Below are 140987 nucleotides of genomic sequence, written 5' to 3'. Positions count from 1 at the left end.
TATCAATCTGTTCAGTAGAGGACAAGAACGTTTTAAATACCTTAAATCTCAGGACAAAACATAACTTAGATTTTGGCCCAGGACATTCCAGAGCCAATCTTGAGTTTTTCATAACAAGTTTCCAAAGACTCTTCATTAGCCTCCATGTCAAGCAGGAGTTTCCTATAATGATCACCTGCATATGTTTAATGTTAGAGACAGAGCAACTTAACAGGATACAAACAGAACCCTTGGCTATACCCACTGTGCTCAAGGCAGAAATAACATGTAGATTTCAGCAACAGGAAAAGAATTGATGACATTTGAATTGGATTCCATCACCATCTTTAAAACCAACTAGCTGGGGTTCCCCCCCCTCCCCCCCCAAAGCCAGTGAGAAACATTTTCAGAGATGAGAAGTCTAGGGATACAGTGACAAAAACCTATCAAGTCTTCCAAAGTCAAAGAACAAGACAACATTTTGCTTAGTAAAGATGTGCGAGCAACTCATACAAGGTTCAAGAAACCTCATCAGCTTATTCATTCACCTACATCTTCTCCACTTACGCAGCAATTAAGAACTGAGTGATGCCTCTTCTCATGGCCATACAGATATACTCATGCAGTCCTTAGTGCCACTCATAAGCCAGTTTTGCCCTAAGAAAGAAGCAAACTGCAGGTCTTTGGCACTTTTCCCAAAGCTCACCATCTTGTTGCTGTAAACATGTGCACCTAACAGGACATCCCAGTGAGCACAGTTAAGAAAAAAAACCACTGCCGTTCAACTACTGATGATCAACTCCAAAAGCAGAAAGAAACCAGAGGGACATCAGCCCATAAACTGACTGTGACGATTCTCTTAGGAGTCATATATTTAAGCCTTCACCAAAACAATTTTTGTTCCATCTACAGAGAAATACATCACAATCTGTACCTTAGAAGAAATATTCCATGTATTACACATCAATATTTATATATCAATTTTAAGTGTGTTACCTAAATTGTATTTTGTGTGCGTGCATGTGCACGCGTGCAGGTGTGTTTTTAAAAAGGTAAGTTGTCCCTACAAAGCTTCCTACCATGAGTGCAATCCAGGAAAGCTCAGGCTTACAGCTAATATTTATAAATTATGACAAACATTCATTAGCCCAAAGCTTGCATCACTAGTTCACCTTAATAGTAATAATATAACTCAGTTCAAAGTTGAACTAGGTTCACATTAAGCAAAAAACCTTTGCTGCATCTCACCTTACCATTCTAACACTTTTAATAAACAATTTTGTTCTTAAAGGCCTGCCATGCTAAACCTGAAAGCATTTCTCCAAGAGCCTCTTCCCAACATTTTCTTCCAAGGTCACATACCTCTAACAGGCTTCACAACCACACTTCCAAGACAAAGTACGATATGCAGCATGCCTACATAATATTCAATGAATAATTATATTTGTCCTTGTGTAAGTCCATGGGCTGAGGGATAATGGAAAAAAGATCAGGAACCCTTTTTGAGAGACTACGTTCTAACAGATTTTTAAACTTGATTATCAGCTGTGGAACAGTAATTTTTTTCCAGCATTAAGTTGAAAAATCTCTTTGCTACAGGAATAGACTACTTACAAATGAACTCAGTTTGTTACAAATCTAGAAGCTCACAGTTGTTTTCCAGTTAATTATAGATTCATTAGTTGAGTCTCCCTGATGTGACTTCATGTTGTCATTTCCAGTTCAGTCTGCATGATGAGTCACTCCTACTCTAGAAAGGATAAACACTAAGCCATATATGTTCCTCAGAGTCTGAGGGGGGAAAAAAAAAGGAAGAAAGTCAGGTTAGAAATCAGGTAAGAGCTCAACTACAATTGGTCCTTTATGTCACAGTGTCTGAAGTTTCCATGACCCTAACTAAGTTTTCAGCAAGTATAACTTATTTACACACATTTAGAGAAGAGCATAAATGCCACACAAGACCCATTAGAAATATAGAATTTATTTCTCTTTACATTCAGACAGCAATATGTTGCAGATTTGAACATGCCACATCTTGTATCATAGATGACTTATGGATCCTATGTGTACAGTTGTGATAGCTATTGCTAGCCCAGATCAACACAAAATGTGTTTCTGGAGTGGCTCTTGAGATCTTTAAGCCATTAGCAGAAATTTTTGCAGAAGGGTAGTCTTGAAAACCCACTTCATAGAAATTCATCTGTCATAGCCTATGTTATCCAGTTGCTTACTATATCTTACCTTTACAGCTCCAGATCTCAGGAAAGCAATTTTGACAGTAGCACTGGACAGGGAGATTGAGGATTTGCTCCTTATCTTCCCTCAGGTAGCAGTTCTCAATAAAGGTAATACCAGGTTATAAGGCCACCAAATTCCTCATGGTCTGTGAGCTGCGCTTTTGGCAAGGCAGCTCCCTTCCCATCCTTTCAGAGCTGCAGACCCTTCCCCCCTTGCACATCCAGGTGCAAGCTAAGCAAGAGAGTCAATCTTACAGTTCTGACAACATCCTAAAACAAGTTATTTAAGTCAACTACAACTAAAAGTCTGTGAGCAACAGGAAAAAAAGACAAGATTATTATGTTTAAAGCTTCAAAGTACCATGAACAAGAGGTATCTTCACAACCAGTGTCCTGACAGCATCTGTTCAGTGTACTTCACTTCATCCTTACAAACTCAGAAAAACTGTGGTGCTCTTTTCCTTTTGTCTCTTAACTCTCCACACATTCAGCTCGAGAATACCAGGAGCTGCAGTGCATTATCACATGAAGATGGGGAGGGACAGGGGAGTGAGAAGAGTGAAAAGGGAGGGAGAGAGGTAGAGACACTGCTTTTAGCAGGCTCTGCACCAGCCATACAGAGAATACGCATACACATGATGAGGGATTTTGTTGCTCCAGTTTGTGGTGTAGGGTTTTTTTTGGTTTGTTTCTTTTTTAAAAATTAAAAAAACATTATTCCTGCTAAGGCTGGTTGTGCAAAATTAGTTTTCAAGAACCACCATTCAGTCTGACTCTGTTCCTGTAGGCTGACTTCCTATTGATCCATTTCTCACTAGCATCTTGCTGTAGTTTTTCTGCTGTTCTTCTTTGAAAGTATCTTTGACTTTTGCACGTTTCAGACCTCCATCCCTGGAACAGAGCAAGAGAGAAAAGTAATCCGTCATGATTGTTACCACTATAGTTAATATAATACATAGTTTGATAACAATCTTAGTCAACTCTAGAGTCTTAACCTAAAAGATTAAGATGGCTTTTCTTCAGAACTTCTAGAACATTCAAGTTTAAGCATGTTTATTAACGCATTTACTTCAGCCATAATGCTTATGCAGTCCAAACTGAGTCTAGCCCATTAAAACAACCTACTCATGTCAGTAATGGGTTGCACCTACCATAGATATCTGCCAATCTGGGATACTATTTGCCCAGACTGTGGAGGCAAGTCAAGCTTGTGTAACACCATAGTTGTCTCTTGCCTTACATCATTCAAAGGGCCAGCTGGGCCTCATAGTTGAATCCATTTGCCCATTCTCTTCTTCAGAATCTTGCCCTCAAATTTGTTTCATACAGTCCTATGAAATCTAGGCATTAGGCTGCTACTTAGTGAGGCAGGACATGAGAAAGTAGGAGCAGAAAGCCTCAAGCCCCGTGTTTTACTTTTTTTAGTTTGTCAGTTTTGCCAAGTAGCTTCACTTCTACTCCTTAATCTCAGCATGAGTCTCAACATGAGAAACAACTGTGAAGGGGCCCCCTTCAAAAGCATCAAGCCTTCAGGTGAAACTCATTGCATGAGAGTTACATGCTCTAAAGACTTTATGCATCTTTTTTATTTTTACTTTCACATACATGCATGTGAAGTTACTCCCTTGTTTTCTCCTGAGTGGAATAAAGTTATGTTGAATGTTATCTGTCACAAAGCTAAGGGAAGAGGCAGTTCTCAATCAAACTAACATGCAGTCTAACAAGGATGGCATCACTCACCAGGGAAGTTCAGTCAGTCCTCCTTGGCGAGCAATGGCTGACTTCACTCTGTTTGCAAACTGAACAGCATCTTCGCCTTCCTTCAAGAGTCATAAATTCAACATAATCAAAGCAGAGAGAAGTGAATTGAAACAGATTTCTATAAGCACTTCTTATCTGCCGCCTCAAATTACCTCACTGCCAAACAATCCATCCCTTATCATGCCAACACAATCTGATGTTCCAATGGGATAATAATTTAGCTTATTTTTCCCCTGAAGTGTTGAAATTGGGGGTATTTTGCTCCAACAGGATGGAACATTAACAGTATTGCTACTGTGAATAGCACTATATTTACTGCTATCTTTTGCATATTTGATGCTCTGCTGATGGTATCAAGCTGCATCAGGAAAAGCTAAGTCCAATCATACATCAAAGTCAACACTAACAGAAATCTAGTATAAAACTCTGATTTGGAGACACGGGGTTTTGGGGAAAGAGTAAAAAGATGCACTTGCAGACAGTCAGGTTCTTAAATAGTGATCAGTCAACCAGGTGCTAGATTACCTTTCTAACCATCGGTGGCATATACCACACATTGCAAACAATGGCCCAGCTGGTCATTATTCGCAGCAGATAGCTCACGATGTTATATTTGCTGCTGTTCCAGAACGCATCTCCAAACTGAGGATCATACTGTAAGGGATCACAAAAAAAAAAAAAAATAAAACCCTTTCCCCACAGACCATCACAGCCTGTCTCAGATCTGAGGCAGATGCTTTCAGCCACATGCCAGAATAAGAGAAAATTCACAACTGATATGTTTGCTTAGAGTGAAGCTTTAGAAAAATTAGCCTGTGCTTATTAGGGCTGCTTGTGATTACCAGACAGAACCAGAAGCAGACATCACCGATTTGCCCGAACAGTCAAAAGAGCTAAGTCTGCTGAGAGCTGCATGCTTCTCTTCCCTTCAGCACTGGGAAGGACTAGCTGGATCTCCTTTCCTTCCAGCTTTCTGGAGGAAGAAGCTGACCCCACCAGGTCCTACCAGCCAGGCTCCATAGGCTGAAAGACTTCACTTTCATTTCAGTCACTTGTACTCTAGGAATCATCCACAGCCAGAGCTACTGTGCTTTCATTAGCAGCTGTAGCAAGACAGCTTCCTACCACCCTGACAAAAACAGATCCCAAACTTTGAAATGCAGCAGCCAGCTATTTCGACTTACTTTGATTGCAACAGGATAGATTGTCCCTCCTATTTCAAAGCTCCCCTTCTTGAACATCATCACAGATGTATTGTTTATGCAGGTGCCTGTCCAGAAGAGAAACTAAAGTCATTATTTCACACAGACTACCACATTTCAGTAGCAACACTACATCAACATACAGGTCTAACACTCACTGAGGAGCAAATGCAGGCCCCGTATGGGTAAGTTAAACATCTCTCCCATGCTTGCTTTCATCCTTTGTCTTGTGACTGACTCCCTGAATGAAGCCAGAACATGTGCGAGACAAAATGCATAAGGCTGAGGTTAGATCTGTAGGACAGTGAATTGATATTCACAGGGCAAAAGAAACAATCTTCCCATTCTTCTGCCTACAGCTTCTGCCAGGAGAACCAACAGCCAGGGACAGTGTTCTGTTTTCTTTGTGAAATCTCACATTAAACATGAAAAACAGGAATGCCCTAATAAAATCTAAGTCAGAGGTGAAGATACATTTGAGCACCAGAAGCCATGAAAAGAGAACAGGGGTGACATCCACACTGAATAGTGACAAGGAGCTTCTTACCTTCTGGAAAAATTAAGATCGGGAGCTTGCTTTTATCTGCCACATGTTCCCTGAGTCTGTGGAAGCAGAAGGAAAGATTAAAAACAGCTCCTTTCTGCTCTTTCCCCAGTCAGGTGCATTAAAAATATCTTTACGTATAACACATTTATTTGAAACCAAAGCCTTTTACTGCACACTAATTTCTACTTGCTTTTCTGTTTCTGACAAACCTGAAGCTTTGTGCAATCCATCCCCTAGGCCTCTGGTGCATTACACTGAGGCAACATCCTGTTTTCTTTCCTCCATATTATTTTATTAATGACTATTAGGGAAGCCAACAAGTGTATGCCATTAAGTCAGTCCAATTAACTCATTCAACTCAACCTGCAAGAAATTGCCTACATAAGAAAAAAGTTTGTACAATGGTTCATCCAGACTCTGCTTATTTAACAGCAGATTTCTTAAAAAGATGGCTCCTAAATGCCTACAGCTCATACTACTTGAATAACACTTGGATGACCTGGCAAAGCTGTCCTGCTGTGCAGAGACCAATGAGGTGGTGAAGTAGTTAATCTGTCAAAATTAACCTAAAAGTTCTTTAGAAATTAGGAAGAATTTCTATCACTGTACTACAGCATTTACAGGTATGCTTTTGGTGACATTCTGCCTTTTAAGCAGCTCATTTTTATAACTAGACACATTTTTGCCCCTTACCCAAACAAGCAAAGCTTGTTATTTTTAGTGGCTCAATTTCAAGTGAAGTTGAGAAAGTTTGTGTCACAGAAAGCTCATTTTTTCCAATCGATATCTCTCTTCAACAAAAAGTCCCAGAATTTGAAGTATCTTCACATCCTTTCAAAATATGTATCTGAATTCATCAGATATTAATTATGCTGATGGCTACCCAAATGAGATGTTTTGTGACAGTCTGCTGCAATGCAGACCTTACCAGAATCTTTGGTTTGAACCGTTTTTCACCCTATATAAGTTTTCCAAGCCTTCCTCAGTGACCTGGGAACCTGACATTTTGACTGGTCTACTGTACCAAAGCCCACACAAGCAAGCATATTCAGGTCATTCTGAATGATCTGGTTTGCTGCATACCACCCTTACAACTCACTCCAAGGACTGCTGTTGAGCCACTGATTGCTTCCACTCCTACCTACCTCTACCAATTTGCAATACTCTGCGTCATTCTAGCCTATAGTAATGTGGAATTACAGATACCTCGTATCTCTGTGATTAGCATTTATTCCAAATGATGACTGCTGGTTGTAAGACAGCTAGATATGGCTCCTGCTAAAAGAAGATGCTTTTGCAAGTCAGCCTTTTGCCCTCTCGAGATCCCAAGGTTCCAAGTTCCCTGTTTCCCTTTGCAACCTCAGTTTCTTGGGCTTCTGTCTTTCCAGAGCATTAATTCCTCATCTGGGTCTTTGACTGGTCAAAGACTCCTTGGGGATTACATACCTCTCTCAGGCACCAGTAAGTACAGGTGCACGGCAATCCCCTGCTCCAACCCACATCTCACCTTTTTGTCACTAGATGGCGGTCTTTCATTTCTGAGCGTTCAAACCAGACGTGAGGGCAGGCCTTGACTGTGGCTCTCTGAATAACTCCCATTAGCCCACCATGAACCTGGCCAACCTGCAAGCCCAAAGCACATCAGCATATCAGATGCCTGAAAAGCAGAACTTCCTCTTCTGCATCCTCCTTAAAAAAAAAAACCCAAACACACTGGAGACTGCAAACCAGGATTGGGCAGTGCCCACAAAAACTATTAAAATGCATTCACTTGAAAGGATCTAAACGCACACATGGAAGCATATCTCAAGTATTTCATCAGATGAAGAGCCTAGCATCGACACTATCAGAACAACTTCACCAGCATGTAACTTGTAGGCCAAATTCAACACAATTTATACTTCTCCCCGCTGATTAGTGCTCAAGTTAACATCTCTACTGTGAAAGTTAAGTTTGAACTCTAAAACCAATATCCCACAATCCTTCCCTTTCCTGGTCTCTCTCCCTCTGCTGTGGTCATCATTGATCTCATACCATTGCATAGCATCCATCATTTGTCAAAATGATCGCATCTATTGGTGATGTATGGTTGGCAACACAAATTCCTCCTTTCTGAGGCTTGTTTTCCCTGCAATTACAGAATTTTTTTGTTAGACTAGTGCACTAAGCACATCACACTCACAACCATTCCATAAAGTTGTCAGGTGAGTCAATATCTAGTGTGACATTAACCTGCAGGTCAGGAAAAGAGCTGTCCCATTTCAAATGGGATACTCACACATGTAGAAATATACACACACTTTTGCTATCATAACATCAGCTCACTCACTTGTTATGGTAATGGATAGTACCGGACAGAGCTCTGACAAGGATGCGGGAGCACGTGAGGTGGACCACTTCACTCAGATAGTTTTTCACACTGAAAGAAATCACAGGCATCTGGAGCATCCTGGAAAGCAGCTAGACGTACACAATATTCTCCAGCCTTCTCAACACAACTCAGGGCTGAAATTTTCCTGGTACTCTGGAGCACAGAGGGATACTCCCAGCTCTATCACTCACTTGCTACAGCAGCTGAGGCAACACGTCATACCTTTGGTCTCACTTACGTAGACAAGACTGTCATCTCCTCACTGAGTACTTTTTATCCCAACACCATTATCTCCCCTACAACACTCCCTTTGAGTCTCTCATGACAGCAAGAGAAGCCCAGAAATCAACCTCAGTGCCAAGCCTGGCAAGAAGCCAACCTCAGCCCAAGTTCCAAATGCTACTAAAAGCAAGGCCAGAAGTTTGTGGGTGGACTATCAGTAGTTTATCACTTGTAAAATCTGTCCAGTTCTAATCTTGGGCTGTTTGCACAATGCAACTTGGCAAGTTTGTCCCTCTCACCACACACAGTACCTACCTGCTGTTTGGCAGCTGTCCTACTATTGTTGTCCCCACAATCATTGAGGTGATCCCAATGGCAGCAAGGGTAAAGCTACAGACAAAATAGACATTAAATCAAAACAATTAGTAAAACTCATTTTAATATAATTTTCCCCTTTAAAGTGGAAAGAGGTTGCAGAAATTCAGTTATTCCTCAGATACTTGACATACCCAGTTCTTTAAATCAACAATTCCCTGACGCATTGCTCAAGGTCATGGCGCAGCAAAGGCAGCAGATTCAGACACCCCAATGCATATAGTGTCAGGGAGTTAAGAGCTTGCCCAGCTTACACGTATGTTGCTGACATAAATGACTTAGGGGAAGCATTCACAGAAAAGATGACCACTAGCCCTAACCTATTATCCACAGTAAATGGCAAGAAAAAAAAAAATGTTCTGAATGGCTTCTTAACCATTCAAAAGAGTTTAAGCTGTTCATCTTCTGTATCTACTAATGCTGCTTTGGGGTTAAAAAAGCTGAGACGAAGTTTCCCAAGAAAACACACATTTACATGTTCCCGGACTCAGGACCCATGAGCTTACCGTAGGGGCAGCAGCAAACAGTAACGCACTATAACCCCAATGACCCACACAACAGTCAGCCTCAGGCTGATGTAGTGGAAGTTAACATTAGTCCTTGTGAGGAGATTCCAGGAGACCAGCTCTTCAGAGGAAAACCTTTGGGTGACTTCATCTTCCACAATGGCCTCAAACCCTTTTCTGCAGAAGTAGAATATGTCAGAGAATTCAAAGTCCACTCGATGCAGACGTGCGATTTCTTTCTCCATAGGCGTTTCATCTCTTTCAATGATACCTTTGGAAGGAAATGGTAACCATATGAGGAAATAATTCTATACACTAACAGTAATCCTCCAAATCACTCACTGCTCTGCATTACTCGAGGAGACAAATTTACTGTCAGAGCCCCTTCTATGATAGCAAGATCAGATGGGTAGTTGAACACAGTGTACTCTTCAGTAGGCCACTTAGAATCACAGAATGGTTTGGGTTGGAAGGGACCTTCAAGATCATCTAGTTCCAACCACCCTGCCATGGACAGGGACACCCTCCACTAGACCACGTTGCCCACAGCCCCATCCAACCTGGCCCTGAACGCTTCCAGGGAGGGGGGCATCCACAACTTCTCTGGGCAACCTGTTCCAGTGCCTCACCACCCTCACAGTAAACAATTTCTTCCTCATATCTAACATAAATCTACCCTCCTTCAGTTTAAACCCACTCCCCCTTGTCCTATCACTACATGCCTTTGTAAACAGTCCCTCTCCAGCTTTCTTGTAGGCCCCTTCAGGCACTGGAAGGCTGCTAGAAGGTCTCCCTGAAGCCTTCTCATCTCCAGGCTGAACAATCCCAACTCTCTCAGCCTGTCCTCATAGGAGAGGTGCTCCAGCCCTCTGATCATCTTTGTGGCTCTCCTCTGTACTCCCAACAGCTCCATGTCCTTCTTATGTTGGGGGCCCCAGAGCTGGCTGCAGTACTCCAGGTGAGGTGTCGAGAATGGAGTAGAGGGACAGAATCACCTGCTCTGACCTGCTGGTCACACTTCTTTTGATGCAGCCCAGGACACGGTTGGCTTTTCTGGGCTACAAGCACGCATTGCCAGCTCATGTTGAGCTTTTCATCCACCAACACCCCTTCTCCTCAGGGCTGCTCTCAATCCATTCTCTGCCCAGCCTGTAGTTGTGCTTGGGATCACCCCGACCCCTGTGCAGGATCTTGCACTTGGCCTTGCTGAACTACATGCGGTTCACATAGACCCACCTCTCAAGCCTGTCAAGGTCCCTCTGGATGGTATCCCTTCCCTCTAGAGTAGCAACCACACCACACAGCTTGGTGTCATCAGCAAACTTGCTGAGGGTGCACTTCTAGCTCTCCTTCCTCACACAAATATCTTGAGCAGCAAATGTATCAAGTTCTTTTGCCTATTGAAGATGAAGCAAGAAAGCAAACCCTTCCCCATCATCTGAGAAGTCTTCATCTCAGTAACTTTATGCAAGACCATTTTATGCTTCCAGAAGAAACCAAGTGAGACGTTGGCCTTTCCATTCCCTTCTCCTGGTGCTCTTTGTATTTAAGGGCTTCCCTGTTCCTATCTCTTGTCAGACATTCTGGCATCCCACAGCCACATTCAGCTGAGACACGTTCTACTGCTACCTGCCACAGCTACCGCAACAGCTACCTGACACCTGACCAGCTTTGAACCAAACGCACCTCCCTCCCTTCACAGCACAGCTCTTCTACAAGCAGACAGAACCACACTATTTTTATTTTAGTTTAACTCAAACAAAGAAAAACCTTCTAAAACACAGAAAGTTGTGCCTAGAGGTGCCTTGATATAATTCAGTTCGGCACTAACAGTCATGCTTCAGTTTATCTCTGCCTACATAATGCCTGGCAATAGAAGAGAAACCTGGAGAGTTCAGAATTGCAGTACAAATAGCAAGTACTTGCTCTCCTCCCCCCTTTTTGTTTTTTATACTTATGGTCTGATAAGTACCAATTTCTCACTAGAGGTTTCAAAGGCAAGAACAAATGGTGTAAGCTAAATATAAAAATCAAGTAGCTGCTTTCTGCTAAGCAAGTCTGGCTCCAGAAATTGATGACTGAAGAAATCTAGAATAACATTTAACCAGAACAACCATCCCCTGAGACACTCAACTAGGATTAGAGGTCCAAGTTCAGGTTGCCACTGTCAGACACCCTCTGACAAATTGCTTAATCTCTCTGCTTCCATGTCAAGATAAAAAATGGGAAAGGAGGAAGCACCCAACTGCTTCAAGCTACTACGCACTTTCCCATAAATACACATTCCACAATGGGGAAATCTGCATCCCAAGGAAGTCTTGCCAGCAGCAAAACTCTGAATACTTGCTGTGCAAATTACACACAACATTTAAATTACAAGTGACACGGAAAATCTTTGTATTGCACTGTAGCATACATATGGGTTAACAAAAGAAGCTCCAAGACACAAGTCCCACAAAACACTGAGGTAAACACTAAAGAACAACATGCAAGGGAGATGTCACACTGCAACAAAATCTATTAGCACCTTCAACTATGAACTTGGCAGCCACAACTCGCAATTCCACCAGCAGACCATCTCAGTGCATTGTCCTATCACTAGCTTATAAATATAAATCATTAATATGGCACACCCAAACACTCACATGCCCTTTGGGATCTAAATTATGCAAACATGCATCCCATCAACCATTTAGCAGATGGACTACACTTGTGTCCTATTTTAAATCCAAACTAGAGCTCTAGTTTGTGGTTCAATTTTTCTCTCAGTCCCTTAAACCTCTAAGCTGTGAAACATCCAGGACTGTAGGCGAGCCAGCCCAACCTGTCTGCTCCATGCTGCTGCTGGGGTGGGAGGCAGGTCACAGCTGAGAAACGGGCCAGGGGAACTCTGCAGCACCTATCACACAAATACCACTCTTCTCTCCAGTTCCCAGGAGAATTGGGAACTCTTCCTCCTTATCCAGCCCCCAGTTCATCATCAGCCAAGCAGTTGGTTTCCCTGGCTCCTACTTCTTGGCTGAAACCAGCCCAGGGTTCAAGGTTAACACACTGCTGGCACAGCCAAGATAGCACAGCTGTAACATCTTGCCTCACCAGCCTGCGCTGTTATTGTTACACGACACCCCCATGCACAAGCTGGTTTGCAGCCTTGGGACAAGCTACTCTGAGCCAAGATCTCAGCAGCACCATAAGGTATTACGAACAGAATTAAACACATGCTGCTCAGGTGATGTACTTAGTCTTCTTGTAATCAGAAGGAACATTTAATGGCCTTTAATCCCTTGGCCATGGGCAGAGCTGAGTTTGCCAAAGACAGCTAAAAGGCAGCATTATGCAGGAGTACAGCAAACATCACTCTCAACCAAAAAAGCTGTAGCTTCACTGCTTCACTCAGTGCCATAGCACAAGCCCCATACTCTAGTCAGCTAATTATACCAGGCTCAAATTTGACACTGTCTAGTTATAGTCACATTATTTGCATAAGCTTTTCTTTTAGTGGATGTCACTTTTAAAACTCTGACTTAACAGCATTTTTGTGTTTTTTAAACCAACCAACTTGAAAAGGACTGCCTTTTGACACACCCACACTGACAGCTGAGAGCTGGTTATTCAGCTGCAATGAGATAGACATCTAGCCTCCAAGTATCTGCTCAGCCAAGAGCTACCATTGGGTCCAGCACATAAACATGCTGCCTTCTAACACAGTGGGACCTTGAGGTAACAGCACCAGGTAATTCCCCACACAGCAACTATACCAGCCAACATTTTTCCTGGGACCATTCCTTATCACACCAACACAGGGTCACTGTCTGCCATTTCTGCCCACAGATGTGAAATACATTGGATTTCATACTACAGAGAAAGGTTGTGTCTCCTCAGTCATCATCTCTCTTGTTTTTCATATTGAGGGACACTGGATTTTAAGATCTTTGGGGAGGATCATTTTTGCTCTGCCTAGGAACAGGAAAACTTGCCCTTGTACATGCATCTGCAATGCTCCCTCCTATCCTGACCCACCTCCTAGTAAGGACTGGATGGTCAGGAAAGATAGAAGAGGTGCTACACATCCCCCTTCAGCACTTAACGTGCATATGCATACACATACACACTTACCTTTACCCTGTTTTAATCAACTACTCCATAATTCATTATCACCGGGAATTTCTCCTCCCTCAGTAAATATTGTGTAATGCAATTGGGCTTCTCTACCTGCTCATGTTCTGTCACCTCAGGGGATGCCAGCTTATATACTGCACTGTTAGGCCTATACCTGCCCTGGCTCTCAAGTACTTCCATCCACATGCAGGACCACAGACTCCTAATCACAATGCAGTTAATCCTATGCTTAAAAAGTTCCCAAGAGCAATATACAGAGCACAGCTTGGCACTGCACACTCCACATCTCCTCTGCTCCCGCCTCAAATAAGGAATAGTTAGGCTCCATCTTACTGCAGTAAGAGCTACCTACAGGGTAGCAAGGTTTTAATTTTAATTTCAAATATAAGAAGGACAATAAAAAGTGTGCTTCAGACCACCATTGCAATTGTGTATCCCCATAAGACCACTTGAACATAGCCTGCATGCAATCATCCATATTCATTACCTCAGGCCATTTTTACTACCACTAATGCTCCAGACAGTGAAGTGCACTCATGAGCCCAGGTTCCGAACTACAGCAAATGTTAGCACTATACATCCCTCAGTCACAAATACAGGGGGAATAGGTACCTGTAGTTTTAAGGAAACATAGCTCATAGAGCATAATCCACTAGCTGGGTCCTCTCTCCCTTTACCTTTCTTTTCTAGAGAAGAAAAAACAATGTACCAGAACGATCAGATGTCTTGGAAGACAAGAGCTCCTACTGTGCAGCTAAAGCAGCACAGTTGGATCTCTTGCCCTCTCACTGACCCGTGACATGATGGGACACTATCACCCTTACAGGAAGAAAAAGGATATCCTGCTGCATCACTGACAACCTGTGAAACAGATAGCAGAGCACTGACATTATTTGGAAGGATCGCTCACCTTGCCTTCCCCCAACCCCCAACACCTCCCAACTTTCAGGACACTGGTGAGTGATATGGGACATACTTTTTCTCAGCCACTTTAAAGTCAGCAATTAAATAAGACAAATTTTAACCTGTTTTAAGAGCTGCTGCACAGTACCTCCAGTTTATTACTACAGGTGCTAATGGACAGCTGGATCTGCTACCATCAGAGCCTGTTTCATGCCTGGCCTGCAGACAGTACAATACCAGTGTTTACAGTATTGATAAGGATACTCCTTTGGAGATGAAACGCAGACTGTATCATGTTCACATGAGCTAATTCATAGAATCAGGTAACGATTTGTCTACTAACTAGCAAGCTGGTCGTGTTTCCAGCTGTGCTGCCTAATGAGGGAGTGCACAGAAAATGCTGACATTGCTGTCAAAAATGAGCAAATCAATAGCAATACGAAGGCAGTCAGGAACCAGGAAAAAACCAAGCGCTGGCTGCAATCATTGTTCAGTCTTCTATTTCCTGGGCAAAGTCAGACTGCTCTCCCTGCACTTACAGCCAACTCTGACCTAGTACAGCCTACCACAACACACACACAGTATGGGTTAAGACACAGTAAAATCACTCATTTCAAAATTAGGCTAAAGGAAGAAGTATGAAGCAACTCTTCAGCTGTCTTTCTACAGATAACGAGTGTAAGACATTTGTCTGGCAAACACTGAGGTAACTCCAGGGGCCATAAGGTGAATAATAGTAGACTGAAAAAAGGGAACAAGTGTACCACCACACACTTCCATCCAGCAGTCCTACAACAGAAAAAGCACTGAGCTTGGGAAAGAAAAGTGCTGTTCACTAAACATTCAGATCTCCTCAGAGATTGTGTACTCTGATGCCATTAAGATTGAGACAGCCAACCAACAGCCCTGTAAGTAGTGACCTAAAGACAGATTTCAAGACAAAAAATCAAGTTCATATTGTAACTCAAAAATTTCCTTCAATTGAGGACAGTCTCCATCTTAAAACTCTAGCTTGTTTTGTTAAACTCAGTGGTATTTCATACCCTTCATTTCCTCATCCCCTGATTTTTCAATCATTCAGTACAAAGCAGTAAAAGAAGCATTTCATTCTGCAGGAACAGTTCTTGTGCCAGTAGCATTGCAAAACAATTAGATGTAACAGTTAGCTTGTAATGACCCCACCTCTTCTCCACTTCTCTCACACACATCTAACTTCTCCATTTGAAAAGGACTCAGTTCTACTTTAGAACATTAGTCTTGTCAATCTGACTTTGCACCGAGCTCTCACCATTAGCAGCAGGAGTCTTTAGCATCTGTGGCTGTGGCTTTTTGACACCTTTTTCTATCCGTATAGTGGCCCACTGTTGAAGAGAAAGAAAACATTAATGTCGCAAACGTAGTATTCACTTAAGAAAAGTTGCCTAAAAAAAATAACAGTTAATCAAAGACAGGTTCTGATTTTTAAAGGATATCTTAACCGAGTAATCATCACCCATCTTCCTCAGACATGTCCACAAATCTATACACAGCTCCTTTGAAGAAACACTGTATTTAATAATCAAAGAAACTCCCAAACATTCAGTGCTAGTCAGTACTTCCAACTCTGCTTGTCAGTCTTCAAAAAGCCAACTTGGTGCTTCACAGATGTTTCAGTTCCAGTTCAGATACACAGCCACCAAGAGCCTGATAGGCCTCTGTCAGCCTTGCTACTTGCACACCAGCCACCAAGTCATGGCTGCATGGGAAGTTCTGGGAGCTGAGCTAGACAATAGCCCCTGAGCACGCAGCTCATGTTCAGAGCTGACAGACACATCACAACTCAGCTTGTCTTCTTTCGGAGTAGTTCACCATACTGAAGCAAAAAAAAAAAAGTCCTAACTGGGTTAAATCAAACTGAGGCCTGAACACAGCTAACTCAGCTAAAAACTAAAACAGCATTTGCAGTCGTGAGAAGTCTCATTTAAGCTCAGTCTCAGTCCAAAGAGGACTGCTCCTTTCCAAGCTGAACAAAACTGTAATTTCCCTTGACTGTACAACTGCTCATTTATTGGCATTTTAGAGTTCTGAGTAGCAGAGAAACAGGCCAAATCACCAGCTCTATGTGTAGCTGCACAGAGTCCCTCCCCCTGCCCTTGGGAAGGGCTGCTAGTTCACAGGTGTTAACCCGCTCTTTTCTAGTGGGTGGCCTGGGAAAATGAGATTGAAATAGGTGATAAAGTAAGCTCTGCTCTCCAATGACTGTCAAAACTTCCCACCAGCTCTGCTCCCTGCAGACCCCTGAGCCACACGTCAGAAGACCTCCTCTCATTTCCAGCCCTGATGGGGCTAGAGCCAGTTTTATCTCAAATAAAAGGCTTTCTTGACCTTCAGCTGACTCAGTTCCACACAGTGCTTTTAAATAGCCCTTCTACCTCCTATATCAGGCTTCATTTTGTACTGGGTTAATGATTATGACTCCTTTGCCGCCCCAAAGCCTGCCTGGCATACTTTGCTTTAACAGCATACAGATGATCCTCACTGGTCTGCACAGAAAGGACCCAGACAAATGCTAAACCACATAGTTTCCACCTCTCCTCTCCAAGAGAGCTGTGGAGCATTTGGGGATGCAGATCTCTTTTGAAGGGTCAGCATACTGACTCACGGCATTATCTCCACTACATAACTTCCCAGGAACAGCCAGGACTGCTTACTATATCCAGTCTTGCTGAATCACAACCTACCTGCCAATATATTCACTGCTTTTCTCAGTTCTGCTGCTGCTAAGGCAATAGCTGTTCCAGGAACTAATTTTACCTGTAGGAGTAACTCTACTTTCTGGCTACACATCATCCTCGGCAGCGTTATGGCCACAAAAGTTCTGGGAAATAGCAAAATGAAACATTGTTCAATGAAGAAACTATTCACAATACCTCCATTTCTACATTTCTTCTTCTAAATGGATTTGGGGGTACAGGCAGACCAGCAAATACATTGACACAACCATTCTCTGACCAGACTTGAACCACTGTATTCCACAAATTAAAGTCTCTGTAAGCAGATATGTCACTTATTACATAGAAGAACAACATACTTGGCTAATGGTCTCAGCCATATACACTAACTGAGAAAATAAGTTTTCATCTCCCTCTTAAAGAGGTCATCAAAAATCTAGCAGTACCACCTTTTGCTTTGCAAAACCTGGAAGAACAGTTTCTGTTTGATGTTCAGAAAGGGCATGCAACACTTCCTTCACAATGCTCTTGCTACAGAAATCCTGCAGTTACAAGTTCACGCTAGACAGCATCAAAAAGTTTGAGCCTCAGCAGAAGCCATGAGGACACAAGCTACTGAGACATGCCTTTGTAACGCTCAAAAACCTGCAACACCCTACTGTACTGTAAGTATCTTTTGACACTTTGCTATGCAAAGGAGGCAGTGGACTATTCCCAAAGCAGATAGAAACTGCAGGGTCATGTAACTCAACAAAGTTTCTACTGCTTAGATGCATTCATCTCCCTATTCAGAAACACACATTCCTGTTTCCAAAATAGTCTGACTTCTGGTCCACAGGTTCATCTAACTTCAGAAAGCTGCAGTACCCCACCTGGGAGATGGAGGTACAGGGGCAAAGAGAAAGATTGGAGAGTTCCCTTTACCCTCTACCCATGCCTTCCCAGGAGATGGGAGCACCGTCACAAGCTTGACACCAGCGTGGCATCTTGTACAAAGGTTGCACAGAGCATTCCAGGGGATAGCTGTCTTGTCATTCAAGCTGAGGCAGTTTTACTTTTGGTGCCAGATCTCCCAGGAGATTTAAGCATGCTTCATAAAGCCAGCAAGGATGAGATCAGCTTCCCCTCTCATTCCCCTCTTGGCCAGGAGCCTTTGGGCATTCATAAGGGCCCACGTCTACCAGATGCTACAGCAAACCAGTTTTAATTCCTCTATGTCAGCTTTCTTCTTACAGAATCATAGAATTGCTTTGGTTGGAAAGGACCTTTAAGATCATCAAGTCCAAGTTAAGCTAATGCTGCCAAGACCAACCACTAAACCATGTCCTCAAGCACCACATCTACACGTCTTTTAAACACCTCCAGGGATGGTGACTCAACCACTTCCCTAGGCAGCCTGTTCCAATGATTGATAACCCTTTCAGTGAAGAAATTTTTCCTCATATCTAACATAAACCTCCCCTGGTGCAACTTGAGGCCATTTCTTCTTCTCCTGTTTCTTGGGAAAAAGACACCAACACCCATCTTGCTACAACCTCCTTTCAGGAAGTTGTAGAGAGGAATAGGGTCCCCCTAAGCCTCCTTTTCTCCAGGCTAAACTACTCCAGTTACCTCAGCCGCTCCTCACAGGACTTGCTCTCTAGACCCTTCACTAGCTTCGTTGCCCTCCTTTGGACACACTCCAGCACCTCAATGTCTGTCTTGTAGTGAGGGGCCCAAAACTGAACACAGTACTCGAGGGGCAGCCTCACCAGTGCCAAGTACAGGGGGACAATCACTTCCCTAGTCCTGCTGGCCACACTATTTCTGAGACAAGCCAGGATGCTGGTGGCCTTCTGGGCCACCTGGGCACACTGATGGCTCTCAACCAATAGCTCCAGGTCCTTTTCCACCAGGCAGCTTTCCACCCACTCTTCCCCAAGCCTGTAGCATTGCATAGGGTTGTTGTGACCCAAGTGCAGGACCCAACACTGAGCCTTGTTGAAACTCATACAGTTGGCCTTAGCCCATGGATCTAGCCTGTCTAGATCCCTCTGTAGAGCCTTCCTACCCTCAAACAGATCAACACTCCTGCCCAACTTGGTGTTGTCTGCAAACTGACTGAGGGTGCCCTCGATCCCCTCGTCCAGGTCACTGATAAAGATATTAATCAGAACTGGCCCCAGTACTGAGCCCTGGGGAGCACACCTTGTGACCAGCCGCCAACTGGATTTAACTCCATTCACCACAACTCTTTGGGCCCGGCCATCCAGCCAGTTTTTGACCCAGTGAAGAGTATGCCCCTCCAAGCCATGAGCAGCCAGTTTCTCCAGGAGAATGCTGTGGGAAACAATGTCAAAGGCTTTACTAAATGTCCAGGTAGACAACATCCACAGTCTTTCCCTTGCCCACTAAGCGGGTCACCTTGTCATAGAAGGAGATCAGGTTAGTCAAGCAGGATCTGCCTTTCATGAACCCATGCTGACTGGGCCTGTTCACCTGGTTGTCCTGTACGTGCCACATGATGGCACTCAAGATGATCTGCTCCATAACCTTCCCTGGCACCGAGGTCAGTCTGACAGGCCAGGAGTTCCCTGGATCCTCCTTCTGGCCCTTCTTGTGGGTGGGCATCACATTGGCTAACCTCCAGTCAACTGGGACCTCCCTGGTTAGCCAGGGCTGCTGATAAATGATGGGAAGTGGCTTGGTGAGCACTTCTGCCAGCTCCCTCAGCACCCTTGGGTGGATCCCACCCAGCTTCATACACTTGTGTGTGTCTAAGCGGTGTAGCAGGTCTCTAACCATTTCCCCTTGGATTATGGGGCCTTCACTCTGCACCACGGCGCTGTATTTCAGCTCAGGGGGCTGGGTACCTAGAGAAAAACTGGTCTTACTCCTAAAGACTGAGGCAAAGACGACAATTACATACCTCAGCCTTTTCCTCATCCTTTCTCACTATGTTTCCCCTCACAGCCAATAAGAGATGGAGATTCTCCTTAGTCCTCCTTTTGTTGTTAATGTATTTATAGAAACACTTATTATTGTCCTTTACAGCAGTAGCCAGATTAAGTTCTTGTTGGGCTTTGGATCTCCTAATTTCTTTCCTGTGTAACCTCACAACACTTTTATAGTCTTCCTGAGTTGCCTGTCCCTTCTTCCAAAGGCCATAAACTCTCCTTTATTCCCTGAATTCCAGCCAAAACTCTCTAATCAGCCAGGCCAGTCGTCTTCCTCACCAGCCCACCTTTTGGCACATGGGGACAGCCTGCTCCTGTGCCTTTAAGATTGCCTTTTTGAAGAATGTCCAGCCTTTCTGCACTCCTTTGCCCTCAAACCACCATATTTCCAAAACCAACGCATTTTCTAGCAACCAAGCAGCAAGACTTTACTTCATTTAAGCTAATCTTTCCACTTATTCTCAGGCACCTGAAATAAAGGCACTATCGTCAAAGCCAAAATTTGAACTTAGATCAAGTGAAAAGTCTGTTTATATCCAGTTTGTTAAACAAGAGAGATTACTCACATTGCTGCATGTGAGTAACTTCCCTTCTTTCCTGCTAGCTAGGGATTTGCACCATCCGTCACCATTTCAGCTGGTTCCTATGCTAAAGCACAGCTTTAAGCTACAAAGAGCTATCACTATGTAACCTGATCCATCCCACAGAGGGGAAAATAACGTGTTTGTACATTAGAGATCAAAAAGCATGAAAAAACTATAAGCCATAGCCTCTGTTCTAAACAGGAGATGAGCAAAAGACTGGTGGGTCTTTTGGATTTATGACTTATCAGTAACACTGACACAAATATAAGTGGCTTCTCCCAGTTTGTGGGCTGGTGCTGAGCAGGCAGTCTCAAGTACCTTGGTGCAGACTTAAGTCTTTAGCAGGGATTCCTGAAGCAGGTTTGGGGAATGAGTATAAAACACCCAGCTCCTGAACAGATTAAAAATAGTTCTGCAGTTGGGATTACCCATTGAACTAACACAAAGTTAGAAAGCAGCATGATCACAGAAACTACACAAACACCACCACAGGTCTAAATTTGAAATTTTGGTATTCCAACTGCTCAGGACAAAATAGCTCGGATGCTTTATTTGCACACTGCATGGTCTGAAGATACCATACTTGATTAAGCAAGGAAAACATATCAACCTTTCCCCGAGAAGGTTTCTCTCCTTGTTCTCACAGGAAAGGCTTCTAATTTATCAGCACCTTAAAAAACCAAACACACAGCAAGTGAACAGCCTATACAAAATGGCCAAAAGGTCAATTTCACTTATGCATCACTAAGCAATTCCCACATATATAGGGCCTATACAGTACTTGACAAAAATCCAGTTAGACCTCCGAGGCAAAAATCACATATTATTTACAAAAGACATCACAAAAACATCTTATCTCCAGATAAGGTAGTTGCCAGATGGGCAACTGTCTCCAAAGCCAAGCTTGACATGTTTCATGAAAGCACACCTACAGATACTTTGTTAATATCAATCACAAGCCAAGTTACTAGGAACACTTCAGGGACTTTGCCTGTTTCCCTAACAGATGGAGCTTTGCCTTTCACCCCATTTATCACCTTTACATCACCCCTGGCTTAATAGCAATGCTTGACAATTATTCAGAAGAGGAAAGAACTACTAACAATGACTGAAATGTGCAGTCATACGGAGTTAAATCACTGGTGTTCCCCTGCTGAAAGGCACTGCTAGGTCACGTTCAGAGCAAAAGTTTATATACTAGTTTAGGTGAGTGCTCCTCCTTGGAGGCTCTCCAAACCTCAATAACAACAGAAAGATTTCACAGTACCTCCCACACAATGCTACTTGTTTAACACAGCAAAATCTCCATGCCAATTATTGGGTTGGTTTGTGTGAGGAGGAGAGGAAAACACCACCACCAAGAGGAACAACCATTTCCAAGAGAGGGCAAAAGGTCCTCTGTGGTCTCCCATGCCATCTTTTCCTCATTCTGATGGGACATCCTTGTCACTGCCTCCAAGAAGCTTTCCAAATTCTTCTGCACACGAGTCATATAGCAAGTCCTTCCTGGTGGAAGGTATCCAAAGAACAAAGAGTCCAGCTCTACAGAAAAACACCAAGGGCATCAGCAACAGAAATGCCAAGCAGCTTCTTTTCACCAGCTTCACAAACTGTTATTTAAGGCAAGCACTGAATACAGCTGCTGTTATTTTTGAACACCATTTGCTTATCAACAGTATCAGAAATACCAGTGTTCGCATACTGTGAAATTGAGAGCAGTTTTGGGTCAGGGTTGTTGACCAGAAAGATGCTGCGTTAATTAGTGATGCAACCCTAGCAGAGGGTAACCTCCAGCTCTGCCAACCTTACTTATGTGCAAGGAGCCTTTATTATTAAATCTGTGGAAAACATACATAATGGCCTTCATAGGACTGGGGTCTAGGTTAATACAGCCCAGGAATTTACTTTGGGATTATGACGCAGATTTGCTAAAATACTATCCAAAAGCCAGTCCAAGCCCTGTAAACAAGGGTGCATCATTCATATCAGGCACATATCCAAGACATGTTTCTTGTTAACATCTGAGCTGGCAGCCTTCAGAATTACTCTCTCACTTCAGAGCTCTCCATTTCTCCTCTGTCTGGCAGTCCTTGAAGGATACCAATTACACAGATAGAGGCCTTCATTGACACTGCGCAATGACATTAGTCAGCAAAGCTTACTTCAGAGGCCAGTGAGTTAGAGGAAACATTCAAAACCCCACAATGATTCACCTATTCATTAGCTTACACATTCTTCTTTTCCCTTCCCCACCCTTATACCCAGCACCACATGCAATTCTGATGGTGGCTCATGGGAAGAAGCTGCAGCCTGGCATATTCGAGACAGGACATAATAGTCCATCCCACTGACCCTACACAGCCAGAACCTACAGTTTGACTGCAGGCACCAAAAGGTCTTCCCTGCCCCTCCCCCGCCCCGGTATATTATTCTCAAGTTTAGGTTCATTCATATTGCCAGGGTTATATCCAACACAAGTACCTTACCTTTGACTTTACCTCCTAGCTACCAAATAACGTTACACTCTTGTCTAGTAAAAGCACATTCCCTGCAAGGCAGCATAATAAGCTATTAGAAATTGCTTCTGTTACAAGGGGCTGCTATTAAACCCAGATGGATCAGTTACAGGACGTGAAAAACACCAATGACTTCAAGCATCTGTTGTGCATTACAGCACAACCAGCAAAACCAACCACCCAAAGAGCCTCGAGAGATCTAGGGCAAGGGGCATTCAAAGCACTTGCAGCCATCAACAAACTATTAGCTCTAAAAATATACAATAAGGTGAAGTTAGTTTATAGCCGGGCTATTTCTTAAGAAAAGTGTGACCCAATAACTTCACTTCCTTCAGGCTAGCTTGTTTCTTAATATTTCACAAGTAACATGCACCATACAGTTTAAAAATACAAGAAATGTTTTCCCATCAGAAAGAGCAAGCAGGGCAGTCTGTACAAGTGCTGCTGACAAGTTAGCCCTACTGTCTCAGGAAGCTAGGCACACTCCCAAAAAAACAGCAGACTGGAAAAAAGTGTATTGGAATTAGTTCTCAATGAGGTGAGCTGCAATCTATCAAGTAGAGATCATCACTCAGGAGGCTCATCACTACTGCCAAATATACAGGCACGCAGTCTAAACTAGTCCTCCCGATTTTCTACAAACTGAGAAACAGATTGGTCTGTGGCAGTGGCTGCTCTATGGGTCTTAATGAAAGACAAATGACTTTCTGAAAGGCTAGATTTCTCCACTGCTTGGCAAGAGAGCTCAAATGGCATGCTTGCAGAGGCCTTATCAGCCCCAACTCATAGTAGAGCTTATAAAAGAGGCAACAGACTAAGAGGAAAAATGAGACCGAGAGGTAGAGGCACTGTCTGATGAGGCTTAAAATCAAAGAAATGCAGCATGCTGCAATGATTGCAACAGGCAGTCCCCAGCATTGCAGCAATAATAAAGATTTCTGTGGCAAGTGATTTCACAAGCATCAGCATGGCAGGTGACTAGCCCAGACTAGCTCCTCATAGGATCAAACAGCTGCTGGAGATGGTTTTGTAGCAGTAACTCAACATTTTAAAAAACATGCTAACATGGTGCCAGAGATCAATTTATTAACACTGAAAGGGAAGCCAGAGGCAGAAGTGAGCAGTTTCCTAAAAGTTTGCTTAGTTTGGTAAGGCAATTCAGAAGCAAGTTAATGTACTTTAAGGAATAACTATGTGATAGGGGAAGCAGGTTTTCTAATAGCAAGTAGCCTGTCTGCCACACTGCATTCCTCTCGTATTAGCATAGCTGGTCATACTTTTCTGCTCTTTTCCCCCTTATCACATAGGAAAAAATATACTTACATACTCCATATAAAGCTGGTTATCCCTAGTGCAGTACTTAAGGGTCAAATGCAACCCAACAGAAGCACATCCTCAACACTGCTGTCTGTACATGCTGCATTTTGCTTAGAAACTTGTTCCTTGCTGAGGCAGCCCAACATAGAGAAAAAGCTATTGTGCACCAACAGATCTCCCTTGTCAGTAATGTCCAATAGTCAAAGTACAAGAACACTTTGTTCTTAAAAGGATCTTTTCCCTCCCTTTTCCTGGACCATGCTTGCAGCACTGAGAAAAAGCTTCTGCCTTCCTGAAACAAGCGGGAACAGATTTATTTTTATTGGCAGGAAAAAATTCAAGCATAAGTCCAGTATCATTCTCAACTTGCTCCATACCACAGCCTAGACAACAAATGAATGCCACAGACTCATTTTTATATGCCTTGTTCGATCTGACATGACAATGGACCAGCAGACATACCACAGCAAACTGTAGACTCTCCCTGGACTATGGTGCCCAAGTTGACAGACTTGGACGCTCACAACAGATTAGCTTTAATAAAGTACATGTTGTTACCCGACAATATATGCTTTGTAGGAAACAAACTGCACAGTCACTGTGTCCTCCCACTATGCCACTATGTGGGATATAAACAGGCAAAGCTGGAGAGCAACTTGGTATTCACCTGGGGTGCACAAACAGCCACCACTTTGCAGACAGTTCCTGTGATCTAGCTCATCAAAGAGGCAATGAAGGCAGCAGCACCATCCTAAGTGCTCTGCAAGCCCAAGAGCCCACCCTCCTGCAAAGAGACAGGGAAGACGGCCTGGGAGATCCAGGGCTGGAAACCAAAGAGGAAGCTTAAGAAGCTATAAAGTTAACCACTGTGCTGAAAAAGGTCTCAGCCATCAGAGACTGCAGCATCCTCTGACTCGACATAGTCACAAAACATACTGCTTCTCAGAAGAAAGCCTGCATACTCAGTTCAACAGACCAGAAGTTTCAGACACCTGGGCAACTGCAGAAGGCTAGCAGCTATGTATTTAGCACTTTCTATTGTTACCATAATTTTTGGCAGGGAAAAGTCAGGTGTGGCAACATGTATCTTCAGGGGCTCCTGCAGGCACTGCTTGGAACCGGCTGGCAGACTATCAGCCTACCTCTGTCAGGCTGCTAACCAAGACAGACTTGTGAGCCAAGGAACAGGAGACACTTCACAACAAAACACTTTCTTTCAGGGATTCTCCCCATGGAGGTATTCTGAGGGCATAAATAATTCACAGGCAAAGCAAAGCCAAGTTGAGATAAGTGGATTACCTAGGTGGATTGAGCTTCTTCAATCTCCTGCAGCAAGTCCAACTTACCAGACTCTTCTCCTCAGAACACTTCCCAATTTGTCATTGGCTTTTCTTTTATATATATACATACAATATTTTTATATATAATATTTATGTACAATATAATTATGTATTAATATTATATATTTTAACATCATGAATGGCATGTAATTCCAGAAAGTATTTAATGCCAAAGGAATGGCAAGTCTCAAGTCATTATTTCCACCCTTAGGCATCAGAAGAGCTCTTACAAGTCACCATCATCAATATATACAATCAGCTGCTTCTTCATACTTCTACCCAAGATATTTTGGGTCACCTCTTGTCGCAACATTTGATGACACTAAAAAAATAATGATTAATGATCTAAGAAAAAAGAACGTAAATTGTGGTTAATCACAGGTGAAGGCAACTCATCTAAACACGACTATCTTACTAGGCCATCTGGATTGCTCCCTCAGGCCAGTGTGACCTTTGCCTCCTCAGCTTCTGCTATCCAAAAAATTTTTTCAGTTAACAACTGTGTCTTCTACCCCTAACAGTTATTCCCACACCATTCAGGGCCCCAGAAAGTACTACAAGTAGGTTCATTCTCACCAAAAGTATTAAAACATTTTAACTTAAGATGCATTTAACAGATGCAATTTTTATTAGGTGGCTGGTGTGGTTTTTTTTCCTAGATGAGCACCAAGTATCTTGAAGGCAATGAAGTACATGAGCAAGGTTTGACTGAAAGCCTCAAAGAAAGATGAAATTAGACAAAAATCTACTTTCCATAGTCACATACTGATGTATATCGTATTGCCACAGACTGTGCCTTGCATCATTCTACTCTTCCTCCTTACAAGTGTTTTGTTGGTTTGGGTTCCCCTCCTCCTTGGGAAAAGCACAATAAAGATTTAAGCCAGATCATTTCCACCAGCCATTTTAAAACACTCTTCCTCACCACTATGAGCTTCAGAGGGAGCCTTTTCACACACATATGAACTATGCCCCGTCCAGAACACAGTTCCTTTGCAAGAAACTCACTGTCCCAGAGAATCTGTGGGAAGATGGCAACAGAGGTGCTGGACACACTCGACTCGGATGGGAGTCCGTGTCTCTGAGCATCAGCACGCTTGGCACTTGCTGCTGCAGGCGCTGGGCATGCTGCCATACCCTCCAAGAGCATGACCCAGCACTGTTTCTCTCAGGTGGTGAACAGCTGACACCACACAGAGACAACCGCGCCCAGGACATGGTACAGCCTTAGATGACAAGGTTTATTTCACACTCCTGCGGGTTCAAGGACCACACACCAGAGTCTGCACAACCACTAAATGCATACGGATTTAGGTTCCTGCCTAAGGGCTCGAACTCCAAACGGACACAGGTGATGCCAGACAGGGCGTAACCTACCCCCTCTCCTCCTCAGCCCTCACTCCCCGACATGGATCGGGGGGGACAGACGCTTCTCTGGACTCCCCAGACCTGGGCAGGGCCTCACAGGCGGGAAAGGCCGTCCCCATCCCCTCACACCTGCCCGCGGGGCCTTCCTGCCTGCGCCGGGGGACCGCCACCGCCCAGGGCGCGGCTAGAGGCAGCGGCAGCGGAGCAGTTACGCGTCCTACGGCCGGAGGAAGCCGTGCCCGGCCGACGGGGCCCGCCGGGTCTCCTCAGGACGAGGCACAAATGCGCCGGCGCCACTAGGCGGAGAGGCGCCGCTGGAGAGAAGCAGTCCGGGCCGGGGGGAAGGGGAGACAGGCCCAGCCCCCCCTTCCCCAGGTTGCAGTTCGCCCCACGCCGACCCCGAGCGACACCTCACCGCGGGTGCCATGTTGGAGTCCCCGGGGGCGGCGGGACAAGCCCCGCAGGCCTCCCCCACTCCCCCCACGGCGCGACCCGGTGCGCGAGGGAGGTCGCCGGACTGAGGGGACTGCGGCCGCCGCCTACCTCCAGCGTCTTCACCAGGACCCGCATGTAGGCCTCAGAGATGCCCAGCGAAACGCCCAGCGCCGAGGGTAGCACGATGAAGGCGAACACCAGCGCCAGCCACACCGCGCCCACCCGCGCCGCCGCCAACCCCAGGTCCTCCATCGCGGGCAGCGCCCGACGACGCGACCGACGCCGCCGCCACTGAGAAGGCGGGCGCTGCCACCCGCCGCCCTAAAGCCCCGCGGCCGCCCCCGGGCCGCCCCCGACCCGCCCCGCTCCGCCCGCCCGGGGCCGGGCAAGGGCAGCGAGGGGGGTGGCAGCGCCGCCCAGCCCCGGCATGAGCTGAAGGGGACTACAGGCATTTTCTTTAAGTAGATGTTAAGCGAGTATCTTCCTGTAAAGGGGAACAGAGGGTGCTCCTTACCGAACACATCCTTCTGGAAGTGCAGGGCTAGGGAGTTGGGGCTTCGCCTTGGGAGGTGATGTGGGGGGGACGGAAAGCAGCAAAAAACAGGCCACGTCCACACTGAAAACTCGTGTTGGAAAAACGGCTCCTGCGCAGCCGGACGGGAGGGTGGCAGCACTGCTACGGCCCACCTTGTGCTTTGTGGCGGTGTGTGGGCAGGAAAACCATAGGAAGCCCAAAAATAGCAGCTCGGGAAGTAACAGAGAAAAGGGAAAGTTCCTGGGTCTATGCACAGTAAAGTAGATAAGGGCAGCTAAAAAATTAAGAGACAAGGTCTGTGCTTCAGCCAGCAGCATGCTTGGTCCATCTGTGTTGTGTGTCCTGCCTTGAGCTGGGAAGAGGAATTCACTGAGGGACCGGCCCCAAGAGCACCCAGCCAGGCACTAGGCACGCGCCAAAAGAAACAAAACTTTGTGGAAAACAGCTAGAAAAAGGTTTATCTGCCCGGGCGTGTGCACGGCAGTCGCATAGCACTTGGGATGACACAATCTATACCAAGAAAGTCGTGTTAGCAGAAAGAGGCTGAAGTAGAAGAGGGATGGCAGCCTTGCCGAAGCATCCTGGGGAAGGGAAGAACATTTTGCTCCAGGAAAAAGGCCTTCAATCTAATGTCCACATGCGTCTTTCATAGGTGTTTCCTAGAAAAGGGACATTTCATTTCCCTCTCCATATTCGAGAGGTGAGAAATGTATGTAAGAGCCGAGTGCTTGGGATCCCAGGAAAAACCTGAATTAGACTCCAAGGCCTTAAGAGCTATTTCCAGGAGAGTCATGTGGACAAGGGCGTTGGATTCTGGCTCCTATTTTTGGTTCCATCACTGCGTCATCTTGGACAAGCCTTCTCTGCTCTCGGCATCTCACCTCTCCTCCGACTCTTTGCCTCATCTAGTGAGATAATTTCTCTGAGGCAGAGACAGGATGATCCCTGATGAAGCCTCTGGGCACAACAACCACAGAAACAATCGTCCAGCTAGATCTGAGATTGCCAACCAGCACTTCAGTGTTTTCATCCCTCTAAGTGTTTATTTGTGATCATGCCTGACAGGCCCAGTTAGGACTGAAGGCAGTAGATTGTCAGTGCTGTACACACATTAATGCAAGAGTCTCTGCTCCAAAGAGCTGTACTGCAAGTGATTTTCAAACATTACAGGGGTGTGTGGATCCAAGTCAATTAAGAGTGCCCAAAGTCTGGAACAGAAATAAATCAAAAGAACATTACTTTCCAAACTAGGTGATATTCACAACACATACACCCATGGGTAGCTTATTTTAAATTTGTATTTTGTTCATTGCTTCACAAGCAGAAAGTGATACGGGGCATTTAGTACTTGCTCATGAATTTTCATCTGGGGTGCAAATGGCAGAGGCCAAAGGCTTGGTTGGTTTGTTTGTTTTCACCTGGCATTGAGGAGCAGAAGTCTCCATCCAAAGGACAGATGTAGCCCAGGTAGCAACAGTGGATGCTGTCTAGCTCCTGAGGAAAACAATACAGTGTTCAGAGTAATGTGTTGTACGGATTTCATCTCCATTACATTTCAATATCTTCATTTAGATAGTAACATCTAAAATTGCCATCTGAAGCAAGAATTGCCATACAGATAATCTTGTGCAAGGCAAAGCTTTTTGTGTTTTTTTGACAAAACCTTGAAAACAGAAAATAAAGAATTTGTTTGACTTAGTTCATGTGGTTGTTAACCTTTGTTTTAGTAAAATGCAAAAAAGTCTTGACTCAGCGTAGTGTATGTCAAACTTGGTGGCATATGACAAATTCCTGAGTCTCAGAGGGCTGAAATCCATCAGCGTCCCTGAAGCATCAAAAGAAAATTCTGGAGCCCTCTACTCGTACCATTCATCACATGGAATGAAGGCATTGCTTTTCTGCCGCAATAGCCTGGCCAATTGGACCTACTGCTGCTGTCTGCAGGCTCCATAAACAAATAGTAGGAAATGAGCAGTCTCTAACAACTTTTGTGTTCTAGAGCAGGGAAAGGTGACTGGTTTGATCCCTGCTGTCATTACACACCAGTGGGGAAAATATGCTGACAAAAAGGTATTTTGATGGGAGTCAGTTTTAGGCACAGGCAGCCATTCTGTATCAGCTGAAGAAAAGCAGGACAGAGGCAGGACTCACACGTAAACAGAAACTCTTATTGCATGCAGGTTTCCCCTCCACGCTTGCATGAATAATTCACAAAGCCATTAATGTTAACTGGGAAAAAAAAAATCAATTCTGTTCTTGAGTTTCTTAAAGAACCACCTTCTGTGCCCGGGACAGCAGGGAGGAAACATGCCTGCTAACCTGACAGCCTCCTCCTGGTGACAGAGCTGCTGGCAAAGTCCTATCATGAACATGCTGAAGTTCATCCTTTGCACATATCTTGCACTCCTGTCAAAGAATAGCTGGCTATTAACTGCAAAAACTGTTGACTTATTTTAAAAAAAAAAAAAAGCTTGGTCTCTTTGCCAAGTGGCCTTTGTCTTTTAAAAAGGTATAACTGTTAACCACTGATCACCTATCTACTGATAAAGTAGTTTCAAATTAATAACATCATTACATTTTATTTGTTTGCTCTATAGCCTGTGAGAACATAGAACTTCTCTGCCTCACTTTTACCAGTGAGCCTGTTTTTCTAAGAGAGGAGGACTTTTTTCTTTCAAGCACTGGGACCATACTTTCAGCATGGGTAAGACAGCATGATTCTACTGTCGAACTGAAAGAGTGCTAGTTTTAACGATTTTCCATGCTTTCATTTTTTTGAAGGCCTATTTTATGTACAAAGGCTACATGTAGTCATGCTTTCTAGTGGAGTATTTTCCAGTAAAAAGTGCAAACCATGAGAAAGAAACATTCCACGAGAATATATCAGAGTTGATAAACTTGGAATAAAACATTTTCATATATCCTTATTTTTCAGTTTATTTCACAAAGTACAGTGCATACCAAAAAAGCTTCAGTTGAAGTAATATGCTTCAAGTTTATCTAAACCAGGTGCTCCAAATGGATCTAAAATGTTTTGGTTTGATTCATAACTTTGTGAGAAGTTATCAAGATTCATAATTTCTGTTCTATAAACACTACTAATGTATTTTTCTGTCTGTAGTAAGAATACATTTACATTTATTGCATTAATATGCACAGCTATGTAATGTAATGCATGATTTTAACAGGGGGTTGGATTGAATCAAAGATTGAGAAAAAGCATGTGTAAAATTCTCATCAGTCTTACCACACTGCTTTTCTGAACAATTTATTTTTATGTTCCTTTGGCTACACTTGTTTTATTCTGCTTCATTATCAGAGCCTATCGAGTTTTGGCAGTGTGGAGCATGGTTGCACACTTGGTTTCCAGGATGAGGGAAATTTTGTTGAACCAGCTTGGGAGGAGAGCCTGGACAGTGTCACCTCATGTGGCCCTCACACTCTCCCTTTGCTAAATTATTGCATGCATTATTGGCTTCTGGTGGGTCAGATCTAATAAAAAGTAGCTTTCCATTTGTCTCCTGTCACTGGAGCCAGGCAGCTTCAGAATATCAAACAGTTTTATCTCATGTAAATATCTGTATTTTTATTGGAAATAAATAGGGTCAGGGTAGTTATCCTAGTACTCCCTTTTATCTTCTGCTGTTGAAGAATGGCAGGTAGCCAGCAAACCACTCGGGGGAATTCTGCACGCACTCTGTCTTCTGCCTGCAGGCAGGTCATGCTTTGCCTCCACCACTGATTTGCTATAACTCACTGTAAAAAGTGATACCCTTTGTACAAGGAGTCAGATGTTTTCAGCTTCACTTTGTGTCTAGGGACCTAAGTGGAATTTTACCTTCTGCCGTCAGGGACCTCCAATTCTTATTACGCTGAAAATAAAAGTAGCCTGGCTTCTATGTACCGTTTAAGCCTAGCAGTGTGTATTGATGGAGCTGCAGCCTTGTGTGTTGTCTCCAGCAAGGATGAGGGCTCATAAGCGTTATGCGCTTCATAAACACAGCTCCCAGGCATGCCCCACCTCAAAAAATGTAACTTCCATAATTTAGAAATTTAGGTTTCTAGGAGTTCAGCAACCCAGCTACAATTAAAACTCTGTTAAAAGCTCCGAGCTTACTTTCTCCTTACAACGAGTGGGAACATGTGAACACCTGAGAAGGACATTAACAGAAGGGAGCAGAAATGGAGGGGATTCTGGCTAGAACAGCTAACAGGAAACACACTGTGGTGGAGACAACTGCAGGCTGCAGAAACTGCACACATGTCCCACACAACCTTGAGTGTGCCTATGCTCACAACCAGAGGTGCCTATGCTGAGGAGACTCGGTGAGAAACTGAGTCTTGAATGCTGGAAGGGGAAGAGGGAGGAGAGGGATCTTCTCTACTGCAATGGTCATATTAATAAATCCCAGGAGCAAATGTTCAGCATCCAGTGCTTTTCATTTGGATACCTTAAGCACAGGCTTTGTGGTCATTTGGCCTCCCATCTACAGCAGGATTTTATCACTTGGAGCATAACAGCTGAGACTCCTTGTTAGTCTTGGAAACAGGACCTTGAGACCTTTCTAGCAAGCAATACACTTGCACATTTTTCAGTGAGACGCCTCAGTGCTTTTTCCTGCAAGTTGCTAAATATGCAAGCCTTTATACAACAAAATATTTAAGTGCATACTTAAAGCTTGGTTCTGTAGCAGTAGAGGAGCATCAGAAGGCAATTCAGCAACGGTCTTCCCTTCATGACCTTAAAAGCATCTGTGCTCAACTGATCAAACCACCTAGAAACCTTCACCACGGTGTTAATGTGGAAGGGGTTTTGTGAGTATCTGAGCAGTTCTATGCATCAAGCACAGGAGGAGATGTAGACACCATCTTCAGAGCAAAAGTGCTACAGACAACCAAGCAGACATGCGAGAATCTGCGGCATCAACACAAGGAGCATGCCACAAGGATGGCACCTTCTTTTACTGTCCACCATGACCTGAGGCCTGGCAGCCTGCCTTTCTACTGCATTTGGAGAGAACAAACAGTGAAAGAAAAATATATATGTGTATTACTCCGGAACTTCATGATCTCTTTAATGAATTAAGCCTCCAATATAACAAAATTACCACTTAAAATGATACTGTACTTTTCTGTTCATGCCAGTATTTTAAGGAAAGACAAAACATGCCAATGTCCAGTAAATTAACTTACCTTTTCATTTTATTTTTTCTTAAGTGATATCAAGGCTTGTACTTTCCAAAAGAGCATTAATAACGTTCTAGTCCTCATGGCAGTGTCAGACACACATACGGCGCTGCCACCTCCTGGTTCCTCAGCAAGAGCCACCCGTCTCCGTTTGACACACTACGCAGACTGTGCAGTGTAACGTATGCACTTGGTGCACCCACCAGATTCCAGTGTCGCACCTACAATGCAAAGGGTGAGGGTGCAACATGCAAAGAATAACTTAAAAGCCCAAGTATGTATGACAGCATCTGGATAAGAAATCAACCTCAGCTCAAATCTAACATAAATGTATTTTTAATATAGATATATGTCCATATAATCCCTTGTAGGTGTATTTTGTCAAATTATATTAATAAAACGCAAGACAAATGAAGCAGTTATTTGAAGTATAACATACAGTTTATTTTATTGAATGTGTGTACACACTTACATGTTATGTAAAGTTGTAAACTATGTGAGTAAAGGAGGCGTCCTGTAGCCATGTAAGATGAGCGGTTTTTTAAAAAATCTATTATATAATTGATAAACACAGTATTTAATGTATGAACAAATGAATGCTTATGACGTAGTTATAAAATAAGCTGTTTAATAGATATCTTCATAAACTTAAAAGGTAGTATTTAATAGCTATCCCATATAAAAAGAAATATGCCTTTCTAAATTATCTAATAACCTATTTCTGAAAAGTCTAATATGCCAGGACATAGTATTTTCCCCAACCGCGTAGATATTAAATGTGTTTCACCACATACATCTTTTGTATAGTCAAATACAAATACCAAAGGGATATCAACTGATGTCAAAAATCCGTCAACAGATGTCAATAATCCACAATTGCACACAAATCATGACTACTGATTAGTAAAGCAATTATATTAAAAGAGTTCAACAGGGCTCAACATACTGTAAAATTAGAAATCAGTCAGAAAAATCAGTCGTCTTCAGAAAAAGAAGAAATATACCTTTCTAAATTATCTAATAACCTGTTTCTAAAAAGTCTGATATGCCAGGATATAGTATTTTCCCCGACTGTGTGCATATTGAAAGTTTCACCACATACATCTTTTGTATAGTCAGATACAAATACCAAGGGATATCAACTGATGTCAATAATCCGCAGTTGCACACAAATCATGACTACTGATTAGTAAAGCAATTATCATATTAAAAGAGTTCAACAGGGCTCAACATACTGTAAAATTAGAAATCAGTCAATACCACAGCCATTATATAGAACATAATTGATTGGATGTACTAAACGCTAGCCTTGATGACAATTGATCACGATGAACCCTGCTCACAAAGGAGTGTGGTACACTAATTGAGGAGCCATCGTTAAATAGAATAATAAATAGAGAAAGAGAAAGAGGGGAGAGGAGAAATGGCTACAAAGATAAGGTCCTTCCTGTCCGTACAACAACAGTAAAAAAGCAAAGAGCCAGGGAGGCCTCTGTCTTTACTGTATGTTCGCTAACTTCTAAGCCTATTTTTCCAAAATCAAATGAACCTGTGAACCCCTCACAGGTCATCTCCACAATCTGCACCACAGCTGGGAAACATGCTCAAAAGAGCCTGAGCAATGGGTATTTCACCTCAGCACAAACGTTTCCAAAAGCAAATCCCGCAGAGAGGCTAGAAAACCCAGAGGTCCCATCCATAATGCATATGTGACCTATCTCCATTAGCCCACTTGAAATCAGGCCTCCAACTGCACAGATATAGCCAAAATATGTTCCTTAGAGTGTCTTGAGGCTAAAAACAAACACCAGGTGAAGAGCTGCCCAGGCTGCTTTCCATGCTTTCATTCAGGGCAGGCTCCACAAGGAGGAGTTTCAGTAAAATGCTGGGTCGTCAAATTCAGCACTAACTGCTCACTGTTCTCACTACAGCACAAGGAGACACGTGCTGGTAGAAAACAAATTAGGAACATCTCTCGTATTATTCTGAAAATGTCCCCAGTCCCAGATCAGGAGCAAACAATATCAAGGTACTGAAGAAACTCATCACAGCAAATGCAAGTGTCGTACTGCCTTCAATAACCTCCCAGGCTTGTCGCCTTTACTGAATTTTAAAATACAAATAAAAGCTCAGAGGTTAAGACCCATATCTGGGGTTTATCACAAGGAAGAGACAGCCTAGGGAAACTCCACACGACACACGCTGCTGAAAATTGGAACACCATGACCGATAATCAAAGATCTGTTGTTTGGGGTATGCAGAGTTATTTCTACGTTTTCATGGTTTACTCGAAATGTAGGAGAAATAACAGGCTCATTCGTCGGAATTTAGGGCAACTCTGCATTAAGGGAAACGTTGAGGCTATGCAAAGGAGTTTGCAACCACTAACTAGACGCCACTAGATGGCAACCGTTGCACATTTCTTGTAATATATGGCTGTACAAAGACTGAAACACTTCTTAAAACAACGGGAAAAAAAGGCGTCTCCCAATAATGGCGAGCAGAATAGTGGTCATCAGAAGTCAGAGAGAGAAGAGCGTTTCAGATGTTCCCAAAGATAAGACACAGCTGTAGAAAAAGACATTTGGAGTCAAGAAAGTGAAGGACTTAAGCTACAGCAGTCAGTCCTAACATACAGGTGCATTACAGTGAAAGATTATTAGATGTTTTAGCAAACTCCGATTCAGTTCTCACTTACTTGACAACTTATCACTACATCTTCTTATCACTATTTCCTCTAATAATCCATAACATTTCTATTGCTATAACTCGCATTTCTCACATCCGCGCAATGCTCCTAATAGTAGGTGCTCAGGCATCCCTTTATATACCTAGAAAGTGGTTTTGCTAAGGGTAAATCATGCCTGATAGACTTGGTGGCCTTCTAAGATGGGGTTACAGCATTGGTGGATAAGGGAAGCGCAGCTGACATCATCTACCTGGACTTGTGCAAAGGCTGTCCTGCACAACATCCTTGTCTCTAAATTGGAGAGACATGGATTTGACAGATGGACCACTCAGTGGATAAGGAATTGGCTGGATGGTAGCACTCAAGGAGTTGCGGTCAACAGCTCAATGTTCCAAGTGGAGACCGGTGATGAATGGTGTTCCTCTGGGGTTGGTATTGTGACCAGGACCGTTTAACATCTTTGGCAGTGACACAGACAGTGGGATCAAGTGCACCCTCAGCAAGTTTGCTGATGACACCAAGCTGTGTGGTGTGGTCAAACATGCTGGAGGGAAGGGATGCCATCCAGAGGGACCTTATAGCAGCCTTTCAGTACATAAATGGGGCCTACAAGAAAGCTGGAGAGGGACTGTTCACAAGGGCATGGAGTGACAGGACAAGGGGTAATGACTTTAAACTGAGAGTGGATTTAGATCAGATGTTAGAAAGCAATTCTTTACTGTGATGGTGGTAAGGCACTGGAACAGGTTGCCCAGAGAAGTTGTGGATGCCCCCTCCCTGGAAGCGTTCAAGGCAAGGTTGGATGAGGCTTTGGGCAACCTGGTCTAGTGGAGGGCGTCCCTGTCCATGGCAGGGGGGTTGGAACTAGATGGTCTTTTAAGGTCCCTTCCAACCCAAACCATTCTATGGTTCTATGATATATATGCACACACACAGAAAATAATATGCATATTTAGAGAGAGAGAGAGCTCCAACCTTGTGGTCCCATCTTGTATTTGAGTCACATAAGTTCTTGAGGCCTAGGACATTTAGAGAACCTGTCTAAAAACCTGGCTCAAATACATTACAGCAATGATTGTCATTTACACAGAAACTCCCCTTACACTTTTTTAATGCTGCATAGTTACAATCTGTTTCACATTACCCTTTTAGGAGAGCAGCACAATATATTTTAAACATGAATAGTTGTAATGTCCAAATAACCTCCTCTTAGTCCAGAGATTAATGTTATTCACTCATTCCAACAAACATTTATTTTCAACTCATGGCCCACTGTCTTAGGCACCTCAGAAGTTCAGGTTGAATGCACCTAGGACTGCTTTGGTTTTTCAGTTTCATTAACAACATCAACAACTGTGGCCACAGCAAGAGTTAGCATCACTTGGATGCTTCATACATCGGTATTAGCCAGCAGCACCAAATTACAGGCAAGGCTATGTTTTACAAAGTAAGTCTTCCCTACACTGATTAGCTATATCAGAAGGCCCTCATTTTTTTTTTTTTTTTTTTTGAGAAGAAGCCACCCAGTCAATTAAAAGTGCAAGGCTCATTAGGTAAGGAGTTGAAGGGCAAATACCTTAAACTGTAAACAATAGAGGATGTTTGTGCTCTTGAGGAAGAGCCACAGGCTTCTGCAAGATGATGATATATCTTGTCTATGGAGCTTGCACAACTACAGAAAAAGAAAAAACCTTTTTTACACCAACAGATTTTTTTTTAAGGTTTGGAAGTATTTTTTTGTTTGGTGGGTTTTGTGGGGTTTTTTTGGTTTGTATGTTTTGGGGTTTTTTTTTTGTTTGTGGGTTGTGGTTTTGAGGGGTAGTTTGGTTTTTTTGGGTTGGGGGGGGGGGTTTAGGGTTTTTTTTGAGTGCCTGAGTCACTGAAATACACGTTCTCTTCTATCTAAGCTTATTGGTTGGCACAAATAAGCATAAGACCATGCTACATTTGATCCTGCAAAAGTACAGAGTTAAAAAGGAGCTCAAACAGTTTAGAAGCCTGGTTCCTGCAAGGCCAGTGGAAGATAAGCAAAGAGGAACAGTAACACAAATGTCAGTTCTTTTAAGTTGCAGCTTACCAGCTTCCCACTCACGTGTTATCATGAGAATGTGTTTTTTACTGTTACCATACCCTCCCGCTGGAGGAGGAAAACACACTTATCTGTGGTGTCCTTTGTGAAAACAATTGATTCCTCCACAACTTCAGCACTCTAAGGGCAGCGTACAATTGCAATTAAAACCCATTGCCAAGGCCACTGCTGATAAATGCAAATGAAATACAGAATATCAAAAGAAAGGAAAGGGGGAGATGGAAAGTAGGTAAAGAAAGCACCACCAAAAATCAGAAACATTTCCTCAAAGCAGGGCAAGACAAAGTAGTCTCTACTTCAAGTCTGGTTGGCATTTTTACTGGCAGCTAACAAAGCACACATCACTTGTCATTGACAAGTTCTTGGGTTCATCGTTTGCTTTAAAGTTCCATATTCTATATGTAAGTACCTACTTTAGAGTTTTTAGCTTCTTTTGTCAAGACAGCCAAAAAAAAGCAGAGAAAATACAGACAACCCCACCCCTCCTGCCACGGTTCAACAGATGACATGTAATTCTCAAAGACTAGGAGTGCTAACCATAGTGAGGATCACTCATCCAAGGGCTCTTCTCCTCTTGGTGAGCTAAGGAAGTGTTGCAGGACAGGAAAAAAAGGCACATCATCTAATCTCTTACAGAAGCAGAGCCCAAAGGAGAAAATTGCTATTCCAACAGTTCTTCTTTATCTCCCCATCTTTTCCTGTCTCTGACCTCTCTTTTTGCCTGTTCTGTCCCCCGTTTTACCTCTGAGCAGGAAGGCGGCACACGGTAGCATGGGAAGGATGCTCCCAACACTTGTCTTAACCCATCACATACAACTGCAGTGTCTGTTAGTGACTCTCAGACATCAGTCACATAGAAGGAAAAAGTCCCAGTTTTAAACACTGCCACACTGAAGAGCCTTAACAGGTATCAGGATAGTCTGTTGCATTTCTTCAGATTTTTATACTGAGAAACTGAATCAACAGCTTCAACAGACCTGGAAGCACGGTTTACTACAGTGGAGAGCAAGCAGACATCTTTCACAATAGGACAGCCTGAAGCAGCTTTCCTCTGTATACATACTGCTAGCACTCTCCATACCTGGGTGGTCAATGGCTTTTTAAAAGGGCAGTTTCTCTGACTGCTTATTTATGACACCAAAATTTGGACTGACTGATCCACCAAGAGGACTCACATACCTGTAGCAACTAAACCCAGGGATGATATGCCAGGCCACTGGAGAGCTCAGTTCTGTGCTACTTCTGTGCCATGCAGCCTCAGGGCAGTTATCACACACACACACACACTCCCGGTTAGCCTCTCTGCTGAATATTCATTTTCTAGGCTCTCCAGGGCTGGGCAGTGCTGTGCCTGTGCACGTGTCTTTCTGCAGGGTGTATCTGTGCTCACCACAATGGGTCCTCCATCTCTGCCAGATTCTTCCATGTGGGAGCTACTTAACAGGAGAGCAAATATTTTATACAAAGAAATACTGTAGGTGATGGAAATATTTCCATCTCAGATTCCTTAAGTGCACTTGCTCTATTTATTTCTGGAGGGTGGGCTTGTCAGAGAGCAAATCAGTAGCAGTAAGACAAGCAGGTGGCTATCCAGAAATAGTTACAACAGAGGACAACAGAGGTCACATCATAGTATTTCTTTAATTTGTGTAAAGCATACAAACAGACATGGAAAGGGATATAGCAAAATCAGAAGACACAATATAATTTAAAAATACGATATATTCTTCTGTGACATTGTACTTGGCTATGATTAATTTATCCCAGCATCACACACCCAGGCATCAGGGATGCGCTGCCCTGGATGCTGTTCTGCTGTTCATCCGTGGGACCCTGGAAAACTTTCTACATTGCCATCCCTGGTCTTGTGATATGGAGGGGAAAGTCAGCAACTGCCTCTCTCTCCAGCATCCAACACTTCCTCTCCAACTTGCAATTCAGAAAATATATTTTGGTGAACTGCTTAATGTCTTCTGACATCAGGAGATCCATCTCCACAACAACACAGTGACTGTGCCTCATATGAAAACTGCTAGTCCAAGTCATTTATAGAGGCTAGGAGAACAGAGGTATTTTATTATGAGTTAAGAAGTTGCCATTTAAGTTTTCAGGGTAAGTCAAAGATTTTTATTTTTTTTAAAGAGTGTTTTAATGAACCTAAGTAATTTTATTGCCAATTCTTATCACTCAACATCAAAGCGAATTTTATTAGTATATTGTAAATCTTCCTATTTATAGAATTATATCCTTATTTAATACAAAATACTATCTCTTTATGGTTTCCCTGCTGCGTCATATGCAAAATATCTTACAAGAACAGAAGTAAAGTATGTCAAGTGTAGTATAAAAAATAGCCCATTTTCTGGTGGAGAGAAGTCATGGGAAAATGAGATAAAATAAATATCATTTAACAAATATTTCTGTTTCCCACAGATCCACTTTGTATTACTATCTGGCAATATTTTTTCTGTTGCTCTTCCTTGAAAGACTCTTTCACCTTTTTCCTTTTCAGTCCCCCATCCCTGAAAGATACAGAAAAAAACAGCCTTGAGCTCACTTCAGGGTTAAGGCAGAAAAACATTACAATATTTAGACCACATAGTCAAAGCAGTTTTGACCCTAAATGTTGGCTTTTGCAATACAACACTAAATGATCTGTACTGTCAAGACATACCACACAACACTAACAATGCCTTTCCTTTAATCCAGCAGTTAACAGGCAAATAATTTATTTTCACCAAATACTACCTGCTGGCTAGATCCACCTGTCAGCTCCATTTCTCTTTTTATACTATAGCAGCTTATTCATTCTAGTGAAACTGTTGTAGGAATAAAGTAACATTTTCTGACTCAGTCAGCAAGGGTGATGGACTACAGTCCAAGCAAAGCAAATCTGGAAGAAGTTTTAAAAGATTCCAGGCTAACATTTCAGAATACAGAATACCTAAATATGCTTTAAACCCAACCTCAGAGGTGTTGCTTCTTACCAAGGCAGCACAGACATTCCTCCTTGAGCAGCAATGACAGCCTTGACTCTGTTGGCAAAGTGAACAGCATCTTCTTCCTCCTGGAAAAAATAAAAATAAAATTAATTATTTACTTTGCAACTTAAACATTTTCTTCCATGTCTTAAAGAGATACTTTTTGTCAGGCAGCAGGCACTTCGGTTTATGCCAGGCCCACAAGCCAGATGTGACCTGCATGGCAGTTCCAGTTGGTCCTGGGGAAACGCCTCCTGGTTTGCCACCATTCCATGCTGAAAAGAACAAAGTGGGAGGCTCTGTGGTTTCTGGGGTAATCTCAAACAACGCAGTGTGAGGTCACAGGTTTGGCCAGAGTAGCGGATGCACCTGCTCCCAGTACTTCAGTATCAGTCTGAAGGTGGGAACACACTGATGGGATCACCTTGGAGGAGACAGGGCGCCTTGAACAGGGTTGGGGCCTGGTGCATCCAGGATCAGTGAATTAATGTGAGTTCACAGGAGTCTGTTTGCCCGAACTGCAGAGGACTAAGATACACGCACCACAGCAGCTTCCCTGCCAAGCCTAGGGCTGAGCAGAGACCGGTGTAGGCAGTACCAAACTGGGGCATGGCTAGAGCAAAGGCCTTGGCCGCTTCATCACATCAGGTCGGTATCCAGGGGCAGCGGGCTGAGTGGCTGTGCCAAGTTGTGGGGTAAAGCCAATGGGCAAAGGATTAGCTGGGTGTTCTGCAGGGCTGAGAAACAAGGAAGTGGGAAGAAGCTGTGCAGGTGAAGGCAGGGGGGGACACGACACAAAAGGCAGAAGCACCCCACTATGGAGTGAAGAGAAGGCTTGAATCTATATATCACTTCTGGACTAAAAAAGGGAGGTCTGTGCCAAGGAGCAGCATAAAACCACATTTTAACATCTTTTCTAGTCTCTGGGAGCAGAGGAAAGCAAGGCAGCAGCACCCAAGTAAAGAAGCCGTTTGTGAGCAATAGGGAGCATGATGCAGAAATGTCTGAATCTCTGCAAGAGTAATTTTTGCTTGGAGATAACCCACATAAAGCTATGTTCACTTTTAAGACAACAGTGTTGCTTTCTGGCCTTTGTCCATTAAATTGTCAATAAAGATTCGCAAACATAATGCCAACACGCCGTGTGTAATAGTGCAGACTTTCTCCCAGACAAAACTTTACGAGCGTTTTCAAAACATACGAAAGCATAAGTACCTCTTTGACCATTGGTGGCAGGTACCACACATTACAGACAATAGCCCAGCTGGTCATCATATTAAAAACATAGGTCATCATGGAATACTTTGTGCTGTTCCAGAACGCATCTCCAAAGCGGGGGTCATACTGGAAGACAAGAAGAGTAAGTGAAAGGGCATGACCTTCTACCTTAGTTTAAATCACATAAGCTGCTATTTTTGGCCATGAAGTCATAGTTCAACTTGTTAAATCAGCGGCAAATCTAATCACACCACCTAAAAGGCAGCAGTAAATTCAGAGTAAAGCTCCCCATTTCAACATTTAAGTTTATAACAGTTAAACTTTAGAAGCAATGCAGGACCCCAAACTGTGACAGATCCATTTGAAATACATCTCAACTGTAACCAGATAGATCTACTCAAAATGTAGAGACCTTGTCATCTACAGATACATTGACTACAAATGTTTCCTTGAAAAGGGTCACACCAGTTTTAACAATTTCCATAAGATTTGGCAACATTATAGTTCCAGAAAAAAGTAACTAAAATATCGAGAGCTAGGGTGACTTGGCTAAAACTACTCAGAGAGCCTTGAAAGTGTCAAGAAAATGCCTTTATCCCCAGAGCACATAAGAACCAGGAACCGTAGAATGGAAAGAGCAGGCAGAACTAAACATGCAGCATAGCAATTGCAACTGTGCTTTGCAGGTTGCTCCTAACCAGCTGTAAAGACACTCAGTGGAAGATTTCCCATGCTGCACTGAACTGCAAGACATTGCATACCGTGAAAAGATTCCATTTTCTCAGGGCTTATTCAACACTGCATTCACCCAGAACAAACCCCCTTTAAAGGTTTACACATTAACAGCTTCTCTGATATGAGAAGCTTCTGCAAATAATCCTTCCATGTTTGGAAAAATGCAGATACATTACCTTGATTGCTACCGGATGGATGGTCCCTCCTACCTCAAAGCTTCCCTTCTTAAACATCATTACTGATGTGTTGTTTATGCAGGTACCTGGCCAGAATTAAAACAGATGAAGAGTTTAATCCACTCTAAGAAAAGTATCAGCAAATGAATCCTAAACTGTCTTAAGGAGACTTAAGTTGCTAAAGGAGAAAGTAAGATTTAGTTCTGAAGCATAATCCCAGAGCCTGTTATCTCTTCCATTATGCTATACACTAAAGCAAACAGACTGTCTTAAAACTGTTATAAAATATTAGAATCTGACTTTTAGTATCTCTCAAAAGCTAATTAATTCTACAGACTAAACAAACACCTCACGTGTAAAGACTGGGTATAATAAACTGCACTTAGTGGGAAGAAATGAGAAGAGCAATAAAATCAATATAGTTGTTTCCTACCTTCCGGGAAAATTAAAATGGGTAATTTGGTCTTATCTGCAATGTGTTCTCTAATTCTGTGGAACGAAAATAAAATTTCAGTGTATACTTCATTTTCACAGAAGACTCACATTTGTATTTGGCCTAGAATCTAAACATCCATTGCCTCTCACATAGGACAAGAAAAGCCCTTGCCCAATTGCCCGTTGCCAGTCAGTACCCTCCGCCGGTATGTGTGCTAGTTTCAGGCCTTTATCTCAGAGGTTCTCTCTTGCTAATTGCAAAAGGAGGTTTTCTACAAAACTGTATACAATTTTATTTCATCATTTTAACCCAATTAACATGAAGTCAGAGAATGGTGATACTTGAAGCATGTAAAAATAACTTCCCATTTATTATTGACAGGTTCCAACTATGAACAGACTTCTCTTCTGACTTAAGTATATTCCATATTTCAAGTTTTCATGCCTTCTAGGTTCATAACATCAGTTTTATATGTATCTAATGATTCTCTGCATCTAGTTAAAAGATAGGTCACTATTTTATGACATTTGCTGCATCACTTGAAAACAAATACATTACCACTAAGCAGATTACTGACACACAAAATCTGTTGTTTTCTGAGATACCTGTCTTTCCTATGACTCAAGAGCATGTAGTTTCTCTCCAGTCTGCATTAGAGTACAAAAACCATCAGATATCAAAAAAAGGAGAGAATGATCCAGCATAGGGGGATCTTCTCCATTTTTCTAAGAACAAATGGTCATAGACGCTTAATGCTATCTGTGTTACACCCTATTTCATGAAATTTAGGATGACTAGGAACAGTCTCTGTAAACACCTGAGAATGTAAGAACTGCCATACTGAGTCAATCCTGTTCGTGTCCCTAAAGTTCAACGTGCTGTCTCTGCCTGGAATCAATCCTTGCAGGCTTCTGGAAAGCAATATAGGCATTAAGCAAACATACGTTTCTTAGCTGCCTCCCAAGAGGAGAGCCAGAAGGCCAACCACCTCAAGGGTGTGTATGGCTATGGTAGACCCTCTTGCACCCCCTCCAGGGAATGTTCGATTACCTCTCTGAAATGCCTGTACACCAATGCATGCAGCATGGGGAATAAATAGGAAGAACTAGAGGTCTGCGTGTGGTCACAGGGCCATCATCTCAGTGCAGTTATAGAGACATAGTGGGATAGCCTTCATGACTGGAATGTTGTCATGGATGGCTATGTACTTTTTAGGAAAGACAGACCAGAAAGGTGAGGTGGTGGAGTTGCTCTTTACATGAGAGCGCAACTGGAATGTATCAAGCTCTGCCTAGGGGTGGATGAAGAATGAGTTGAGAGCTTATGGGTAAGAGTTAAGGGTCAGGCTAATATGGGTGATATTGTTGTGGGTGTTTACTACAGGCCACCTGATCAGGATGAGGAAGTTGATGAGGCCTTCTACAGACAGCTGGAAGTAGCCTCACAATCACAGACCCTGGTTCTCATGGGGGACTTCAATCACCCTGATATTTGCTGGAAAGGCAACACAGCTAGGCATGCACAGTCCGGGAGGTTCCTGCAGAGCATTGATAACTTTTTGGCACAGGTTGTGGAGGAACCCCCGAGGAGAGGTGTGCTGCTAGATCTTGTACAGGTTAGAGGTTGACCTGCTGGGAAGCAGCTCTGTGGAGAAGGACCTGGGAGTCCTGGTGGACAACAAGCTCTCCATGAGCCAGCAATGTGCCCTCATGGCCAAGAAGGCCAATGGTATCCTGGGGTGCATTAAGACGACCGTGGCCAGCAGGTCAAGGGAGGTTATCCTCCCCCTCTACTCTCTCCTGGTGAGGCCACATCTAGAGGCCACTGTGTCCAGTTCTGGGCTCCCCAGTTCAAGAAAGCCAAGAAACTACTGGAGAGAGTCCAGCAGAGGGCTATAAGGATGATGAGAGGACTGGAGCATCTCTCCTGTGAGGAAAGGCTGAGATAGCTGGGTCTGTTTAGCCTGGAGAAGAGAAGACCAAGAGGGGATCTCATCAGTACTTATAAATATCTAAAGGGTGGATGCCAGGAAGATGGGGCCAGACTCTTTTCAGTGGTGCCCAGGGTCAGGACAAGGGGCAATGGGCACACACTGGAACACAGGAAGTTCCATCTGAACATGAGAAAATCTTCTTTACTTTGAGGGTGACCGAGCACTGGGACAGGCTGCCCAGAGAGGTTGTGGAGTCTCCTTTTCTGGAGATATTCAAAACCCAGCTGGACACAATCCTGTGCAACCTGCTCTAGGTGATCCTGCTTTAGCAGGGGGGTTGGACTAGATGATATCCAGAGGTCCCTTCCAACCCCTACCATTCTGTGATTCTGTGATATTATGACACTTCTCCAGGACGCTCTTCCAGCTTCCAGCAGCTATGTGGTACCTTGGTGGTTTTGGGGGTTTGTTTGGTTTGGGGTTGTGGGTTTGGTTGTTTTGGTTTTTTTTTTCCTATGATCAGCTCTCTTTTATCCTGTACTCACAGCAGATATAACCAGCTTCAATGCTCAGAGCTGATGAAAAACGTACCAGGCAAGGCCTGATCTGGGAAGCAGACGTGCTGACAGAATTCCGATTTCTGTCCTGACATACTGAATCATCATCCTTGGAATTGAATGAACAGGCTCCTGCCTGTGGCAGGCAGGGTGATTGTGGCAGTGTGGAAATTCCTAGAGGTGACAGGGCAAATGATCAAAAGTTCAGTAGACAATTGCTACACCCTGCACCTTCATTGGTGGAGCAGTTCCAAATGTTACAGTGATGACAACCTACAGCTGCCCACCAAAGAAAGATGCAGGGTGAGAACAGTCTCGACTCACACTTAGACCTCACAGTTACTAGACCTGATGGGACAATTAAGCAAACACATCACTACCTTACTTTTTCCTCACCAGATGACGGTCTTTCATTTCTGAGCGTTCAAACAAAACATGCTGAGTGGTTTGCATGCAAGTTTTTTGAATAAGTCCCAGAAGCCCTCCATGTGCCTGGCCAACCTGCAAGCCCAAAACAAACTGGTTACTATGCAAACACACACACAACTTAAATGATAAAATTGTGAACACTGATGCATCAGTTTCTAAGCTCATTCACAAATGATGTCAATAATCTCGGTCAAAAGTGTGCACACGCCTGGCTGTGTCTACTATTTTGCAGTCCTGAATGCTATCAAATCCCTCTCTTTCTCCCAGAAAGTTTATTGTCTTACCCAACACTACATCTATGGGCATCTCAACATTACCAATATTTTACTGACTCTCTTGTTCATACCAAGGAATAGCATCCATCACTGGCCAGGATGAGAACATCTAATGGAGATGTGTGGTTGGCTACACAGATGCCTCCTTCCTGCGGTCTGTTTTCCCTGCAGTGACAATTGTAAAAGTAATTACTTAATGTTTATTCTCCAGACTATAGTCCCCACCAGGTGACCCATCCAGTGAGCATACATCCACAATTGAGACTCTCAGTGACAAAGGCATTTCTGGCATACAGCTCATCTGCAGATCCATAGAAAATAGAACACAAAACATTTTAACATTCATATTACTGCTTATTAAAACATCTGACAGTACATTACAGCAGATAAGTCATCTTTCCTCATACTTTCAAGAGCCCCTTCACTTTTCAGTAGTTTTGACACTTCACCAAAACCAGTTTCCTTTTAGCTGAGAATACAATACTTGATTGGAGTAGGCATTTTAGCTGCTCCATTCATAAGGCATATGTCAAAGACTACTTGGACACTAAAACTCTAAAAGCAAAGAAGCTAGAGCATGACTTTGCTTGTTTTCTAAAGCACAAACAAAAAAATATCTCAGAAGCCTCCTCCATTACATAAATCTCCACCACTAAGCAAGCAAGATATTACAAAAATTTACTGAAATACCATCCATAACTTTAGGAGAGATTGTGAAGAATTAGTTACCATATAAATCAGTTAATAGAACAGTCAAACGTTTTATGGCAATGTTCTTGCATGTGATAATACATTCATGGCAAAGATTGAGAAAAATATGTTTATTTAATTGAGATCACAGCACTACTCCACCCTTGCATACCCTGCCAATACACAACAGAAAACACAGTAGGGCATGTAAACATCTTGACAGAGTCTAGATCATCTAAACAGCTTCTTGGATCAAATTGCACCATCACAGTACTCGTGCAGTAACGGAATAAGAATCCCACTCTGAAATTTGAGGCGTTGAATACCATAATAAATCGATCCCAAACCAATGAGAGCAGGGCGGCACCACTCACCTGTTGTGGAAATGAATGAGACCACCCAGACATCGGACACCTAATGTGGCACATATCATCTGAACCTGGTTGCTCAGCCAGCATTTAACTCTAAAAGAAATGAAGCCATACATACATTTTCAGTTCTATGCAGTCACTCATAAAACGGTATTACATAAGTTCTCCAAATTATTCCCAACAGCTGTTATTACAAAGACCATACTAAGAAGATTCAGTTGCACTAACAATGCCACGCAGGAACAGCTTAGTGGATATCAAAGATATTCTCGGTCCATTCTTCTACTGTAATTTATTCTAAACCTACCAGATTCAAAGCAGAGAAGACGACAGTCAGGGGTTTGTTTTATACATTTTCTCTGGAAGCAACTGCTATTGACTCATTCATTAACATTAATTAAATATAAAGATATTCAGCTGGTGAATCACATTTGAGGGTTTTTTTGCACTGACAGGATGTAAATATCTCACAGTATTAATATGGAATTGCTCAGGGTAGATTATTTACTTGCCCTATTCCGACTCACGTAGAGCATACTCTTTATTTTCCACTCTAAAACACGCTTCCATCAGTATCTATCTGGCTTACATCACATGCCCACTTTCAGATGTCATTGCCATACTCTCTCTTTCATAATGCTCTATAAGTTTACAGTAGAGAAAAAAAATCACCTCATGATAGTCCACATTAATCCTCCAGACTCAGGCAGATTAATATTCCAACACACTAATTCAAATCCTTAAAGAAATAAAAAGAGCTGTCAACAAACGCCTACCTGCCATTTGGAAACTGTCCTACTACTGTAGTGGCCAAGACCAGCAAGAGGATACTGAAAACAGCCAAGCAGATGCTACAAAGTAAAAAAAAGTCTTAATTAAATACTAAGAAGCAGAACTGGAAGAACAACCAAGAAAAATCTTTTTCTTTAACCCTTTGATCCATTTCACAATGCTTCCGTCCACCATTAACAGCACCTAACTAGCAATGCAAACCAGCGAAGGCCAACAGGATAACATGAACATGTTTTCAACTCAGCCCTGCACCGAGTACAAAGTCTTGTGCTGCCTGGAGCCTATCTTCCAAAAAAGGACCATACCCAGATCTGAAGCTATCATGTGGTAAAGAAGTCATCATGTTCAAAGAGGATAGTAAGTAGTGGCTAGTATTCTTTAATACAGGTGAGATTCCTCAGTGCCAAAAGGGACCCATCATTTCATTTTTTAAAAGCCTATCCAGAAGTTGTATTTCTACCCCAAGCAGTAAGCTACTATATAATCATGAAAATTAAAAGTCATCGGTTACTAATGGCTTAGCAAAACCAATATTGAAGCCATTTCTACATAAATGTTGTCTTTTTAAGCTGCATATGTAAGTTTACACACAGGCATATGTGCTCTGCTATGTGATTGACTGGTATGAAATCCCTCTATGCACTACAACTATGTTTTGAATATACTGTCCTCCATCAAAGGAATAAGAAATTTTAAAAGCTCCAGCTCTTTACAAGAACGCATGAATATTTGTAACTGTTCGGTCAATATGATAAAAGGCTGGTTTTGCTTAAAAGAAAAGCTTAAAAGTCTGAAAATTTAATACATTCCAAGTGGATATCACTCTTTTCCATCCAGCCCTGTGCTTCCAAGAATATTGGCTCTGCTTCAAATCCCACATGTTCAGTGTACAGTGTCCTTGTCTCTTATTCTGACAGGTAGAGCCTGATCCTTTCAGTTGAAACCATTGTTACTTTACATAAGATCTCCAAATCATTTCTGTAAAGTTTTGCTGCATTTTAAAAACAAACTAATTACTAATAAAACATATGAAACATGAGAAAGATACATCTTCAGCACCTTTTTTTCTTTTGGGGATAACTGAGTTTCAATGGCATCTTGGAAAAAAGTCATGCCAGGTTCTCCTTTCTGCACTAGTCAATAAAATATTATTTCACATCTTTTTACAAAAGTAATATGAAAAACCAATCCCAGCAAGTTACATCTGGCTCACCGAAAAGGCATCAGGAGACAATAGCGAATTAGGATCCCCATGACCCACACAACACTCAGCTGCCAGCTGACATGGTGCAAGCTGGCGTTGGTTCTGCTGAGGAGGTTCCAGGACACCAGCTCCTCAGAGGAGAACCGTTGTGTGACTTCATCTTCTGCAACTGCCTCACACCCCTTCTTGGAGAAGTACATAACATCAGCAAGGCTGAAGCATCCTCGGTGCTGGTCAGCAATCTCCTCTTCCATGGAGGTTTCCTCTCTCTGGATTATCCCTGCATGAGGAAATGAGTCTTCCTTCCACACAGTGGAATGGACAATATAGATTCCAAAGAGAGTAAAATAGACGTGCTTTTTAAAAATAGCTCTCCTCCTACTCAGAGCACCATACTTGCATTGTTATGTCTCATTTATGTACTGGCATTTAGTTTCATAAGTTACTTCTCTAATCCTATGCCATATAAAACTACTAAATTGAAGAAAGGAGAAAATCATTCAGAGCAAGCTGCAAATAAAACCTTGAGCACAACAACCTACTTCATTGCCGTTCACCAAACAACATATGTACACGCACCTAGAAATGTCAACAGTGCACTGCCAAGTTTGCAAACCTTCTGGCGCCTTGACTCAAATTCAGGCAGTGTTTATATATCACTTTCCTCTGGTATTTTTTCCTCAGAGCCTTCTCTCTTCCCCCATCCCTTCTACTTTAAGAGTCACTTCACTACCAAGAAACTTCAAAGTGTCTAGATTTTTCCCCTGAGATATACACAGTGTAACACAGAAGCATTGTGCAGGAAGAATGATAACACATTCATGCTCCATATCTGTAAAATTACACCTCATAGGATGGCCACACAGCCAGTCTCGGTGATGTTTGCTGAGGTCACTCTGAGACTAGATTCTTATCCGGCTGGTTGCAGTGACTAAGACTGTATTGACATACTAGTTAAGACTTGCTTTTTTGCTTGGCTTTTGGGGAGGGGGGCAGGTATTGGATGACATTAAATATGCATTATTCAAACTAATTTAATTTATCTTAATCAAAACACAACCCCCTGATCAGAATCACAAAACTTTTCTCCAGCTGCACTTCACTCAAACCTTCAATGTCCAGGAAATCATCAGACCTGAAATTCATTAGCTGACAAACCAAACAGTCTACATGACTAATGACTAAAAAGAGCACTACAAGTAAAAGGATTATTATGAGAACTTAACCCAGTCCCCTTCAGTCAAAGAAAAAAGGAAAAATAGTTGGGAAGAGGAAAAAAAAAATTACTCTCTCACATTTTATCCCCATGCCTGGAGAAGAGTGCAAGTTGTGGGATGGTGTAGCTGCTCTACTTGAGACACCCTGACTTTCTAGGAGCACTCCCTGTGCTAGGAGTTACAAGAAGCAAGAGAGGATCCATACAGAGCAATGTCAAGGGCAAAGAATACAATTCCTCCTAATCTTGTAAAGAGAGAGCTGATGGAGCCAGAAAGTACAAAATACTCATGAAAATGGGGACAGCTTCCCAAATGCTTATCAGCAATGTCTGTCTACTCACACTAGTCTCTAACACCTTTTATTCAGAAGACTCAATCATTCACATATTATCTTACTTATACCATACTTAAGGTCTCTTTTGCAGGTTTGTAACTTCAGCAGTTATTTGCCCAAAATCCATTTTTGTCATTCCAGTTTTCTTACTTAACATCAGATGCAATTTATGTTTCTGTTTACTCTTTTCTAGATGAGATACTAAAATAGTTGCCTTTTTACAAGACAAATAGTGCTGTGTCACCTTCATTCAGAGATCTTACCAGTGGAGATTAAATTTTCAAGTGTCAGCGCCTTGTGCTTTTTTACTCCCTCTTCAATCTGCAGGGTGGCCCACTGTTCCCAAAACAAGAAGAGTAGATGTTGATGGTTTTCATTTGGTCATTTCTAGGCATTCTGTAATCATCTTAGGTGAACTATCTGAGCCTCTTTTATTGAAGCCAGGTCTTAGATTTTCATTTTCAAGTTCAGCCTGAAGGCTGCCCTGCATGCCTCCTGTTTAATTTGTTGCATAGATTACCTTTTGCCATTGTCAGGAAAAATAGTTTGGCTCAAACTTCTTTTCAGGACACAGGCAGTTGTGTTTTACCTGGGGCTTTTTGTTGCTTTGGTTTTGTTTTTGTTTTGTTTTTCCAACAAACAAAAAAACCCTAAAGCCCCCACAAATTACTGAGCTACCCAAGAGACTTTATGAGGTCCACAGGTCCAAAACTCTTTCTTCCTCAGCTTCGGGCAACAGAATGATACAAAATATTATCGCTAACATTAGAGACATGCTGTAAAAAGTAGATCTAAAAATGGATTTTGAAGAATAATAGAGATTACCTCAGCTTTAGGGCATGCAGTTTTTGTTAAAAGATGACAGAGGAAGGACCATTTCATATCCATAATATTTTTGGAAGTAGTAGTTTTAGTAATGAGCTTTCACCCTTACCTGTCTACCTTTTTGAGCTAAACCAAGTTTCTCCTCCCTGTGCAGAGCAGCATAAAATTCCTCTATTAGCAAAATCAAATATACCAATATGCCTAATGTTTGAAGTTTTCATGGTTTTTATATATGTATGGTGAAAACATTAAATAGTAACTCCTGTGAGGACTAGATCTTCCCATATTTACATCAAGGTATCTGCCCTAACAAGGGACACAGGATGCTTGTGTGTAGGCTCTGCTCATTATTAAGGAATCGATGACCCACTCAACTTATGTCCTCACCAGCTATTAAGGCTTCCCACCTACAACAGATGACGATATATCCTTCTGCTTCACGATAAACTCTTGCTAAACAGTTTATTTCCCTCTCACTGACACATGCAGCCATTTAAGTCACCACAAAGCTTGATCTCAAATAGTCATCACCACATTATAATGTGTTACATGTGCCAACAATGTCAACTAGCTTTTTGTCATACTTAAGTTTTGTGTGCTCTCTACCAGCTCCTTCTGTAGCTATTCGAAGTGTAAGTCTATAACAAAAAGGGACACTTTGTCACAGCATAATGAGGATATTATAGTTATCCTTAGAGGGGAAGGGGGAAAGTAGAATAGGCAGTGATGTGATATTTTAAACTCCATGCAAACCATCTGTTATAACACCATAAAAAAATACCAATCTTCACCTTGTCTATACTTTCCAGTTATTCCCTAAGGAAGATAAATTGGTACATCATCTGTCTCAATCTTTTGCAATACATGGAGAGTCATTCAGAAGTGGGGAGACAAGAGATGTCATGAAAACAGCAGCCCACACACTGAGAAATGAAAGAGTATACGGCACAGGAACAAGAACATTGCAAAAGAGAGTAAAGGCAGACACGTGGCAAACTTAACCTCTTTATAACGTACTGCTTGTCACCCCTTCCCCAATATTCTTTAGGATAGTTCTATGATGTGAGGGAGGAAAAAAATAAAGATCACCTAGCTTGGCAAATAAAGCCCTTACTCTCTGCTTTCCTGTCTACCACCCTTATCTTGCCCATCACAGTCCTCCCACATGAACAGGCACCTGTCAGTTGGCAAGCACTGCCAGAAATGAGCTTGCTCATACTGTCTTGAAGGATTTGGAATACCTCAAGGAGGCTGGCTTTTGAATCCCAGGTAGAAAAAGGGTGATCATCACTGACCAAGCTGACTCACAAAAATATGTTAACCAATTTAAATGAGCAAGGCAAGTCAAAAACCCAACAAAAATTTATAAAGTTGACTAGTAAAGTATAAAGTCTTGCCAGACTATTACCTAGCACCTCATCACACAGAGAAACAGTGGAACAAAAGTGGCAGCTTGTAATTAGTCAGCCAAGGCTACAAAAGCAGAGGGCAAGGCAGATGAGTAAGAGCTTTCAACAGGTGAATGGTTACACAGGGCTTGTTAGCTTGGAAAGAGTTGACTGAGACAGTATATGACAGAGGTCTACAAACTCTGGACTGGCACAGAGCATGAGGAACAGTTATCCATTTTCTCTTCTAATACAAGAACTGGGAAGCATCATATGAAAGTGTTGGGCAGGGCATATGAGCAAGTAAAACATAATATATTTCCACAAAACACAGTTAAATTGTGGAGTTCATTGCCCAGGACATATTGCCAGAGATCAACTGAAATGACAGCAGTTACATAAAAACATGGATGAAAATCATCAAAGGACACAAAACTCTAACTCATGAATCGGCATGGGAGACTGAAGCAACAAGGAGCTGGGGGTGGGGGGGAGGTATTCCTGGCAATACAGCTGTACAATCAACCAGCTCTTCGGCTTTTCATCAAGCAATTAAGTTGATGCCTGTCAAAGCTAGGCTATCTGTCTGGGTCAAACTCTGGAGTGACGCAGCAGAGTAGTTTATACGTTCTTCTGCATTAAGTGACATCTGTATGTTTAATTTGTTTTTAAAATATGAAATAAGGTTTTGTGATCACCTTTGTTTTGCAACAAAGTATTGAGACAGAGCTGTCACACTGGTCTTTGTTGCAAAACAGTAATGAAAGGATGTTTTAAATACCTTTCAAAAACACAGATGTTGCAACTAACCCAGAATTTGTTAAATGGAGCAACTTCATTCCTAAGTTCACTGACCAAATGAGAACTAAGGTGCTGTGCTTTCCTCCCTCCCATTTCTGAAGTGATGAGGACACAAGGAGTCCAAACATCCAGTAGGTGATCCCTGCTGGAATACTGAAGACTTGACACCTTAACTCCAACAGCTCATTTGTTTGAGGCTTTCTATAATTACATTCTGAACGAAATAAGGGTGCCTAATACGTCATTATATTAACTACTCTCTTCATAGTACATGATACGAAAACCTATACAATATGGAGTGTTCCTTTTTTAAAATCTCACTGTTTTCTCCCTTTTTCCTTTTAAATACAGCTCAATATTTGTTCAGTACTCCATTTTTCTGTACTGTGTAATAATTCATTTTTGCCTCTTCCTCTACATTCCCATGTTTTACTACCTCTTCTCCCATGTTGTCATAAAAAGCTTTTTCTAATCACTCATTACACAGGCTTTTTTCAACACTTGGCTTTTTTCTCATGCATGACAAAGGCCTTGGGGCAATTACTCTGCGTAAAAACTTCCAATATAATTACAAAGAGAAGATCAGTAGGGTTTTAGTGCAAGCTAAAGTCCCCGTGTAAGATCAAGCACTTATGACCTTTTCATCCAACAGTCCTTTCTGTCTGGCCTCATTTCCCCTTTCACATCCCAAACAAGAACTCAGATCAAATGATCTGCGTATTATATAGCAGGTCTGAAAGGATGTGCAAGCAGTGACTGTCCACAATCAGATGGTGAAAAGCACTCACAAATCTCCTGGCCACTCTAGCAGGGGCAGATGAAATAGCTTGAGAAGGGTCCCAAACATTTGTTAGGGATCGAAGAACAAGTATCATTTATTTGGTTTTTGATGCAGTGGCTAGCTCAGGATAACCGTGTGTTTGAAAGCACAGCAGTGAGCTGCTTCCACTAGCTTAAGTGCCTGCAACATCTGCCTATACTCCAGTGGGAGTTTCCAGCATGTTAACTACATCGATGTACAAGTGAGCTGTCAATTCCAAGAATATTGAATTACTAGCTGGCCGACGTCTTTCCTACATGTGAGTATTTCTCAAGAAACAATGCTCCAATTTCATACAGAAGCTCAGATCTCTCAGAATTCCAGAAGATTCTTGGCAAGTGGAGCTACAGCTGTTTAACATGTTTATTTGACTCTCCACAGAGTCAAATGCAAGAGCATTTTGTAGATTTCCTTCTAACAAATGCATTTTCTTTTACAGCTGCAATACTAAAGAGCTGTAATAATGTCCTTAGCACAGCTTTGCTGATATCGTCATTTCCACCAAACCCCATTACACACAAGAAAATACAAAGCTTAGAGAAAAACACGTTATTTCATAAATAAAAGTTTATAAGCATATAAGAAAGAATAACCTTATTGGAAACCAAGCTAAATTAATTTTTATCATTTTGAGAAATATTTTAAGGACAAATGAATAGTACTAATAGCAATTATGGGCTAACAGTTACGCAATTGAGAAGTTACTGTCTTGGAGATCTTTTACTATTAAATTATTCATATATCCTAAAAAAACCCACTAAAACCCCCACAAAAACCAAAAAAACCCACAAACAGAAACAATCATCCCCCAAATTTTCAAACCCTGAACGTTGCTTTTTTAAAAAGGTCTGGTTTGTTTCTGAAAAGCAAGTATCTAGATTCCTTGGAGAAGCAGCAGAGGGTACAAATTCTTTCCATACATAAATTATATCTTGCCCAGTTCTTCCAGTCACTGTTCACACTGTTAAAACATATCAATGAAGCCAGGAAATCAAAATTACTTATCATATACTGCCATTACTCATTGCTTAGTAACAGAGCTGCAAACTTGGGCTTTATCCTAAAACACCTAGAACTCCCAGCAAATTCAGTAAGGGCTACAGATATGCTTTTTTTTTAAAAACAGAATTTTGAAAAAATATCTTTTGACCTTAAAGTCCTTGATTTCAGTCTCTACTCATATTTTTCTCAAATTGAGAAAACATGGAGGAAAATAAAACATCTTCCCTCTGCCTCTCAATTTGTGTAGTCATTTAAAGCTGGAAGAAGCAAATATGAAGTGTTCTCAGGTGAGACGTTTTCTATTAATTTTGCTGGTCTACACAACAGACTAAATCAAATGCACCACAGTGAAGAATCCAGTCATAGTGCTCAAGGTTGGATTTTTGGTGAAACATCAACTAGTTTTTTGGTACTTAGAGCACTGATATTCCTGCGATATAGTCAGTAGCGTTCTAATACACAACTAAGCATCTGCTCTTAGCATTTTCAGCGTAGCTACCCGGTAAGGCATCCTATTTCACCAGTCAGGCTAGCAACAGGAACCAAGGATGGTCTGTGAGCAGTACCCCATTACCAAGATCTCAGGCAGATAATGTCAGAGCTAGAAACACGTCAATACTCCATTAGGCTGCAAATGTCAAGTTGTTAATTTCTTGAACAAAGGGCACATATAAGCCTGCTTTAAAGCTAACTGTATCCCAAGCAACAATTTCAGCCATATTCTGGTGAATGAGCCCCAGGACTCCCAGAAGCAGCCCAGCAATTGCACACGCAAGCTTTAACCCAGCATTTCCCAGCCCTACCCTTACTTCCAAAAAGCAAAGTGGGCCACAGTGTAAGCAAAGGGGACCTAACATTCCCTCCATCCTCTCTCCCTCACGTTTCCCACCAAGATAGCTTTTAGTTACTCTTTCAACACAGTGAGAAGCATTTGAACAATACTTCAAAGAAAACAGCTGAAATTAATCACAAGATGAAAACAGAGGAAACTCCTTTTTTGCCTACAGAAGAGTCAAGGAACAACTTTCAACTAAAGAACAAAACAAGCCAGCCTGAACTGCAGCACATGGAGCTGTGGTCTTCCTGTTATTAGCTGCGGTGGCACTGGGGAACTAGACATAAAAGGCTGTATCTGATTGCATAACCGTTAACTGCTTCTTTTTGGATAAATTAATCCTCCACTTTGTGAACACAAAATTATCATGCTCATAAGCCGTGAAAAGAAAAACATTCAACATGCTTTTCCAAAGAGAAGTACATCCCTATATTAAGAACTCACTGAGAGGATAAAGTGTCCTTCAAAACTGGGAAATGCACAGGGGGGAAAAAACCAAATTATTTTAATGTCTACCAACTGCAGAAGCAAAGCTGTCCAAAGACCTCCTCAGGATTGCTTTTGATATGAGAGCACCTGATGAAATCAATTCCACAATTGAATATAAGTGCCACGAGCTTCTTACTCAGAGTACCAATAAGAATTTAATTAGCATACCACTGGCCGATACTTTTTTTTTTAATTACATATAAAAGCCAATATTACATATAGCCACGGCAGGCAGTCATTTCCCATTGATATCAGTATCTAAAAAAACAAGTAACCCCTAAAGTTTGCAGTCATGTCCACTATGCTAAATGACATTTGCACAGCTGAAGACAATCCCTGCCCAAGAGCTCTTAATCAGTATTTAAAAATAAAAAGACAGAAGAATTATAATAAAACAGAAATAAGACAGAATTGGCAAGGTAAGATGATCATGATATTAACTGCATTACATTGTTACAGACACATTCTACTGCATGAATAGATGGCCAACAGCTTCATTATAGTAATAATACTAGTAATAAGTTTTCTGCCACAAGTAGAAAGTATTTTCATGAAAAGCAGGTTTATACCAGGATGACTAAATTAATCTACTAGAAAATGGAAATGCTTCACTGTTCAGTATGATGAACTCACAGCACCTACTTTTGGCCGTTGACAGATATGAAAAGCTATACTTGAAAAATTAAATGCAATTCTGGCTTATTAAAAGCCCCAGAAAACTTTTAGTGATATCAGCAGAATCAGGATCTTAGCTGTGATCTGTTCATCTTTAGAAAATTACACATTGAGAAGGTTGCATGGATTCCTCAAGTCTCATACAGCAGAACTTGTGACTGCTGGATCCCCCAGATTTATAACTGGAAGAAGCAAACACACAGAGTAAGTATTCTTACCTAGAACAGTATTCATTAATACTATATAATTAAAATAATCCAAATAAACCCATTGAAAATTATGTACATCTAAAAATGCATGTTCTTGTTCTTACCAACTCCAATAAACTAATACATCTTTTTATTTATATTTGTTTTGCCACGAGCATAGCATGAAGTAGTCTAACCAGCTTGAACTAGAAGCCATATATCATGAAATCTCTACTTCAACCCAAGAAAACCTCAAACTGGTACCAAATTATAACCCAGCACATAACTAGATATCATTAAAGACACCATTCAAAACAACTATCATGTAAGTTAAAGCTGCAAACACATCCAAGTTAATGGAATTCTTTCTACTGACTTTTATGGTATCTATATCAGAAGTATCAATTTTAATTTTTTTATTAAACATATCCTGTAGTAAACACATACCTTTTTAACTCAATTCTCAACTTACCTCTAACATTTTTATTATAATTTTCACATAGAAATGAGAAATCCCCAATGACACTCTAAACATCGAAGGCAACAAAACTAGCGCCACAAACAAAATCATCCAGATAGATAAAATCTTGCCCTCTGCAAGGCCATGGCCCTCTCTATTTTCTTCCATGCTTGCTCCTTCAAAATGCCAACCCGCTGCCTTTCTGAGAATATACAGTCATCTGTAATGGAGAATCCAGCAAGCTTCAAGAGACAGAGCCACATAAAAATTACACATTCTAAGAGCCAAAGCTATCCCTAAGAGAAGACTGCTGCCTTCTGAAGCCTGCCACCACAGAGGCTCTCGATGATGATGTAATTTCTACCCCTTGTCCCACCCTAACTCCACCTACTTCCTTTTAATTGATAAGGATTTATTCACCATGTATAATACAGGGGAGAAGGAAGAAAAAACATGATAAGTAATAAGTTAGGTAATAAGATGCTGTTAATATGGAAACTTGTCAATTCCTCAACGAGTTTTCACAAGGCATCTCACCAATAAATTACAATACAGAACCAAGTAGGTGTCATTTTCAGACTGCCTAAAATACTGTCTTCTAAAAATCATTTAATACACATGAAGCACATCTCCAACTGACATTTGCTCAAAATAGTGACTTATTTGGTCAGACATTCTACTTCATGGTGAAATGACTGCCTCGTTTTGGTATTTGACCAAATGAGCCAAACTGAAGCTTGAGGTGCAAGACAGGCTTTTTTATTTTGTTTTATAACAACACCTAGGAAATGGAGATGCAAATTTCAGCAGGCAGGAATCAGCAATACAATAAAAACTGCTCCCTCCACTGCTCTGTAAGAAATGAGCCAAACTGTATTGCAGGGTTACAAAATGTACTGTGAAGTAACAAGTCACCTACCTCTGCATCTATTTCACTACAGAATTTAAATACAATAGATAAGCAGGTTTCTCCTTCTATCAAATGCCAATAATTTAATTCAGTATTGCTAGGAAAGACCCAGTTGAGCCCCTTACAGACTCCTCTCCTGTATGCATCACAGAAGAAATAAACTTTATCTCTAGAACCTAAGAGGAGCCCACCGGCTGCTCATTTACAACCTTATCACAGAATAAATTTAACCTTGGTGGAACAAGCATTTCAGGCATAACTTCCAAGATAGCGATATGCTGGTCCACAAAAGATCTTTCCTTTGCACATGCTTACAGTAGCATATTTGTCTAAAGCTGGGGCTGTCCTTTCAAAATATCCCCATCCCCATGTACCGCTGTTTGGTTTACGTTACAGAACAGCCTCAGTACACGCAAACTGGATTCCTTATAAATGAAAGCAGACCCAAAGAGCCTCTGTAGAAAGTACACCCAATACCCTCCACATAGTAACAGAAGCACAGATATCAGAGCGAGCTGCACCACCACTGAGTCCTCCAGTTTATACCATGCACCCAGACACCAACAAGCAGGCTCTTGACATGTTACAAAGCTCGCATGATACCATGACATGCTGCTTCTGCCATATAAGTAGCTTCTGCATCTTCGGATTTGCTGCTGAATGCCATCCCTCAGGTCTTTGTAACTACATTGTATCTTCTTCAGCAATCTAACTTTTCTTTTGCCTCTTCTTTTCATTATTTACCTGCTTTACCTTCTCTCTCCTTGCCAACCTGTTTCTGAGCCTTCTGTGTCTTCTACAAAGCCTCACTGGTTTTTTTTTTTAATTATTTCTGCCTTCCCATTGCTCTTTCTCCCAATAGCAACTGCAAGCCCCTCACTCTCTCATTACACCACTGCAGCCAGGTGCACCATTACCTGCTATTTCTCACCTGCCTCACCAAAAGGCTCTAGTTCTAGGCTTGTCTAGGAATGATGTTTCATTGTTTGTAAAACAGTTTTGCTCACCCATTTCTGCTTAGCTACCTTTCCTTACCTTCTCATTTCTGGTCTCTTCCTCAAGTCATTTGCCCTGCTAACACACATTCCCTAGGGTGGCATACGGTAGGGATCTGGATGAGCCGGCACTGATCCTCTAGCGCAACACAGCACATCTCTGAATAGCTACCTTCAACCTCAGCACAGGGGATCAGCATGTAAGGCATCTGGGTGATAAAAACTTCGTGGGCGGGAGGGTGGAGGTAGTTTCTGGGACCTAATTTGATGGAGGAAAGGTGGGCCAAATGAAGTATTGATAGCACACCAGGAAGTAACAGGTGACTCACTAAATAGGATGCCTCAGCAATAAGCCTATGCACGGGAAAGAGGGATCATTTCTTAAAAGGACAGAGGAAAAGACAGATTTCCCTACCCTGGGGGTACAAAGAAAAGGTTTTCTTTCCTGAATGAGGGAGAACTGTTTTCTATGCTGTGAGACCTTGTCATTTGCACTGCCTGTCTAACCCTTACAAAGTCATATGTCCTGCCATACCAGGAGCACAGACAGACACTGTAACTCTTCCCTTCCCTGACATCTCCTAAAAAAAAAAAAAAAAAAAAAAGAGCAAGCAAACCCCTCCCATGCTCACCCTTCCATGATGCTGAATGATGGGACTGCAGCCCTTTGTCAGCTATAATCTTCCCTGGCAAACCACTCAGTCTAAGACATCTGAGGTTTTCTGGGTGCTGCTGACACAGCTATCACAGGCATATCCCAAAAAAAAGCAGAATGGGTTTGGAGGGGGAACAAATAAAACAGAGAAGCTTTGGCAGTCTATTGTTTTTCACCCAACATGTCACATTTGCCACACAGCAAAAGACAATTTCTACACCCATTCCACTCAGTTTGCTCCTGGACACGCAGCACCACAACAACCCAGTGCAGTGACAGCATCACCTTGAATTCATGGGCCAGCCTGGGAGCCCCAGCCCCTTGCAGGGTTGTGAAAAGGGGAGGCCATAGGGATGGCATTCCCACATAAAGTGAAAGATGAAGAGTTGCTGGCAGCCTCTCCACCGAGGTGGTCAAACTATCTAGCCCAAAGGCACTACAACATCCATATGGCCAGGTCTCTCCTTATCTCTATTCTTTGCTTTATCCACTTTGTACCCCCTGAAATCATGCCAAACATTTCAGTATTCTTACTGTTCTATTGAAAACCTTTAATGTCACATGGTTGGGGCGGGGAGAACCAAAAAAACAAAACCACCCAAGCTGGGAACAACACTGAAATCAAGCAGAGCCTCTATGTCTACCTGTTAACAGTATGGAATAAAAATTTTAATGCAATTGAAAATTGTCCCAAAAAGCACTAAAGAATGAGCTTGAGTACTGGAATGGGTCCAGTCATGACCAAGGAGTTCAGTCTTGGTTAATTTTCTGCCAAAAGTGGCTGGCAAAGCTTCTAAAGCATCTTTCTGCTTTTGGGATCATGAGCACGGAAATAACTGAGACATGGTGGTCAATACAGGTCTACTTCTTAACTCCAAAGCACTTGGGATTGCTATAGAAGTAAATCTGGACTTGAATTGTATCTCTGCCCTGTATGATGATGATGCACTTGCTCATAATGTGAAGGAGAAAGGAAATTCTTTATTTCTCCAGGCAATTCATAGCACAGCTTCCTATTTTCCAGTCAGAAGGTTGGCATAGCTTATTACACCCCCATCTCAACTATTGATTTTTGTTTATTATTTAAAAAAACCATAGAAATGTACATGTTTGTCAAATTCCAGTATGAAGAGCCATGCATCCAACACTATAAGCTGAATAACTACAGTTTGTGATGGGCCTACACAAAATTCCTTGGCACAATAATTTCTTTAAGAATTATCTCTGCCATCCACTGACTAAAGAGAGCTTCTGCATGTCATTCTTCTGCCCTTCTCACGTTTATCCCTCTTACCAATAGCCAGCCTGCTGCAATCATGTCTGTTTTGAAGCTGAAAGAGATACTTTATCCAGAAATGTGAAGGTATTGCAAATAATTCAAATAAACATACAGCAACAGACTGTAGTTTCACTCATTTGTAAGGTCCAGTAAATAACAGCTGATGAATTTATACCAAATAACTACAAGCACTTTTTTATGGTGAACTACCCCATATGTCAGGAAAAGTCACAAGACAATGTGCAAAATTCTCTGTTCATTTGGAAAAATGAAATTCAACTTAGAAGAAAGGGATGCTGGTGACACAGGAGGAATTCAAGAGCAAGGCTCCCTTTAATTTAACGAATCTCAACTGACACCTGCAAGCATAAGAAATTAATTTAAAACAATGAAGATATTCCTGGGGTCCTAGGGAAATGAGAATGAGAAGGAGAGGGAGTGAGTGTCAGCTGCCTACTCTTGGCTTTCGATCCTAAAGGTCATTTTACTAATTTCTTATTATTAGGCAATGTTTTGCAATTGTCTGAGGGAACCGAATTGTCTGAGGGAACCAGAATTATGACTCCTTTTTTTTTCACTGCAAGGAGAAGCAAACACAGCACTGACCTCTGCCTCTCACTAGAGATAAGACTGGGGGCGGCATGCCAATGTTTGCAGGACGGTGTGCTAGCAAGGTCCTTCAGTCTGCCATCTCAGTGGAGGTAGGGGATGGAGATCCATGCAGCAGCAAAGACGCAAAGGTTATTCATGTGTTAGAAACAACAGAAGCGCCTGAGAATGGTCATGTAGGAATTAGGGTTCCCTCCTAAAAAAGATGGCAGGTTCAATAGCCCAACTGAAGTGCATCTACACCAATGCACACAGCATGGGCAACAAACAGGAGGAGCTGGAAGCCATTATGCAGTGGGAAAACTATGATATAGTTGCCATCACAGAAACACAGTGGGATGACTCGCACAATGGAGTGCTGCAATGGATGGCTATAAACTCTTCAGAAGGGATAGGCAAGGAAGGAGAGGTGGTGGGGTAGCTCTGTATGTTAAGGAGTGTTTTAATTGTCTAGAGCTTGACGATGGAGATGATAGGGTTGAGTGTTTATGGGTAAGAATCAGGGGGAAGGCCAACAAGGTAAATATCATGATGGGACTCTGTTATAGACCACTCAACCAGGATGAAGAGGCAGATGAAATATTCTATAAGCAGTTGGGAGAAGTCTCACAACTGTCAGCCCTTGTTCTCATGGGGGACTTCAACTCAGAGAAGTAAGGAGGGGGTCAGCAGAACTGCTGCCTTGGACTTCCAGAGGGCAGACTTTGGCATCTTTAGGAGACGGGATGGTGGAGTCCCATGGGAGGCAGTCCTGAAGGGCAAAAGAGTACAAGAAGGCTGGACATTCTTCAAGAAGGAAATCTTAAAGGTGCAGCAGCAGGCTATCCCCATGTGCCAAAAGACGAGCCAGCAGGGAAGACCACCGGCCTGGCTGAACAGAGAGCTTTGGCTGGAACTCAGGGAATAAAGGAGTTTATGGCCTTTGGAAGAAGGGCAGGCAACTCAGGGGGACTACAGGGATGTCATTAGGCTATGCAGGAAGGAAATTAGAAGGTTCAAAGCCCAACTAGATCTTAATCTGGCTACTGCCGTTAATGACAATAAAAAATGTTTCTATAAATACATTAACAACAAAAGGAGAGCTAAGGAGAATCTCCATCCTTTATTGGATATGGGGGGAAACAGTGAGAAAGGATGAGGAAAAGGCTATGGAGCAGGTGCATATACACTGTGAACAGATAAACACTGCAATAGGACGTAACAGCTTTCAAGGAGCAACACTATGGTTTTGCCTTCCCTCTGATATGTTACCTACTGTGGACACGGACTAGGAAGAACACTTGATGTGGCCTCTAAAAAGAAGGAATCACACAGTCACAAAAATTTTGGGAACCACTCTTTCCAGGTATGCTTCCTTACTGTCCAATACTAAGTATCCCAGTGACTCCAAAAGACAATCCCGGCCTGCCTTTCTTTCAACACCTTTCTTGTCAGACTACCAGACCATCATATGTCCCTAGCAGATACTGTTCCAAAAGAGCACTGACACATCAGCTTCAGCCAGATGGTGCTTCAGATGTTGAAATAATACATTCCCTACAGGTTAACAAAGAGATATTTCTACCTGAGGCAAATGACAATAGGCTCCAAAACTATCAATCATAGTCAATCTTCTATCAGTTGATCTTGAGTATATTGTTTACCTGTTTTGAGTTGCAACATGATCAAAAGCTGCTTGCACCTAGAAGTACACCCTAGCATTGTCATTAGGCACATAAAGCTGTTACTGTTGTGAAAATTGTTCTTCTGACTCCAGTTGTAGGGCTCCCTGGTATTTCTATGCAAGTTTTGCCATGCTACAAAGACAGCAAAGCAGATTTGTCTACTTAGAAAAGCCCTGTAAGTCAATGACACAAAGTCAAAAGAGCAAATCTGGGCTGATTTCCCAGCATCTATTAACATCCAGTGGTACCAGGATTATGTTTTGCATGATAAGAAAGTCTTTCAAACAGGACTGACCAGAGCATTCTGCACTCCAGTAATTCTGATGTGTGTACTCACACATGAAAACTACTAAGAATACCTCTTTTTTGATTAAACTTTAACCAGCTATAACAAAAAAAAAGGCCCTTTTGGGTTTTCCTTATATCTTCCCACATTCAGCAAACTCCTCACCTGATGGCTACTCAAGGGTGAAATAATCTGTGGTAGTTTTGTTTCAACATTCATGAAGACTGAGGTTCATGCTTCACTTGTGAAAAATCCTCCAACAGGCCAGAATAACCTTAAATATCACCTGTTGCATATTAAGCAATGTTAGGTGCAATATTTATTTATGGAAACTACACTGTCTTCACACACTAAAGTGCAAATATCCACTCCTCTGCATCCATACTCTAAATGATCTATGTCTGCTGCTCTTTAGGTCTGCATAGATCCCATCTACACCGCTATACAGATCTGTGTTTATGTCTGACCACAGTAAGATTGTGCTATTTATGGTTTATGTTCGGCCATCAACAGTTGGATTATGAACACATTGAAGAAGTATGTTTAAGTATTGTATCACTCATTAGGATGACTGAAACACATTTAGCTCTGACCACAGAAGCATTACTGTTTCCACACAAGATAAATACAACAATTACAGAACTTTATTTATCATATCCTGTAGCTTACAACAGGCTTGCATCTTTGTATCACAAAAGTGGGAACTCCACTACATGTTCTGACTACATCTGTTTGCCTCAGAAATTTATAGATACCCACTAGATACGTAGGCATTACATGACTTTCAATATATAGCTCATGTATTGTCAATATAAATCTTGTATATCGTTTGCATATCAATGATGCTGAATGCAATAGAATAATCTGTCAATGCCCAACATTCATTGCATTGATTAAATGCATAAAATTTTCTCACAGTTCTGGCTTAGGAGTGACTGCAATCACAGCACTGAGTCCTTTGGAGCAATTTTTGAAAGATGTCAGCATTCAAGTTCACTTTCATCGTTTTCTCCACAAATGGCTATGGAAGCTGGTCACGTCCATCTAATTTTCTTGCCTCCAGCGTGGCACCGTGGTCCATAATGGAGTCATTTGTTGCAATGCATCACTTCAGTTGTGTTGTACTTATTACCCATTCATTTAATGCCATTGGCCTGCATTGCAAGAAATGCATACTAGGTCTTTCCCATTAATCTTGTCAATCATTCTGTAGCTCATCTGGAGCTCATCACCCTCTTATTGAGAGATATAGATAATTTATGAGTATGTTGAGAAATAAAAGTCTTAGCTGGTCCCTCTCTCCACTGTGACAAAAGGTAAGAATCACAATTTTCCTCTTTTAAATATTGGCACAGTTCACATATATTTTAAATAATACTTAAGGAATTTTATTTAAAGTAAATATGCCAGAACTAACCATTCTCCTAAATCTTGCCAACAAGTTTCAAGGTAAAAGAAATTACACAAAAAGGTTAATTTTATATGCAAGCTAAAAATACATGTGAGACACCCCAAAATTGTGGAAACACCCGTTGAAAGACAACAGGAGCATACATCTTATTTCAAGAGTCAGGAAATGAATGTCTAATGCTAAGAATATGCATACCTATAGTCCCAGTGGGGGGATGAAATCAAACATTTCACAGAAACACAGAATCACAGAGCCGCGGGGGTTGGAAGGGGCCTCTGGAGATCACCTAGTCCAACCCCCCTGCTAAAGCAGGATCACCTAGAGCAGGTTGCACAGGATCGCATCCAGGCAGGTTTTGAATATCTCCAGAGAAGGAGACTCCACAACCTCTCTGGGCAGCCTGTTCCACTGCTCTGTCACCCTCAGAGTAAAGAAGTTACTCCAGTACTCCAGATGTGGCCTCACCAGGGCAGAGTAGAGGGGCAGGATAACCTCCCTTGACCTGCTGGCCACACCTTTCTTAATGCACCCCAGGATACCATTGGCCTTCTTGGCCACAAGGGCACACTGCTCGCTCATGGAGAGCTTGTTATCCACTAGGACTCCCAGCTCCTTCTCCACAGAGCTGCTTCCCAGCAAGACAACCCCTAACCTGTACTGGTGCATGGGGTTGTTCCTCCCTAGGTGCAGGACCCTACACTTGCCCTCGTTGAATTTCATTAGGTTCCTCTCCACCCAAGTCTCCAGCCTGTCCAGGTCTCGCTGAATGGCAGTGCAGCCTTCTGGTGTGTTGGCCACTCCTCCCAGTTTTGTATTGTCAGCAAACTTGCTGAGGGTACGCTCTTGTCCCTTCATCCAGGTCATTGATGAATATGTTGAATAAGATCGGACCCAGTACTGAACCCTGGGGCACATCACTAGCTAAAGGAAGCCTACAGATGGCGGAAGCAAGGGCAGGTAGCCTGAGAGGAATACAGAGAAAATATCCAAGCAGACAGGGAACAGGTTAGGAAAGCTAAAGCCCTGAGGGAATTAAATCTGGCCAGGGACATGAAGGGCAACAAGAAAAGTTTCTATAGGTATGTCAGTGATAAAAGGAAGTCTAGGGAAAATGTGGGCCCCCTTCAGAATGATAGGGGAGACCTGGTTACCTGGGATATGGAGAAGGCTGAGGTACTCAATGACTTTTTTGCCTCAGTCTTCACCAACAAGTACTCTAGCCACACCATGCAAGTCGCACAAGGCAAAGGCAGGGACTGGGAGAATGAAGAACCACTCACTGTAGGAGAAGATCAGGTTTGAGACCATCTAAGGAACCTGAAGGTGTACAAATCCATGGGACCTGATGAGATGCATCCATGTGTTCTGAGGGAACTGGCAGATGAAGTTGCTACACAACTCTCCATCATATCTGAGAAGTCCTGACAGTCCAGTGAAGTTTCCACTGACTGGAAAAGGGGAAACATAATTGTCTTTTTAAAAAAGGGAAAAAGGAAGACCCAGGGAACTACAGGCCAGTCAGTCTTACCTCTGTGCCCAGCAAGATCATGGAGCAGATGCTCCTGGAAACTATGCTCAGGCACATGGAAAATAAGGAGGCGATTGGTGACAGCCAACATGGCTTCACTAAGGGCAAATCGTGCCTGACAAATTTGGTGGCCTTCTATGACAGGGTTTCAGCATTGGTGGATATGAGAAGAGCAACTGATGTCATCTACCTGGACTTGTGTAAAGCATTTGACGCTGTCCTGGATGACATCCTTGTCTCTAAATTGGAGAGACATGGATTTGACAGATGGACCACTCAGTGCATAAGGAATTGGCTGGATGGTCGCACTCAAGGAGTTGCAGTCAACAGCTCAAAGAGGAGGCTCTGGGGAGACCTTCTAGCAGCCTTCCAGTACCTGAAGGGGGCCTACAGGAAAGATGGTGAGGGACTGTTTACAAGGGCATGTGGTGATAGGACAAGGGGTAACGGGTTTAAACTGAAGCAGGGTAGATCTAGATTAGATGTTAGGAAGAAATTCTTACACTGTGAGGGTGGCGAGGGACTGGACTGGTTGCCCAAAGAAGTTGTGGATGCCCCATCCCTGGAAGTGTTGAAGGCCAGGCTGGATGGGGCTTTGGGCAATCTGGTCTAGTGGAGGGTGTCCCTGTCCATGGCAGGGGTTTGGAACTAGATGATCTTTAAGATCCCTTTCAACCCAAACCATTCCACGGTTCTGTAAGACATGAATACATGTCACTCCACCCACAGTCCCAACTGGATGATGTGGGCGAGGCAGCTCCATTTAAATGCTGTTCTGATGCTTAACTAAAGCTCTTAGTATAGATCAGTGAGGCGCTTCTATAAGCACAGATCCTGAATTTCGGCCTGGAGCTATGTCAGGTCCTGGAGCTTGCAGGCAGGTGACTGGCAGGCATCCCTGAGGCCAGGACACCTCACCATGCCTTCAGGAACAAGCCCCTGCTGCTGCACCTCCAATCCTTCGGTCCAGAAGCCACTCATGAGATTTGGGGGAACTGAACAGCCTTCCTAAATCAGAGCATTGTTGCACCTTAAGGGTAAAAGCAAACCAGAAATTTAGACGTAAGAATTACACCATTTAAGGCAAACCAAAAGGGCTGGTTTTGCAGTGAGCCTCGCCGGGCAGGAGGCGGGAAAATGCCGGGAGGGCGAGGGAGGATTGAAGCAGGAGAGGAAGCGGTGAGGGGAGGGCAGCCAGCTGACGAGAGCCCGCGCTCCGCCGCCGGAGCGGCTCGGGACAGGCTGCAGCCCGCACGCCACCTCCTCTCTCCCCCGCTGCTGCCTCAGGGGACGGGATGTGCCCGACCGAGCCCTGCCCTGCCGCAGGCGGCCGCTGGGGGCTCCCGCCGCTGCGGCGCGGCCCGCCATTGTCGGGGGCATGGAGGGCGAGAGCACGTCGGCCCTGCTCTCGGGCTTCGTCTTCGGCGCCCTCGCCTTCCAGCACCTCAGCACCGACTCGGACACGGTGGGTGCCGCGGGCCCCGCCGCCGGGAGGGGCGGCAGGGGACGGGGCGGGACATTGCGGGCCGGCGGGCGGGGGGAGCGAAGGAGGGAGGGGCGGCCGTTGTTCGCGCGGGCAGCCCGCCTCCGCCATGGCGGAGCCCGCCGCCGGGCCTTCTCCTGGCTGTCGGGAGGGCGCGTTGTCTCCCGCCCCAAGCCTTGTTCCCGGGAGGGCCCTACGGACACCCAGGGCCTCGCTGCATGCTGTGCTGGAGCGCGGTTTTGCACTGTTCCCTCCCCGCTGCAAGGGAGGTTGTTTTCCGCGCTAATGCCGGGAAAATGTGAGGTTTTTTCTTTTAAAACGTGGAGGTGTGGGCCACCGAACACCCGGCGTAGCGGCAGCAGCGCCCTGTCTGCCAAGGCTTGACCGAAGTGCTGGTCAGGCCTTCTGGCCTAAGCCTTGGAGGCAGGCAGCACCTGTTACAGCCACAGCCTGTTCACTTGTGCATGAAAACACGAGGAAAGGAAAACAACTTTTTTTTTTTTCTTAAATACAGGCAGGTATCGCAAAATGAGTGAGAACCTACTCTGTTTTAAAAAAAAGTTCATTTTGGCAGCTTTTATACTGTTAATATCAGACAGAGAGAAGTCCTGTTCAAAGCTACTGTTAATGTGAACTTTTTTTTTTCTCTCCCCCTCTAAAGGAAGGTTTTCTCCTTGGAGATGTGAAAGGTGAAGCCAAGAACAGCATTACTGACTCACAAATGGATGATGTTGAAGTTGTTTATACAATCGGTTAGTCTGTCCACATTTCTAATACCACACTTGATTTCAGGCAATTATATGACTGCTTACAGTTTTGAATGAGGGCAGTCAACACCTTACAGCAAGATCAAAGCTGCTAGATCCTGGAGTCCACATTGATTAGAAAAAAAAAAACACATGGAAGGGTTATTTTGTAACATTTTAATTCTTAAAAATACAATTTTACTATAGAAAATAACAGAAATACCATTTCTTAGTTCCTTGAATAGCTCCACTTTGCTAAATACTGTGTCACATTAAAGGTAATTCAGGGCTTAGGCTCCTTCTTTGTCTTCATGTCACAAACTCCCCTGGAGTACAGTCGCCCTGGAAAAACTTGGCCTGTTTCAGTGAGGTGAAGTGTGATGTGTTAGCATCTATTACTGAATTTGGAGCTTATAAAATACTGTTTGTGAAGGCTGCAAACTATTTACATACTTAATTGAGCAGATGCTACATATATTTTTCTTTATGGTCTTCATGGGATTGGAGTGGATATGCATTTTATACTAGCCCTTAACAAAAACGCGTATACACGCACAGGCATTTAACTCCATTCCTTTAAAATGCAGGTACACAAAAAGAAAGAGAACAAAGTGCCTTCTTTCCAATCTTCCTGAAAACATGGTAGTGAGAAACTGCATCCCATTTTATAGTTTTACTCTAGGATACAATTAAAGTGTAACACTTTCCTCCAGTGAGTCTCACAGCTGAACCAAAAATGTGGGGAATTTTTTGTGGTGGCATTGATCAAGTTACACAGAATCTCATCACATTCTCATAGGCAGAGTTAGTTGCTCCGAAGTTTCTGTTTTGGGGGTTTTTTTTTGGTTGGTTGGGGTTTTTTTAGTTAACTTGTGAAAATGAAAGTAGTAGAGAATTTAGGTGAAGAAAAGGATTAGAATGCCATTAGATCACCTACCAGGTTTTTTTCTGGTAGTCAGTCTTCCAGTTCTCATCATCTACCCCATGGGTTTCTATTCTTCAACCTCATCTTTCTCACTAACAGCATCCATGCCTTGCTGCAGAGTAACTAAGTGAAACTTTTAATATTACATACTACTCCTGTACTTGACAGAAGCGATGGAAAAAATAAAGTGGCTAATTTGATTTTTTTCACTTGACAAAACAGAAGAAAGTATTAAAAAATACAGTTCATATAAGTGTTTCTGTTTACATTGAAAAATGAATTAGAGTATTTTTTAAAAATGTTTCCTTTCTTAACCTTATTTAATTAGATATTAGTGCATTTGATTTTAAGAAATTATACATAATTCTTGGTTCTACCAGTTTAATTCTGATTATAGCATACAAAAGAATATACATCTTGAACTTAGGAACCTGGAGTAATATTACTTTCTCTTTCCAGATATACAGAAGCATATTCCATGCTACCAGTTGTTCAGGTAAGAATCTTAAGTAAACAGATATGAAAAAGTTAACCCTAACGTGAACGCTTTAAGACTTAAATTTATATTACATTACTGAGAAAATCACCCAGCTGTAACTACAGTAGCCATATCAACCCCTTGGAATTACAGATGCAAAAATGCATTATGTTATTCCTATTTTGGTTCTTCAAGTCCTTTTTTGGTGTTTATCTATGCATATAGAAATATGGCATACTGCACCTTCTGGTGAGCTATAATACCATATAAACTACAGAATAATGTCAACATACTGAAAAAAAAAACATTGCTTTTCTAAAAGCATACATCCCAACACCTCACCCTCAAAAAATAAAAAAAAAAAAAGAGAGATAAACCATAGCATCAGCCATGAGCTTCTAAGAGAGTCAGAAAAAGAAACACTTGTTAGCCCCAAGGCAGGAGTAGTTTCTAGGACTAATATTTAGAGTTCCATCATAGATGGGAACACAGCTGTACAGGTTTACACCCCTGTGAGGGGAGAATCACAACATAATTTCCTTCTCAAATCTTTCTGAAAATTGATAAGCCCAGATGTTATTAGAAAGGCATTTTGTATCATATTGAAGGCATCTTATTATTTTGTAGTTGAGAAAACATAAATGCTACCTTTAAGTTGTCTCCCAGTAGCAGTGATGCCAGAACAGCATCTGGGCTGTACAAGACCACCTACATAGCTATTTGTGTAATGAAATTAACTGCACTGTCCTAGCAGAGAAGCTGTGTCAGCATATCATTATGCTTACCAGGGGAAAAAAGCTATTAAAGATGATTGCCAGACTGCTAGGGAATAACTCTTTCTACAGCAGCATTTTTGTTCCTCTAATTATCCTAATTTTCTTCTAGCTTTTATAATTCTGCAGGAGAACTGAATGAACTTGCCCTGAAGAAAATACTGTCAGGCTGTAAGAAGGTATTTTATTTTCAAACCTAAACCATACCAAGGATCTCGCTCAGATTTTGGGGGCTGTTCTGGATACCTCTTGTATCAAGCTTTATTTCCTCCCCTCTTTTTAAATCTTGTATTTAGTCCCTCACACTGCTGATCAAGGCAGCTGCATCCCCTTTCCCCCCGAAAGCAGGTTATTTTTGACTAGGGTTTGCCCACATATATGTCATAACTTCTTTTTCTTATTCATTTCTCAAGTGAACAGTTCAAATATCCCAAAAGAATTCTACTGATTCCTAGCTTAAGATCAGTTGAGGTCAGCTCACTTAAGTGGTTAAGCACCACTTGACCAAAAAAAAAAAAAAGTCTTCTCCACAGAATAAAGTTTCACAAGGAAAAAGTAGAAGCTGGAAAGAGACAAACGGCAAAATAACAGAACCAAGTTTGCAGAATTTCAGCTTGAGCACAAGCTCAAAAGACAAGCCAGTTCAACACATGGTTTTGAAGGACAGAGAGAAGTTGTCATACTGGAATTAGGCTTAGATGTTTTAAGAGTTTGAAGTTAACTAACTGCTTGAATATGCACACATCACCAAGCAATTCAGATTAGTGACTTTGTACTCTAACTTGCTTCAATATGACACACAGGGACAGCATGATTCAACAGTAATAATGAATTTTCTCTTCTGCCCGCAGAGTGTAATAGGATGGTACAAATTCAGACGTAACACAGACCAGACCATGACATTCCGGGAAAGAGTTCTTCATAAGAATTTACAATCACACCTATCAAATCAGGGCCTTGTATTCCTTTTATTAACTTCTAGTGTGATGACAGAAAGTTGTTCTACTTACAGACTGGAACATGCCTTACATCGGCCACAAGAAGGGTAATTGGTTTGTTCTCTACTTTTAATAAAGCAGTAGCACAGCATGTACTATTAACTTAGAACTGTTTTTCTTTGTTGCACCTGAATTAACACTGTTTATTTTACCCTTGAAACTTACACATTAAATAAGATTATTCCTTATATTGCTAGAGCCCAGTTGAAATCTTACCCTAGAGTTCTGTTCAGGGATTTGCCTTTATAACTATCTGTAGTGCCAGTGTCAACAGGCAGACACTGTCAGCTCATTTATGCACATAAGCTGTTCTTGATCAATTTGGTTATGTGTATAGGATTTCAGTGATGCATGGTAATCATCTTCGGATATCACTGAAATATTGATATTGGTAGTAACTTTCAGTTATCTTCAGAGACATGCTTATTAAGCCTAGCCTACGGGCACCAAGTATTGCATTATTGACTTATACTCAGAAATGGGAAAAAGCTAGAGGCATTGCTCAGTCTTGTTGCTCTTGCAGTTTTTGCCTTTAGCCATAAGTAGTCATCTACGTGCAATGTAATACATTTAGCAAGAACTATACTGTAAACCTCCATCTGGGGTGCTTAATGGTCAAGAAACTTTTAGCTATCGAAGAGGAGCCTTCTGGATGTTAATAAATCGTGTTTTCATGCTTCTGTTTTTAAGTCTTTTCCAGAAAGTTCCTTTGGTGGTTACCAACTTGGGTATGGCAGAACAGCAAGGTTACAGAACAGTGTCTGGTTCCTGTGTATCTTCTGGTTTTGTGAGAGCAGTGAGACAACACAGGTACAATATATGTCATATTACTGATAGCTGTAGCTTTCAGTTAAGATAAGTATCATTATCTTTCTATGAAAGTATAAGTGCTTTTGCAAATGCTATAGCCATACCCTGCCCACTTGTTGACCTGTTTTCTGCAGTTTACTTTTCCAAGGTACTTGGAAATTAGTTAAGTCCCATACTTTGCCATGAGAGCAGCTGTCTGTCTCATAGGCACTAGCGTTGAAGCTCAAAATGCTTCTTTATTATAGCTTCTAAGTAAGCACTGGGATCATTAACTTGCAATTACACAATTATATTCTTGGTCCACAGCTCAGAATTCTTTTATGAAGATGGATCCTTACAAGAGGTTCATAAGATAAATAAGATGTATGTCACCCTGCAGGAAGAACTGAAGGTAAGACAGGCATACCTGCCAGTAGTTATTTTCAGCAGTACTATAAAAGCAAGCCAAGCAAAGGGCATACCATCTTGCACTAAATGAGAAACAAAGCCGTGTCTTGGAAGGGCATATTGAAAGATGAGGGAGTTCCATTTACTATTAGTACCTGTACACTAAGCTCTCAAAGTTGAAAACTTAAGTTTTCATTTGATCAAAAGTACATTGATAAATCCTCAAGTCCACTGATAAATTCTCACAAGAGGATTATTTTGAAGGAGCACTATCTGTAGTTTGTCAGAGCTCCTTGCTTAGATGGGAACAAGTAAAGCATCTTGTACTTCATTCAACACAAAGTCTAAGTTATCATCTTTAAAATCTAAATGAAGCTCATTACTTAAGCTTTTTACTACTTTGTGTCCAACTCTTAGTCACAAGTACCTTTAAGGATTTTGCAACAAGGTTAAGTCAGCTTCTGTGAATACTGTTAATCCTATCAAATGCTCTTTTCCTTGCAGAAAATATGCTCTACAGTAGAAGTCAGTGAACGATCTGTAGAGAAACTCTTAGCAGAAGTGAGCCAATTAAAAGAAGAAATAAAGAAGAAAAAGCAACAAAGCTGTTCAGGTAAGTTAAATAAATGCAATGCCAGTCTTAGTAATGACTTCCAAAGTTGATTCAGCTGGCAGAAGCACAAATCAGTTCTGAACTTGAGGCAGCCAGAAGAGTAGTGGTAGAGGTATGCAAAGAGGGACTGCAACTTTAGCTTCTTTTTTTTTTTTTTTTGGCTTTTTCTTTTTTTTTCCTCCCAGAAGACAGAGACTACCCAGGAGAGCCAAAGGAGAATGTTCTCCTTTGTCAGGCACTGCAAACATTCTTCCCCAATTCTGGACTTCAGACATGTATTGTTTCCTTCAAAGGCCAACAGATACGCAAGAACTGCTGTAACATTGACCATAATATTAATGTCATGGACAAACTGACTCTCATGGTAGAAGAAAGAGACTTCACTGAAGCCGAAACAAGACACCTAACCAAGCGTAAAGTCAGAGGGACCACAACAGGATCAAAGTCATTCAAGAAATCCAAATCAGTGCAGCTTCATCAAAAATTACTTCGAGACCAAGAAGACAGTGACCAGGAAAGGAAGCTTACACTGAGTAGCACTGAAACAGATGAGGACATGTTGGAAAAAGTGAGGGATACAAATGAATACCCACACTCTCCTACTTTCTGATCTGTTAATGATTTGTCCAGGTGCCTTTGCACCAAAAGCTACTGCCAGCACATTCAAGTGACATATCAATTTATAGCACTGCAGGGGTTAAAAAAAAACAGTGCATTTTTGCAAGACATACAGGTTTGGGGGTTTTTTTTTCCCCACTGCATGAATCCTGTTTGGCATAGAGACAAATTCAGGTGACATTCCCTCATTTTGCCTTCCAGAGTTAAATCTGTATTAGCTCTCTCAGGGTTTAAAGACTATGCTAGCAGGATGTTAGCAGTCATATAATCATGTCACATATTGCCTCAGAATGATACAGCTTCAAGCTGCTGTTGAAGAAGCAGTACTACCCTTCCGTCAGCAGAGGCAGGGAGCATCAAATGAACACAGGTAACATGCTTAACAGAATTAGCTGTCTAGATAAATTGCCACAATTTAAATACTTTAATTTATCCTTACCTATCCAGTACTTATTTTTCCCCCCTTCCAATCCAGCAAGGGAAAAACAGCTACCTGAACTTCAGCAAAGACCTGTGAGCAGAGGAAGTGGTACATACAGTTGCCAATTTCTACGACTGGCTTTCATCTTTCATACTTTCTTCAGACAATTTTAGAGACTTGACATTTCATAAAAAGCAACTGACATCCACCCTCCATTCAGTGATGTATTATGCTAGCCACATTTCCAATAAACAAGTATATAAACTTGAAAAGTAGTTTTATTGTTTATTTCTTTATAACATATTACTCTGGATATTTGACATTACATATCTTGGGGTCTGTGAGAAATGATGGGTTCTTAAACATAACTGGCATAAGTCCTGTAAAAAGATAAGATGAAGGGGTTTTTTTAATAGAAAAGTAGGCTTGACTTACAAAACTCAAAAGCATACTTATACTTACCAAATACATGAGCTCTTTTAATGGCTTTTGAAATTTCCTTCTGCTTCTTGTTGCACAAGCCTAAAGAGAGAAATCATATTCTTGATTTAAGAGACTGAAAAACCAAACCATTAGTTTAAAGGGTGAAAGGGATATTACTGAAAATTCCCTCTAGCTTTGTCTATGTCTTCCTAGAAAAATGCATGTGAGCTTTTACAGTTAAATACAAAAATATATAATTAAGGGATATTTTAATTCCTTGATGAAGGCTACTAAGTCAGAGGAATAGTATGAGAAAATGTATAGAGTTTATAGGAGTTACTTTTGAAGAGACAGCTGGTACACAGTTACTTGGACTCATGAAAACATTGATACTAACCAGTGAGTGATGTAATTTAATACTTCACATACCTGTTATATGCCTGCCATAAATGCAGCCAGTATGCGGAGAAACAAACTGGGAAAGGAGCTATTTAAAGTTAAGAAATCCAAAGTCAGATTAAGAACACGTTTTAGAGAGCTTTATTTTACTACTTGCATTCTATTTTTCAGTTTTTGATCTGTTTTTACAAAACTCAGTTCTACCTTGGAGTTACAGTAGTTTATGTCATAACATTTAAGCTATATGACAGAGGAATTGGAATCGAGGATTCTTTATTTCGTAAACAACAAAGTTGTAACACCTGCACATAGGACTAGTAGATTGCACAGCTTATCACAACTACATTATTTGACCCTTATCTGCACACATTCTTACAAGTTTTACACCCCTACACATACAAATGATTTTTTCATTTTTATCCGTGTGAACTTACTACACACAAATTTAAAATTAGTAAACCAGTTACCTTCATCAAAGCACAGGATTTTTCAAACTCACCTGCACATTCTTGTAGTCCACATTTATTCCACATAAGACACATTTTTTAGGAGGCTCTTTATAGGGGTTCTCCATTTGTATGGGCTGAAATGAGAAAATTATTAACACCTGTAAAGTTCACAACAAAATAAGGCATGCTTGTTATTTTTATCTTTTGGGCAAAACATGCCTTGAAACCAAAAGAGGTATTTAGCGTATGACTGAAGTTTTTCAGTAACTTTCTTATCTCTGTAACACACTGATTGGTACCCAGCAATCTAAAAGATTTCTCACAGCTACACAGCCTTTTCTTTCTTTATAATAATGACAATGTAACAAGTTAATTTAATCAATCAATAAGATAGTGCTTACACCCTTTACTTAGAAGGCAACATCTGCAGAAGCTGGTAGTAACGTAGTTCTGTCTGACAAGTCACAAGAGACTTTTTGAAAATAATTTCAAATCGAATGGCCTGAAGGAGTTCCTGTCTGCCCACACACTTCAACAGAGAGACTCCCAAATATCTCCCAAGCCCTGAAAGGCTCCTTAAGCTTCAGAACACCCCCAGCACCAAATCTTTGTTGTAAGAGATGAGTGAAAGGAAAAATTTCATTTTTGCAGACAAAGGTAGAATTTGAGCAGAGAAAGAATTTTAAATTTTTTTTTACTAGTACTGGACAACACATTTTTTGTGACAAAACAGCCACACCTAGTGCATTCTCTTAAATCTATTTCTGAGCTGCATACAGGAAATCAGTTTGCGCTGCCAAAGGTTTTGCTCCACATTCGAGTTACCGAGGCAGCTGGTTGAAGTGACCACGGTTAAGGTATTGGACTACAGATCAATGGCACCTTAACTTCAACACCTGGTGACTTCCCTCAGCACCAAGTTCCTGCCCTGTAACACACCAAATAACTTAATTCAGTTTTTTTAGGAGCCCGAGCCACGTAAAGACCAAAGCAACGCATTTTCAGACACCGCTGCCCGTCCGGAGCCGCTCCTGGCGAGGGTGGCAGTGCCCGGAGAGCAGCAGGAAAGGGAGCTCCCCCGGGCTGCGCTCAGGGCCTCACCTGGTCGGGGTGGCCAGGCTGCCACTCGTGCTGCAGGCAGCGCGGCCGCTCCCACAGCGCGGCTGCAATAGAAAGAGCGACAGGATCAGTGACAGCACGGCGGGAGATCGGCCGCGGGAGATCGGCCACGCGAGCACCCCACGCACCCCCATGGCCGCTACCGCTCGGGCACAGCCACCTTAGTCGAAAGGGGGAGCCCAGAAAGTAGAAGGAACGCACCGGGCATCAGCCTCCGCCAGGGCCTCCCGGCCGCCACAGCCCGCGCCGCCATGCTGCCTCCTACAGCACACCACCCACAAGGAACGCCATTTCCGCCTTACGTCACTGCCTTCCGACTGCCGCTGGCTCCCTGCCCTACTTGAGGCAGGCGATTGGCCGCTGCCCGGTTACGGTTCACCCATTTCAGAAGCAAGTTGACGGAAGTGATGTTAGCGGTGGTTGGGTTGGAGGAAGCTGCCTGTGGATCTCCGCTCTCCTCATGGCGGTCCTACCTTCCTCCGGCGCTTTGGCCGTCCCTCGCCGTGCCCTGCCGTGGCCGTGACGGTGACGGTGACGGTCTCCGCGCCGCTTTCGCGCAGCTCCGGCCTCAGGCCGGAAGCTGATTTCCCCCCCTTCCCAGCCCCACGGGGCGGCGGTGATGGCCGAGCCCAGCCTGGGTGTGCGGAGGAAGAGCTGCCCTGGGTCTGTCCGCAAGCGGAGCCGGGCCCCGGTGCAGCCTAGTGCCGTCTGCTCGCCGGTGGCTGGCAAGAGACTGAGCTCTGGTGGCGAGGGGCCCCCAGCGGAGACCCCGGTACGGGGATGGCGGCGTGCGGGCGGGCCCCGCGGGCTGGGTGTGGAGGCGGGGGCACCCGGTCTGGGAGGGCGGCTTGGCCCAAGGCCGAGCCTGCGTGACGCTTTGTGTGAGAGAGGATGCGCTTGGGCTTTAACTTTAAAAAAATTCGTCACTACTAAGTAGCTGTTCAGGCATCATGTCTGCTTGTAGGTTAAATTTCACTGAGTTACAGCGTACATTCCTTTAGAAATCAAGCTAGGTTTTGCCCACAAACATCAGAAAAACACTTCACTTTCTTGTTAAGTTGGGGAAGACTTAAATGAATTTCATTTGATGTGTGTGCTGTACAAGTTATGCTGCCTTCTTTGGTGTTACTTTGGAGCATTAATACTCATTGTTATGTTTTTGCAGTGTAGTAATGATAGTGAAGAAGATATGTTTGGTGACTATGACAGCTTTTATGGAAATGATTCTTTGCTAGCTCAAGTTGATGATATAGAGAACAAATACCTGCAGGATAAAAATACAGATATTAAAGCAGCTGGAGAAATTGTACTTGGGAATCTTCAGTTAGGAATTCACCAGAAAAAACAAGATAATTTTTCTGCTTCAGAAAATATGGTTGTCCTTAAAACTGACAAAGAGGATGCTTTCCAAGTGAATGAAAATGACCCAGTGGATAGCAATCAAGAACTGACTGAATCTATTTTAGATGACTTGCCATCATCACAACTTTTATATTTTGACAAAATGGATGAACTTTCTTCTGGTTCTAGAGTATCTCTAGCCTCAGAAAGGAGGAATAAATGTATGAATTCTTCCTCAGACAAAATCAGCAGTCCATCATCTTTTTATCCTGATGCTGGAGACAGGAACAGACCTAGTGACTTTTCCTCAGACTCTAAGTGTGATTTACTTAAAAGTGAGAGTCTTAAAGATCATCTGAAAAGTGCTATGACTGGAAATGCCAAAGCCCAGACTCTGCAGGTCTCTAGGACCAAGCAGCTTAAAGAAGCTGTTTTATCTGAAGAGATTTGTGTTGCTAAGAAAACTACTGAATCTTCTTTTGTTGATATAGGCCCTTTTTATGGATTGCCTAGCAAAGTTAAAGATCTATTCAGACAACTTCGAGGGATTGAAACACTTTATGGTAATGTAACTAATTGTTGAAAAAAAATACTAGTGAAGTGTTGCCCATTTTACCCTTTACACTGTCAAATATTTAAGTTAAGGTAATATTTAATGTAAACCATGTTGGAAAGTGGTTATTTTGGTTTTTTAGATTGGTGGGAAAGGTTGGTACGGCTTATAGAATACTCTGGAAGGCTCAATCACTGAAAGCTTTTAGCAGTTTATTGAAGAAAAAACTCTCAAACACTAGGCTTAAAGTATGCTATATGAAACATAGGCATTTTGATATTAACATGTCCCTGGGGGTTGCTAATGATTCTTTTTTAATTTTGCAGAATGGCAGCATGATTGCTTAATGTTAGAATCTCTACAGCAAAGGAAGAATTTAATATACTCATTGCCAACCAGTGGTGGAAAAACACTTGTAGCTGAAATAATAATTCTCCAAGAATTACTCTGCAGGCAGAAGGATGTTTTGATGATCCTGCCATATGTTGCCATTGTCCAAGAAAAGGTCTGGATACTGTGTTTCTGGTACTGCTTATCTTTTCTGATATGCCTTGTTACTTGGCTGGTTTTGACACTAATTTTAGGAAACTCCATGATTTTCATAAACACGTAGTGGGAAGTGAGTGACTTCTCTCCTAAATGCTCTCTGAGGGACAGTAATTTCATAATAAAATAGACTTATATTTCAAGGTGAAGATGCTGAGTTATAAAGTATGCTGAATTTTGAAATAATAGCTTTTTGCAATGTTATGTATAGTTCTGCAGTCTCAGAGCTGTACTACTTAACTTGCTAAAGAAATGATCTCAAAATAAAAGTTAATATTTTCCTTTATATAAAGGGAAAGTTAATTTTAAAGAACAGATGTAACTCAAGCTTGATAATATTTATAAACATTTCAGCTTTGCAATTGCAAAAGGTAGTCATAGCTAATGTGTTTTCACTAATTCAAACAGCTGATTGTGGTGCGGGTTGGTTATGTGCATGTTGAGCTCTTGAGGCAGCTCTGAAATCCTAAATCAGCATGAGTTTTTTTTCTCCAATTGATTTTTTTTTTTTACAGGTTAGGGGTTTATCAAGTTTTGGGATAGAATTGGGTTTCCTGGTTGAAGAATATGCAGGAAGTAAAGGAAGATTTCCACCAATCAAGAGGAGAATAAAAAAGTCTCTTTATATTGCTACTATAGAAAAAGGACATGCTCTAGTGAATTCCTTAATTGAAACAGAAAGAATTGATGACCTCGGTCTGGTTGTGGTAGATGAGGTATGCTACAAGATTTACTCAGATTTATAAAATGCAAATTTGTTTTATATTTATAATATGCAATTATTAGCAAAGAGCATTTTTTATTACTTGGTTTTCCTTTGAGTGTTTACCATGAAATTATTATTACTTAACTAAGTTTTTTCTGCATTGGTACATAATTCTGTAACATTGAAAGTTATTTTTCTTTAACTGAAGCATTTTTTAATATATCAGGGCAATAGATTCTATATTGAGAGATCTGTGTTAGTGGTTGATGGTGAATTACTTGGTAACTACTAGTCAGTTAGACATCTCTAATGGATTAGAAAAAACACAAATCATTTTAATCATATGGAATGTATTTTATGAATCCCAGAACTAAGCTCCTAAATGTGAAATCATGAGACTTTGTGTCTGGTATTAATAATGACTAAATAAAAAATTAAAAAAAAAAAAAAGAAAAATATCAAGTAGCATTTGACTGAGAGTTGCCCTTTATTCTGCTTTTTAGTGGTGTGGCTACTAAGGGTTTGATTGGATTAAATCATATGTATAACATCTAAGAGGGATATTTAATTCATGGAATGCTTTGTGCTGACCTTACTTTAACACAGTAGCTTCTAAACAGAAGGCAGCTTAAGAAGTAACTTCTACTTCTTCTGGAAGTGGCTGGCTGCTAGAATTTTTTTTATATTAATTTCCACTGTAAGCACTGCTTAAAACATGGTTTGTTTAAAATTGCTTGAGGCTGATGAATACAAAGATCTCCACACTGACTGTTTACTGTCAGAAGTTAACTGTTTGTGTCAGTTATGGTCTAATTAAATATCTTGTAAAATCTTGTTATCTACATTTGTTCTTGGGTCTGTTTTTCTGTGATTCTTAAATGTTGTTTCAGTGAGGCTATATTTCTGGAACGAGCTTAGCAGTCAAAATTTACTGGAGGGGTATCATGAGGAAGTCCAACAAAGACATTCCTGTAATACTTGTTTAGGACTACATAACCTTTTGTTTGTTTGTTTGTAGAAATACTCTTAACTCAGTAATATTCTTGCATTTTCTTTTTCCCTTCTGTGCACAGTTGCATATGCTCGGTGAGGGAAGTCGTGGAGCCACACTGGAAATTAGTCTTGCGAAAATTCTTTACACTAGTAGTAAGTCATGACTGCAGTTATGTTATTAAAATATTGTAGTGATGGTATCTCTAGAGAGAAGTAATACTTTTGCTTTCTGGATTTGTGGTGTTCTGACTGCTTTTGAAGAACATGGCATGACTCCATGCAGTAACAATGCTTACTCACTTAAGTGTTAGTTGACCCTGTAATGCTGGGCTAGGTGTTTTTTGAAGCTTTTTTGATGCCTCTCTGAGAAATCCTGAGTATTGTCAAATGTCTTCCATTTCTTCGTAGGAGCCCCTTAGCCATTCCAATTAAAAGCTTCTATAGAGAAGGATTCCTTTTTTATGTTTACATCTCAGGTAATATTTCTTAGCTATATCCCCCTTCAAATCTGCCACTTTGGCATTTAAAAAGACTAATGATGAAGAAGCAGGCTTACGAATTAAATACTGAGCAGAAGTGTTAAAAATTGTGAACTTGGCAATAAATTAATCTCAACTTCTGTTTTACAGAAAACACACAAATCATTGGGATGAGTGCAACTTTAAATAATGTTGGAGACCTGCAGAGGTTCCTGCGAGCAGAGTACTATACTAATAATTTTAGACCGGTCTGTATACAAGATACCATAAACTAGTAAAGAAGATATTTGGCTTTAAAAATATAGCAAATCTGTTTAGGATCTTATCACAGCTTTTGTGCTTAATTTCACCGTGTAATGTAATGTAATGCCTGATACTGCTTGCAACTCTACCAATAAAATAAATAGCACTGTGTACTCGTAAATACATAAATGCAAGCACCGTTATGTTGTTGTGTTTAACCATTTGTGTAATTTTAAACCAATTTCTATATTACAACTACTGTGATAAATCGTTACAGTTCATTTGATATAACTAGAGTCTGTACTGCTGGTGCTTGAATGCTGTCATGACAATGCTTTATGAATAATTCATGGAATACAACACATATTCTTTGTTATAATTAATCACTTAACTTGATGGGGTGGAGTTGTGCTTGTGTGCATGTGCACATGTATATGAAATGTGATGCTTGGAAAAAAACATTACCTGTACATCAGTAATAGCTTAATCTTCAGCAAAAACTTGGTAATTTAACTAAAGTTTCTGTTTGTGGCTTATTTTCCTAGGTAGAATTAAAGGAATACGTAAAGATACGAGACACCATTTACGCAGTTGACAGCAAAACAGAAAATGGCTTTAAATTTTCACGTCTCCTTAATTTCAAGGTGAAACCAAAGTGCTTATAGTTTCTTTGAACTATAGTTATGAAATGCATTCTTTTACACTGATTTGTTTGCAGACCTTTTAGCAAAGAAATTACTTAAACATGGTAGTTCATTTGTAATACCTATGAGAAAGAAAAATGGTAGGCTTTGGGGAGGAAAAAAACCTTTAACATACTGAACGCTTAACCTGATTTTCACTTCTTTACTGCTCTTTAAGGTAGAGGTTTCTTCAGTGTTTTGACATGTGAAGAGTAATGGGTTTGAGTATTCCAGATACTCGATGCTTTATGTCTTTGGGTAGGTTTTCTCAACAGTTGATCACTCTTAGATGATACTGAAAGATGACATCTTTTTTGTTGGATTATTACTGCCTTATAGAGATTCATTTCAGCCTTTAAAAAGAAGAATCTGTGTTATGGTAGGCTGCCACTAGCATAAGTAACATCACTATGGTATTGCTAAAAAGAAATTGAAGTATTAAGGGGAAAAAGCAAAGCATTTGATTCTTACATCCATGTATCCCTCAGTTCAAGCTAGATATGTTAAACTCTTTCAAGTGAGAATTGGGAGAAAAGCTTATCTTACAACTTCTTGGAATTATGTCATGTTAAAACAAATGGGAGTATTCTAGTGAAGGTTGAGAACAAGTCTTGAATACTTAGTTTATGACTTAATTTCTGAGTTTAAATATTTGTCAATCTGTGTTTACATTAGTATTCTAGTAATCTGGAGAAAGCAGATCCTGACCACATCATTGCACTGGTTACTGAAGTTATTCCTAAATATTCCTGCCTAATCTTTTGTCCCACTAAAAAGAACTGTGAAAATGTGGCTTCAATGGTGTGCAGGTACCTCAAGAGGTAAGTTTCTGTCACAATTTTTAATTAAAAATGGAATAATTGGTCAGAACTTAGGATTTATCTTTACTAGTTTGCAAGTGACTTTCTCTAGTGATAAGAAGTAAATAGGTTCAATATGGAATTATAAAATTGCTAACTGCATAAATGATAGCAAACTGCTTGAGACTCATTAAACAAATGTTTTACAAAAAAAAAAATTTATTTTTTAAAGAAACTAGTTGAAGAAATGTTTCTTAGAGGACATATAATAAAGAAAAAAAAGGAAAAGCATACTAAATTAATCTAACCTTGTGTCCCTTTGGCACTGGTCTCTGCATGCTTAGAAAAGAAACATTTTCTCTATAGCCTGGTATTGTCATGTTAATATTCGATTGAATATCTCTGTTCCATACCTACTTTGTGAAAGCAAGTTGTAAAATCTAAACCAGGCTTCCTTAATAAAGCAAAGTAAGTATAACTTAGATTTGGTTTCATTTAAATGTGATTTGATCAACTCATAATGGTCTGGTAGAGCTGAATTTTATATAGGAAGTAATTATATTAAAAAAACCAAAAACTTTCCTTGCTATTGAAATTGAATCCATTTTTGATGTACCTATGATCTTCACTACGAGCTGATACTGGCCCTATTTTGTTTCTTGAGTGCACTCAATACCCACACCAGGTATAGAAGTTGATGCCTTCTGTATACTTGTGGTTACAAACAAGAAAAGAGTTCTATTGCAACTTAATCAGTCTCCTGTGTATTGCTATTTTAAAGTTACCGGAAATAGCTATTTGTCCAACCTAGATGTTAGAGGAATGAGTAATGAACAGAAATAGACAGTAAGCATATCTCTTGATTTTTTTTTTTTTTTTAAAGTAGTTAATGATTGATCTATCTAAAGAAATGCTTTTCATCCTCCAAGAGAATTTAGAGCTCACAGGGAGAAAGAGAAACAAGATCTCATCAAGAACCTAAAGAATATCGGAAATGGAAGTGTCTGTCCTGTTCTGAAGCAAACAATCCCTTTTGGTATTGCCTATCACCATAGTGGCCTTACAAATGATGAAAGAAAAAGTATAGAGGAAGCATATTCTACAGGTGTCCTGTGTCTGCTTGCTTGCACAGCTACTTTAGCTGCTGGAGTCAACCTGCCAGCTAGAAGGTTGGTAACTGAAACATATTTCATTGTTGTATTGATTTTTGCTTTGTGAAAAATTTGCTTTAAGTTGGAAACATCAGTGCTATTTAAAGTATGATTCTGGTTTTATTAGCAAATTGGAAGCATAAGGAATTTCTGTTCAACTTTGGATACAAGACTGCAAAGTTTTTACGTAGGAAATGTGAATCAGTAGCAAATCCCTCAGAATGCATAGCTGAAGAGCACTTATGTAAATGGATTAAGGAAATTTTAATAAATTGTGGAAATGCTTCTGTATTTTAGTAATATTATCCAGAAGAGTAAGGAATTTATGGTGGTTTCTTTAGATACTGTCTTAAGTACAGTGTTTAAATTGTGAAATAAATATTTTCTAAGGAGATATATTTTGAATATGTTTTAACACAAAAATGTGTTACCTTTTCATATACAAGTGCTGATGATATGGCTACTGTAGTCTGTATGACCAAAGACTAACTGTTAAGAATGCAGTTCTGTGTGCATGCATGTTGGAGTAACGCATCTAAGGGGAGAAAAAAATTCATACAAGTGTTGTCTTTCTACCATAACTGATCTATGGTCAGTGTTGCTTATGGTTTTTAGTAGAGTTTATTTTATGTCTCAGTGATGTTCACTCTTAAACTCAGGCCTTTGAGTAAATGTCAAGACTAGTTCCAAAAGTTCTGCAAAACATAATAAACATGGCTTATCATTCAATAAACTTTAATTTGTCATTATATGTTTTTCTGGTTGATTTACATATTTGATCAAACAAGTGCATTTGATTTTTATTAATTACTAAGCAAGGGGTGTATATAAAGATTGCACTTGTAAAATTTTATTGTTGCTTTAGTAATTTTAGTATAAAGCATAACTTACTAAAAACTTCTTTACAGGGTTATTCTCAGAGCTCCTTACGTTGCTAATGACTTCCTGAAGAAGAACCAGTATAAACAAATGATTGGCAGAGCTGGTCGAGCTGGTATTGATAGTGCTGGAGAAAGCATTCTCATAGTACAAGAAAAAGACAAACACTTGGTATTTTTTACAAAGCTGTTAGTAATTTAAATTGTTGTATTAAGCTGGTGGGCTAAACAGGAGGAGCTGAGCTGCCTAACTTAATTTTTGTTCACTTCTTAAAGCTGCAAGTGTTTGACCTATGTCATAATACCTATAAACTACCTTTATGTGGTTTGTTTTCAGATGTGAACTGTAAACTTTAGATGTATACATTTATTTTCTTTACAAGCTGAATCATGTGTATCAGTATTTTTGAAAGTGTTAAACTAATGCATAAATATTTTCCCTGAGCTAATACATTTCTTGCTCTTTTTAGGTTCGGGATTTAGTTAACAGTCCTTTAGAGAATTGTTACAGCAATCTTCTGCTGGAGTTGACCAAAGGAATGCAGAGCCTGTTGTTGTCTTTGGTTGGACTGAAGGTAACAGTTAACTCTTCTCTGAGTGACTTAAGTGCTTGGGAACGCAAAGAAAATCTTATCTGTTGATTCTATAGAAAAAAACAGCCTTTTTAAACAATTGGTTTACAAGTTCAGAATAGCTTCTAATCAGTTAAGGACAACATTTTGATTAGCCTTTTTATTTAACTCACTTATCAAGTAATCATATAACATGACAATTTCCTTACGTGTAAAAGTCAATTATATCTACCTTATGATATGTTACAGTATTAATAATATGCAATTTCTGATACATGATTCAAAATACAAATAGAAACAGTGGAAAAAAATTAACATGATGCAGTAGCTAGAATAATAGAACAGATGGAGAGCAGATCCATCATAGACTATCTATCATTCTATTTGTTGTCATGTATTTCTATAGAAACACATTAACAGGATACCAAACTGCTTTTCTATTCAGTAATTTTTTTTATATAGCTTATGAAACGTTATGTGAAATGATACCTTTTAAACATGCTAATCACCTGTAAAACTGATGCAGATAGCAGTTACCCATGAGGAAGTCGACAATTTTATGTGCAGCACATTGCTGGGTGTTCAGCAGCAGCTGCTGTCTAAAGAGAAGAGCCTCTCAGAGGTAATTAAAGATGGGTTAGAAAATCTAATAGAAAAAGGACTCCTAAAAAGAACAATATCTGAGAAGGACCACAATTCCAAATGTACGCTAACAGTCACACCGTTGGGTAAAGCTACATATAAAGGTAAGACTTTTATTCTTATTTTAGTTTGTATTTCAACAAACCCTTTCATCTCAGCCTTATGTCAGTTCAGTAGGTTTTCCCATCTTCAGTCTGAAACTTCAATGAAAAATAAGTTGTAGGGGGACAGTTTCAATTACTTAAATGATGTGCTGGACTGAAAATGGGAATGAACAAGTAATGCATGACTGAACATGATGGCAATGAAGTGTAATAGCATCGGTCACAATGGGAGTAAAACCAGAACTGTACCCCCAAAAACTATTTAAAGATTTGATTTAGTAATTGTAATCAAAATAGCTCACAACCTCATTTTATAATTCATTGTTATGAACAGATATTGCGACCAGGGGGATTTCTTGACCTAGAGGGAGAGGAAGCATATGACATGTAGACCAATTGTAATAGAGTATATTAGGAAGTTCTCTTTTTCTTGTCATAGCGTAAAGATATGGGGAATGGAACACAATTGAAATACGATAAGTCTCTGAAAGATTCCTTCAATCTACAGGATAGTTCCAGGATTTCATTAAAAGTCAAGGCAATTCACAAACACTCTAAAACCACGCATAGAACAGACATACATGGAAATAGGTGACTGCCTTTCCACAGTTCTGTTTCACTGCTCATGTTAGGTTAGAGCATTCATTCAAGTTACAGTTGTTCCTCTTCAATTCAGATGGCATAACAAGCTTTTGTAAAAGATAAAGGAAATATTGACTCTATGTTAAAATCTGTTACACTTAATTCTGTATGCCTGTTTAAAATTGTGATATACTGTGTGCTTATTATAGGGTCTATAGACTTGGCATACTGCAATCTTCTTTACAGAGAATTGAAGAAAGGTTTGGAAGGGCTAATTCTTGAGAGCAATCTTCATCTTCTGTATCTGGCAACTCCATATGATATGACTTCTAACTGTAGCCCAGATTGGATGATATACTTGAGACAGGTGAGAATTTACTAGCAAACATGCATTGGGGCATATAGTAATCCTGCTTATTAAATTTTAAGTAAGTTTATACACATAGGAAATGTGGATAGTGGGGTAACAATTTGATGAAAAGTTAAGATATGCTATTTTATTTTCAGTCATAGGGCAGAAGGGCTTTCCTGTACTGCATAAAAACCCAAGTTCTCTTTTGCATCTATAATATTTGACCCTGTTTGGGAGAAACAGGGGCAGGAAACACATCTCTTGAGTTGCCAGTACTCCAAATCCTGACTCTAACCTTAGTGCTGGCCTTGCCATCACCAGAGTCTGGTTAATCTTAAACAAGACTTTCCTATAAATTAGTTATATGTAACCACATCACTGTAGTCTTGCAAGAAAACCACTATTAAATTAATCAAGAGCCATATTTACATTCTGATGCTTGCTCATTTAATCTGTAGTTTAGGGAGCAAAATCTGCTAGACAATGTTAAGTCTTCATCTTCGTTTGATGTCAGAGTCTTAACTGCTTAACTGCAGTTGTGATTGCAACTATCACACCGTGACCAATACCTTCCTACAGACTACTATGCTTATGTCAGCCTTGGCAGCACAGACTTTATCCTAGTCTTGCACACTCTGTAAGATCCACCTGTAATTCCAACTACTCCCTTTTCTGTAAAGTGTTGTATACTAGGGGTAGTACTAAAATCTATTTCATTTTAAAATGTAGCATTCAGAAATGGACAGTTACAAATAATTCAAACAAGTAGGCAACGAAGCTGTAGATCTGACTGTCTGGTGACTATAGTACTAGTCTAGTGACTACTATGTAGAGATATTGAAAAACATTGTTTCACTTAGAAAACACAAGTCTGTTACTCAATAATATTAAGAGAACTAAATAACTGAAAATTCTTTAAAAATCTTGTTTTAGTTCAACCAGCTAAGTGCAGCAGAACAAAAAGTAGCAGATATTGTGGGAGTACCTGAAAGCTTTATTACAAAAAAGGCTTCTGGTCAAGCCATCAGAAAGGTAGGCTGGAGATTTCTCATACCTAAGATGACAGTTTAGTCATTTCATTTGATTATTTACAAATTCTGGATTATTTTTCTGCTAGTGTTCTTTACTGTTCTGTTTAAGGTTCTTTTCACCTCATTGGTTGGTTTTCTTAATGTTGTTTATTGTCTTTGGGTATAATATAGACCTGTTTTAGGGATGTGAAGGAGTAGAGATGAAAAGGATTTCCTTGTAGTACTAACAGAATATCTTGAATGTGACATTGGCTCTGAATTCTAACTTGCTTTATTCCTAGAATGTGGACAGTGCTGTGGTAAACAGGCTCTACCTCTCGCTTGTCCTTTATACCCTGCTGAAAGAGACCAATATATGGACTGTTTCAGAGAAATTTAATATGTCCCGTGGATATGTGCAAAATCTCCTTAATTCTGCTGCCTCATTCACCTCCTGTGTTCTACATTTCTGCGAGGTAGTGTGTTAAATGAATTCCTATAAATTCTGTAGGATTGGTTTTGCAAAATCTGGAGCTTTGTTCACTTATATTCACTTATGTTACAGGTGTTGTATTTCACTTTTCCTGTGCAAACCCATGGTTTTTACCTTTCCTGTTGAAAACTATTTTTCCTGTTCAGAAGAAGCATACTCACACAGTGATATTTCTTATATATTAAAAGTAAGCTTTATGCACTGAGAATGTGAAAATATACAAACTGTACAGGGCATTGATCAGTGTCAGCACTGGTGAAATGACTGACAATTTTACCTTTCTCTTAGAAATAAGGCCATTTAGTTGTGGAATGTCATCTCAAGAAAATAGCTGACTTGGCTTGTTCTCTTGGGTTTTTTTCCTATATTGAAATAATGCATTGCTTATCCTACAGAACTGCCCCAACTTTGGGATGTTCAGCTGAAGTGCTGAGTACAACTCTGCAACTAGCTGAAAGGATAACTAGAAATAACAGTGCTTCCCCTGTGTAAAAGCCAAATATATGCTTGTTGCTGTAGCAGAGCTCTTATCAGTCATACCACCCAAATACAGAACTTAGGATCTGATTTTTAGTGATCTTTGCCTCTGCAGGAATTGGAAGAATTCTGGGTTTATAAAGCCTTGCTGACAGAACTTACCAAGCAGTTGACATACTGTGTTAAGACAGAACTCATCCCCCTGATGGAGGTAGCAGGGGTTCTAGAGGTTAGTAAACCTGGCTCTGGGAATTTTCAAGGTAAACTTGTATGCTAAATGTTACTTTGCCTTTCAAATATATCTGGAAGACCAAACTAGTGTTTTATTGAGAATTTTGCATAGTGCAGATAGGCCTCAATAGTCCTGGAGGTTGGGGGAAAAGCGGTCTGAGGAAATGTGAGCTGGAGCCAATAATGTTTTTCTTCTGGCTGCTACCACAGCAACAGTGAAAATGCTGTGTTTAGACAATACTTTAGCTGTATACTTGGTTGGAAAACAGAGTTCAGGTTTCTTTTGTGGTAAGGATTCTTCAGTTTATGAGAGTAAAGAGGAATAAGAATTTACATACTTAGTTAAGTTAGGAGATCCTTCAGAAGTATGTGAAGTCCTATTGGGAACTTAGGTTTTTATAGTCACTTGCAGTGCTGCATGTGTTTTAAATAAGGAATTTAACTGATCTCTGAATCAAAGACTCCTATTGAAGTAGCAAATCTTTTTGGGCTTCAGTGCAAGGTTATAAGTAATTACTGGACCTCTTTGCAAAATGATCTAACTTGCCTGTCCAGCCTATTGTAGAATCAGTTTGTCAGCAAACCATAGAATTTAGTGGCAGTAAGGTTTTATTCTGAGAAGCTGAACAATGATGAAGACTTAGAACCTAATATTTTTTTTGTATAGATCAAATTTTCTGAATTGGATGCAAAAGGTAAGTAGTCTTTTTTTCGTGTCTCACTCCATATGGGAGCATTTATGTGTAAGGGCAAAAACAGCCTGGACAACATGATTCTGCTGAAGTTGCGTTTTAAGGATGACTCTCCAAAATAGTTACTATAACCAAAGTATTTCTGCACTGGAGTTAAAACTACCAAGAGCTGATATTTGTAGCAGGTGGACTGTCATCTTGAACAGACATGATTTGCCTGGGCTGATGTGGAAGAAATAAAATAATCTCAAGGTTACTGTAGTGAAAGAAAAAGTTTTCTGCACATTTACTTGCACAGTTTTCAAAGAGCAATCTAAAAACTTTTCAAGAGATTAGTGGGGAAAGATTCTGTGTCATCAGCCGTACTGTGCATATAACAGCCAAATAGAGCACAGAAAATATTTGCTGGCAATTAGTGGTTATTTTTGGTGCGATTAATGACACCTGCTTTACACCAATGAATATGCATAGTCCTCAGTTACCATGGAGGCAGATAATGTATTGTAAGCCATTACTTGTTGGATGCTAAAGAGACTGCACATGCCATCAAGTAAATGTCTTTCTATTCGTTCTTGTCATTAAAAAAGGTGAGGGGAAAAAAACAAAAGGTAATCAAACAAATGTTTGGAGGTGTAACAGTTCATCAAATGAGTATTTCATAACTCATGATACTAAAGCCTTGGGTATACTAAATTATTCTACTACTAGTGTAGAAATGCATTTTAATTTAAGCTTTGTAAAGTTCTAGAAATGTTTGCCTAGAGACCCTCTGTTAAGCAAATACTGCTTGGCTACCTCACATAGCAACAGGATCAAACCAAGTTAAGAGAAGCAGATAATGCACACCCCCTTACACTGGTGATAATCAAATTCCAGAGAATCTCTCCTGTGCTGTGTGTATCTCCTGTATACGTGAGCTCACAACCATGACTTCACACAAAACTAGAGAAATAAAAAAAGATATTGTGATACTAAAGGAAAAAATATTTGTAAGTTTGAAACGGGAGCATATAGTCTCTTCTGGAATTTTGTGAAATCTCTGTTCTGTGAAAAATAAATTGGGATAAAATCAGCACTCGTTTCACTTAAACACCTCCAAAGAATGTGAGACAGTCATTCCTGTCAGTGACAGTGAATGCAGAAAACACGGTAACAAAAGAGGATGGCAGAGTTGGTATCACCTCGGCTTAGAAAATAACAACAAATGGGTTCCGAAGAGCTGGGTAAGATTGTATGGGGAGGTAAATCTTAGCAGTAAAGCTATTTTTGGAGAGTAAAACTCTCAGTGAGTGTTCATGTTCTTAGAAAGATAAAGAGAATTGGATCAATATGCAAAGATTAAATATTTGAGGCTGGTGCAGAGATTGGCACTTAACTGGTAATTCTGATTGCCTGTTTTAATAATCTAATGCAACTTTGGACTTGCAGGCACGAGCAAAACAGCTTTATAATGCAGGGTACAAAACTTTAGCCCACTTGGCTAATGCAAATCCAGAAACTCTGGTCAAGATGATTGAGCACTTGTCACGACGTCAAGCCAAACAAATTGTTTCATCTGCAAAGGTAAGTTAGAAACAAAGTTATAAAAACCTGCTTCAGAACTTCAGTACGTCAAAGTGGATGTTTGATATTCAAAGTGAAGGATTCAGTTTACTAGTAAAGGCATTAGTGGATATTTGTGATCCAAATACTGACCTGTACTAATAATGCATTGAAATACTTTCTTGACGATATCCTTTATCTAAGGTAGTTGAACAATTGCTGACCGTCATGCTCCTGAATGATAGGCAAACACACTTTTTTAAAACAACTTGTTATATACAGGATAGTGGAAAGTTGTGCTCTTTTTCGGGGGGAAGCAAAGGGCAAAAATGTCTGTCAGCTTGTCTGATGAAATACAGAATTAAATTACTACCTTGATCTCTGTGCTGAGTCATCATAACTGAAAATGTTTGATTCTGCCAATACCTCAGGGCTTACTGTATAGAAATTCTAGTGGTAGTTGTGATAAAAGAACAGGATTTTCAGGACTGTAGAAATGGAAACCAACAAGGTATAGGGTTAACATCACCTATTTAGGTTTCTTTTGTCATGCTCTGTTGTTCTTTCCTTTCTGATTGTTTTCCATTTTGAATATACATCATGGGAAGGGCCTTGATTTAATATCTGTCTCTAAGGCACACGTAAATAATCTAAGGGAAAGGATGTGTAACAAACACTGAGTTGTGCCTAAAGAAAAATCCAGGAAGTATTTTATTTATCAAGTGGTAGTATTTTCTCTCCTCAATCTCCATTAATCATCTGCTGTTGCAATGGCGTTGGCTTCATGTTTGATTCTGCTAAAATAGCAAGCTTTTGGTAAATGCCTAGAATAATGCATGATTGGTGTAAAAATGATGCAGTCAATAACAAAGTCTTAGTTTGTATATTCTCACTGAGTAAAAGTATTAACTTTGGTGTTTATGTGCTTAAAAGGTCATGGCCATTTAATGTTGTTGTAGGCTCCTTACTGCTTTTTTTTTTTTTTTTTTTTTTTTTTTTTTGCTGCTCTGTGAGCAGAAAGGGATATATGCAGATTTCTCATCCACATCAGTGTCAAATCCAGCAACCTGGCTTACTCTTGTGCTCAGATATTAAACTGATGGAGTTTTCTCTAACTGGGAAGTTAAAATGAGTGCTTGCATGTGTTGTGCTACATATGTTACTGGGGGACTGTTACACTCCAACTACCAGCAACAAACAGTTCCGGCCAGGAGAGTAGACAGTTGCTAACACTGGGGTGTCTATAGGTCTGATGTAAAATGCTGTAGTAAGAAATTTTGTTTAAAGCCAGAAATATTTCAGTGACATGGGCAGCGGGATCGAGTGCGACCTCAGCAGGTTTGCCAACAACACCAAGCCGCATGGTGCGGTTGACACGCTGGAGGGAAGGGATGCCATCCAGAGGGACCTTGACAGGCTCAAGAGGTGGGCCCATGCGAACTGCATGAAGTTCAACAAGGCCAAGTGCAGGGTCCTGCACGTGGGTCAGCGCAATCCCAAGCACAGCTACAGGCTGGGTGGAGAATGGAATGAGAACAGCCCTGAGGAGAAGGACTTGGGGGTGTTGGTGGATGAAAAGCTCAACATGAGCCGACAATGCGTGCTCACAGCCCAGAAAGCCAACCATGTCCTGGGCCGCATCAAAACCAGTGCGGCCAGCAGGTCAGGGAAGGTGATTCTCTCCCTCTACTCTGCTCTGGTGAGACCCCACCTGGAGTTCTGCGTCCAGCTCTGGGATCTCCACTAGAAGGACATGGAGCTGTTGGAGAGAGTCCAGAGGAGGGCCATGAAGATGATCAGAGGGATGGAGCACCTCTCCTGTGAGGACAGGCTGAGAGAGTTGAGGTTGTTCAGCCTGGAGAAGAGAAGGCTCTGGGGAGACCTAGCAGCCTTCCAGTACCTGAAGGGGGCCTACAGGAAATCTGGAGAGGGACTGTTTACAAGGGCATGTAGTGATAGGACAAGGGGTAATGGGTTTAAGCTGAAGGAGGGTCGATTGAGATTAGATATTAGAAAGAAATTCTTATACTGTGAGGGTGGTGAGGCCCTGGAACAGGTTGCCCAGAGAGGTTGTGGATGCCCCCTCCCTGGAAGTGATCAAGGCCAAGTTGGATGAGGCTTTGGGCAACCTGGTCTAGTGGAGGGTGTTGCCGCCCGTGGCAGGGGGGTTGGATCATCATTAAAAGATCATCTAGTTCCAACCCAAACCATTCTAGGTTGTGGTGGGTTGACCCTGGCTGGAGGCCAGGTGCCCACCAGAGCCGCTCTCTCACTCCCCTCATTCACCAAACAGGGGAGAAAAGGCATAACGAAATGCTTGTAGGTCGAGATAAGGACAGGGAGAGATCACTCACTAATTGTTGTCACGAGCAAAACAGACCAAACTTAGAGAGGGAATTCATCTAATTTATTACTAGGCAAAACAGAGTAGAGGAATGAGAAAATAAAATCAACTCTTAAAACACTTCCCCCCACCCCTCCCATCTTCCCAGGGCTCAACTTCACTCCCGGCTTCAACCTTCCCCCCCTCAGCGGCACAGGGGGACAGGGAGTGGGGGTTACAGTCAGTTCATCTCACGGTGTTTCTGCCGCTTCTTCATCCTCAGGGGGAGGACTCCTCTCATCATTCCCCTGCTCCAGCATGGAGTCCCTCTCACGGGGTGCAGACCTTCAGGAGCAAACTGCTCCAGCGTGGGGTCCCCCACGGGGTCACAAGTCCTGCCAGCAAACCTGCCCTGGCGTGGGCTCCCCTCTCCACGGGTCCACCGGTCCGGCCTGGAACTTGCTCCAGCGTGGGCTTCCCACAGGCTGCAGCCTCCTTCAGGTGCCTCCACCTGCTCCAGCGTGGGGTCCTCCACGGGCTGCAGGCGGAATCGCTACACCCCCTCATCCTTCCTCCATGGGCTGCAGGGGGACAGCCTGCTTCACCATGGCCTTCACCAGGGGCTGCAGGGGGATCTCTGCTCCGGCGCCTGGAGCTCCTCCTCCCCCTCCATCTGCACTGACCTTGGTGTCTGCAGAGTTTCTTACAACTTCTCACTCCTCTCTCCGGCTGCAGAAGCTCTCTCTCTAAGTGTTTTTCTTCTTCTTAAATATGTTATCACAGAGGCGCTGATTGGCTTGGCCTTGGCCAGCGGCGGGCCCGTCTTAGAGCCGGCTGGCATTGGCTCTATCAGACACAGGGGGAGCTTCTAGCAGCTTCTCACAGAAGCCACCCCTGTAGCCCCCCCGCTACCAAAACCCTGCCACGCAAACCCAACACATAGGTATGGGCAGCTTGGCAGGCACAACTTATAAATGTTTATTCCAACATGGAAAATATATGTTTAAGGTTAAAAATGCTCTTGTTAAGTTCTAGAGAAAACTGTATATGTCCTGGTAAATTTTGTGTATTATGTGATGGCAGAACTGAGAAAACCAGCTGTGTACTGTATGAACTTTTGTGTTAGTGGTTTTTTATATGGGTATACAGTAAACAGTAAAAAACATTTGTAGTAGTACTTGTGAAAATCTTAGTCCTGTGAGGCAAAGGTATTGCAGTCCTGTGAGCAGCAGCAGCAGTTTTTTTACAGACCAGATGCAAGTTTGGAAAGAAACATTGGTATTTTAACCTGTCGAACAGTTATAGCTAATGCTTGTATTTGTTTTCTAATGTTGGATTTTTTTCATTATAGATGCTGCTGAGTGAAAAAGCCGAGGCTTTACAAGAAGAAGTTGAAGAACTCTTAAAGGTACCTACAGATATCCCAAGGACCTACTGACCAATTGTCAGGAAGAAAAATCATGAATCAAAAAATTGGGATATTTTTAAATTTTTAACTTTCCTGTGTAAAGCTGCTGTAATTATAATAAATATTTAATGTATTTTGTGAGAGTTGTGAGTTCAGAATGTTTCTTGGAAAGCTGACTTCATTTGAAGATTGATTATGAACCTCTTGAGCAATAGGCTAGAATCAAAAGGTATGATCTTAATTCATTCCTGGTTTTAGACATAGCCCTAGAAGTGCTTTCAGGTCTGGACTAACTGCCTGGTGTGTACTTCTGCCTAGAGCACAGGTTCATAGCTGACTTAAATAATGCCTTTACATTGGATAGTACCTTTAGGACACACATGCTTGAGCGAGCTACTCCAAAATTCCTACTTGCAGGAATGTCTGTACTCTAGGTGTAGCTAATGAAAGGAGATAAAGTTGCAATTCATAACAAGGAAGTTGTCCCAGAGTTTTGTAAGAAATTGTAAATGATGTCTAGTTTAAGCCTTGTTAAGATGCAAATATCAAATTTGTATTTAGCCTCTGGCAATTCCACAAGAGAATTCTTTCAGGATGTTTCTGTAGCAGTCTTCCAAACAAAGTTTACTTATGCTTTTAAATTTTTTGCTTAACTGTGAAGACTGATGAAGATGAAGGCTTGAAGAACTGATTTTTGAGAAGCCATATCAAGTTCTGAAACTCCTTGGGCATGTTTCAGTCACCTTTAAAAATACTAATTAGTGTATCTGAACCAGGTTTGTTCCAGCAAAAAGTCAGGCTTTTGAAGATGCCTGAAACTTCTTCAGTTGTGATACAGTAAACTCCTTTTCAAAGCTGCTGTATAGCACGTGACAATGTTAGAGCACTGCACATTAAGAAAGACTTGAAAGCTGTGACACACTCCTGAGTTAAATCATGGTAACCAGTATACTGACACACTTAAACATGGCATTTCTATGTAAAATCAGGTGTCCCTTCTCAGTAAGGGAAACTTAAGGTAAACCCTAGTTAAACTCTTTTTTATTCAACTTAGGTTAATTGTGTTGGGATTCTGGGGAGAAACAGGAATGTTTTAAAATCCAGTGGGATTGTTAGAGGTTGAACACGACTGAAACGGCTTATCATGAAAAACTGATGAAGAGGCTAATATTTTACTGCTCATTTTGTTGTTGCATTAGAGAAATTATAGGTAGCAATTGAATAAATTATTTGTAAATCTTCATTTAGCAGAAACATGCCTCATAAGACCATAATTATGATACTTCATAGTGGCTTCAAAAGTTTAGATAAATGAAATATTTGAGTGCATTCAGTATTAAGCCAGGTCAAGAATTTAAGACAGCACTTTTCAGAGGCAGCATGATTCATTTCCAGTTAGATTCAGTGCCTGCAGGGGAATCCTGTTACTGATACGGACATGCTTAAGGCAGCAATGGTTTTGTAAACATGAGAACATATTATGCTAGCTCTAACAATAAGGTATAATTGGTCCTCGAGTGCATAAGCAGTATTTGCTGTGACTTGAGCTTATCTAAGTCTGTCTCTTAATGCCTTGCCCTTTTAATTGAGATGATAGATAATACTAAATTCTCTGTTGGTGTATTTGTGTTATCTTCAAGAGACAGATGATGCTCACTCCAGCATAAATGTGAGTACATATCTAAGCAGTTGATGTAGCATGCATGTAGGAAAATTTCAGTGATGCCTGTAAGGCCTAACCAGTTTATCTAAACATTTATTGGTGCTTGATGGTGTCCCCCCCAAGCTTTGAAACAGTCTTGCATGGATTTGGGGGAGAAAAAAAGAGGAAATTAGTGTAAAAGTATTCACTCTGAGTACTGAGTTGTTGCAGTAACTGATGTTGTGGAAATAACCCATTAATTGCTACATTAACTACAAGAGTATTTAATGAGCCATTAATCTCTGTCACAATACTTTCCATGTTATTTGTACTTGTATGCTAATTATATTGTGGAGAGGAACAGCAGGAAAAAATATTTCTGGCAGCTGTCTATTGTTCAGTCGCTAACTGCCCATCCTCACACTTGTACATCATCATAACAACCAGCACTGTTGTAAGATCAGGTTTTGATGAGATGCGTGTTTAGGAATGAAGTCAAGTATTCCCTACAAATCACAGAATCACAGAGCCGTGGGGGTTGGATGGGGACTCTGGAGATCATCTAGTCAAACCCCCCTGCTAAAGCAGGATCACCTAGAGCAGGTTGCACAGGATTGTGTCCAGCTGGGTTTTGAATATCTCCAGAGAAGGAGACTCCACAACCTCTCTGGGCAGCCTGTCCCAGTGCTCGGTCACCCTCAAAGTAAAGAAGATTTTCTCATGTTCAGATGGAACTTCCTGTGTTCCAGTGTGTGCCCATTGCCCCTTGTCCTGACCCTGGGCACCACTGAAAAGAGTCTGGCCCCATCTTCCTGGCATCCACCCTTTAGATATTTATAAGTACTGATGAGATCCCCTCTTGGTCTTCTCTTCTCCAGGCTAAACAGACCCAGCTATCTCAGCCTTTCCTCACAGGAGAGATGCTCCAGTCCTCTCATCATCCTTATAGCCCTCTGCTGGACTCTCTCCAGTAGTTTCTTGGCTTTCTTGAACTGGGGAGCCCAGAACTGGACACAGTGGCCTCTAGATGTGGCCTCACCAGGGGAGAGTAGAGGGGGAGGATAACCTCCCTTGACCTGCTGGCCATGGTCGTCTTAATGCACCCCAGGATACCATTGGCCTTCTTGGCCATGAGGGCACATTGCTGGCTCATGGAGAGCTTGTTGTCCACCAGGACTCCCAGGTCCTTCTCCACAGAGCTGCTTCCCAGCAGGTCAACCCCTAACCTGTACTGGTGCGTGGGGTTATTCCTCCCCAAGTGGAGGAAATGCTGGAGCCCCTTTGCAAACGGTAGCAAAAGCTGGTTTGAAACAAGTGGGTGGTTTCAGGTTCGCATGAAGCTGGTCTGGAAAGAAAATGAGGTTGACATTTGTTGTCTCTGCTGCTCTGTTTATACAGGCTGTGCTTTGCCAGATGGATGAGGGCAACTCCCCCAAAGGCTTTCTCTGTGACCTTTGATAACATCAGAAGTGAAATGAATAAAACTGCAGTGATTTGCACTAAAACTTTGCTATATGTAGCTTCTCTTTTTTTTCTGAAATCAAACTTATCAAGCAAGGCAGTATGTATCTTTCACATTGCTTTTTCTTTTTACAGTGTGTATTAATGTATGATTAAATGCTTTTCACAGAAAGCTTTCTTACCTGGGCTTTTCCCCCGGGTGGACATAGGAGAGGGAAGAAAGTATACAACAGATACTGGTCACAGTATTTTTGCGCTGCTGGAAGATGCTGAGGTGCTTCAGTGTCCAGTACAGTACTGGGCTCGTAAAATGCAGTATACTGTGCAGGTGTTGGAATGGGTATACATTGGTTTTGGATGTTCCTGCCAATTTCTTCATAACCCACAGTAAATTAGATCAGAGCTATGGTGTGTATAAGTCTCTTCAGGTTGCAACTACTGCAGAGTAAGTGTTCTGACCAAAAACTTCAGAGCGTATTTCTTCATCTTTATGCCTATTCACTCTACTTTCCAACTTGCCCACACAGACCAGTTCTTGTGTTCGTGTGGTTCCCTTCCTTCCCCTGAGTCCATAATTCTGTACTTTCAGGAATCCCTGTACAGAACTTACTGAAAATTGTCTCTCTGGAAGGTCTGGTAAGAGGGTCAGGCTTAGGTTAACGTTTAGCTGTTAATTTTCATTGTGTGAATGAGACCTATTGTGTTCCTGTGTTCTGGAAAGCTGCTTCCACGTGAGCTAGTCCTGCCTAGGCAGCTCTTGCTTTGTCCTTCCTTTTAAAGTTTCATTTCATCTCTTTCAGCATGGTGGTCCAGCACTGAGTATCGGTTGTAATGAGAATGAAATATTATCACTTAAAAGCTTTGTTTTTATTTGAAGAGAGGCCAAGTGATTTTATGGCGCTCCGTTTGGTGTGCTGGAGCCCAGCAGCTCCTGCAGTACCTGAATTTGTCAGCTGCAGACTCAGTAGAGACAAAGTCTTTTAACAACATCTATAAAGCTGCATGTACCTCAAAGAGAACTGCTAAAAACTAGATCCACAGTGTTATTTCCATCTCTGAATAAATAGAGCATGTGCCATCTGAGAGCCTTATAACCAGCTGGGTTCAGAAATAACACCAGCTGGGAGTGCTGAGAGCTGTGTGCTGTGTCGGGACAAGGTCTGGCTGGGGGTTTGGGGACAGGGAGTAAGGACAGTTTACAAAAACACCTTGGTGGACATCTCTGTTTTTACAGTTTCCAGGCTTTCTTGGCATCAGCTTAGTCTTAGTTTCGTCTTCCTGAGGCTTCTTATATAGAAATACAGATTGTTACTCTGACACGGGTCAGCTCTGTTCATCCACCCAAACACTGCTATGTAACAATTTTTTGCCTTTTGTATGGACAATTCTTCCCTTCTGGATTCCTTTAATATGCACAGGTGAAGAACTGAGATAGATAAAGATAGGTATATCAGTTCTTGGTTCTTGCACAGGAACAGCAGTAGGGTCACTGTTAGCAATAGCATGGTGCTGATGCTGTTGGACGGTTGAAATTCCTGGAAAGTTTTATTTTTAGTTCTTCCTAGTTGTAAAAAGCTAGTTGGCACACTGGTCTGCTAACAGCATTGCTGGCATGGGAGAAGCAGAACTACCTGGTAGGAGCTGCTTGACCAAAGCATTTGAATACCACAAGGCAGGGGCTAGGCTTTCTGTGGAGTGTGGAAGCAGGATGGGGTGCTGGTACTGAGCTGGCTTCAAACAACACACAAGTGGGTTTAAGCCTAGTCCCAGTTCTTAGGCCTTCTCCTTGTAGCTCACAGGGCATCACTCAAATTCTGCCCTAATTTCTATGAGAGTCCAAATACCTCTGTATTGATCTCCTCTACTTTGCAATATTTTAAAATGTGTACAATACAATGCAAAAAATGCGCAGGCAAAAGGTACCAATTCCCATTTAATACCTGTAGCTCTTCCAGATAGTAATGCTGGAAGGCAATATTTTCCAGCTACAAGGTTTTGCAGGCTACTAAAAGCATAACACGTGCTAGACCTTTCGTACCCACATCTGCACACAGCGATTGAATCCAAAATATAGCATTGAACATTGGAAATAAATACCTTGTGCCTCTGACATGAGAAATACAACACAGTGGCAAGTGACTCAAAGCACCTCTCTCCAAAGCAGCACATGGAGGAAATTAAGGGAGAAGTAGTGAATTCCAACAGAAAAAAAGTTATGCGCAGGCTGCATCTCACATGACAGCTATTAACATTTTCTATACCTGTAGTAATGACCTTAACCTGGTGTGCAGCGATGATCTGTCACACACCGAGCTGCATTCTTCAATGCTTGGTTCACTCATGAGGCTGGGCAGTTTGTGTGGCACTCCAGTCATCTGCTGATAGATGAATTATTCCTCTGGCAGATAGTCACCCCAGCCCTTCCTGCAGGTGTAGGCATATAATTGGTGGTGTACCCCTGAAATGGGAAGCGTCACACTGACTAAGATACTGAGACAGTCAGGAGTGTCACTGATGTTTCAGCAGAGCCATGGATGTGTTTATCAAAAACAGAGTTAATTTTGCCTAGTTCTCGCTCTGGTGGCAAGTTACTTAACAGAACAAAAATGTAGCGCAAGCAGGAACAGGAAGGGCCAGGCAAGCGAGCACTTGAGCTATGCTGATTAATGCCCCGACTTCCTTGAGCATGGGAAGTGCTGGACCCAAAGTAACAGATAAGGATTGGACAAATTGCAGTGTGTTCCAGCAAGTGACCGTTTTGAGAACAAACTTAATGAGAAATATGGCTGCTTCAGGATGAACTGATGCAGATGGGAAATGTAACAGTGATGTTAAGTGTAATTGTTTAAAAACTCTGCAAATGTTTTCATTGCATGCATATTAAGCAACACCCACCCCGTGGCTGCAGCTGGTGGTTTCCCAACAGGGCTCCCTGGCAAGGCTAGCTGTTGCCAAAGAAGAAGGAGTCTTGGCCTAGGCTGGACAGCAGGGAGCACCTGGGGGGCAGACCCAGAGCATGCTTGAGTCTTTTTTGTAACAGCGATTCCAAGTTGCATGTTGGCTGTAATTAAGAAATACCCTTGTTGCAACAGAGGCGCAGCACAGCGAAGGTGGGTTTCACCCTGAAGCCGCAGGCTCGCCAAGTGGCACTTGTCACAGGCTCGCTGCCTGCTGCTGTGACTTGGTTTCCCGCAGTGGAGGCCCATGGCTGGGATGTCAGGCTGACATCTCGCCCCTTGAGCAGCAGCGGTAGCAGCGTTCAGTGTGTAGTGGTTTTCCAGCACACTGTTTTTGCCCACAGCTGCCCAGGTTCGCATAGGTAGAAGTTGTAGAAGTTGGGTGGTCAGCTGCAGCACGCTGTGATGCTAGAAAGGTCTGAGCAGGTGAGAAACCAGCTGGAACCCCAGGTTCATTTTGTAATGGTTGAGGTATTGTAATGGGAGAGTAACCCTGGGCTTCGGGTTGTCCTAGCGCTGATCTGAGACACCACACAGCGGTGAGGCTCGAGGGGCAGCGCTGCGCTTCAAGGATGCTGTTGCAGCCCGAAGCCCCTTTCAGAGGGTAAGGAAGGTCTCGGCGCTGGCTGCTCACGACACCCGTGTCCTTCTCGGCGGAGGGCTGCACCGCCGCCCCCGGGTCAGGCCCGCCCTCCGCGGGGGTGGTGCTGCCGGCGGCGCGGCGGGCCGGGAGCGGAGGATGCTGCTGCCGCTGCTGCTGCTGCTGGCGCTGGCGGAGGGTCGGCGGGCGGCGGTGCTGTGGCTGGGGCTGCGGGGCAGCCCCCGCGGGGAGGTGAGCCCGGCTTTCCTCTCCCTCACCCTGGACGCCAGCCTGGCCCGGGACCCGCGCTATGTCGCCTTGCTCAGGTGAGCCGCCTGCCTCCCCTTTTGGGCAAAGGAAGAAGGGCCCTGGGGAGGAGGAGGAGCAGCAGAGGGGTCCCCCAGTGCGGGGGGTTGGGGGGGGTGGGGAGAGAAGTCCCCGGCAGGCAGAGAGGTCCGCAGCCGCGGGGAGGGGAGCCCGGGCACCCCGGCAAGGAGCCGGCAAAAGCGCTGCTGCCCGGAGTGCTCCGGAGGGGCAGGGCAGGGGAGCGAGCTGGGGGTAACGGGGAGACCCCATTCCTGGAGCTGGGGCTGGGGCAGGCTGCTGGATCCCCTCTGCTTCGCGATTCACTAATTTCATCCTCCCGGGGCAGCAAGACGGTACCTGCCGTGGGTGCGAGATGCGCCGTTTCGCGTGTGCTCGGGGAACGAGCGGCAGGGCTGGGCGGATGGAGGGAAGACTCAGCTCGGGTGGTGCTCGCTGGAAGCAGCACGGGGATAAACTTGGGAGAGGAGCTGCTTTGGAAGCAGAAAATAAAAGGAGACTGCCGAGCAGAGGCGTTACGTGTGGCAGGGCTGGGGGCTGCTAGGCCTGCCGCTCCATGAGATAAAAATCATCTGAGTCCTCGGACAGCTTTGCAGACATTTGCCAGGGCACTGTCAACATAAAGTCAAATAAATGCTGAGGAAGATCTGTCACCATCAAACCAGAATCGAGAGATCCTAAAAATGAAGCCTTTTTTCCCTCTTGGGTAACACTGAACAACTGGACTGCTCTCTGCTTGTCCTTTTGTTTCTGATCGCTCTCTTGCCTTTTCTTCCCTGCTTTTGCTCTATTTTTTTGTACTCTTGATTGTACCTTTATTTGGAAGCTATCTTAATTATTTCCTTTTCATCTGTCTGATCCCATTTTTCAGCTCCACGGTATTTTTCCAGTCCTGACTTCCCTCCTCCCACCGCTTTCATTTTTTCCTCCTCACCGAGGTGAGGAGAAAGGTGACACCGGTTTTATTGGAAAGTGCTCAGGTCTCCAGCTGCCAGCCCCAGCCGCACACCTTGGGTTCAGTCTGGTTCCACCATGAGGAGCAGGAAGTACTTGGTGGCCTCTAATCTGCTGTGTGTCACCACCGAGCAGATAGTGCTTGTGCACCCAGCATCTTCCAATGCCTCGCAGTTTCCCCCAGTGAAGGACGGGTGTCGGTGCTGCACATCCTGCGCAGAGGGTGCAGAAGTCACAAAGGCAGAGCTTATGTTAGCTTTAGCGAAACTCGCTTATAAAATAACGCTTGTCCCAGCACGGACTCTTAATCTCTCTTGAGTACAAAAGCGATCGCTTTGGCTGTCGCAGATGGAAATTGGGACTGATAATGTAAAGTCAGTTTTACGTCCGCCTTCTCACAGGACTGGTACATTAATTTTGTATAAACGAAACCAAAAAATCTAGGGGAGAAGGATGCTTAGGACAAAAAAATACCTGGTTTGAAGCAGCTTTGCCCACAGGATTTGACTCCCTGTCTGTGAGCGTGTTCCCTGGGGCACGTCTCCCCCTCACTGCCTCGCTGACGCTCCTCTGGCCCACTCAGCCAGCAGCATCTCTGCTGCACAGTGCAGAGGGCTGGGGCGCAGGTCCGGTGAGGGGTCGGGAGTGTCCTGAGGCTACTGGGTAGCCCCAGGTCACCTACTGCAGTGCATCCCTCCAAGCACTTACCATGTTTAACCTCTACACCCAAGCCATAGTCTGCATGAATATAGGGTTTCTTCTGTTTCTTGATGTCCCTTCCTCAGCAATCCCAAACTGCGTGCCCTGGCAACGGCCCTGTCCCCAGGCTTCCTGAGGTTTGGTGGCACAGAGACAGATTTTCTCATCTTTGATCCCAACAAGGATTCAACTTCGGAAGAAAAAATCCTCTGGGAACTTCAGGCCCAGCAAGGTAAAACGGGCATCAACGTGTTAGACTCAAAACCATTTAGGAGGTGGCTTTGATGCAGGCTGGGGATGCCACAAGGGTATGACAGCAGTGCTGGGGGTCGTCCAAGGGGTCAGCATTGTTCTTCTCCATGGAGAGGAGATCTGTGGACCTTCAGCAAAGCCTGTGGGAGGAGCTGTTCCAGCCGTGGGAAAGCAAGAAAGGGCACGGGTGACCTCATGTCCACCCCGGCATCTGCTGAGACTCTCCCTTTGCCACTCTGTGCTCCCTGCAGCAGCCTTGAAAACTCTCCCACCACTTGGGAGGTGGCCAGGGTCAGCTCAAAAGTTGTGGTTTAGTTATGAAAATTAAGTAACTTATGGAAGAAATAATCAGATGAGAACAGAGCATCTGTTTTCTCTATCTCAGCCAAAGCCAGCGCTAGGCTGGGGGGCGCAGGCTTGCCCTCTGGTTGCTTCGGCAGGGCAAGTGCAAACCCACCAGACCACTGCCAACTGCTAAAGTTTGGTCCTGGTGCATGAGCTTTCCCACTGCATTAAAGTCTATTTCCTCTTTAAACCTGGCAAAAGCATGTAAGCCCTTCTAGAGGTGTTTCAGATTAAAAAATTCCCATCTATTCCTGTAGTACATAGCACAACAGAGCAATTGTACATCACTGTACAACCGGTGATGCTAGGTTTTGAAGTCGAGTGGTACTTTTCCCCCCATACTGTTTTGCTGAGCGGCTGCCTCCTCTCTGGGTAATTGTGACTCCAGCTTCTGCCTTCCTCTCTGGTTATGGCTTGTTCCTGGTTTATATGCTGAGAAAAAACATGAGGTTTAAAGAAAAAAAAAGTCTTATGACTCCTGCCGGCATTGTTGCTGGAGCCGCGCAGGGCAGTCAGCACTTTCTCCTGCCCGAGACAGGCAGCGCAGGAAGCATCGCCCTGTATCTGCCCAAAGCAAGGCGGGCCATGAACCCTGCCATGCCGCTGCACACCAGGGTGGCTTATCTGCTCCTCGGGCACCGCAGCCCACGCTTTGTCAGCTCACTGGAATGAGGGTTTCTGGATGGTGCTCCAGCTAAAATAGTTTATTGCAGAGTGACTGCCATGATACCAGCCTCCAGAAGCACAGCTCAGTCTTCCCCCTGCCCCCCCCCAATCTCTATCACCTAAAATTGGGGAATATACATTATATATATAATATATTTTTAGGCATCAAGCCAGCCCTCCATGTGGCTAACGTTGTGAAAGGTAGGGATGTGTTTCACAGAAGTGCACGACTGGCTCTCAGCCCGGCACCAAGCAGTTGTGCTTCCTCCTGAGGGATGGAGCCCTTTGCATGCTGGACCCTGGCTGTGGAGACAAGGACTAAATTGCTGTCATCCTTCTTCTGCCCTACAGAGGCTTGTGGCCTGAAGCCTGCGTTTGCTGCTGTTGAGAAGCTACTGCTGGCCCAGTGGCCCATCCAGGAGAAGTTGATTCTTGCAGAGCATAACCGAAAAAAGCACAAAAACACCACCATTACAAGTAAGACTTCAATGGATTTTTCTGCTAGGGTTTATAACCAGGGGGCTGCAAATCTCTGTGCCGTGGTAAAAGGGTCATAGGCTGTTAGGAGCTGAAACCGCTGAAAATGAATATGCTTCTAAGAAATCTTTTTCTATTGTCTGCCACCTCGTATTTAATAGAATTCAGCTGCTGCAGGAGTTAGGAGGATCTCAACCTCTTGCAGGATGGTGGGTAGTAAGGTCTGGGCTCTTTTTTCCAGCTGGGAGAGCTTGGCACATCTGCAGCACCAGGCTAAATAAATACAGGCAGTAAAGATTGTCGCTTGGCTGGAGTTCAACTAGCATGCTGTAACCTTGAGATAAACATCCCCTCTTTCTCCTCCGCACAGGAAATACGCTGGATATTCTCTACAGCTTTGCAAACTGCTCAGGGTTTCACCTGATCTTTGGGCTCAATGCCTTGCTGCGGAAAGATGGCTTGCAGTGGGACAGCTCGAACGCCCGGGCACTGCTGGACTACTGTGCTTCACAGAGGTACAACATCTCCTGGGAGCTCGGGAACGGTAAGTGCAAAGCGTGGTTGTGGGCCAGGCCGGCAGTCACCTGGAAAGGTACCACTGCAGGGTGACGGCCCATAAATGCAAGGTGATGTTTTACTGGGAAACATTAAGGTCTTAATTTGCGAGGAGGATTTCACAGAAGGCCCAATGAATGAGCAAATTGAGATGATTTTGCTACTCCTACCAAGGCTCTGAGATGAGGTGAGCGATGTCCTGCGAGGTGCAGGATGTCACCTATGGGAACTGGCTGGGACAGAGTGCTGGAAAGGAGCATACTGCATCACCTGGGCTTTTGGTTTCATGCTCATCACCTTCAAATATCTCACCCATACCATGCCAGATCATGTGAAGCCATAGGGGAATGAGCTGCCTTATATTGTGCCCCAAAACTAGAGTAGGGTGCTGATGCACACGTGTCTTCTCCAGAGCCCAATAGCTTCAGGAAGAAATCTGGCATCTACATCAATGGATTCCAGTTGGGGCAAGATTTTATTCACTTACGCCAACTTCTGAGTAACTATACCCTCTACCGGCATGCAAAGCTCTACGGTCCCGACACCGGGCAGCCCCGAAAGCACACGCAGAGACTGCTGAGAAGGTAGGGCTGTGGGGCCTGGGCAGCACCCCCCGGGGTGGGCAGGTGTGGATAGCGCTGGCTTGTCTGCACCCAGGTGCAGGGGGCATGAGGAGGCATCTGGACAGGGGTTTAAGGATTTTCTGCTCTAAATCAATAGTAAGGATGTACAAATGGATATATCCAGTCTATTTGAGAACTAATTTCCTACATTTTTCCTTAAATTAGAAACATGGAAAATAATCTTCCTTGACTGGGGATGACTGCAATCTTACATGCGTGAGCTCAAGGCTTAAATACTCAGCCAGTTGAAACTAAAACGCCAGCAGCACTTCAGTGATCCGCCCTCCTTTCAACTGCCCGCTGGCTCTAGCGCTGTGTTAACAAGGGCTTGTCACCTTAGAAATCTCTGTATGTTACACAAGCGTTAATTCACCCCTCCAGCAATCCGCTGAGGCAGCCGGGCTGCCCAAAGCCCGTTTAAAAGCCATTGCAAGCGTGGCTCCAAAGCAGTTCACCATCACTGCCGCCAGCCGGGGGGAGAGGGGAGGGCTGTGCATGGCATGTCACTCATGGGGGGCCATGACCCATCACCGGTACCCGCTAACACCCCACCCTCCACTGCATCCCCTCTGGTTGCAGCTTCCTGAAATCGGGAGGGAAGGTGATCGACTCTGTCACGTGGCACCAGTAAGTATTGCTCAGATACCTTTGTCGCTTTGCTGATTGCCTGTTTTCTTTACAAAATGTCAATTTGCAAATCTCAACAGGAAGGAGGGGGTGAAATACTTCTTTTTAGCAGTCCTTGGGTGCCTCGCTGCAAACTCCTCTACTCAGACTAAGAGATGAATTGAGCGTTACAGAAATGCAGAAGGTCTCCAAAGAGGCTACTTGGTGCAGAGACCCAAAAGCAGCGGTGGGGGTTTGTAATGTAGGCAGAGCAGCAAGGAATGCAACACATGCAAGATGGTCATTTTGCTTGCTAAATGTGTGTACTGAGAAAAACAGAAGTGGGATGTGGAGAAAAAGATGGCATGACAGCTTTATTCCTCAGAAAACCGCGAAGGGGTAGGTCACGGCTCTCCCCTGCACGAGGAGAGTTTCTGCAGCGGTTGAGCCTTTCCACATATGCCGTGTTTCAACATTTACCAAAACCTAGTGAGATCTGAGCAGCTGTCCCAGTTGTTTCAAAGCTCCGAGTTGCCAGCCCTTTCAAATAAAATGCACTTTCCCTTGGGAAGAAGGGGATGTCATATAAAAGGAAAAGAAGGTAGCTCAGACTTACTCGGCAGAGATGCCTCTGCTGAATTTCTGCAAGAGCAGAAGTTTTTTAACGTAAGGTTTTAAACAACCCGTGGGTGGCTGGGCTTTGAAAGGAAGTCAGTACCCCTGCCATTGGTGCTCTCCTTGGCATTGGAAAGGCTGAACCTGTTCGACTGAAACCTTTGCTCCCTAAAAGCAAATTCAAGGAGTCACTGATGACCCTGCTGGCAAATGCACCCAACTCCTTGTAAAAAATGCAGCAGAATCCTTGTTAGCTGATACGTTACATGCTGCCTTTTTTCTCTATTTATGTCTGTTTGATATAAACGAAAAGCCCTGCAGGTCTGGCTGACCCTTACCCATAGAGAAGTGCTAGCAGCTTCTCCTGCTCCCTTATGTTTGCTCTGTGAGTTCATTCAGGCTGTGGGTGGGTCACTCGCCCTCAGATCCCACCTGCAGCGCAAACGGCACCCGCACAGTCCCAGCCCTTCGCTCTTGTGCCACGGCTGAGATGCAGTTTTACAGCGCCGAGGTGGGCAGCGGGGTAAGTTGTCCCCAGGGCACCTGCCATGAACTCTACATGTTTGAAAGCGATTTCCATGTGAAGGTGGTTTTCTTTCCGGAGTCGAATGCAGCTTGGTGACATGCAGCAGTCAGGTAACAGTGGGGAAAAAGACGCACATACTTATATTATATATATGTATGTATGTATGACTTATCTATGTATTTCGAGCTGCTAGCAAGGCATAGAACGTGTCCTCTCCCCTTCCTGGGCTGTTCTTGCCCTATGGCTGCTTTAAATGGGCATGCATTATTTTCTTTACCAATTTAGGATTATCAGGTTTTAGCTTCCTGTTGTGGCTGGAAGACTTCAGCTGCTTCTGGTAAGACTGAGTGATAGCGTGATGAAATGCAAAAACCACAAGGATCCCAATTTCACATTCTTTATTTGGACAAACCAGACTTAAAAGCTCTTCTGCTCGTGGTGGAGGGCAACCTTCATCCCATAGGGATGGCTCCGTGCTGTTCTCCTCCAGATGGCCAAAATACTCCAACAGAGGGACAGAAGCTGCGATCTGATATCTTTAATATATAACTTGATACAGTAAAGCAAGTAATCACATAGGAGTGTCAGACTCCTCAGAAAGAGACAATTTACAGAAGCTGGCTCTTATTCAGTGATGTTTTCCTCATTGTAAATGAATAGATGCAAAAAAACCCTACTACTTCTGTTGATCAAAATTTCTGTGATATCCTGCCTCCATTGAGGTAATTACAGCCGATAGTCCCTTAAATACAAACAACATGCCTACACATTTGGAAAACAGAAAAAGAACTGGACAGAAAAGTAGTACTGTGGATAAATATATCAAGTAACTGAGTACTTTTGGTGGTGTTTTGTACCAGTGGTGGTATTTTTCTTTAATTTTGACTGTGGGGCTTTTTTTTTTTTTTTATTTTCAGTTACTATGTGAATGGACGAAGTGCAACGAGGGAGGATTTCTTGAGCCCTGAAGTGCTGGATACCTTTGCCACAGCTGTACACCAAGTCCTGGAGGTGCCTTGTCCTGTTCAATCATTCCCATGTTCAGTTTCCAGGGGGTTAGCAGAGAATCCAGCATAAAGTACAGTTTCTCACTAGCAATAAACAGGGATCCTCAAAGCTTGGGGGCTGCTGTCATTGTAAATTAAAAAAAAACCCAAACCAAACAATACTAATACCAAATCAGCTCCAATAGTTTGTCATGCAGTAAACATGGTGCCAGATACATCACAAACCTACAACATTCTCATTTATCATTGTCATCATTACTCAAGGATTTAATTTATTGTTATACTCCCCTCAATTCCTTTGTATTTTGAGATCCTGAGAACAGTATAACTTAGAGTATACCACTGCTCGGCACGAGAGGACTTACAGGACCTGGCTTTTAAGGGTTTGCCTTGTAGAACCACATGTGTAGATGTGATTTATTTTTTTTAAGAGGGGGGAAGTAAATCTACTTCTAGTCCTTTTGATCAAAATTTCTGTGACATCCCACCTCAGTTGGTGTTATCCCTTAAATGCAAATGTTGTACGTAGGTATTTGGCTAAAGCACAAAATTTTGATTGCCCATTACTTCAGTAGCCAAAAAAGGTAACTGTTGTCTCTTTCTCTTCTTCCCTACGCCACACTGGCCAGATTGTTGGTGGGACCGTGCCCGACAAGAAGGTCTGGCTAGGAGAGACAAGCTCTGCCTATGGAGGGGGAGCTCCCAGGCTGTCCAACACTTACGTTGCTGGCTTTATGTGAGTACTATGTCACGGGTGTGGGGAAATTACACATTTTACCAGCTGAAGGAGGTTGTGTACATACCCCACGGGAGAACCCTTTCCCTCAGGCTTCCCAGGGAGCGCAGGCAATGGGTGGGTTGAGGATTACAACCCTCCCACTGCTCCCTGTGTGCCTCCGCCATGCCTGGGGTTCAATGCAGGCCCAGGTAGTAGCAGATTCCTATGGAAACAGGGGATGAGAAGCGTGACAAAGTTGTATTTCTGCCCTCAAACCTGCAATCCTAACTCCGTCCTTTTGTGAGGATGGAAAGTCAGTCACAAGATGGTTGTCCTTTTCCAATGTCATCCTTTGACCACCATGAAACAACTTACCAAAGGGAAATTTAGTCATGAAAACAATTTTCTCCAAGGACTCCAGTTGTAGCATTTTGTTGAAATAAAACAATTCAGGCTTTTTTTAGCACTTTGATCAGTTTGTAGATTCAGGGAGATAAAATTGCATGGGAATGTGTGGTTCACACTTTGAAAATTCACCAAAAACATGGTTGCAATGTGGTTTTTTCCCTCCTATAAGGCACGATGATCTTTTCATCAGGGCCTTGGTGGGTCAGAAAGTCAAAGCCTGTTAATGGCAGGCAACCTTGTCATTGGTGTCGTGATTTCTCTCAGCCTTCAGGCCCTTGGCCAGTTCAGGAGCATCCGCTGCAGCTCCTGGTATTTTTTAATGTAATCAATGCAAGACTTGAATTGAAATTAGTTGTGTGTTTTTAAGGAAGTCAGCATCATGTCCTAATTCTTGCTTTCCTAGTTCCCGAGCTGCTTGGAGAGAGGCAACGGTGTACAGCTGAGGTCAGCAATTTCATCTGCCTGTTGTTTGCCTCATTTTTTGGCAGGTGGTTGGACAAACTCGGGCTTTCGGCCAGGCAGGGGATTGATGTGGTGATGAGACAGGTTTTCTTCGGGGCAGGGACCTATCACCTGGTAGATGCCAACTTTGAGCCTTTGCCGGTACGTATGCAACCCTGCTAACACCATCTGAATGCTGCATGCGTTTCTGCACAGGCAACGCTGGATGTGGACATACAAGTCAGCTATTTTAACAACGCAGGATAGCAACAGATTTTGTAGGATAGTCACAGTTATCCTTACACCTAAAGTAAGCTCATGTTTCGTTATGGGTTCATGTATCGTATATATATAGATACAAGATATTTACTGCCACTGCAGGGATGCAGCTAGTCTTCAGCACAGCAGAGACTGATTTCTGGGACATGATGCTCTGATTTGTATGCAGACACTTCTGGAATTCACAAAGCTTTTCTGGATGGACTGTTCTGGTTTGAGTACTCCTCAGCTGAGTGATGAGTAGCTTTTAAACAGAAGTGATACGAGATATTATAGTAAATTATATCCCAAGTGAAAACAAAACCATCATGAAGTCAAGACTCAAGCATTTCTTAGGTCATGAGCATATTTAGCCTTCAGTAGTGGCTGAAGGATAATTAGATGAAAACATGCATTTAGTTGGATTTATCAGGAAATAACATTCTGCTGTGATGAAACATCATTATTTGAACTACAGGTTGTTCTTGCATGTACAGCATGTTTGTTTGTGCTAGTAGCGCTTACCTTGGGGTGAGAGGATAGCGTCTTTCTCTTTAGCCTTCCTCTCATTTTTCTGCTTCCAGGTTGTGATTTTCACAGGCTCATAGAGACCATCTGAGAGGAAACCCAGCGTACAGGGGTTTTCTCTCCTGCCTGTTCAGCTTTGGGCTTCTTATCCCCTCATTTAAAATAGATTTAATTTGAACTGAAAGGATATGCCTTGTTCTTCACCTACAGGCAGTACAGATGCTAATCAAGCTAATAATACTTTAGAGGCAGGGAAATCCAAACCCAGGTCCACCAGTTTTAGTTAGCATGGAAATGACGCAGCACAGCAGCGTCAGAAGGCTGCACCTCCTTGCAGAGGGACTGAGCACGTAGGCTGATAGGAAAAGTCACTTTCCTGGGTTTGTGGTGAGTCAGGACAGAAACACGACGGTTTTCCTTCTAGAAAAACCTCAAAGACAGACAGACATGAGCTGGGAGAAGCTCTCTGAAACCCGCCAGCTGGAGCATATCCTTCCCTGGGGCTGCACCCAAAGAAGTGATACTGAAAAATGCAGCCTGTCTGTGGCCTCCTAGTCCCAAAACACATCTGCACAGACCACACGCTCTCTTTGGTACGGTCATGGACTTCATAGAGGAAAAGTAGCAGTCAAGATGCAAGAAAAAGCAGACCTGGAAAAAAAAAAAGTCTGCACTGGGCTTCACTCTGCTCTCAGGCATTGTCCTGGGGCGTCAGAGGATTTACTCTTGATTGGCATTCAGAAATTCATCCTGAGACCTGTTCAAAGGCATGACGTTAGTTCCAGGGGCTGCTTCTGGGTGTTGCGCTGTGGATCGGGCACAGGCTTTCCTGCAGGAAGGGCAGCTCATCCCTGCAGGTTCAGCCCTGTATCCTGCAGAAAGGTGTTTCCAAAATGCAAACAGTCTCTCCTCCACAGAAAGAGCTCTGAGATTCACATGCGAAGGGGAAAATGACTCTAAGGTACCTTGTCAACACAGCTGCTCTGCAGCTTGGAGACAGGGTTTTCTCTTTAGCTATGCTGTTTGTGGGAATTTAAATAGATACGGTGAAAAACTTGGTAAAGCAAAAAATTATGGGGGAAAACCCCCTGAAATTACCAGCAAAATGAACGTTATGTTAAGCACCGTGTGGAGTACCTGGCATGTACACAAATAATTATGTGTGGTTTTGTGCCTCCCAGGACTACTGGCTCTCGCTGCTCTACAAGAAACTGGTGGGTACCAAGGTGCTGCAGGTCAGCCTGGCAGGAGCCGACAAGAGGAAGCTCCGTGTCTACCTCCACTGCACGAACGCTCTCCAGTAAGCCTCCAGAAAGGGTGAAATATCCCAGAAACTGAGCCCATGGTTGGCCCTAGGCCAACAAAAGCAATTTCGGACAGCGTAAGGACGCATGTTATTTCTCTGAAACCTCTTTCTCTCCTGATCTCCACCCTCATCTTCTCTTGCCTTGCAGCCCAAAGTACAGAGAAGGGGATGTGACACTGTTTGCCTTAAACCTCTACAACATCACCCAGCATTTGCAGCTACCCAATTACTTATTGAGCAAGCACGTGGATCAGTACCTCTTACTGCCTCATGGCAAAGAGAATATACTTTCCAGGTAAGTGTGTGGTTCCTTCTGTCTCTGTGGAAAGGATTGTGAGTAGAGCTAGGTGGCCTCTAAAACCTCACCTTGTTCAATTTGCAAGGTTGTGATGGGGGGGAAGAGGTTGCCATTCAGTCATCTGGGGGTTTTTTCAGTAAGGTCTGACTCCTGTTAAATCAGATCTCCTAAAATCAGACTGCTGAAAGCTTGCTAAGGTACAAGAATACTTGTTTGGTGTTAATTGGGAAGCTTTTTCCTAGCAGGCTTCAAGGCTCTGAACCAGCTGCTAAAGTGCTTTTTCTTTTACACAAGCACAAATATATTGGTTTCCCAAGTGCTGGCTCCCAATTTACCGTAAATGTGTTCAGGCTTTGTATGGTTTCTTTTGTTGTTACCACTAATGCATTGGCACAGGAAGGATCTGCTCTGTGGGCATAGAAGACATCTTAATATTTGCAGGAGAAAAACCAATTAAAATTTGTACTTTTCAAAGCCTGTGCTGCTGTTAACCTCACTAGGAGAGAAAGAAACATGTACTTTTCAAGTTGCTTGTGCTACGACTCTAAAGGACTCCTTGCAGAGAGAGTGCAGCACACATAAACCTTTAAGTGAAGATTAGTTTGGCTTCGGGCTGAGTTCATGTTTACACTTAGGTCCAGAGCTGTTTGTGCTCGATGGCAAACAGAGCACAGCTGCCCAAACAGTCTCTCTGTCCCCCTCCAGGTCTATTGAGCTGAACGGCCGCGTGCTACGGATGGTGGATGACAAAACGCTGCCAGAGCTGATCGAAAAACCCCTTGGTCCCGGCAGCGTACTTGGCCTTCCAGCCTTCACTTACGGCTTTTATGTTATCAAAAATGCCAAAGCTATTGCTTGCATTTAAATGGTTAATACACACGCAGGATAAATGTAAAGCACTTGGCTAGTAGGGAAGTTTAATCCTAGAAATTCACATTTCTACCATGAGATTTAATTCTAGCAAGGGATGCAAATGTAACGGCACTGCTACAATCTCTGGGCTGGGAAACCATGAGGTCCCACTGGATAATTTCTTCATGAAAGATGCTCGTTAAGCTCCTGGGAGAATTATCCAGGTAGACCAAGCCCAGGCAGGGGCTGATTTTGCTCTGGGTGCAGCCAGGGTTGCTGCACTCAAGCACAGGGCCTTTCTCCACGCCATGTGCGGAGCTCCATCAGCTTCTCATGCTGCACTTGGGGCTTTGCCAGGAACTGCAGCATCCCCTCTCCCTCTCGTTTCTGCAAGCACAGCTCTTAAAGCAGTTCCTTCAAAAGCTTGCCTTCAGAAAGGATGAGCAGGGTTTTTATTTTAGCTGTACAGCTGTGATTTTGCCTGCAACCATGTGGGAAAGCCCAAGGAAGGGTGGTTGCTGAGGTCATCTCAGGGTCTAAAGCAGGGACAGGCAAAGCAAACCAACATTGGGGTGCCTGCAGGGGAAAACACCTTGCCAGGAAACCAGGTCCTCCATGGGATCTGGGGCAGCACCGCACGTTTTTCCCAGACTAGTTCAGTCACAAGATGGAGCTGTAGCCACATGCTTTCCAACCGTGAGTTTTTGACACACAAAATGAGGCTGTTCCTGCAGGGTGGTCTACCTCTGCCCTCGCACACTTCATCCCCGGGAAGAAAGGAGAGGAGCCCACCAACGCCCAGGCAAACCCTCCGCAGTCAGTGGGTGCATGGCAAGGGCTCACGACTCCTTAACCTTCACCACCCTGCAGGTGGTTCAGCTGGAAAGGTCTTCCCTGAACCCATCTACAGGTGAAGCCCTGCTTTACGCTCCTTAACTCGCTCAGGTCTCTTCTGTCCTCGAGGAAACTGGAGAGTAGAGACTGAGCAAACCACCCACACCTCTACCATGAGAGGGACTTCAGTGGCCTTAACAGTATCCTGGGGACAAACTGGCCCGGCCAGGTTGACATCCCTCCTGCTGGGGAAACAGCCATTTTGGCCAGAAATCCGTGATGGCGGTGGCTTTTCTCCCCAGCCGTGCCTTCCCCATGTGCACCCTGCTGTGGTTTGGTTCGCTTCGGTGTGCTGCCCGCCACGTTCCTCTGGCACGCAGGCTGCCGGTCTGCAAGGTAGCAAAGCGCCTCAGAGAATACCTGTGGTCTCCTGCGTGTGTTGATTTGCATCTACTTTTCCTGAAGATATATATAACCCGTGATACTGTGAACACCTCGTGATATTTTGAGCACAGCAGGGGAAACCACCACCACCGCACCACTGTATTTCCCTTTTTAAGTTTTAAAAGGATGCTACCAGCTACATGGGGTTTCAACACGGTGCCTTTTTTAATGAGATTTTAAAAACAGATTTATTTTTGAAGCTGTGATGAAATATTGCACAATAGAAAGGTTGTATTTAAGTTCCAGTGTGTCAAAGGAATGTTTGTATCCACAGCACAGATGTATTCTGTGAAGGGTCATATATCAGAGGGTAATATAGATCAGAAATGAGAATAAGGAAGGCTAAGTTTGTTTACATTGTCCAAGTTCAATAAAAGAAGTAAAGAGAGCATAAAATGGAGTGGAAAGTCTTACATACAGTCAACATAAAGTTGCTAATATATTATTATTATAATGTAAGTAACAACTAAGACATCAAAGTTACTGTGTGCCTGGTAGCTTCCTTTTAGAACTTTTCTAACAGTTTTATTTATTCCAACGCTTGTGACTTTTATATTTGAAGATTTTAATTAAAGTGATTTATACCAGCTTTTGGCAATCTTCCTTTTTTTTTTAAGACTCCTTTTTGGCATACTGATACTAGGAAACTCCCCATATTTGTTTTGGTCATACATCATCTGCGCTTTGTATGATTCCCAACAGGACTACCCAAGTAAATAAAAATGAAAGCAAGCATATCCAAGTTGGTGTGTTTCAACTGTAGTTGACCACCAGTTCAGAAGCCCTGCACCCCGCTGACTCAGACACCGTACGTGGGCTGATGATCGGCGTGCAGGAACTACTGGGAGGGGTACAGGGATGTCTGGGCGTACAAATGACAGCTGCTCTGGCTTCACCTCCCAGCCACATCTCCTCCTCTGAGCGCACGGCGTGGTTCTTCACGTGGCAAGAGGTATGATTTACAGCTCATGTAACTGCTTTCAACTTAAAAAAGCTCTACACACACCCAGATGATTTCTCTTTACAAGGTGTTGTATATTAAGCTGATAGTTACTGTTAGCTCTGTACAAACAACGCAGGAGGGAGAGGAGCATAGGAAGCGAGATGCTGGATCCCAGCACACCGAGACAGGTACGGTCAGAACCAGAGATGAATATCACCCTTGCAGGACCCGTCTGCAGCAGCAATGCCTGCCCCACGGGCACCTTATCTCAAGGGCTTTTTATTCTCTGTGAATGTTGTAAACCTTGGGGTAGCAACCTTGAAGGCCAGTATATATATGTGTGTGTGTATATATATCCACACACACTTATCTGAGACCAGGAACAATGATTCTCGCACACGGTTCAATTTACTTTTGCATTTTTGACTCTGGAGCTTGGATTACTCACCTGGGATTTACTGTAAATCAGTTCCTGGAAGGTGGAGTAAGTTGCATCATGAGACCTTTGTATAGGGGATCATTTAATGTATACAAAAATAAGGAAACTGATAATCTCCTTAGAATAAGGGGCAATTTGACCATCAACTCAGATTTGAGTCAACCAAGACAGTGGGGCCTTAATAGCTTTTGGTGATTTTTCAAAGTCTGAAATGTTCTATTCGTTAGCTTTTTTTTCAGGGAGGGGCAAAGCCACCTTATAATGAATATAAATCTAGTGACAGTAAGTTTTCTTTTCTGCTTTACTTTCATGAGCTCCTTAAAAATTGTCTGCAGACGGCCTAGGGTTTGCTCACCATATCACACATTAAAAAAAAAAAACAAACCCACAGTGTCTGCATGGGAGCACCCACACAGTGAAAATCAGAGTATTGGAGTTCCTACAGCAGGCAGAAAGGCTGTGGGTGCACGGTGCAGGGACGCACTCGCTGCTCTCCAGTATGCACTGTTCAAACACACCGCAGGCACTCATCCATACCTGAGTAAAGCCCACAATGACCGACCTCATCAGCATGAAACAGAGCCAAGGTCACAAAAAAAAAAAAAATTAGTTACACTTCATCAGAGTTGAGCAACTGTTTCTTTTATGGTCCTGTACAAATTGTTTTACTGTTGTGGAGTACTGCTCATTAAAACAGCGAATGGAAAAATGCGAAAGTCACTTCTCCATCACATTGGTTTTTTCCTTCCTTGTGGTAGTCAGCATTTTGGGCAATTAAAGGTCAAAATGGTTTCGGTTGTTTTTTGTCAGTATGTCATTCATTCAAGCTGAAGGAAGTGTGGAATGAGACAGAAGTTATACACTACAGGGACTGTGAATTCCCCAAGAAATCTTTCAGCAGCAAATCTGGGGACATTTTATCACTGAAACCATGCCATGCAAGGCAGAGTTTTTATGGCTCTGTCCAAAGCCCCCCTCTCTCCCTGGTATATGCAATAATGCACATAAGATGGTGGGAGAACTCAGTGAATGAGGACAGAGATCCAAAGGCCATATATGAAGCCAAAAATTTTTATTAACTACAGTCTGGAAAGGTTGGGAGATGAGACATATGCTGGTGCATGAACACATCTCTCTCGGTATTACGTTTGACGATATACAGTCACCTATGTGGTTTCAACAAATAGCATGGAAGACTTTGAAGAAATTTAGTAGTAAAAACAGCACACATGCTTTTGGCGAGGTGCTGAGGTACAGTAACTAAAGATTACAGAGATTATTAAATCTGTGCATCCTGTTTTACCACCGGTCACCCTCGGGTGCTCAGTCAGCATTCACTGCTCGAAGCCGCGGCAGGCGAAGCTCCAGCCTCCCTCACACCCCGTGCCGGGAGACTCGGCTGCCGTCCCCCGTACCTGTGACAGGACCACGGCAGACCGATTCCTGCCGATACCTGCCGGGCCCCGCGGCCTACGGGTAAACGGCTGCTCCAGCACCGCCGGGGCGGGCTCCACCGGAGACCCGGAGGTGATGACTCCCAGCCCCGGCCCGCCTCAGGCCCGGCTCCGCTCCCGTGCGCGGGGAGGACGGGGGCACTGCGCATGCGTGGCGCCGCGTGACACGGCCCCGCCGGAAGCCTGGCGGCAAGATGTCGGCGCTGCTGGCGCGGCTGTGTCGGGGCGCTCCCGGCCTCCGCGCCGCCCGCCTGCCCCTTGCCGCCGCCCCGCCGCTGCGCCGCCCTTCCGCGCCGCCGGGACCCCCGCGGCCGCTGAGCTTTTCCGCGGCCGAGCTGGTGCGCGCCGCGCCGAGCCCCCTCCGGCCCTACCTGCGCCTTATGCGGGTGCACCAGCCCGCCGGTGAGCGGGGCGGGGCGGTGGTAGCCATGGTGACGCGACAGCCATAGTGACTCAGTAACCATGGCGATGGGTGGGGGGGTCCGGTGCCGGTGGCCGTAGCGGCCCTCCCCGGCCACACGCGCCCTCGCTTCGGGACAAGGGTTTTGCCAAGGACGCGCCTGTCTGCTTGGCAGTGCCGTTACTACTGTGTCCTGCCCTGCGGCACCCCCCCTCCTCGCTTCCCCCCCCTCACCCCACCCGCGCATTTTGTCTTCCCTCAGGGACGTGGCTGCTGTACCTGCCGTGCACCTGGAGCATCGGCTTGGCGGCCGAGCCGGGCTGCCTCCCGGACTGGCGCATGCTGTCCCTCTTCGGCATCGGAGCGGTGCTTATGCGCGGAGCCGGCTGCACGATCAATGACATGTGGGATCGCGACTATGACAAAAAGGTAGAGAAACCCCCGTGGGCTTGCAGAGACCTAGGGAAGTGAATTGCTGGTTAATTAACCAAGTACACGTTCACTCATCTCCAGCATCACCATTGATTCTTTGCTGAGTGCAGGCATAGGGCTCCAGGTTCAGAAATTCCTTCATGTTTCTGTCAGGGATGTGTGCAATTAATTTGTCTATGTTTCCTCCTAGAATAGTAGAAATCATTTTATTTTGTATAACATTTCTCTGTCTAGGACTGTAACAAGTCTTCTAGAGTACTTACCTCTGTGTAAGATGAAAATATGCGTTCTTGTCAGCTGTACTTGAACAAGTTTATTTTTCAACTTTGTTTTGCGTGGCAGAACAAAATAACACCTTTTTGCTACACTTGCTAGTTATGATCTACCCAAGAAGCCCCCCCTCCTTTTTTTTTTTTCTTTTTTAATTTTCAGATGCAGGGTTTCCTTGAGTATTGTTAATGTCTTCATGAGAATGGCTGTTAAGCGTATCATGCCCAACCCTGAGCTAATTCTCTTCTATTATGTTGTATTTTTAATCTCCTCTTTGTTCAGAAGAGGGAAATAAGCAAAAGGCAGTGCCCGGTGTCAGATGTTGAAATGTGCATAGGTGCAGGCTTGGATTGGGAGTATCCTGGTGATGCTTCACTGCTTGCTTGTCCTGGTTTCTAGTCCTATATTGTTCCTCTAGTTTTGGGTTTCAGCACTGGCAAGAGACAGGATAACGAGCCGATGTGATATGTGAAGTTCTTACACCACTGTTGTATTTGTGCTGTTGGGAGGGCAATGAATCAGTACAAGTTTTGTGGCAGCTTCGGATGGTTTAGGGTTTGGAGGTTATTAACAACTACATATGCTAAAAATATTTGACATGATGGGGTGTATGATTAGTAAGATGGAATTTTCAATATAGTGAATTCATATATGCAAAGTTTTAAAAATTCCCATTGTAGCTCTTTCTTACATACCTAAAAGGGTATCTTCAAAACAAGTGCAATAGATGTCAGGTCAGTGGCAGGATGTTGACTTGTGTTGGTGATGGTGGTTTGGGGTTTTAGATTTTATGTTACTGATTAATTGGTAAATGTTTTCTTTTCTTTAAATGAAACATCCCATGTTTGGTTATGACGTGCAGTGGAATTGGTTACAAATATAAGTACGTGCTTAAACTGCAAAAGCATTACTTGACATTTAACATAACCTGATGGGGGGGGAAGAACAAACTAAAAGAGTTTATTTAAATTCACATTATTAAAGCATATGCAGAACACTTTGTACATATATAGTATTCTGTAAAAAGTTGACTTTCGGACCTCTTTAAATAGACTTTACACCATTTTCATCAACACACAAAACTTTTGTCTTCTTTTTGGCAATGGTCGCCTTTGGCAAGTAACGTGCCATACATTCAAGTTTAACTTTTTTCTGATACTTGTTTCTTCCTTCAGTTTGCCTTGTATGATTTCTTGTTCCAGACAGAGTTTCTAAACTCCATTGTATCCCAACTAGGATTAAGTTAATTGTCCTTTCACTCTTATTAACAATGGTTATGTGTGCTAGAGGAGCCCTGCATCTTTACGATATTTTACATGGTAATGACTTTAAAGCATTTAAGCACCAAAGTGCTGCTCGAAATTGGGATAGTTAGCTCACAACTTTTTAAGTCTTAATTTTTTTTTCCTAAGGTAATAAAATTCACGTACAAGATGTCTACATGATGTTTCTAATCAGCCTCATTGCACACAAGTGGCACTTTATTTCTGTTCTAGTTTTTAAAGAATGTGTGCTTCTATTATAAGTGCTGCTGCTTAGCACAGCCCATGTCTGCGATGATATGCTGGGTTTGTATCATTGAAGGAACCCCGTCTCATGCATTCTGTGACCTGTTTATTTTTCTCCTTATATGCCAACGGTGTGACTTTTGGTTTTAAGATACATTGGAATGTGTTATGTTGTGTTAACAGTATTCTTTCCATTTTTAGGTTGCAAGGACAGCAAGTAGGCCCCTGGCAGCTGGAGATATCTCCACTTTTCAGTCCTTTGTTTTTCTTGGGGGACAGCTTAGCTTGGCGCTTTGTGTGCTTCTGTGTCTGAATTACTATAGGTGATGTATAAGTTAACTTTTGTTTCTTAAAATTTGATTCTGGGTCCAGAGTTCAGCACAGAGATTTTCAGCAGAAAAGGTGCTGGGGGCGGAGGGAGGAGGTTATTAGTCATGGAATTGTATTTGAAAGTAAAAGAATTAGTTCAGTACTGTGTATGGCTCCTGTAATGCTACACTATATCTTGTGATCTTTAGACTGGCAAACAATAAACCTTTTGGTACTTTTTACAGTATTGTTCTGGGGGCAGCCTCTTTGTCTCTTGTCATCACCTACCCTCTGATGAAGAGAGTAACGTATTGGCCACAGTTAGTTTTGGGTGAGCTGGAAATATTTTTACTATTTTTTTCTTCAGATGTAGTTTTTGGGGTGTTTTACAAATTAGTAATTGAACTTCAGCAATCTCATTTTTTTATAACTGTTGGGGTTTAACCTGGCAGGCAGCTAAAACAACCACACAGCTGTTTACTCGCTTCCCCCCACTCCAGTGGGACGGGGGAGAGATTTGGGGGGGAAAAAAAAGGTAAAGCTTGTGGGTTGAGATAAAAACAGTTTAATATGACAGAAAATGAAAATGAAATTAATAATGGTAAAAGAATATACAAAACAAGTGATGCAAAGCACAATTGCTCACCACCCGCAGTCCACCGATGCCCAGCTAGTTCCCGAGCCACGGTCTAAACCCCCAGCCAGCTTCCTTCCAGTTACATACTGAGCATGATGCCATATGGTATGGAATATCCCTTTGGCCAGTTTGGGCCAGCTGTCCTGGCCATGTCCCCTCCCAGCTTCTTGTACACCCCCAGCCTCCTCGCTGGTGGGGCAGTATGAGAAGCTGAAAAGTCCTTGACTTGGTGTAAACATGGCCTAGCAACAACCAAAATATCAGTGTGTTATCAACATTATTCTCATCCTAAATCCAAAACAACACTACACCAGCTATTAGTAAGAAAATGAACTTTATCCCAGCCAAAACCAGGACATAACTTTATATTAAAATAAAAATACCGTATAGACAAAGTTCTGTTGTGCCAGAAGTTTCTTAAACAATTTATAACACATACAAGAGTTGATGTATGGGTTTGGGGTTGGTTTTTTTTTTTTGTTAAAAATCATGTCCTTATTTTGACAGAGTGAGGAGAGGGAGAAAGGGAGAGAGAAAATAAATATTTGTCATTTGAGAATCAGCTTTAGTTTTGGGGTTATCTTAAAACCTTTCTTAAACATGCATTTGTCCTGCATTTCAATCTTCAGACTCTAAAGTAACTCCTGTGCAGGATCTGACAGTGCTTGTATTTCAGGTTGAGCTACTAAAACATATCTTTGTATCTTGGCTTTCACATGCCAGCTGCTTTCAGCTTTTTCAACTAAAACTGTCATTTTCAGCCATGAAGTACCATAATTGGCTGCTGTGCACTCTTTTGCAGTCAGTCATACCGACATCTTTTGTTATACTGACATCTAAGCGTTTTGAGTACACTGGAATAGTCCTGTGCAAATGTTTGCCTTGGCTAATGAAGTCAAATTTAAATTGGGGAAATATGTGCGGCTATACGTATTTCTCCTTGTATGTCCTAAGTATTTAATGTCAAATTACTTGTGTTTATTACCTGATTGCAAATAAGTGGTATAAAAATGCCAGTATTGTACAAGAAGCTGCTGATATGATATACACTTGAACAAATAATATTGAATTCTATACATGCAATTTAGAGTGCTCCTGGCAATCTTGTAACTTTTTGTCTCTCTCTCTTTTTTTTTTTTTCCCCCCCACTCTCCTTATGTTTTTAGGACTTACATTTAATTGGGGAGCCCTTCTTGGCTGGTCTGCCATCAAAGGGTCATGTGAGTGGTCTGTGTGTTTGCCCTTGTACTTAGCTGGAGTAATGTGGACTCTGGTATACGATACCATTTACGCACATCAGGTAGAGTAACCATGGGAAATTTTAGGTATCTGTGTATTTAATTTACAACTTTGTTGTCAACAGCAATACTAACCTGTTGCAGTTCTTCATCCTCAGCTGAGCTAAAACAGCACCAAAGAAACCCCAGCCCTTGGACTTTTTATTGCTGTTTGCAAATACTTCACACATCAAGTAGAAAGCTGGAAGTATAATGCACTTTGTGTGTTTATGCATTTCATTGTGTAAATAACTTTGGTGGTGGTATTAGCTCTTGGCAGCTAAAGCAGCTCTAAGGACCAACCTAATTTAAATTTTAATGTAGGGACCTACAAATGCACTTAAATTGGGTTCTTAATAAGAAGCATTGGCAACTTAAGCAAGGTCTCCCTTTTTATTTTCCTTATCAAACGGCAGTTGGATTGTGGATGTTTTGCTAATTCATCCTTTCATTCTAGGATAAGAGGGATGACATCATTATCGGTGTGAAGTCAACAGCATTACAGTTCAAGGAGGATACAAAGCAGTGGCTCAGTGGCTTCAGCCTTGCAATGCTCCTGAGTTTGTGCATGGCAGGAATGAATTGTAACCAGACGTTCCCATATTACTCAGCTGTGGCTGCCATAGGGGCTCACCTAGCACACCAGGTTGGATGGATTTATTTATACTTTTTCCATGTGGAAGTTCTCGATAAGAAATCAGAGTGTTTTTCAACCCCCATCAATTCTCCAACTACCTAAAAAATGCAATTCCTGTAAAGAGAACTGAAGTCTTCCGACAATAAGCTTACTTCTCTTAAGTACCTTTTGCAGACCTTTTGCTTGCAGAGACCTCCAGTGAGCCACAGACTGTAGAGCACTGGTTTTCAATCTCTTCCTAACCAAAACAACTGCATTGCATTAAGCTGTGATCTCAGGTGAACGGTTTTCTTCTCGCTTCCAGTAGCAACTGCAGCTAGATCCACCTCAATATCCTACAAGATTGTGCAGTTTTTACTGTTGCGATACAGCTCTTGCTATGTCTGGCGCATGTTATCTGAGACTGCAATTGATGTATATTATGATCATTCACTTATTTTAAAAGATTATATGGTCTACAGTATCAAGGAGACATGCAGGGGTTTTTTTTATAACATACAGTAGCTATATGAAAATTAATGTTGCACATTCTGTCTCAGAGATGGTTAATTTTACATCTAAAAATTACTGTGGTCTGGAGCTTCAGTCTGGGATCTAATAGTATAACAAAATTCTGTGGCTTGTTCGCTACCACCTGTAGCTGATGTTAATATTATAATTTTATGCTAATTGGCAGCTCTAATTCACAGTTCTTTTTATAGCCGAGAACAATCCAGTTCAGTCTTGTATTAGTTTAGAAACTTTAATGAATAACAGAAAGAAAGAAATTAGCTTTGTCAGTAAAGGAAGCAGATAGGATCGTTACCCTGTTCTTTCTGAATCGTAACAACTGTGTTGCCCAGTCGTGTAGTAACAAGTCAGTCTATATGAAAGTTGGTCTATGTGAAAATTGCTGGTCTTGATAGGTGAGCAAAGAGGTTTGTGCATTGCAGGTAGTAAAATCATAGACAATCCTAGAAGTTAAGTCGGTGGTTAACATGAAACTTTTTAAACCATATTAGACTTAGGTTACACTTTAATGGGGGAAGCTCATGCAGGTGATGGATATTAAACATACCTCTAAGTAAGAGAATTCTTGTGATGATGTAGTCTGGTACTTGTCAGCCACTGCTTTTCATAGCAGTTGTGCTTGGAAATCTATGAGGGAAAGAATACTATGTTTTGCTGCATAATCATGTGCAGTTTGAATTGGCAGAGAGGCCTTACGTTGTAGTTTTGGCACACATGAAAATTGCTTTCCTGCAGGGAGGGGTTTTATAAGTGAGAATGCAGACATATTGAATGTAAGTGGTGAAGAGTGCACAATAACTGTGGAGATAGCCAAAGTCACAAGAGCAGCATTGTTCTGTGTACCACAGAGTAGCTTCTTTGTGAGTGATTATTTTAATATTAGTTCTGCCCAGACATTCTCGTGCTTATCTTCTTGTTCGAGCTTTCTGAACATGTGCTTGACTAACTGAGTTTAGAAAGCTGAGTAAGCTGCATGAGGGGTAGGTTTTCCTTAATTCATTGAATTTGTGCCTGAGACAGAGGAATTTGGTCATGAAGATGTCAAATTTCTATGCTACTCAAGAGGTTCACTGATAGAAAAATAACATATTTTATTTGCTTTGCATTTCTGAAGGTGTATCTCCTGGCTTGGCTGCTGTTGCCTTTTATTTGTCAGTGCAGTGTTTTCAGTTCCCTGTGCTTGAGGAGCTGACAGGTTTTCAAGGGCGTGGATAGCATCATGTCCTAGAAGCTTGTGGACAATGTTTCAGATTATTTGATTAGAACCCAGCCCTGTCGCCTCTGTACAACTGCAAATGGCAGAGGAACAGGTTTCCTTGATAAGGTTTCCCCTCTCTTAGTTGGATACTTTTTGGTTTGAATTTCTCAGAGGCTGAATTGCAAGGGTTTGAGGTTTTGGGGGGCACTTTTCTATTAATCATTTCACTTGTTTTGCTTAACATTTGTCATCCTTCTCAAGACTTTTCTACCAAGTTTTGTTTCTAGGAATATTTTTCAGTAACTTTGTTCTTGCTGCACTGTGTGGGTTTTTTTCACCTTTAGTTGTGACTCACAGCTGCCAAGCTGGGCAAGCCTTGCTTCTAGGTGTTGTCCTGGTTCTTTTTTGCAAGAGGGTTAAACGGATATGGCTAAGACCAACTGGACTAAACCAGCCTTGTGTGACTAGTCAGGGCTGGGCACCTTCCTGTGCATTCCAGTTAGCCTGGTTCACTGAATCGTTTTCATATGTGATCCTTGACTTTTCTGCTATATGTTGAATAAATATGTGAAGTAAACCTAAGTGCCAGTTATGCAAAAAATCCTTTGTAAGCACAGACTATTCCTGTTTCTTGAGCTAAGGGCAGACCTTAAAAATTAAGATTTAGTTTATGAAATTACAGAACTTTTTGTGTCTTGTTGTGATGTGTCAAATATTTATAAGTCTGTAGAATAATAATGCTAGAATGTTATACTGTGCTTTTACAGATTTACACTTTGGACATAGACAAACCTGAAGACTGCTGGAAGAAATTTGCTTCAAATCGTACTGTAGGAGTTCTGCTCTTCGTAGGGATTGTACTTGGAAATCTGTGGAAACAAAAAGACTTCAAAAATGTAGAAGAGCCTTTAGAAAACAGGTAGTTGAAATTACTATAAATACTGATATTTTAGTCCAGCTAAAGTGTAAGTACTGTAAGAAGGAAAACACTTAACTACAGCTGATTTATACTGTTTATTTATAAAAGCTGGTGAAAACATTCTTGTTTCAAAACATGCAAATGAGATTATCCTACAATGCAAGTTTTGGTTATCCTTAAATTACTCCAACATCCATAGAAGCTTCAACAAGTGAAGCTGCTCCGCTGGTCCTGTGTAGTACAAGCAAACTTCTGTCAAGCTCTCAAGACTGTGAGCCCAAGTTTTTATATGAAACAGATGTCTCTTAGTGACAGCACCTGGGAAAATGCTGGGAAGTGATTTCAGGATGTGAATAAAATCTGGCCATACGTGTTTGGTGTTCTGATTTATTACATGAATAATTTTCAGTTTGAGTTGGAGCTTGTTGCATGAAAGAATTGCAATAACGATTTTTATCCTGAGATGTCTAGGAGCAGTCAGGACTGAGTGTGAGAGGTCCAGAATAAGAAGTCAATAGAGAAGTATTTAAAATTACCTTTTGCTCTTGCTGTGATTGCTGGGAGTGGTTCCTTTTCACATGAAAAGAATAGGCTTCTGCAAAGTTGCCTGCATAGAGTGAGCTGAGCTTGTTTATCAAGATTGATTTGAACACAGACTACTGACTAAAACCAAAACTAGAGTAGTCCAGAACTAATGCCAAGTGCACATGACTGGTTGTTGACCCTGAGCTATGAATTCATCATGCAAAATGATACTATTTTTTTATTTTTATTTTTTAATTCTATTCATTGGCACAGGTTGCCCAGAGAGGTTGTGGAGGCCCCATCCCTGGAAGTGTTTAAGGCCAGGTTGGATGAGGCTTTGGGCAACGTGGTCTAGTGGAGGGTGTCCCTGCCCGCAGCAGGGGGGTTGGAACTAGATGATCTTTGAGGTCCCTTCCAACCCAAACCATTCTATGATTCTATGATTTTGACTTACACTTACTGGTTTTATTTGTTGTCTTACAGGAAGAACTTGTTTGTAGGAGAATACCTATAAACAATAAAAATAGCAACTGCAGGCTAATGATTACATTGCTCCAAACCGTTCGTGTTTTCAATTGGTTTATGCTCTCTCAGTTTCATGACTTGCATGATAGTTAACCTTTTCTTTGACTCATGATGTTAAAGAGCTTGTATGGTGTGTTCTGCTCCATTCCTTGAGTGGTGGGGCACAACTGTGTGTGCAGTCACACCAAAAATAAGGCTACTTACACCTCTGGCTCTGAAAATGTGTATCATAGTTTAAGGTTATTTAAACTGATATGGCTGAGAGACATTGCAGTTTAAAGCCATGCGTTCAGGGTTTGCTAACTGTAGTTTTGCATTACTGATGATGGTGAGCAGGCAAAGAAGTTCCTGTTGCAGGGAAATGAGAAAGCATACAATAAGTCAATGGCTTTGGTTACAGAAGATCCTTTTTGGGGCTGGAACAGACTTGTGTGGGTTCTGAACACTTCTTTTTAATGAACACCTTGTAAAGTTGTTTTTTCTTTTACTATTTAAACAAGTGACGTCAAATATATTTTGAGCAAATTAGAATAGATTTTTCAGCCTAACGGCATATAAGATAGAAATATGTGAAAATGTTAGGAACAAATGCTTTTAGGGCCTCTTTGGTATTTCCACAGAAATTGTTCTTGAATAAGGTTTATAATTTTGAGGTGGAGGAAGTATTAAGTTGAAGAAAGGCAGTTTAAAAATGAAGAATAAGTTTCTGAACAATTATGTGACAAAGTTGCATTTTGTAGAGGGAGAATTGGATGCATCCAACTTCATGTTGAACTTTGGTTATAAGGCATTTATTAATAATAAAAAAGTCTTGTGATGTAAATAGTATGGATCAGTTTCTTAACACTCGTACTATTACCTTAAGTTGTGGCAAAAGTTTTTAATCCATTTTTAACATACTAAAGTGTCTTTAAGGAGCTTAGATTTGAGAAGAGCTCGCATTTTGTAGTGCCTTTGAACGTACTGGTGTCCTTTGTCCGGTGACAACTTGTCACAAGCAAGGGTTTGTCTTGAAATGAGAGGAAGAAGAAGGTGTAGAGTAAAAATTCAAGTCTCAAAACAGTCCTCGTGCCCTAAACTTGAAAATCATTGCATGTTTTCTTGGGGGGGGGTGTCTCAAATTCATCTCAAAATGCATTTTACAAAGATAAGCCATGTATTTCAGGTTCATTGCCTGAAAAATGACATCGGGTTTAGGTTTTAGGCTGTAATACTGAGAGTGTTATTTGCGTGAGCATTTTATGATTAATACTCAGAAATAAGAAGTAACTTTTTAAGTGCAAAAGAGACAAAGGCTGAACTGGCTAAAACTCTGTCTGCTGGCAGGTATACGTGCATATCTTCTCCTTCAATTCCCAAGGTATTCTGTTCCAAATATTCACAAAGACAATCTCCACTGTATTTAGATACAGTCTGTTAAAAAATTCTCAAATACACTTATCTCTAAGCAGCAGGTTCATTATTAGCTAGTGTGCTTTTGCACAAATAAACATTGTCCTCTGAAGTTTCTCCTCCAGTGATAAATGTTCCATTTCTCTTCCCCTTTGTTTTCCAAATGTTCCTCCACAGGATATTGAGATAACAAATGCTTTTGGAGGGAGCAGGAAGGTCAAACGTGCTTTGCAAAGGCAGACATGAAATGGTAGAAATTGCTCAGCAAAACAGAAAACTCTGTAACCAACAGAAACACTTGCCTTTGTAGAAAGGTGTATCAAAGCAACACCAGCTCTTTGTCCAGGAGTAGCCGTAGGTACGTAGGGGTGCTAGTTCCTGTGGGGATACAGGGAGGGTTGCCAAGGCATCGGCAGCCCTTCATGGTGGGGCTGGATCTTGGACTTGGAAGCCCAGTTGGGACAGTGGCACATGGCAGCTTTCACTTTCACCTTTGCCAGGTGGAGAGACTCACCACAGTGTCATCCAAGGTGAATTGTGCCTGGATTTTGATATTCATGTATTACTTGGTGCATATGGTATTTTTAATGCGAGGTGGTTAGATTTTTGCCTCCCTCTAATTTCAGGAAAGTATGTGCTGCAGGTACCTAGCTCAGGAACTGTGGTGTGCAAACAGCACAGGCTGGAGGACATGGGACAGCCACCATGGCTGGAAGGCAGTCCAGCCGTAGGGAGTCACCAGGTCAGCTGCTGGTAGAGTGACGTGGGAGCAAAAAGGAGGCTCGACTCAAAGTTGGAAAGGTGTGTCAGTGTATGTAAAGATCAAAGCATCCTGTGGGCTTAAGTCACTAAAAAGCTGGTTGAAAATTTAGGTAATGCATCATCTGTACTAGCACAGCATTGTGGTTAGCCAGTATTGAAGGAAGATGCTGAAAGCACAACTGTTGTGATGAAGGACTGGTGTGGTAAACAGAAGCGGGAGAATGTATTTTATGGGTGCTTCTTTGTTTTTTCTGTTCATCAAAAGCAGGGAAAGGGCCATTAATTTGTTTCTGAACACATCACAGTGCAAATACCAGAAGAGAAGATCCGTTTAAGCTTCAAAACAAAGCTGACAAAAAACGTGGATGTTAACTGGCTATGGATAATGTGAAGTTTTGTACTAGCTGAAGACTCCTGGCATACTGGAGAGGTGAGTTCCCTGCAGTGCCTCCCTCTAGTTTGTGATGGAGGTAAAAGGCTGGAGCAAACTTTAACACAGTGTGTGCTAGATACAGTACCAGAAATACAAAGGAAATTGGAAAAAAAAAAACGCAAACCTCATTGGTTTTACCACACTTCTCTTCTTGGATGGTGTTTTCTTAAAAACACCACTCTCCTGCCCGCAGGGAGGCAGCTGTACACACGTGGGTTCATCAGAGCTAAGCAGGAAGAGGTGTAATAGAATTAAAAACCAAAACAAAACCACCAACAAAAAACTGTTCAAATGCCAAGTTCAAAACTTTTAACAATACAGCTTTATGAAATGAAAAACAAAAAACCCAAACAAAACCACGAAAAACCAAAACCCCCTTGAATGTTTATGCCAGCAGAACACAATTCCTCCAAATTGCAGAGCTTCTTGGCTATGACAGGTAGAGTAACGAGAAATATGTAATATAAAATATGTTGCTTCAACTGCATAAAGAACAGAACCAAGCTGAGGGGTCAGGGAAAGAAAGCAACTGCATGCCCATTCTGGAGTACCTCGGTTTTTTTCCTGGACTGGCGTCAAAGTACTGTTCAGCTCTGAATGAGAAGTGTATTGAAGGGAAATAATTTATCCCCAAGTTAACCCTGCGGGCAACAGTGCACGCATAGCATGAGGGGACTTGTTTTGAGAAGAAACTTCAACAGTGTTAAGTGGCTGCTTAATAGAAAGACCTGTGTACATTTTGTGTTGGCTGTCATGCTGTAGCATGCCCAAATATTTGTCAGATGGATTTTGTGGCTTGGTCAGAGCTTATTTTCCTGCAAATGCTGTCGTGCTATTAACCACTTTTTCAGGAAATATATAAATAGAAATAAAAGTACTTGAGAGAAAAATGAAGGAAAGGATAGACTTTATGTACATCGTAATGTGGGTTTTGGCAATACTTGCATTACTGTTGTGCTTTATGTAAGCATTGGTTGGAAGGGACCTTAAGGAATGTATTTGCTTAGTGTTGCCATGATGCTTCCCCCACCGCCACTTCTGTGTGCATGACACCACACAGTAATGCAATAAATGAAACATTTGACAGATCACTGGAAAAGTGGTGCTCTCCACAGCTGGCCTGCCACCAGTGCAACCTGGGGACCAGTTGCCTGTTTGGGGGTTTTTTTGTATGCTGGGTAGGATGGGAAGAGTGTCTCTCACTCCTTCCCATGTCTCAGCCTAGTCGTGAGCTGCTGTGCTGTCAGAGGTCCTCTGAGATCTTGTGACATCCGTACAAGGAAGCCATCCGCTATGGAGCGGCTGCAAAGGTGGCAACTGTTGTATCTGCTGTCTTCAGGCCTTGCCTAAGAAATCAGTGGCAAAGCAGGGGGCAACCAAAAAGTTGCGTTCAAGAGTTCGAGCTGCTCAATGCTGATTTATTTATGCCAAGGTAAGTCAGAAGGTACTTCAGAAGACTGGAGGTTAAACACATAGGGACCTACCATGAGAGGCTGTCAGGGTGATCCTGTTGGGTGCCGGGTGGATGAAGTCACACAGAAGAAATCCTGTCATACACAAGAGGTGTCATGTGCGCATGGAGGGGAGGAATGAGACTGCCATTGAACTGAAGGTGAGCAAAGCTCTCCTCAGAAGAGGACTTGTGGCCACGTGCACACAGCAGGTGTGGAGCCATGTGGCTTCCCCTTCTTGCACGTCATCTCTCCCAGTCCAGCTATCTCTCAGATTGCCTTCTCCCATCCGTCTTAAAAAGCATCATTGTTATTAAGTAGTAAAGGCTCTTTTTAATCAGCAGTACAACTTACTCTACTAAGTAACATCAGTACATTTAAAAAGTACTTGTTGCATGTCAGATTCTGTTGCAAAGTGTGTTGGATGTCACTCTGCCAATACCTTGGTTAATGTTGAATTAACTTGGTGATACATCACGTGTGGCTGCTGACTCAGCGCCTGCTCAGGTGTTGGGCTAATGCGCTGCTCCTCAAGTAGACTGGGAGCAGTGCCGTCGGGTTAAAGCAAGGGCACCATGTATGCCAGACACAAGGGACAGGAGAAAGTAAGGTCTGTCATCCCCTGCAGCATTTTGGCAGCAGCTGGCAGCTTGGGATAAAATTCTTGGCAGGCTGTAGAAATAGCACAGAGTGCTTACAGAGTGCTCTGTAAACGAACCCACTTCTCGCCACTCCAGACGCTGGGGTTTGTGCAACTGGGAGCACGAGGCAGCATACTGGGGAAGGTGGCTTTGCTCATTTGTGGCAGCATTTTAAGTTGCGTGATGGAGTTCTTTCAAATGCTATGGAGAACAGGTGGGAATGTTTGCATGTGGACGGCATCAGCATAAAATGGAATACACTAGTTTCTGGTTGCCGCTTTTCTGTAAAATACAATGGTAGACCATGTAATTTATACTTTGTTCTTTGCTGAGAAAGCAAAAATGTGTTCAGGGAGGTTTTTTTAATTTGTACTCCTGTATTTTTATCAAAATTGCATTTACACATTAAATTGGCCCCAGTCAGGCCCCGTGATGAGCTCTGACCAGAAACCACAGAGGCTGTGGCAGGAGGCAACAGGCGTTCCTGGCCGGCGCTGGGCAAGGCTGATACTCTTGCTACGAGTTTCAGGAGTTCGTGTTTTGATTTGACTGGTGAGATTTTTGCAGGGTTTTTTGTCCAACTTAAATGCCAGGTGAAGGGAATGAGCTGAGGTAGGTGTTTATGGTGGTGGCAAAGGGCAGTTACACTTTGATGCACCAGGATTGCAGGTAGAAGTGGGATGCTTTTCTGTGGAAGAAAAGGACTTGCAGGGCCTGGTTGCTCAGGCAGTCAGTGTCACCCCAGCTCTGAATAGAGGACAGGCTATTAAAATCCTTAAAATGTTGCTGATAACTCATTACAAAACCAAAAGCTTATCTCTCATGCTGACTGTGCATTTCAGCTTCCCGTTTCCTTCCCTCCCCAGCAGATTCCTAGGTTCTTGTGAATAGCGAGAGAGAAGGGGAACACAGCATAAGCGCTTCACGTGGGATGCTTTGAACTTGCATTGCTTTTGTGCAAGCCTCTGCTCAGACCTGCTCTGTGCATTCTGCACGCTCTGCATCACCCTGGGAAACAAAAACCACTGTCCTGGTGTCACACACAGCTTCTCTATGAAATGTAGAAGTGCATCCAAAACTGTCAGTGGCTTCCATAGGGCTTGAGCGGTTAAATATTTGGGGCATGTTAGTGAATAAATAGTAAATATCAGTGTCTCATGGAGGGAAATGGATGCGTGTATAGTAAGGACTCAGCTAATTTTACATTAGCTGGGCTACATGGCTTGTGACAAGCACTTAGGGAATCAGCCTAATTTTTATAGAAGCCTCCACGTGGGATGTATTTACTAATCTGGAAATGAAAACCCAAATTCATCCCTAAGAAGGATCAGGGAGCACACTTGCTGCAGATGGAGGAGAGGATTAAAAGCAAAGGTACCATCACGTCCTGCTGCCTCCTTATCTGGGGCTGAATGAAAGTGGAGGAGGACAGTTGGGGCTGGGGCTTCCCCCCATCACAGTGTCATGGCACAGGTTGCTGACCTGCAGGGAGCCACCCCTTGATGCAGATGCTGTTGCTGGCTTTGAGAGAACCCTGGTTTGTCCCCTGCATCAGCAGGCTGGGGTGGGGGCTGTTCTGGGCGCCGCAGGGTGGTTTTTGCCACCCAGAAGCCCTCGCCACGCCTCCCTTTTGCTGCCACACTGCCCGCCTGCCGTCACCCAAGGCTGGTTGTGAAAGCAAGCTGATCTGCACAACTCCTTCATCCAAAGTCTTTTCCTTGAGAAAAGGGAAAAGCTCAGACTGAAGCATTTAGTCTGGTCTGGGATCTGAGAAGTATGCTTTTTCTTTGGGGAAAAAACGCTGGAAAAAACGTCTATCCCAACAAACGCACGTCATTCAGAGCTGTTTCTCCCCCAAACGACAATCACATGTACACAGAGTTAAGGGAATAAGGCAATATATGTGCAACCATTTTTTTAAAAAGATGAATAGCAGTTTATGATTTAATTCTGGGAAAAGGAAAACAGAAATAAAGATTCTGTGCTCTCCACACGTGTTGTTAAGCCAGTAGTTGTACCCACAGCTCACAGTTCCTCAATTCCAGTTACCTCCCACCATTACACAAGCTCACTGCTGGCTGCCAATAAGAGGAGTGAGAAAGTTTAGTTTCACCTTCCCCAGAGCTTCTCTGCACAGGGTCCTGGCCAGCAAGGAAGCCTGCACTGACGGAGGCTGCTCACCAGAAGGTTGGTTTTCTTAATGCATGGAAAGTAAAAACCTGTTAGCCTGGGAAGAGTGAGATAATAGTGCAAAAGCAGAGGTTTTTTGATGTTTTTTTTTAACCTGCTTAGCACATAATTTAAAGCAAAATATATGGCAGATCCTACTTGGGGAAGGGGGGAGGGTTTAAAAAGGCTATGCACAAAAGCTGGATTGTGGAGAGGTTACTTCTTCGCTGTTTTCTCCTGCTACTAGAATTTTATAACTGCATTAAAGGAACCTGGCTGGTACTTTGTGCTGTGTTTAAATTGGGCTCTCTCTTGTCTACATGGATACTTAAGACCAAATTCCTCTTAGCAAGGCTGCTTAGCTGTATGTGTTTTCTGGTAGGGTCTGAGGATGTGCTGGATGTAGCTGCTGTTCTGCCAGAAGCTTGCTTTTATATGTTGCTGCCTGGTCTTCCTGTGTATTTGCTGTCCTTTTAGAAGGGCTGTGCTATTGGTGACAAGAGCATCTTAATGTTGCAGTCTCTTCATTAATGTTTGCAGCTAAGAGATGAGAAAGCATGTGAGTAATACTCGTATACAGAATACTGTGCATTTGTAAAAGTGCAGAAAGTAGAGAGATTTACCGTGTGTCAGCAGAGGGAAGCACTCGGAGGCAACATGTGCTCACAGTTTCCCTCTGGACTGCCTCATACTACTTGATAAAGCCTGTGCTTGCATTCACGCCGGGCTTGCAAGCTGGTGTGTGCTGCCAGGTGAAGCCAGGAGTGGGGTTTCTGGAGGAGCATGTGTTGCCCCAAAGGATGGAAGGAGAGGGTGCCCCCACACACAGCCCCCCCGCCACCGTTACCCACTTCATTTCAGTTTCAGTTCTGGATTCTGAGCTCAGGAGCTGCAGAGGGAGGAGGCTGACCACCCAGCAGCACGGTTCTACATTTGCCAAGCTGCTATTTCTAAGAAAAAAAAAACCACAAAAAAACAACAACAATTTGTAGCAAAAATCTCAAGAAATGTGAGCAGGCAGTTTATCTTACTCTTTTTTCCTTCCCCTTTCTTCTATTTATGCATAACTAGAAGAACTTGGCCTCAGGGCAAAACTTACTTTTAATTGTTATCTGAGAACGTTTTATGCTGTCTTTTACTTGGCTAGGAGAATAGAAGCACTGAGATTTTTTTTATTTTTTTTTTAGATCTGAGGCTTACTGGTTTTCAAGGTTTACTTGCTTGCTTAACTGCAGGAAGGCAAGGGCTGGAGTTCAGACTTGGGACATAGCCTTGAGTTTCCGCTTTTCTGGCTCTCTGCGACAAGAAACCGGAGATACGAGTTTTCTATGGTATCTCTCTTGCGTGGAGCCCAGCTTCCTTACAAGGAAATACAAGACTACGTCTGCTTCCTACATTCTTTGTACTCCTGCCAAAGCCATCTTGTGTAAAATAAGCCAAGTTCAACAACGGAAATGCCCAGGTCACTGGCTTTAGCCTAGGTTCACTGCCCAGCCCTGCTTGGCACAAGGGAAATTGGTGAACTGTGTCTAAGCACCAGTGAAGCCTTTGTGGGGTGGAGTGGGGAATGTCAATGGCCTGATGTTGTTTTGAAGGCTGGATAAAATGACAGAAAACACAAAAACCTTGAAAAGAAACAAATGCAAGTAAGATGTGGTTATGCTTTGTCACCTCCAGCGGCAGCAAGGGAGCTGGGCGAAAGGCCGCGTGCTGAAGAGTGATGGTGACCCGCTCAGTTGGGGATCAGACCAACTGCAGTTTTTTCAGTAACTGTCCTGTTCCCTTCTTGTCTTTTTCAGAGGAGCAACTAGGAATGGCCGTCCCATCCGTCGTGACAGTCCAGCCACAGTACAACATGGTTGTGCCTGCTGTCTCGAGGAGCATGTGGCAGACAGGGCTGATGGACTGCTGCACCGACTGCAGCGTCTGTGAGTGCCTTGGGCAGTCCCGTCTCTCAGCCGTCAGCAGTGACATGCTGTGGTCGGTCCCACACCCTCTCGGGACAGTTTCCTCACCCCTCTGGCTCGGGTCGGTGGTGCGATTGCTACAGCCATGTAGTCTGGTCCTCCCAGTTACTCTCCCAGTGCTGGTGGTGCCAGGCGGGCGGGCAGAGCCTCACCCCCCGCTGCATTTCTCCCCCTGCCAGGCTGCTGCGGGATGTTTTGCTTCCCCTGCCTCGCCTGCCAAGTGGCTGGGGACATGAACGAGTGCTGCCTGTGTGGGACCAGCGTCGCCATGAGGACCCTCTACCGCACCAGATACAACATCCCGGTCAGTGGTTAACCTGTCCCCTTACCGTGCTGTAAGGCTGAAAGACGGGGTGCCCCTGAGGCCCCTCTCTCTGTACATCAAGAACGAGCACAGGGCGGCAGCGCTCTTGCTCACCCTTTTTTTTCACTTTTGTATCCTGCATGACGTGGGGAGCACAGGACAGGGGTTGGGACACCCTCGGCCACACTGATCCCTGGGCTGGTATCCAACAACGCATGTTAATCGGACACAGCTCCCTCCCAGCACCCTTCACCAGGGGCGTATGTCCTGCCTTCCGCTGCCACTGACCACTGCGGCTCGCAGTGCTTTGGCTGCTGTTTCCCCATGCCATCCCCAGTCTTCGAAAGATGGGAAAGATTTGAGATAATTGTGGGCAGACTAAAGAATAGATTGTCAGTTGCACGGGTAAACATCTGTAATCAGATGGAGGAGATAGGTGGACATTTGCATACAGTACGTATGTGAAACAGTTTCTTCCCACTGGGGGTTAGTGCTGTTCCCAGTACAAACCATGGTGGCCCAAGTCCGGTTTGTCCAAATTGTCTCTTTCTGTGTGTTTTTTCCCACCAGTCTTAACCTCGGAAGCTCGAAAGATAAGTGGCTACCTGCAGCCTGCAGAAAGGGCTCCCTCCTTCCTTTCCACTCTGGGGGAGGTCACCAGCCCAGGTTTTTAGTGCGTATTACTTGGGATGCTGCAGCCAGTCAGGAAACAAAGGGCACACGATGTGGAACGTGATTAACCTCCTCTTGGCTGAAACATGGCTTTTGGGAAGCCCACATCCCTAACCAATTTCTTCCTAACAGGGGTCCATTTGCTCTGACTTCTGTGTCACCATGTGGTGCCTCATGTGCTCCGTTTGCCAAATAAAGAGAGACATCAACCGGAGGAGGGAACTGGGCATATTCTGGTAAGCTGGGCATGGTGGCACTAATTTATAAAACTGCTGCCACTCGCAGTCAAGTGGCTTCCCAGTTTCTTCTTCTGCCAATGCCTGACATAAGACACAGGGTTGCTACAGTGGGGAAATGGCCATGGGGAGGTGACAAGAATGACCTGTCCTGCAGCAAAATGTTGCTGGAAACCTCATGCAGGACAGGGAGGGCAGGACACACATTGTGATGAGGCATGACCATGCTCCCTGACCCTCCTCTCCCATCTCATTGCAGATGCCACTGTCCTCGCTGCACCCTGCGGAGCCACTGTGGCAGGAGTCACCACTGTCCTGGCTTTTGGGAAATGCACCACGAGGGATTTGCCTTGGTTATGATTGATTTCCCCCTTCCCAGGGTAACACCATGAATAAACAGCAAAGTTTGTCTTCCTGCCTCTGTGTGTGTCACTCTTGCAACACCGAGAGCACCCATCCTTCTCCCACTCCATCCATCTCAGCAGCCCCTGGTGCAGCTGAGATTTCCCTACACCCACTGCAGAGAAAGGTTTTCACTAGTTATTTTGTTATTCGCTCAGCTTTTAGAAAGATTGTTTAATACATAGGAGGAGTCGTCCTTGCTCATCCAAGTTGTACAATTTGGAAAAGTGACTTCTGCTCCAGGGCAGAGCTGAGGCTCCCTGCAGGCAGGTGATGGCTGCAGGCCACCAAGTGCCAAGTTGTCCCTGCTGTGGTGGCCCAGGTGGCCATCTGGGGCTGCTGGCCAAGCCACCTTTCTGAATATGAAGCCACGGGAACTTTTGGCTGCCTAGCACCTGCCCACCTCCTACATTGCAGAGACATGCTCCCCAACGGACCCTGAGCTTGAATTCCCACCTGCTTGTGATTAAAAACCTGGTTGGGTCATGGGTTGGCCAAGTCCTCTCCATGGGCAAACCCTGCCACCTCCCAGCCACAGCCAGGCAGAACACACCTGCCTGCACTGGGCTGTTACCCATACGTTCTCCATTCAAAAGGCTGAGGTTACACCCACCTTCTCTCCACCACTCTCAGAGTAATGCTAAAGGATTTTTGATCCC

The 140987-nt window shown here is 42.8% G+C and overlaps 8 protein-coding genes across 19 annotated transcripts; 5 read left to right on the top strand and 3 right to left on the bottom strand.

Moving 5' to 3' along the window:
- Positions 1–1941: 1941 nt before the first annotated feature.
- Positions 1942–27866, bottom strand: LOC129206190 (glycerol-3-phosphate acyltransferase 3). The gene is made up of 12 exons (XM_054825006.1): positions 27538–27866; positions 15511–15583; positions 9201–9471; positions 8635–8709; positions 8056–8145; positions 7761–7854; positions 7234–7349; positions 5727–5782; positions 5162–5247; positions 4503–4631; positions 3957–4036; positions 1942–3107 (listed from the first exon to the last, which is right to left on the bottom strand). The coding sequence occupies exons 1-12, from the start codon at positions 27679–27681 to the stop codon at positions 2981–2983; spliced, it is 1341 nt and encodes a 446-aa protein (XP_054680981.1). The 5' UTR covers positions 27682–27866; the 3' UTR covers positions 1942–2980.
- Positions 27867–40336: 12470 nt separating this feature from the next.
- LOC129205958 (glycerol-3-phosphate acyltransferase 3-like) lies at positions 40337–58928 on the bottom strand. Its single transcript, XM_054824472.1, has 12 exons — positions 58773–58928; positions 51541–51613; positions 49736–50006; positions 48507–48581; positions 47734–47823; positions 46741–46834; positions 46351–46466; positions 43473–43528; positions 43040–43125; positions 42126–42254; positions 40917–40996; positions 40337–40451 (listed from the first exon to the last, which is right to left on the bottom strand). Exons 1-12 carry the CDS (start codon positions 58926–58928, stop codon positions 40337–40339), a joined length of 1341 nt encoding a protein of 446 aa, XP_054680447.1.
- Positions 58929–69423: 10495 nt separating this feature from the next.
- ABRAXAS1 (abraxas 1, BRCA1 A complex subunit) lies at positions 69424–76621 on the top strand. 6 transcript variants are annotated; one of them, XR_008576809.1, is made up of 10 exons: positions 69424–69562; positions 70242–70332; positions 71711–71747; positions 72615–72681; positions 73354–73547; positions 74191–74310; positions 74617–74701; positions 75202–75310; positions 75496–76298; positions 76404–76621. XR_008576809.1 is itself a non-coding variant. In XM_054823487.1 (9 exons), the coding sequence occupies exons 1-9, from the start codon at positions 69476–69478 to the stop codon at positions 75918–75920; spliced, it is 1212 nt and encodes a 403-aa protein (XP_054679462.1). In that variant the 5' UTR covers positions 69424–69475; the 3' UTR covers positions 75921–76621. The 6 variants fall into 6 exon arrangements, 5 of the variants coding, with proteins under 5 accessions (XP_054679462.1, XP_054679461.1, XP_054679465.1 ...); XM_054823487.1 differs by having other exon boundaries at positions 75499–76621; XM_054823486.1 differs by having other exon boundaries at positions 75496–76621.
- MRPS18C (mitochondrial ribosomal protein S18C) lies at positions 75342–79178 on the bottom strand. The gene is made up of 6 exons (XM_054823491.1): positions 78941–79178; positions 78722–78783; positions 77671–77754; positions 77202–77259; positions 76812–76871; positions 75342–76729 (listed from the first exon to the last, which is right to left on the bottom strand). Exons 1-6 carry the CDS (start codon positions 78990–78992, stop codon positions 76653–76655), a joined length of 393 nt encoding a protein of 130 aa, XP_054679466.1. The 5' UTR covers positions 78993–79178; the 3' UTR covers positions 75342–76652.
- Positions 79161–97683, top strand: HELQ (helicase, POLQ like). 5 transcript variants are annotated; one of them, XM_054823480.1, is made up of 18 exons: positions 79161–79511; positions 79905–80643; positions 80960–81138; positions 81695–81895; positions 82959–83031; positions 83508–83605; positions 84146–84244; positions 84959–85104; positions 86013–86252; positions 87143–87284; positions 87583–87687; positions 88211–88430; positions 89222–89379; positions 90298–90396; positions 90677–90850; positions 91460–91573; positions 93696–93830; positions 97484–97683. In XM_054823480.1, exons 1-18 carry the CDS (start codon positions 79359–79361, stop codon positions 97568–97570), a joined length of 3162 nt encoding a protein of 1053 aa, XP_054679455.1. In that variant the 5' UTR covers positions 79161–79358; the 3' UTR covers positions 97571–97683. The 5 variants fall into 5 exon arrangements, with proteins under 5 accessions (XP_054679455.1, XP_054679456.1, XP_054679457.1 ...); XM_054823482.1 differs by having other exon boundaries at positions 79375–79511; positions 79910–80643; positions 97484–97677; XM_054823483.1 differs by having other exon boundaries at positions 79415–79511; positions 80572–80643; positions 97484–97677.
- Positions 97684–104289: 6606 nt separating this feature from the next.
- HPSE (heparanase) lies at positions 104290–118505 on the top strand. Its single transcript, XM_054824976.1, has 12 exons — positions 104290–104506; positions 106244–106389; positions 107772–107897; positions 108268–108441; positions 108865–109036; positions 109655–109702; positions 111740–111833; positions 112459–112565; positions 113444–113558; positions 115364–115482; positions 115637–115783; positions 116492–118505. The coding sequence occupies exons 1-12, from the start codon at positions 104340–104342 to the stop codon at positions 116649–116651; spliced, it is 1575 nt and encodes a 524-aa protein (XP_054680951.1). The 5' UTR covers positions 104290–104339; the 3' UTR covers positions 116652–118505.
- Positions 118506–120897: 2392 nt separating this feature from the next.
- On the top strand, positions 120898–130722 carry COQ2 (coenzyme Q2, polyprenyltransferase). The gene is made up of 7 exons (XM_054825190.1): positions 120898–121154; positions 121415–121581; positions 123564–123685; positions 123917–124002; positions 125475–125608; positions 126043–126231; positions 128698–130722. Exons 1-7 carry the CDS (start codon positions 120947–120949, stop codon positions 128851–128853), a joined length of 1062 nt encoding a protein of 353 aa, XP_054681165.1. The 5' UTR covers positions 120898–120946; the 3' UTR covers positions 128854–130722.
- Positions 130723–136641: 5919 nt separating this feature from the next.
- LOC129206466 (placenta-specific gene 8 protein-like) lies at positions 136642–140352 on the top strand. Of its 3 annotated transcripts, XM_054825630.1 has the most exons (5): positions 136689–136765; positions 138547–138675; positions 138894–139018; positions 139823–139926; positions 140186–140352. In XM_054825630.1, coding segments are annotated over exons 2-5 (345 nt in total). In that variant the 5' UTR covers positions 136689–136765; positions 138547–138560; the 3' UTR covers positions 140187–140352. The 3 variants fall into 3 exon arrangements, with proteins under 3 accessions (XP_054681603.1, XP_054681605.1, XP_054681604.1); XM_054825628.1 differs by lacking the exon at positions 140186–140352 and having other exon boundaries at positions 136642–136769; positions 138552–138675; positions 139823–139930; XM_054825629.1 differs by lacking the exon at positions 140186–140352 and having other exon boundaries at positions 136703–136765; positions 139823–139930.
- The last annotated feature ends 635 nt before the right edge of the window (positions 140353–140987 follow it).

The sequence above is a fragment of the Grus americana genome, chromosome 4 (genome assembly GCF_028858705.1).
Source record: "Grus americana isolate bGruAme1 chromosome 4, bGruAme1.mat, whole genome shotgun sequence".
Lineage (NCBI taxonomy): Eukaryota > Metazoa > Chordata > Aves > Gruiformes > Gruidae > Grus > Grus americana.
Note: the sequence above shows the minus strand (reverse complement) of the source record. Positions and strands in the feature narration are given on the sequence as shown.

Coding starts and splice junctions, on each gene's coding strand:
- ABRAXAS1 (XM_054823490.1), top strand. CDS start 69,476: ATGGAGGGCGAGAGCACGTCGGCCCTGCTCTCGGGCTTCGTCTTCGGC. Junction 73,548..74,190: donor TTACATCGGCCACAAGAAGG/GTAATTGGTTTG, acceptor TCTGTTTTTAAG/TCTTTTCCAGAAAGTTCCTT. Junction 74,311..74,616: donor AGAGCAGTGAGACAACACAG/GTACAATATATG, acceptor CTTGGTCCACAG/CTCAGAATTCTTTTATGAAG.
- HELQ (XM_054823480.1), top strand. CDS start 79,359: ATGGCCGAGCCCAGCCTGGGTGTGCGGAGGAAGAGCTGCCCTGGGTCT. Junction 87,285..87,582: donor AAGAAAAAGACAAACACTTG/GTATTTTTTACA, acceptor TGCTCTTTTTAG/GTTCGGGATTTAGTTAACAG. Junction 90,397..90,676: donor CTGGTCAAGCCATCAGAAAG/GTAGGCTGGAGA, acceptor CTTTATTCCTAG/AATGTGGACAGTGCTGTGGT.
- COQ2 (XM_054825190.1), top strand. CDS start 120,947: ATGTCGGCGCTGCTGGCGCGGCTGTGTCGGGGCGCTCCCGGCCTCCGC. Junction 121,155..121,414: donor GCGGGTGCACCAGCCCGCCG/GTGAGCGGGGCG, acceptor GTCTTCCCTCAG/GGACGTGGCTGCTGTACCTG. Junction 125,609..126,042: donor ATACCATTTACGCACATCAG/GTAGAGTAACCA, acceptor CTTTCATTCTAG/GATAAGAGGGATGACATCAT.
- LOC129205958 (XM_054824472.1), bottom strand. CDS start 58,928: ATGGAAGAAAATAGAGAGGGCCATGGCCTTGCAGAGGGCAAGATTTTA. Junction 46,467..46,740: donor GTGATGGATGCTATTCCTTG/GTATGAACAAGA, acceptor TTGGGCTTGCAG/GTTGGCCAGGCACATGGAGG. Junction 43,126..43,472: donor CATTTTAATTTTCCCGGAAG/GTAGGAAACAAC, acceptor AATTCTGGCCAG/GTACCTGCATAAACAACACA.
- HPSE (XM_054824976.1), top strand. CDS start 104,340: ATGCTGCTGCCGCTGCTGCTGCTGCTGGCGCTGGCGGAGGGTCGGCGG. Junction 104,507..106,243: donor CGCTATGTCGCCTTGCTCAG/GTGAGCCGCCTG, acceptor TCCCTTCCTCAG/CAATCCCAAACTGCGTGCCC. Junction 108,442..108,864: donor CTCCTGGGAGCTCGGGAACG/GTAAGTGCAAAG, acceptor TGTCTTCTCCAG/AGCCCAATAGCTTCAGGAAG.
- LOC129206190 (XM_054825006.1), bottom strand. CDS start 27,681: ATGGAGGACCTGGGGTTGGCGGCGGCGCGGGTGGGCGCGGTGTGGCTG. Junction 8,710..9,200: donor TGTTTGCTGCTGCCCCTACG/GTAAGCTCATGG, acceptor TTTTGTCTGTAG/CTTTACCCTTGCTGCCATTG. Junction 5,248..5,726: donor GATCTTAATTTTTCCAGAAG/GTAAGAAGCTCC, acceptor TCTTCTGGACAG/GCACCTGCATAAACAATACA.
- MRPS18C (XM_054823491.1), bottom strand. CDS start 78,992: ATGGCGGCGCGGGCTGTGGCGGCCGGGAGGCCCTGGCGGAGGCTGATG. Junction 77,260..77,670: donor TGGACTACAAGAATGTGCAG/GTGAGTTTGAAA, acceptor AACTTTAAATAG/CTCCTTTCCCAGTTTGTTTC. Junction 76,872..77,201: donor TTATGGCAGGCATATAACAG/GTATGTGAAGTA, acceptor TTCTCTCTTTAG/GCTTGTGCAACAAGAAGCAG.
- LOC129206466 (XM_054825628.1), top strand. CDS start 138,561: ATGGCCGTCCCATCCGTCGTGACAGTCCAGCCACAGTACAACATGGTT. Junction 138,676..138,893: donor CTGCACCGACTGCAGCGTCT/GTGAGTGCCTTG, acceptor TCCCCCTGCCAG/GCTGCTGCGGGATGTTTTGC. Junction 139,019..139,822: donor GCACCAGATACAACATCCCG/GTCAGTGGTTAA, acceptor TCTTCCTAACAG/GGGTCCATTTGCTCTGACTT.